This window comes from Lynx rufus, unplaced genomic scaffold (assembly GCF_022079265.1).
Source record: "Lynx rufus isolate CCGP_SWC_20201006 ecotype Redwood Valley unplaced genomic scaffold, mLynRuf1.p SCAF_14, whole genome shotgun sequence".
In the NCBI taxonomy this organism is placed as follows: domain Eukaryota; kingdom Metazoa; phylum Chordata; class Mammalia; order Carnivora; family Felidae; genus Lynx; species Lynx rufus.
In genome coordinates, this window is record NW_025814828.1 from 44,053,540 (window position 1) to 44,197,718 (window position 144,179).

The window sequence follows — 144,179 nt, forward strand, 5'->3', positions numbered from 1 at the left end:
GCTACCTAGACTGCTCCTGGACAGGAATTCAGCACAGATACTCCTATGCTGGAATAAGGGAGTCAGGAACACACAGGAAGAAGAGAGGCCTACAGTGTGCTTCCAACACTCCTCTCCTAGACATTGCTACCACTGGTTCTTCTTTCTTGCCCTAGGGATTCCCCCAGTCACCATAATCCCCAGTTAAGGTAAACCACACGCTACTCTTAAGAGAAATCACAGGGAGATAATGCATGGGACTGGTGACAGCGCTGGGAAAGTAGTATAATGTTCCCTCCCTAATGGAAAGGGGATGTGGCGAGTGGTGGCCTTTGGGAATCTTCCAAACTCCTAGCAAGCAGTGGCAGCATATTGTGAAAAGAAAGGGCCCTGGAACCAGAGGCATAGCTGTGGGGCTCCCAGTAGGGTGTTTGGCACAAGGGTGAGGGCCTCAGTGCATGGCTGTTAAGTAATACATCCTTTGGATAAGGAAGTATGCAAAAGAGTCCTGAGTCAGCCCCATGCATACCAAAGGCAGGAAAACAGACAGTAAGTTCTCTGTGTATACATATGAGAGGCTATTTAACCATCTAAATAAGATGATCTTTTTTTCAAATTTTTATTTAAATTCTAGTTAGTTAACATACAGTGCAATATTAGTTTCAGGAGTAGAATTCAGTGATTCATCACTTATATATGACATCCAGTGATTGTGAATAAGATAACTTTTTAAATGTTTATTTATTTTTGAGAGAAAGTGAGTGGGGTAGAGGCAGAGAAAGAGAGGGAGACAGAGAATCCTAAGCAGGCTCCAGCACTGTCAGCGTGGAGCCTGACATGGGGCTCGAACTCATGAACCCTGAGATCATGACCTGAGCTGAAATCAAGAGTCAGACCCTTAATGGACTGAGCCACCCAGGCGCCCCAAGGTAATTTTTAAAAGTCAACCAAAAAGTAGGCAGAGATCATGAGATCTAGAATCAACAATATGTATACCAAACAAAGGGCAAAAATGTGAGGAAGAAGAAGCAATGATTGAACTGTAACCTCAAAGGATGCTGTGGCTGAAAATGAGTCTGTGATGACAGTGATAAGATCCAATTGGAAAACTCAAATGTAAAGAGTTAGAAAAACAAGCAAAATTGAGTCCTATCTGTAAAGGACATTATGAAAAGAGCTATTAATGAAATCACCTAACATCTAAGTACTACAAAAGGTCCGCATGCTGAGGGAGTAAATGGGCACCTGGGCTCTACTTACCAAGACTGGTGCCTCTACACAGAGCGGTATGCACCTGAAGAAAGTCTCTTTGTAAATGGCATAAAAGCACCATCTGGGCTAGCAGAAGCTCAGAAGTCTGTGTCCTCGGGGGCTTTCATATTGATAAAAATCATGATTATACAGACAAGTATTAATGTGTTAACCCCAAACAGATCCAGCTACTTCATCTCTCACTTGATGTCTTTAAAAACATAAAGCTGACAAAGGAACATAGGAGAAAAAAAAGCGAGGCAAACCAAGAAATAGGCTCTTAACTATAGAGAACAAACTAATGGTTATCAGCGGGGAGGTGGGTGGGGGATGGCGATCAAGGAGGGTACTTGTGAGGATGTGCACTGGGTGTTGTATGTAAGTGTTGAATCACTGTATTTTACACCTGAAACTAACATTACCCTGTGTATTAATTACCTGGAATTTAAATAAAAACTTAAAAAAAACATAAAGCTGGATAAGAGTTTTACTTGATTGCCTGAAAAGCAAAACTTCTAACAGAGTTAAGATTCAAATAGGTAGTTAAACTTATTTTTTAATCTAAAACTAAACCACCATCATCACAATTCACAGTATTTTGTTATGCCCTATATTGTACTCAAAGAAGAAAAACAAAGGTTGGGACCAGAATGTTCAAGACTGAAAGGGTCCTTAGTGTCCCTAGTTTAAATTTTCCACTTTACAGATGGAGAAAATGAGACCTAGAAAATGGTAGTAATTTGTCCAAGGTAACATATCGTGGAAGTAATAATGTGAACCGCATACTGTAGGGTCTTTTGCTTTACATGACTTAAAAATCTGGTGAGGGTGGGGTGGGGTGGGATAAAGTTCCCTGAAGTCTGGGACCATGCATGTTCTCTATTTCCAATTCTCTACTTGACATGAATTGAATAATCATCTCAAAAAGTCACTTTGCCAAGCCAAGGACCCCTCCAAACAAACAAGCAAATGGGCAGAGAAGGAAATAACCCAGATTTCAAAAATGGAAGCCTTGCACATAGCAGGTGGCAAACCATGTTTACTGAATGCATATGTAGTTCGGGAGAAAGGAGACAGACAGGGACCTACCTGTGTAGCTATAAAAGCCATGGGGCAATTTAAATAGCCCAGCTACTCTTGTCCACCCCACAGTAAAGTCTCAAATCAAACTTACGCCTGACCCCAATCCTCCTTCCCTTATTTCCACCCCTACCTGATCCCACCAGCTATCAAAGTTCGTTTGAAATGGCCTGGGTACATTCTCTTCTCTGGCACAGGGTCATCAAACTATGCCAAGTTAAGCTGCAAAATTTCCTTCATTTTATATCTTTAGGTTCTAAGACATACCAGGAGTATAATAGAAGACTAACATTAAAGGCCAGTCTGATATTAGGCATCTTACTTTCATTTTCTCTAAACCAAAATTCTTCTTTTGCTCCACACTGGTCATGTAAATAGAGCTGAAGTTCACTATGGATTAGGGGTGGGCAGGTAATATTGGCAAGCAGCTCTATAAATATGCATATATTTCCAGTGAGTGCTCTTGGTTAGAAGGGCACAGATGGGAGTGAAGTGGGAGGTGGGGAGTTTGGATACTTTCAAGGAGGCTTTTGTCTAACCCTGGATACCTATATTTGTATGCCAGGAGACCAAGAGACCTCCCAGCTACTCCAGATACAGTCTCAGCAGGGACAAGTATAAGGTATTTTTTGTTTGTTTGTTTGTTTGTTTGTTTAGCATAGGGTTCAGCCTCTGGGAATATGCATGCCAAGCTATAAGCTCTGAACAAGGAAAGGGATCTGGAAATCACTGTACACTGCCTCCTAAAGACACCCTTCTAGTTTACTGTTTTAGTGAAAATAATTATTGGTCGTGTGGCTCCTGGTGGCTCAGTCAGTTAAGTGTCCAATTTCAGCTCAGGTCATGATCTCACAGTTCCTGTGTTCGACCCCACATCAGGCTCTGTGCTGACAGCTCAGAACCTGGAGCCTGCTTCCAATTCTGTGTCTCCCTCTCTTTCTGCCCCTCCCCTGCTCGTGCTCTTTCTCTCTCTCTCAAAAATAAATAAACATTAACAAAGTAATTATTGGTCTAGGCCTGTCAGGAACATAATAAAAAATAAAATGCTCCATTTCCTCACTATGTCACCTCACCCTGTCTCCAATTCATTCTTCTTGGGTTGTCTTTGCCTGGGATATCATGTGTAGGTCTGGTCACCCCATCTCAGGGACAATAACATAAGGCTAGAAAATGTCTAGAAAAAAAGGCATAACAATGGTAAATTTACAATAAATAAAATGAAGTTTTATCCATATGTCATACAATTTCAACTTCATACAATTAGTATACTTATAAAACACATTGCTGGGGTACATGGGTGGCTCAGTTGGTTAAGCAGCTGACTCTTGATTTTGGCTCAGGTAATGATCCCACACTGGGCATGGAGCTTGCTTTAGATTCTCTCTCTCTCTCCCTCCCCCTCAGCCCTTCCCCCCCTCAAAAGAAAACCCACATTGCTCCCCAATGTTTAGAACAGTCTGACAATAGAAATGTGGGGGTAAAAAGGTTTTGAAAAATTCATTGATGACAGATAGTAAAAAGGAAATTAATGTTTGGAGGACATCCCTTACTATGGATGTTGACTTAGTGAAAGAGGAAGAGGACCCAAAAGATGAGCATTTGGGAGCTATATATTCTGCAAAGTCCTGTACTAGTAACATTATTTACATTATCTTATTGAATCCTCACAATAACCCTATGTGCAGGTACTATATGATCCCCACATTACTGATGAGGAAACAGAGGTTTAAGAGAAGTTACATGACATCTAACCTAAACACTGCTAGTTAAAACCAGGTTTGGATATGAATTAGAAAGGAAGTGAAGTCATCTTTCTTCATAGACCATATGATCAGCTAGGTGAAAAATTCTAAGGAATCTACAAAAAGCCTACTAGAACTACTAAGTGAGATTAGTACGTTGCAGGACTGAAATATCAATAGATATAAATCAATCATATTTTTTATATACTAGCAATCAGAAAGTGACATTTTAAAATATAAACCATTTATGATAGTTTCAAAAATATGAAATACTTTGGGATAAAGTTGACCAAAGATGTCTAAGAAGCCGTAAACTGAAAGTACAAAACATGGCTGAGATAAACAAAAGAAGATCTAAATAAATAGAGATGTATACCTTGTTCCTAGATAGGAAGAGTCAGTATTGTTAAGGTGTTAACTCTCTTCAAATTGACCTACAGACATGGCATAACCTCAATCAAAATCCCAGCAGGCTTTTTAAATAGAAATTGACAAGTTGATTCTAAACTTTATATGAAAATTCAAACAACTGAGAATAGCCAAAATGCTTTTGAAAAAGAACAAATTTGGAGAGCTTATACTACTTGATCTCAAGACATTAGAAAGATACAGTAATCAAAACAATGTGGTTTTGGCATAAAGATAAACATATAGGTTAATGGTACGTAACAAAATGTTCAAAAATATACCCATGTGTATAGGGTCAATTGAATTTTGATAAAGGTGCCAAAGCAATTAAATGAAAAAAAGGATAATCTTTTCAACAAATGGTACTGGAACAATTGAATGTTCATATGCAAAACAGACAAATGAGCAAAAAAAAAAAATGACAAACAAAAAAAACTTGGCCCTAAAAAATTGACCTAAAATAGATCCTAGACCCAAGTACAAGAGCTAAAACTATATAACTTCTAGAAGAATATATAGGAAAAAATTATAGTTACCTTGGGTAAGGCAAAGAATTCTTTAAAAGGGCACAAAAAAAGATGAAACTTAAAATAAAAGAAATCATTACATTGGATTTAATCAAAATTAAAACCTTTAACTTTTCAAAGGATACTGTTAAGAAATGGAAAGGTAAGCCCAGGCTGGAAGAAAATGTTTGCAGATCACATATATCTAACAAGGGACTTATATCTAGAATATACAAAGAACTCTTATACCTCAATATTAGAAGAGAAAAACAAATAAAAATGGACAAAATATTTAAATAGACACTTCACTAAGAAGATAACATGTATGGCAAAGAAGCACATGAAAAGATGCACAACATCACTAGTCATTAGAAAAATATAAACTAAAAATACCAAAAAATATCAATACAGACCTACCAGAATGGCTGACATTTTAAAAAAATTGACCATAAGTATTGGTGAGGATGTGGAGGAATGAAACTCTCTTATACTGCTGGTGTAAGATATTTTCAACCACTTTAGAAAATAACTTGGAAGCTTTTAAAAATGATAAAGATATACCTACCATATGACTCAGTCATTTCACTTATAGATTTAACCAAGAAAAATGAAAGTATGTGTTCACACAAAGGCTTATACATGAATGTTCATAGAAGTTTTATTCATAATAGCCAAACTATTCATAATAGCCATAACCAATCCAAATGTTCAACAATAAGTGAATAAATGAGCAAACTTGGTACATCCATGCAATGGAATATTACTCAGCAGTAAAATGGAACAAACCGTTAATATATGCAAGATCTTGAACAAATGTACAAATATTCATGCTGAAAGATATAATAATACTATATTATTATGTAGATAAAATTCCAGAAAATGTAAACTAATCTGTAGCAACAGAAAAGCAGATATATCAGGAGTTTCCTGGGGATTGTTGTGGTGGATTATAAAAGGGTACAAAAAACTTTTGGGGGTGATGGAGATGTTTATTATCTTTATTGTGATGATGGTTTCACAGGCATCACCAAAGCTCATCAAATTGCATATGTACTTGTACATGTATAATTATATACACCACTTATACTACAATAAAGCTATAAAATATAAAATTAATTCAACCTTGCCTCAACATCATAGTGAATATGCCTGTAAAACAGGGACTGATTTCCCAAGCAAATAAAAATCAGTATCCTTATTCTGTAGTCAAACTTTACACAGTATGTACAGTTCATTCTGGAAAAAGAGACTAAATAATGACTCCCAGACCTTTCTAATCCAAAAAATTGTTAGTAAAAACAATAAGGGGTCATGAAGGCTGCACACTAATGTATATTGCAGTAACTGCTATCCCCCTCCTGTAGAACAGATTTCAGGTGTTAGCTGTAAGAAAAAAGAGGGGCTATTAACTTTTGGCTTTATGAGATGATGAAATTAAGGCAGGGCTACTTGGTAATAAGTTTCTCAATAGTTAAAAACTTGTCTACTAGCCTTGGTTTTTTAAAATTCATTTAAGAAGACATAACTATTATTCAAGAACACAGAAGAAAAAAAAATAAGACGTGTGGTTCCCATATGGTTCAGTAATAATCACAACCAGTCTATAACTCCCTTAGAGTCTGATGAAATATATGAAGGGAGAAAAAAGGGGGCCCTGTGAAAGGTGCATGGAATGAGGGGGTGTTTGACAAAGATATTATGAGGCCAGAGAGAGAGATCAAGAGCACATTTTTACTTTGCAAAACCAACTTAGAAACCCTTAGGTAGGTGGCTTTTACTCATATAAAATACCAGCCAATCCATCAACATATTTTTTAAAGTACCCACTAGTGATTTATAGTTAATGCTTAGTGAACTGGAACACTGCGACTGGAACTACTTAAATTTTTCTGACTTCTGAAATGTAATTAAATTGGTACACACAGGGAATTAGCAACAGTATCATGATCCTTAAAAGAACAACGTGTTACCCACTGAATTAGTCTGTCTGTCTGGGTAGTAAATCATGTCCTTGTCTAACAAGCTAGATAAGAATATCTCACACAACCAGAGAGCTTGGAAACTTCGGATGGAAATCATTTACAAAATACAAGTGGGAAACCACAATCACTTCCAAAAGAAGGGAGGAAATAGAGAAGAGGAGAGAAAGGAGAGAGGAAGGGAGGGGGAAATCCTACATCTATAGGATGTAGCATTTTAAAAGAGCTTTCTTAGCACAGAAGACAAGGAACATTTCTACTCCAAAAGAATCACTCCCTGACTACCCAACCACCACATCTGTCTGTCTTTCTCTTGTGCACTCACTTGCACTAAACCTCACGATCTCTAGGTCAAGTGGTGATGTATCTATCCATCCATCTATGTCAAAAAGAAAAATTCACATTAATTTGTAAATAGAATAGCAATAAATGTTAAGGGCAAGGGAGAAGGAAAATGAGAAGTAATAAATATTAAGCTAAAAGCTTTTCCTCTGAAATCAGAAACATGATGAGAAAGCCCACTCTCAAGAATTCTATTGAACATAACACTGGAAGTCCTAGCCAGAGCTACTGGGCAAGAAAAAGAAATAAAAGGCATCCAAATTGGAAATGAAGTAAAATTGTCTCTGTTTGCATATGACATGATCTTATATATAGAAAACCCTAAAGACTCTCCCCCCAAAAAGTTAGAACTAATAAACAAATTCAATAAAGTTGCAGGATATAAAATCAACATACAAAACTCAGTTGCATTTCTATACACTAACAACAAACTATCTGAAAAAGAAATTAAGAAAGCAATCCAATTTACAATAGCATCAAAAATAATAAAATACTTAGGAATAACATTAACCAAGGAAATGAAAGACCTGCACACTGAAACTATAAGATATTGACTAAAGAAACTGAAGACATGAATAAATGGAATGATAGCCTGTGTTCTTGGATTGCAAGAATTAATTGTGTTAAAATGTCCATACGACCCAAAGCAATCTACAGATTCAATGCGACCCATATCAAAATTCCAATGGCATTTTTCACAGAAATAGAAAAAACAATCCTAAACTTCACATGGAACCAAAAAAGACCATGAATAGACAAAACAATCTTGAGAAAGAAGAACACAGCCAGAAGCACTGCACTTCCTGTTTTAAACTGAGCCTGGGTGGCTCAGTCGGTTAAGCGTCCGACGTCGGCTCAGGTCATGATCTTGCGGTCCGTGAGTTCAAGCCCCGCATCTGGCTCTGTGCTGACAGCTCAGAGCCTGGAGCCTGCTTCAGATTCTGTGTTTCCCTCTCTCTCTGACCCTCTCCCATTCATGCTCTGTCTCTCTCTGTCTCAAAAATAAATAAACATTAATAAAACTATATAAGCTCTTGAGACAGCCTTTCTGGATGAAAACCCTAGCACTACCATTTACTAGCTATGAGACTCTGGGTAAATTATTTGGACTTCTGTAAACCTCATTTCCCACTTCTGTAAAATGAGGAAGAATAATAGAAACCTACATGGTTGCTGTGTGGATTAAATGAGGTAATACATGTAAAATGACTTGGAATAGTGTCTGACATCCAGTAAGTGCTCAATAAATGTTAGCCATTTTTTATTTGGATGAAGTGCAAAGGAAGTATCCAGGATTTAAGGCTGGAAGAGAAGGTAAGAGCCATATTTTGGAGAACTTGTGATGCCTGACTTGAGGGTTGGTACTTAAATCAAAATGAAGGAAGTACTGAATAACAGAGTGTCAGAAAGGCAGAGAAATTTGTGTCACTTTGTGATAGATTTATAACAACTCTAGCTACCTGGCAATGAATGCAAAGGGCTGGTTTGTGAGAGAGTTGTTACCATCAATGGAAGGGTTCAAACACATCCTGTTCAACCAAATTCAAGGGTGTTATAAATGGTAGTCAGGCAGTAGGTCAGTGTTGACCAAACTGAATGGCCTCTAAGATCCCTTTCAACTGTAAGTTGATTTAGGATAAAGAAACTAGGAACAATATGGAGGAAACACTTGTGCAAGGTACTACTAGGAGTGGCAATGGTGGGAGGTGGGAACACACTGTTTTGGAAGATTGACACTCTAGAGTTTCAGAGCTGGAAAGGACTGTAGAAATCAACTAGTCGATCCAGTTTCCTCACTGTAAAGACAAGGAAACTAAAATTCTCAGATTGGGGAAGTGAGTTAAAGGGTAAATTTAAAAGGGGCAAGCCTAGAGGCAGGGAAGCCAGCCAGGAATCCAGAAATCCAGAAATTAAAATAATAGGAGATTCAAAAAGGGTGGAAGTAGCAGGACTTGAAAGAAAGGGAGTAGACATGCGGGCTCTCTTGAAGGAAGAAAGACCACAGGGGTGTTAACTGATTGGATATAGGGAATGAGTAAGCAGTGACTCCAAGATTTCAATGCTAGTTTAGTGGGAGGCAGAAGGCTAAGGACAGAGACTCTTTGGCAAGGGGAAGACAACAAGTTCCATTTTAGACATATTGGGATTTGAGATTTAAAAAGAAAGGATAGGAGAGGCAGTTGAATCACAAAGAGAACAGAGAAAACAGTGAGAAAGAGTGGAGAAACAAAATAGTTCAGTGCCACAAAAGAATGCTGGCAGCAGGGCTTTGAGAACACCAGATGGGTACCTTGGAAACAAGGCCAATGACTAGTAATATTAAAGAGTGTTCAAATAATTAAATATAATATGGCTGTTAAAAAATGCAGCAGCCGTGTATATTCTGATAAAGAAAGATCTCCAGTATATGTAAGTTAAAAAAACAAAGTGCAGAAGATTGGTTTAGTATGCATAAAAGACAAGATAAAGAATCCATACCAGATTTGTTCGTGTGTGTATAGAGATACTCTGGAAAGATGCATTTAAGACTCTTTTTTTTAAATGTTTATTTATTTATTTTGAGAGAGGGGGCAGAGAGAGAATCCCAAGTAGGCTCTGTGCTGACAGCAAAGGCTCGATATCACGAACCTTGAGATCATGACCTGAACTGAAATCAAGAGTCAGACGCTTAACTGGACACTCAGATACCCATTAAAAAAAAAATCTAAGCACAGTAGGGGGTGAAGAACCTAGGACAGGATGAAGGACAATGAAGAGCAGGACACCATACTCTGTCTACCTTTTCATACTAACTGGCTTTTGAACCATGTGAATGTTACCTATTCAACACATAATTTTATTTATTTATTTATTTATTTATTTATTTATTTATTTATTTATTTAAATCTTTATTTATTTTTGAGAAGACAGAGAGAGACAGAGTGTGAGCAGGGGAGGGGCAGAGAGAGAGAGGGAAACACAGAATCTGAAGCAGGTTCCAGGCTTTGAGCTGTCAGCACAGAGCTCGGCACAGGGCTCGAACTCACGAACCACAAGATCAGGACCTGAGCCAAAGTCAGCCACTCAACCAACTGAGCCACCCAGGCACCCCTTTATTTTTTTAATGTTTATTTTTTATTTATTTTCAGAGAGACAGAGACAGAGAATCCCAAGCAGGCTCCACACTGTCAGTGCAGAGCCCAATGTGGGGCTCAGTCTCACGAACCACAAGATCATGACCTGAGCCGAAAGCCAGAGTCAGATACTTAACCGACTGAGCCAGCCAGGTGCCCCTACACATAATTTTAAATATAAAATAATTGTGTAAAGAAGACAAGTGGGATGACAACCATGAAAAGGCCGGTAAATTTGGCCCTCACGAAGACCTCAATGGAAGCCAGATTGGAGAGGACCAAGGAGTACACAGGCTATGAGGAAACAGACACACTGAGCACACAAATATACAAGCATATGCTACACACTTATATATAATGCACATGCTATCTTTGGAAGGGTAAACAAGGGATTGGTAACAGTGGCTGCTTCTGGGAAGAGAAATTAGGGATAAAGAAACACTTGCCCACCTATATAATTTTAATTCTTTTTCCATGAACATTTATCACTTATCCCCCAAATAACAATTTAAACAAATAGATTGTGTTGAGAAGAGGGGAATGAAGGAGGGAAGGAGGGAAGGAGGGAAGGAAGGAAGGAAGGAAGGAAGGAAGGAAGGAAGGAAGGAAGGACGAAAGTTGGGCCACTCCTCATTTCACAAAAATTGGTTGCAGTGAGGGCAGGTTAACACAGGTCGGTTTTGTAGAGGGCCAAGAGGATCAAGTTGGATTTTTCATTTATCATTCTCCCCCCCATCCCAGTATAAGAGTCAACAGGATACTGGGAAGAACAAACACTCTAAAATGTGATAAACTGAATTTTAGATACTAGCTCTGCCACGTACTGGCCCCATGAATTCTAGAAAGTTAATTAACCCTCTTAACCTCGATTTATGCATCTTAGAATAGGGATACTACTAAGTACCACTCATATATCAGATTATGTAATCCTGAGTCTAATCCAACGTGGGGGTTGGGGGCACCAAACCCCTGCACAATCAAAAATCCATGTATAACTTTTGACTGCCCCCAAACATAACTACTAATAGCCTACTGTTGACTGGAAGCCTTAGTGATAACATAAACAGTCAATGAACATATATTTGTATGTTATGTGTATTATATATTATATTCTTATAATAAATTAAGCTAGAAAAAAGAATATGTTATTAAGAAAATCATAAGGAAGAGAAAATACATTCACAGTACCATACACATATTTATTGAAAAAAATCCTCACATAAGTGGTCCCACATAATTCAAGCCCATGTTGTTCAAGGGTTGGCTGTGTTTAACAAGCTTCCTAGAAAAGCCTGGGAACAAGCAGTCTGTGTGATCCACTTTTCTCCAAGGCTACAACACAAAGAACATGGTCATAGGAATAGCTGATATTGGTATAAGAAGGAGGCACAAAAGGATGATTTTAAAACAAAATTCTAAAACATAGTGGGACAAACTTAGGATTTGGAGTCAGATAGAGCTGAGTTCAAATCACAGCTCCACCATTTACTGGCTCTGTTACTTTGAGAATGTTGTTTGGCCTCTCTGAGCCTCTTTTGTTTTGTCATCTGTAAAAAGGGAACACTGTCACTTAATTTACAGTAGTGATGAGAAGATTGGAGATTATGCATATAAGATTCCCAGAACATAATTGGCATTTAGTTAACGGTAGCTTTGATCATCCCCAGCCCAGAGCTGGGGCTCCCAAGCACACGAAAGCAACAATGCACATTTCCTACTGTGCACTTCCATTCCCTTGTGCCTTCGGACCAGCGCTCAAAAAATAAAAGCGCATCGGCCATCCCTGTGATTTTTCAAGCACCTATGAAGTCTCCCAAAGAATTCCCTCCTGCCCTTTGAACTTTCAATTCATTCTCAAATGATTTACTGGCTGCCTGTCCTCCAAATGACCATACTAGCAGTCATGTCCTTCCTGTCTGAAGTTCTTTCCCTTTGATAACAATGGTGTCCCTAATGGGGTTTCCCATTCCCACACTTTAGGAGCATGCTTCCAAAACAAAACTTTCAGCTTTGGGAGGACCCTGATGGAAAGGGTGGTAAGGAGCAAGCTAACAGTCTCTGCTTCTCCAACCAATGCCTGCAAAGGCTGAATCATCTCCTCTAAGGCTTTCTCAGGTTGTACTCCTTTCAAACTTACTAGGTGATCCTGATAAGGACAAATGCTTCTGGGGTCCCTTTTGAGCCCTGTTCCCAAAGTTAGCTCCAGTGATTCAAACTCTCCAGCAGTAACCTGGGCAGGAACAAACTAAGAGAAGGCCCTGCAGTGCGTCTTTTAAACTGTCATAGTCCTGCCACTATGAGTTTCAATCTGTCTCCTTTGGTGCCCTGACATGACCTAACTGACTTCCACAGAGACAGCCACCAATTACATTAGACCCCATTGGGAAGGAGAACAGAGATGGTTCTTTGGGGCCCTTTTCAGCATTCTCAGCTTTGAGTAAAATAGTGAGAAAAGGAATGTCATGGTCAAATAATGAGGACACTTAAGGCACTGGGTATAAATACCAGACGATGACTCACATTCAAGGCTAGTCAAACAGAACACGTTAGGGCTTGCTTAAGCAAAAGTGGAAACACACACACACAGTATGTTCACATAAAGCTATCTCCTTTAAGCTGAAGCATCAAAAACACTTAAGACAGGCAGAAGACTCACACTATGCCCTCCTCGAACACATAGCAACAGGAGGGGTGGCTGCTGTTTTCAGAGTCTCAAAACAACACTGCCCAACAGCAAGGACAGTGCTGTAATCATCAGCCAGCAGGCCTCTCTCACATGCAAGCCTCAGGAACATAGCTCACACACAAGAGCTGCAGCAGCAAGAAACCCGACTGTTACAAACCAAACTCCAAGCAGCTCTGAGACACGCAGGTAACCTCCCCTATCCCCCACTGCTGCCATTGTCCCTCTCATCCAAGGTTGCCTCTGGGATCCCTCTCAATTTCTACCCGAACCACTATTTCCTTCTACATGTTCCCCCTGTCCCTAGCTCACACATGTGTGTCATTTAAGGCTCACCCTACTTACTAGGCGTCACCAAAAGACTAGAAAACTTGGCCAGTATATCCACCTTTTCAAATCATATCCTCTTTCTAATTTGGGGTTGGAAGTCGGAAGGGGAAAATGACCAATTATTGAGTACAAGACTTTTGCTTGAATCCTCCAGCAAATGATTATGGAGAGTCTATTTGGTACTCAGTGCTGAAGATAATAATAAAGATACAGAAGATATAACTATTGTCCTCTAGAAGATCTTGGTCCAGAAAGCCAGACACAAGGCAGCCAAAGTGCCCAAAGATTTCTACTGGAAAAATCATAACTCCAGCATCCAAAAAAGGGAGAGATTACTTCCTCCAGGAATACACTGAGATGATGTCCTTGAGGCTTAAGCCTAGGGCTTGAAGGTTAGGCCCATTTGGAAGGGACAGAGATGAGAGAAGGCCTTCCAAGTATGCAGTGTAAAGCAAAGCCACTCAAGGAACATCAGGATGGGGTATTTGGAGGTCAGAATTTCCCCAGTGTGTCTGGGGGGGTGGGCAGAGAGGGAATTATTCTTGTTGAAAACCTGAGTTCTGGAAGGAAGGAATGCCACAAATAAGACTAGAGCCAGATGGAGAATGGTCCATACAGCAAGCTGAAGTAGTTTGGGCTCTATTTTAAAGGTAGCAGGGGGGGCGCCTGGGTGGCGCAGTCGGTTAAGCGTCCGACTTCAGCCAGGTCACGATCTCGCGGTCCGGGAGTTCGAGCCCCGCGTCGGGCTCTGGGCTGATGGCTCAGAGCCTGGAGCCTGTTTCCGATTCTGTGTCTCCCTCTCTCTCTGCCCCTCCCCCGTTCATGCTCTGTCACTCTCTGTCCCAAAAATAAATAAACGTTGAAAAAAAATTAAAAAAAAAAAAAAGGTAGCAGGGAACCACTAACTTTAAGTGGCAGGGGGAGGGGATGATCAAAATGAGGGAAACTACTAGGGAGGCCACTACAGTAGTAGAGTTGCTCCAGAAGGAGGCTTCTTCCTGCCTGTCCCAGCTCTTGCAAGATCCTCCTTCAAAGTTGCACTCCAAGCTATTTCAAAGCTCGTGACTATGCATTTCTTTTAAGCTGGGTGAGATATGAATGACACTTCTTATTCTGAATGAGACTCCTAATATTGTAGTGAAGTTGGGTCACGGACTTAAGTAGAAGTAAAAAGTAGAAGCTTCATCTATCCAAGTCTTCCAGTTTAGAAGAAAGGAACTATGATACATCATTTCCATTTCTGTAATAGCATTGGGTGGCTTGACCCCTGGGGTCACTGGTCTCTTGTGAGATCCCAACAGAAAAGTGGGAAGCAGAGAGAGATGGAGAAAAAGGGAGATAGAGGAAGAAGGGAGAGAGAGAGAGAAAGAGAGACAGAGACAGAGAGAGACAGGATAACGGCCAACATAGGGCAAAACCTGATTGTCAAATGCATTTCTGGGGCCTGTTCCAGATCACTGCCACTTATAGGCTTAGACTAGATCTCAGCCCTAAATTAGGGCTCCAACCTAGAAGCCAGGATGGGAGTTGGAAGGACCCCACCTGGGTCTTAGCAGTGGGAATTAACTCTCCCTGATCCTTAATTCTTTTGGCTTTTAGTAGTGGCTGGAAGAGGAGAGGGATGTAACCTGAACCCTAATGCAGCTGAGAAGGGCTAAGAGCCAAAACTCTCCTTAAGCAGATACAGTATATGCAGGGCTTGGGCAGGTTTCAGAATACTGCACATTTCTCCAGCCAAAGGCACAGGAAAATATGAAAATTACATATTTAACCCTTTACATCCAGAGGAGGAGAGTATCATCCTCCCACCAGAACTCACACAGCAGAGAGAAGTTAGCAAGCCAGCTCTTATAAAAGCCAGAGCATTCAGGGAGTCCTTTACACAAAAGAGCCTCAGCAGCTAGATATTCAAGTCAATTTCAAATATAAATTTTAAACTATTTCACCTTGACAGAGAGAACAATTAGGTAAAGGAACCCATGTGCCTGCCCATTAGCCCTTAGCAGGAAGGGAGCTGTGTCTACAAGGAGGTAGGGAGGGAGTGGAGAGACCAAGTTCCACAGCAGAAGCATCTTTGCAACATTCTGAATTTTACTTCTTCACCATGGAGAAAAGCAGGTGACACTATCCAAAAATAATGGATCTAGAAAGCAAATCTCAGAAGGATGGGGCAGAAGAGGAATGGATAAGCCCATCTGCACACGAAATTAACCTCTCCTGAGAATTTCATGTAAGTATATATAGCATCAGAGCTAAGGTTTGGGTCAGATAATCACCCCCAAATTTTTAAACGTCTCTTAATAATAAAGTGACATTTTTCAGCCAGATTGGCAATAAGTTAATTTTTGAAGCAATTCTCTATTTCCTCCTTATTTTAATATAAGAATCAGGATGAGAGTATGGTAAGGACACCACAGAAGGCAGTTAAATCATACTTGCAAGTTTAACAGTGCTTTTTCAAAGATCATATTTAACAACCAATACTACTGTAGAAATATTAAGAATGATATTCACAGATTAATAATATTACACTATGCAGAATATAAAACTGCTAACAACAAAAATGCAATACAGGGATGCCTGGGTGGCTCAGTGCATTAAGTGTCTGACTCTTGGTTTCGGCTCAGGTCATGATCTCACATTCGTGAGATCGAGCCCTGCATAGGACTCTGTGCTGACAGTGCAGAGCCTGCTTGGGATTCTTTCTCTGGCTCTCTTTGCCCCTCCCCACCTCTTAAAATAAAATAAAATAAAATAAAATAAAATAAAATAAAATAAAATAAAATAAAATAAATTTTTAAATGCAATACAGACTTGAAATTCCAGAGGTTTGAGGTTTGCTTTACCATGCCTCCACATTCTGTTTTTCATATAGAGAAAACAATCCTTAAACATCTTGGCAATCAACTGATGCTTTTTAACAGCCTCAAACCTTTTAACATTTCAAGCTCCATGTCTGAAGTTTGGCATTTTGACATTTTCTTCTATTTTTTTGTTTGTTTGATTTGTGGACTTTCCCATCACTTGAAAGTACTAAGTTAAACAGAAGGAACTTCAGCCAGTAACACCTCAGGTGACCAGGCATCCCACAGACTGGAGGAAACAACAAGACAAAGCTATGACCAGAAAAGCCCATTAAATAACAATGCAGGCCTGTGATGTCTGTTGGAGCATGAGATTGTCTGGTAATTAACTAATTCCCAAAACAATCAGAAGATTGGTAAATTGCCTTTGTTAACCATTAGGGTCCTAAAATAATGATTTGTTATTTTAACCTATCAGTGGCCTTAAATAAACAAATCTTTTTTTTTTCTTCTCCAAACTGTCTATGGAACTTCTTAACTAGATAGTCCCTACAGACCTGTGTCTCAGAAGACCCAAAAATGAACAAAAACTCATTGGCCTCCCAATCCCTAACACCACTTAGAACCTTCTAGTTATACTGGAAGGGGTTCATCTCTAACCCCTGCCTCCCCTTCATTTCTTTAGATCCAAATGGTGTGTATTATCACAAATCTCTGTCAACTTGCTAATGAACATTGCCAAGATGGCTAATTCCCTTAAAATGACCTTTCATGGGGCACCTGGATGGCTCAGTCTGTTGAGTGTCTGACTCTTGATTTTGTTTGGCTCAGGACATGGTTCATGGTCGGTCATGAGATCCAGCCCTGCGTCAGGCTCCGTCTGCCCTGGGTGTGGACACTGCTTAAGATTCTCTCTGTCCCTCTCCCTCTGCCTGCCTCTCTCTCTCTCTCTCATTCTCTCTCTCTCTCTTAAAAAAAAATGCCCCTTCATATTGTTCAGCTCAGGTCTTTCCTCATGGAAGCACTTAAGTGGCTAGGTGCTTTATCTTGAATACATTAACTCTAATCCTCCAAAACAACAAAATGGTTACCTACTTCAAACCTGAATCTATTCTACATCCAACTTTTCTGGGTTCTTCAGAATAGCTGGCTCAAATCCATTCACCTTTATATTCCAGTAGTCTGCAACCCTCAAGCAGATCTCCACTGACTCATTTATCTAACCATACAAGCAGTATGACATTGGGCAAGTTAACTAACCTCTCTATGCCTCAATTTTCATATCTGTAGAATGGTGTTAATAATGAGTTCCTAATTGTTCAATTGGAAAACCACTGTCTGGCTCAGACAATGTACCATGAAAGTTTTACTTGTTAGAAAACAAATAAAAGTGACAGTTATGGAGCTCGGTGCTGGTTTCATAGGCCAGAGGAAAACTAGTTCAGTTCCTAGAACAAACATTCAATAAATTGAATGAATGAATGAATGAATGAATGAACAAACAACATACAACCTGTCCTTGGGGAGCTCATGCTGTTAGTTCACTATAGGGTGAGCAAACCAACCTCAATCTCCTGTCTTTAGGATACACAGTATATATACTAGCATATACTAACTAGAATTAATGCCTTTCTTCCTCCCCAGCCTACCTGAGTCCTATATATCCCTCATGGCCTAGCTCCAATTCTTCTTCCTTTTTTCACAAGGCTCCCTAACCACCTCAGCCCACAGTGAAATTTCTCTCCACTGAATACATGTTGCTCTTAGATCCTATACCATGGTTTCAGCACTTAAAGGTTTTTGTTTCCTGGGCTTGCAGTAGTGGCTCTCCTCACAGAACTGTCACTTCCAGGGAACAGGTCTTCTATGATGGATATCTCTTGCATTCTCTAGTTTAGAGTTAGGCATTTTAAAAGTACTCAACAAATATGTGTTGACTGGTCGTTTGATTGATTGATTGATTTGAGGCTTAGTTGAGAGCTCTTAGGTAGAGGCCAAACAAGGTTTAGCATAGCCTTTCAAATTGCTGGCTGTTCAGACATTAGCCAGAAATTATGTCTGGTCTTCCAACTTCTGGCCGCAGAAGACATCCCATTAATGGTGTCTTGCCACTTCACACCTTCTGAAAGATTCCATAACTTCATACAATAAATTTTGTAAATTCAAAATTCTCTTAAGAGAATTTTTGTTTAATAAGAGACAACTGTGGAATGCTTTTGTCTCCTAAATCACATACACGTCTGGTATTTATATGAGGTAAAGGATAAAATCAATCTCCCTTCCTCTTAGGAAAAAAGTGTGAGTTTTATCATTTTCATTTTGCAAAACAGGAAATTGAGACACAGAGAGGGAAATGACTTGCCTAAGGACACACAACTGAGTAGCAAAGTACAGACTAAACTTCAGGCCTTCTGAATAGGAGCCTGCACCCCTTACCCTGATTTGAGATTTAAAACAAAATGAAACAAAATCCTTCCTTTGATCTTGGCCCCTGAGGGGCATATACAGGTAATGTTACTGGTTTTTGCACAAATTTCCATTTCTCTCATTTCTTTCTCCCTCCTTTCCTCTCCCTCTCTCCCCTGCTCCCGCTCATTTTTCTCTTTTCATTTCTATCTTATTTCTCTATCTCATTTCATCCCCCACCAGGATCATATTCTTATCCAGTTCTTTTTGTCTTTCTCTTTCTTTCATTCACCTATGGTATTGTAGAAAGAATCTGGGATTAGGGGTCAGGCAGAATTAAATTTTGATGCCAGCTCTTGCACTTACTGTGTGACTTAGAATCTATTACTGAACTTCCCTGAGCTTCAGTCCCCTCATCTCTACAGTGGAGACATCAGTATCTACCTCAAAGAGTTACCATAAAAAATGAAATGAGAATACATGTAAAACACCTAGAAGCAGCAGTATTTGCCACATAGCAGGTCTGTTACCTCTTGTATCCCACCATGTCTAGGTGTTGACTACCCTTTGGATGTGAGAGGTTGCTGAGATCCTTCTAAACTCCATTGCCTCCAGCCAGTGAGGCACATCCACACACGTGGAGTACCCAGGTCCTTGCCCAGTCCACTTTTCAGCCTGTTGTCGTGATACTCCCTGATTGCAACTTTAAATTAACACAGAGCTCCAAACTCTCAGTCAAAGCCCTCCAAAGAACATGAGAGTCAATATCTAGTTACTCACCCCTGAGGCTCCAAGATGTCATCACTCACCCTCTCCGTCAGATAATATGCCATCAAAAGCTGCCTACCTGCAGAAGTTTCCACAGGAGCTTTTACTGACATCAAACACATGCAAAACAAAATGGAAAACAGCAAGGCAGCTCAACAAAGACAAGGCTTTAGCTTGTCATCTTCTCATAAGCAAAGATGGGGCTGCAGCCATGAGATTCTAACCGCTTTCCAGAATAACTAGTTGAACCAGCTTTACTCCCAGGTCTACCTCACATCACCCCCAACCCCCATCCCCAAAAGAAAAATCAATTTCTGATGGACCGTGAAAGGCAGTATAGGAGAACCATTCAAAACTTCCCTGCCAGAGGCTCAGGAAGAGAGCTGAGCATACCACTGGGAATCTGCTGAGTGGCATTCGGGTGGGGGCCAGGAGACACCACAAAGGGTCTGTCCGTCACTGGGCTTAACCCTTGATCTTGTCAAATTAGTCCCACCTCTCGCATTCCTCACAGATGTAACATTAAAAGACTTGAGTGAAAGTTAACAGACCATGCCGCATGCCATCCCTGAGAACATACCAGGAAACAGCCACTTCTGGGAAGATGGGAAGTAGTAGCGTGGAGAAAAGCAATGCCCTGTAATAACTGCCTGATGTCAGTCAGGCTTCACACTTCCACAGCCCAGACCAAGCAAGGATCCTGGAGCCCTTAACAGCCCTTCAATAAAGCAGAAGCTCACCCCACGGAGAGTCTGAGAAGAAAGAGGAGGGTGCAGAGAAGTGAAGCAGCTTGCCAAGATTACTCTGCAAGTTGATGAAAGAGTATCAGTAATGTGACAAAGGTCCTGTCTTCTACTGAAACAGGACAGAGAGAGACACAATATAAGACAATATCCCCCAATGTCCAGCTATTAATTTGCTGAGTGTTTTCAAACTTTATCAACCTTCACTCTGTGAGTTTTGCACTGGTAGCATGGCTGAGCCAAGAGGGACAACATTGGTACAGCAGACTAGAAGGGCCCTCTGTGACCAAAGAAGAAAAAAAAGTTGGGTTTTGGACAGAGGGCTGAGTGGCCAATGAATGAACAAAGAGGCAATGGCACTTGAATAAGCCAGTCCAAAGGATAGGCCTCGAGCAACTGGTGCTGATGGGTGGGGGCTGGGAAGCAAAGATTGGACATAAAAGAAGAGAGAAGCCTGGATACCAGGAAAATGTGTTTCTATTGCTACTAGGCAGTGCTCACTCTGCGACACAGCATAGCCATAGACTTGCACTGATGGAGGAGGGAGTGGATGTGAAGTCAAAGGGGAGGGGTTAGTCACTTTGAGAAACTAAGTCGTCTTGATCGTTGCAACCTTAGTGCCCAGCCGGGATGGCTATGTGCCCAAGTAAACATGCCAGTGTGATGTGAGGAAGAACGGATCATTCCTTGCAAAACTAATGCCTAAGACAATCTTTCCACCTGGCCTATTTACAATGGATGTGGCAAAGGGGTATAAAGAGACAAATTTCTACCCCATCCCAGTCCTTGGAACACAATCTTTAGGCAGGAAAAAAATATCTCAAACTATTCATTAATGACTTAACTGAAGTCTGCTTGAAGGGGATATTTCAGGAGAGAGAGCACCAGGAGACAAAATACTGGCTTCACAGAAATTGAGTGAAAGTGATCTAGGTACCAACATAAGCAATATAAAAGGATCAGTTGTTGATTACAAGGTAACAGGTAAACCTGGAGTTCAATTTCAGAGACAAATTTGACCATACATACACTGGGGACATACATCTGTTCCCAGCATCAAGAAGATGAGCATGTTCAGGGGGGTGCCTGTGTGGTACAGTTGATTAAGCATCCAACTCTTGATTTCAGCTCAGGTCATGATCTGATGGTTCATGAGATCGAGCCCCACATTGGGCTCTGTGCTGACAACATGAAGCTTGCTTGGGATTATCTCTCGCTCTTTCTGCCTTTCCTCCACTTGTGTACATGCACTCTCTCTCAAAATAAATAAATAAATAAATAAAAAAAAGAATATGAACATGTTGGGCACCGATAGTAGTAGAAACCCCAAACCCACCCAGATCTCTGTAACAGAGATTCTAGAGCACTTGTCCCTAACTTATGAATAAACTGTTTTCTCAAGAATACTTTTTGAAAATAAACAGCTTGGAGCTTTGGATGGTTTCCTGTAGACAGAATATTATAAATGGTCCGTAGGTTCTATAATTTCTTCAGTTACACTATGGATTAAGTAGGCCTCCCCAGAACTGTTGTGAACCTAGGCACTATCAATAACACTGTGTCAGAAAGACATGTTTCCTACTCTCCAATGGTGTCTCCTCCAGGCTTCTCATCCTTCAATAATAATGAGGATTAAGCTCCATCCAATACACTCCCTGATCAGGGCTTTAGTAGCAAGAAAAAATATTTGCCCAACTCAGGTGGCAAACTGGTAGATGTGAAGGCCATGAGGAGATAAGGCCATGGGTGCAAGGCCTCCAGCAGAAGTGACCCTTATGGGTATTCAAGGTATAGACAGAAGACCTCAGAACCCAGGGATGATAGCAACAGCAGGAGCTTTTGCAGTCTGGGCCAGTGGCAATATGCAGGGAGATAAATATCTGACAGGGGTTTGGGATGGGAATTGCTGTGTCTAAAATCCTACATAGGGGCTCTGCAACTTGGAGACTGTATGTCACATATGGTCAGCATCTTCAATCTTGGAGACACCTGTTTTTCTCAGAAAGGGAACATTCCGTTCAGAGAGGCTACTCCTACAAATTCCAAGCCAAAAGTTGATAATAAAATAAAATAAAATAAAATAAAATAAAATAAAATAAAATAAAATAAAATAAAATAAAATAAAATAAAATAAAATAAAATAAAACAAATCTGACATTCTGAAACTCTGGTTTTGACCCTATTCATTAAATGCTGCTTCCTTCTTCTAATATACACCTTCCTTCTCTGTGCCTTTTTGTATAAACATATATGCTCATTGAGGTCAGGGCTTATATCTTTTCTCTCATCTCCCTTAGAACACTTTTCTTAACACTCGCCTGAGCTAGGCATGGGGCTGGGGCAATTTTAACTAAACAATAAGAGATGAAATGTGTTCCTCCCAAATCTATTATGTGGCTATCTCAGATGCCTATGTAGACACCTTGGGCAGGTATGGCTTCACAGCAGCACATGGACTTCCAATAAAAGGTCTTGCTTGACATCGGGCTTTTGTAGGCAAGGACACCAGAAAGAGCCAGAGTGGTCTTCAGTTGTATTTTTTTTTAAAGAATCATCCTTCTGGTCAGATTCTCCTCAGCTATTGTATTTGGCTGCAGGGTCCATAATTCAAGAGAAACATGGACAGGCGACATCCAAAGTAGGAGGAGGAAGCAGGAGAGAAGGCTGGATCTCAGATGCCATAAGGAATAGCTGAAGTTGCTGGGGTTCTTTAGCCTAGAAAAGTGAGACAAGGAGACGTGGTCTGTGTCTTTGGACCTCCTAAAGACTGTCCTGAGACAAAGAGAAAGCATTCTTGTTTTTTGTGGTCCCAGAAGGTAGGGCTAGGACCCATGGATGGAAGCTAGAGGGATAATGACTGCAGCTCAATATACGAAAAAGTTGTCTATGGTCAAAACTTTCCAACCAGGAAATGGATTGGCTAAGAAGGCAGTGAACTCCCAGCATAAGCACAGGAGAACAAGCTTAGAGCTACTACACAGAAGGCTAATATGGGGCGCCTGGGTGGCTCAGTCGGTTAAGCGTCCGACTTCAGCTCAGGTCATGATCTCACGGTTCATGAGTTCAAGCCCTGCATTGGGCTCTGTGCTGACAGCTCGGAGCCTGGAGCCTACTTTCAATTCTGCCTCCATCTCTCTCTGCCTCTTCCCCACTCATGCTCTGTCTCTCTCTGTCTCTCTCAAATATAAATAAAACGTTTAAAAAATTTAAAAAAATAATAAAATACACAGAAGACTAATGGACTGGTTAAGATTAAGACCAGGTGACTTCCAAAAGGCCCTCTTGGCTCTGAGAGTCTGTGATGATTCTAGGCCTCCTCCAACAACAGCATTCGGTTAGCAGCCCTGAGTCAAGTCTGTCCTTTGGTGCTTGATGGGGGTGGGGTAGTGATGAACTCTCCTCAGATGGGTCAGCATCCTTTTCCCCTCCTGGTTCTGAAGAAGCTTAACTATAAAAACTGTGGTGTTCCCTCCAGATAATCGCTCCATAAACACCAATGTCAAGGCTGAGTCTCTTTCCTCTTTAAAAAAAAAAAATCCTGGGAGAGGGTTGGGAAAAGCAAGAGGGGAAATCATTTTAATTTTTTTTTTAAAAGGGACAATGCTCAAGTGTCTTCCAGATGGAATTGAATTATTTTCTTTGTCTGAGGCTTTGGAGGGGGAAAATCCTCTAACAGGCTTGACCTGTTTCACTTTAAGAAGCACATGTGTGGATCTCAATAGGGTACCAGGTGTATTATGACAGCCTAGCAGGCCCCAAAATAGTGTGTACCCAAAGCTCAGCCAAGGATTTCCAGACACACCACCCATTCCCCACTCTTCCTGCCCTACCTCCATCCAACCTTCTTTGTATCTCTCTGGATGGATTCCCATTCCATGTGTCTAAATGCCTTCTACTTTCTGGGAGAGGGTAGCAGTTGGGGAACTGAGGCCCTAGATGTGTTTGCTGATTCTAGAGGCAGATGAGGAGGGTATTCATGTAAGTACCCAGACTGGACTAAACTCCCAAGAAGCACACCCCTTGAAGGTCCCTCTGTGAATGCCAAGCCTTGGTCTGGGGTGGGCCCAGGAAGGTTTCACTGTAACTAATGGTTCTCATAGAACACTATCTTTGCAGCCAGCAAGAACTCAAACTCACAGACAAATTTACTGCCAGTCACATGAAAGCCTCCATTTTACTTTACCCACGTCCTCTTGAAATCTCAACCAACTCTTTGTGTGCTTCTCCTAGAAATAAGGTCACAGTGGGGATGGGTGAGGGGGAGTTAAAAACAACCTAAAGAGCATGCTCCGCCATCTTTCTAGGCTAAAGACAGCAAACAGTATTAGAGTTTTCCCAATTCATTCTCACATCATCTTTGATGATAAAGATATCTGCCTACTCCCATTTAGCAAATAGACATCTGGGTATACAGAGGGTAAAATGATATAGCAATAGCAATACCCATTAAGTGGAGGAAGTGAAGTTTCCTTCTCCTCCAGGCTACTCCCCCATCCCACCCTACCTTGTACCACAGCGATAACTAGCCCCCCCCCCCGCTTGCTTCACCATGCCAGATGGAGACTGCCACCAAAAATGGGCCAGGAACATGGCAAATATGTAGGAGGAGTCTGTCTTCTCCTCCCCAAATTTCCTCCTTCTCCTGCATCCCCACTGGTCTCCACTCCTTTTCTTCACCTTTCACTCACCTCAGGGCACATTTGCAAGAACTCAGAATCAGTATAGGAACCTCAAGTTACAGCTCAGTAACTCTCTCTCTCTCTGTGTGTCTCTGTCCGTCTGTCCATCTGTCTGTCTATCTGTATGTCTGTCTCTCTCTCTCTCCTACACACACACGCACACACACCCCACAGGAGGATACAATTGAATTTCTGAGGCCTCTGAGAGGTCCTGTTTGATGTAGAATTACTGCTGCCAGAACCTTGGAAGGGTCACCCATCTCCAAAGAAGATCTTTTCCAGTGCAGGGAGCCAACTTCATGGATGGCTGTTTATACTGTAGATGGGACCCCAAATAGCAAAACAGATAAATATGATTAGAAGAGAATTTCCACTTTATCTAAACAGGCCTCCTGGGCCAAGGAGGTAGTAGAAGATGCTAACCAAAGGAATTAATAACACCAAGGTCATGGGCCTAAGGCCCTTGTGGGTTATGTTTCTTTGGAAACATCACAATGTATGGTGAAATCATAAACCATCCCTTAACACTTGGGATAATCAATAAAAGGTGTTTTGTTTTGTTTTGTTTTTAACATTTCTTTTTTTCTCACTTGATTGTCAGAAGACTACACCAGTCTCCTAAAACGTGGGCAGTTGAATTCCCACATTCAAGAAAATCACAACAGTCAGTAGGAACTGACCATTTTCCAACCTGATCATGACAAATATGAGATAGACTTTCACACTCAATGTGATCTTTTCCCACTAGTCACCCTTTCTCAAATCCCACCACTCCCTAGATGTCTCCACAAGCTATCTCTAACCATGTACACCACACCAGACCCATTTTTTTTTCCCCGTGACATAAAAGGAGGCTCTCCAGCATTTCTCACCATGGGTCTTGGACCTTGCCCCTCTCTCTGCATGACCTGAAATGATCACAGTGGTTTGGAGGCACTAAAACCATCCTCTCCTACTTCCTGAGCCCAGACTTAAGCAGGGAGTGTCTGCAATCTGGTCCTCACCTACTACGGAGCCACAAGCTGGCACGGAAAGTCACCGGGGAAGCTGTCAAGACTAGGTACGTCCCTGAATGGTACTGCCCCATGCCCCTTCACAAACTGCAATACTACCAGAAGAATCAAGAAACTCTCCAAGTAGTAGAAAATATGGTAGACTTAGAGCCTACCACTGACTCACTGTATGGCAGACCTAGGCAAGCCATTCAGTGAATCACAGCCTCAGTTTTTCCATCAGTTTCTCCACAACCTTCCCTTGACTGCCTCACAGGGTGGCGGGAAGAGGCTAATGAAACAAGGGATATTGAAACACAGTATAAACAGTAACACTGTATGCAAATGGAACAAAGCCTCTTCTTCAGTCCACAACCCTTGAGAAAAGGGCCAAAGCTAGCAGAAAGGGTTGCCTACCAGATTGTCATAGTCTTATTCAAAGCCCCCCCCCCAACTTGAACCTCGTTATACACACCTTAGCCCAGCGTGGCAGGGGGGCGGGCGGGGAAGTGATGAACTCAGGACCCCAAAGCAAATAAGCAGGAGAGTAAGGATTAGAACCCAAGTTTTCAATCTGCCAATACAATTCTCTTTCTACTACCTTCCATCTCATCCACACCAGTGTGCGGGCTTAGGCTATTTTCGAGAAGAAAGCTGTATTGTTCTGAAGCATAAGGGGAAACAAAAATAAGTTAGAAAAATGAAAAGGGGACTAATGAACTATGCCACAGAGTGTCTTGGTAAGAAAAAAAATACCACTGAACTTAAATACCATGCTTTTACTGTAAGGTGCCAGGCTATGTGGGAGGGATGGGAGAAATGATTCTACCCCCTGCATACCCAAATGTGTGTAATAATGAGCTTTCATATAATAGGGGTCAACTGTACATTCAGTGGAAAGGGAATCATTAAAAGGCACCCTGCCTCTCAACACACGAGTCACTTCCTCAACCGCTTGGCCAAGGAAACCCTCATCTACCCTCAAATAATCCCCCAGCCAGACCACAAATTGCTGGCTGCCCCATACTTAGTAACACCCCCTGCTATGCTCAGCACTGGCACACAAAACAATCCAGGGAGGGCCACAGCAATAAGCACTCTCTGGGGCACTTCTCAGGATGGGTCAGCCCTGGGCAGAGGTGAAACCATGATCTCTCCAAGATAGGCTGTTTAGGCAGACTGGAAATTCTGTGGGTGGTGTAAGGAGAAAAAGAAAGGGAGGAACTGCCAGACGCTGGAGGGCTGTATAGCCAATTCGGACCTTGGTGGAAAAGGGGAAGACAGGAGTCTGATTAGAAGAAATTCCTGAAGGTCAGGATTCCCCTCCCCAAAATGGTTGTTTGAGAGTGTTGTTTCATTTTGTTTTGTTGTTGTTTTTTTTTTTTTTCAAAGAAAGCTTATTACTCCCTCAGAAAATATTGGAGGGAGAGTACCTTAAGAGGGGGAGGGACAGTGGGTGACAAAGGCATCTCAGGCTGGTTAGAAATACATGACTAGTATGGGGAAGAGAGAGCTGGGTGACTGGGTGACGATATGGGCCCCAAGGCCTGAAGGACCTCTACGTTACAAGCTGACCAGCAGGTCCAATGCGAGGGGAAAAGCAGCACTGGTTCCTGGTGGGGGGGGGGGCGTGGCAGGACACTAGCCACCCCCTGCTGAGACGTGACCATCCCTTACAAAGCCAAAACTTAGTGACATTTGTGCCCTGCTGAGAAGCCACACCTTTCTATCTCCAGCCCAAACCCACATCCACAACCCCAACTGCAATCTGCGTGGGCTGGCAGGGGAAAAGCTTCTCAAGATGCGAACGTTTACGAGAAACAAAACAAAACAAAACAAAACAAAACAAAACAAAAAATGGGATAAAGTTCGTGAAGTCCGTTCACTTGGCAATCTGGCGCCACAAGGTGAGTGGCCCCACAAATCTTTCTTCCCAGGAACGGCCCCCGCAGCCCCCACACCCCCTCACCCCTGCTGACGATGGCTAGTCTGGGGAGTTCTGGAGCACTCAGGAGAGCTCCTCTCCCCTGCCCTTGGCTGCAACTTGGCTTCCAGCGGATCACAACCTCCTAAAACAAACAAACCCTGGCGGCGGCGGCGGCGGCGGCGGCGGCGGCGGCGGCGGCAGCTCCAGCACAGCTGCGCTCCATGGCGCAAAAGTTTCCTCCACACTTCTCAACGTGCAGGAAGTCTCGCCGGCGCTGGGGCAGGACTCCGGAGGGAGGAAAAGGCCGGGCCGAAGCCGCAGGAGCAACGCCTCGCCAGCTGAATGGATGTGCGCGCCTCCGGCCGTGGGAAGTGAGTCCGACGAAAGCCACCAGTGCCCCATCTCCGTTCCCACACCAGACCCTTGACCTGCAACCTGCCCTGGTGGGACGACCCCGCTTCCAAGAGAGCTGCCAAGCGGCGCTGCCTGTCCCTCAGGGGCGCGGGAACTTCCAAGGAGAAACCTCCAACAGCCACCACTTCCTCCAGCTCAAACTGAGGGGAGCAGCCGCCCCGACGTGGGGGAGCAAAAACTGTCCCCAGAGCCTCCCGAGTGTGCGCGCACTGGGCTCTCGCCCCAGGGCCAGGCGTGCTCCCGTCTAGTGCTCCAGCCGCCGTCAAGGGTGTCTGTGACTGGCCTTGGTGGCAAGACTCCTGCGGGCAGCTAAATGCTCCACAGGAGGGCTTTCACGCCCAGCTCCGACCAAGTTTCAGAGTTGGTCTGAGGGCCGCGTCCCCCGGCAGCCTGCGCACCCGCTTGCCCATTCAAAGTTGGGCACTGCTGGGACACAGGCGCCAGGTCTTACCTTAGACACTGTGAGCGGTTCGCAGTGTTCCAGACCCCCCTTCAGGGTGAAGCCCCAGGGCGCCCCCCCTTGCAGCTGCACGGGGACGTACTGGAAGGACCCAGGCCGGCTCTCCATCCTCCGCTCCTCTCAGGCGAGGCAGAGCTCCTTTTCCTCGGGGGCTACGTTGCCTCCGCCCCCAGCAGCTCCGCCACCATCGCCCTCCAGTGCTACGCCACCCCGCACCGCCCTGCTCCGCCTACTCTCCCGGCAGGAGAAGCTCGGGCAGCGGGCGAGCCTAGCTCGAGGAGGAAATGACACAGAGCTGGAGAAAGGGGGAGGGGGGGGAAGGAGAAGGGGAAAAAAAGAAAAGAAAAGAAGGAGAGGCGGAGGGATAGCGCGTAATGGACAAGAAAACGGAGCAATGGGGAGGGGCAGTCAGTGGGACCTCGCCTATAGGATCGCTGGGGAGCGGGAGCCAGGCGAGGCCTTACATCAATTGTTACATTGTTTCATTCAAGCTCCCCCCCCCCGCCTTTGGTCCTCCTCCTTACGGCCGGGTTCCCCGCCCCTCGGGCCAGCCAAAGCTAGGGGAGGTGAAAGTCATTAGTGTGGATAGCCCGTGTGGCCCAGTGGGCTGAAACTCTGGCTTCCCGGTTAGTGCGTTCATGTTTCTCTGACTGCCTTTTTCTTCTGAGGGTCCCCAAACCGGGTCCTGGGAGGGTTACAAGGCTGCTCATTTGTGGACCTTGCCTAGAGGGATAGAAAGTAAAGCAAGCAGGCCAGCGAACACAGTGGGACTGTGCGTGTAGACTGCTGTGTGTGTATGCACTAGGTGTGTGGGGTCATTTTGAAACATTGCCCCGGAGCATAGTTTAAATAAAGAAGCACTTTGAGGATGCCCCCTGCCCGGGCTTAGCCGCACCCTGGCTCAGCGCTGGCGTCTATGGGTAGCACTGTGCTTGTGTATGTTGCAGTCATCTGGAGTTCCTGGCACGGCCTTGCACTTGCTCCCACTGAGATGACCAAGCCAGGAATCACTAAACTGCTAGCAGACTACTACTATTGTTTCCACTCCTAAACAAACCTACAGGAAAGAGCATCCATTAATAAGCTGGCCAATTAACAATGTGCCTTTTGGAAGAATCAGCTTTTAGACAGGGTCCAGAATATTTCTGCTCATCTATCCATACTTGAGGCTGTAGTTTCTAAGCTGGGCTTTTAGAACAGACCAAACACACACACACACACACACAAGCAAACGCCCAGTAATAGTCTCAAAAAGTGAATCTGTTATTAAATATTATGCTGATTTTATAGTCTTGACCTAGACAAGTTGCCTACCCTCTCTGAGGTATTCACTCTAGAGCCACATGCAGGCAGTGAGTTTTTAAAGGACCTCACACTAGGAGGGAAAGTTTTAACAAGTCAGTTGTGACTCAAGGGGACCTTCCCACTCCCTCTTGCCTGTTCAGTCTCTTGCCCTCTTCCTGTGCAAGTTGTTCCAAATCTCCAAGAAACACACTGTGGCACCCAGCCTTCTACAGTCAGCTTTATGCAGACAAGGTTTCCACTCTCTACTTCCATTCCCTCACTTGTCACTGACTCTTCCCCATGCTGCTGTGTAGCCCAACAGGCCACTGAAATTTCTCTCACAGGCCCCCCTCCTTCCCCCCAATCCTTTCTTCTGAGCTTTCTAAACTGCCTGCATTATATGATGCTGACCAGACTTTTCTTTAATAAAACTGCAATTTCGGTATTGATAGCCTTCCTTTTCATTTTTTTTATTTTTTTAACTTTATTTTTTTATTTTTTAAAATTTACATCCAAATTAGTTAGCATATAGTGAAGCAATGATTTCAGGAGTAGATTCCTTAATGCCCCTTACCCATTTAGCCCATCCCCCCTCCCACAACCCCTCCAGCAACCCTCAATTTGTTCTCTATATTTATGAGTCTCTTCTGTTTTGTCCCCGCCCCTGTTTTTATATTATTTTTGTTTCCCTTCCCTTATGTTCATCTGTTTTGATTCTTAAAGTCCTCATATGAGTGAAGTCATATGATTTTTCCTTTCTCTGACAGACTAATTTCACTTCTCATAATACCCTCCAGTTCCATCCACGTAGTTGCAAATGGAAAGATTTCATTCTTTTTGATTGCTGAGTAATACTCAATTGTGTATATATATATATACCACATCTTCTTTATCCATTCATCCATCGAGGAACATTTGGGCTCTTTCCATACTTGGCTATTGTTGATAGTGCTGCTATAAACATGGGGGTGCATGTGTCCCTTCAAAACAGCACACGTGTATCCCTTGGATAAATGCCTAGTAGTGCAATTGCTGGGTCTAGGGTAGTTTTATTTTTAGTTTTTTGAGGACCCTCCATACTGTTTTCCAAAGTGGCTGCACCAGCTTGCATTCCCACCAACAATGCAAAAGAGATCCTCTTTCTCCGCATCCTCGCCAACATCTATTGTTTCCTGAGTTGTTAATGTTAGCCATTCTGACAGGTGTAAGGTGGTATCTCATTGTGGTTTTGATTTGTATTTCCCTGATGATGAGTGATGTTGAGCATTTTTTCATGTGTCGGTTGGCTATCTGGATGTCTTCTTTGGAGAAGTGTCTATTCATGTCTTTTGCCCATTTCTTCACTGGATTATTTGTTTTTTGGGTGTTCGATAAGTTCTTTGTAGATTTTGGATACTAACCCTTTATCTGATATGTCATTTGCAAATATCTTCTCCCATTCTGTCGGTTGCCTTTTAGTTTTGCTGATTGTTTCCTTCCCTGTGCAGAAGCTTTTTATTTTGATGAGGTCCCAGTAGTTCATTTTTGCTTTTGTTTCCCTTGCCTCCAGAGACGTGTTGAGTAAGAAGTTGCTGTGGCCAAGATCAAAGAGGTTTTTGCCTGCTTTCTCCTCGAGGATTTTGATGGCTTCCTGTCTTACATTGAGGTCTTTCATCCATTTTGAGTTTATTTTTGTGTCTGGTGTAAGAAAGTGGTGCCGGTTCATTCTTCTGCATGTCGCTGTCCAGTTTTCCCAGCACCACTTGCTGAAGAGACTGTCTTTATTCCATTGGATATTGTTTCCTGCTTTGTCAAAGATTAGTTGGCCATACGTTTGTGGGTCCATTTCTGGGTTCTGTATTCTGTTCCACTGATCTGAGTGTCTGTTCTTGTGCCATACCATACTGTCTTGATGATTACAGCTTTGTAGTATAGCTTGAAGTCTGGGATTGTGATGCCTCCTGCTTCGGTTTTCTTTTTCATGATTGCTTTGGCTATTCGGGGTCTTTTCTGGTTCCACACAAATTTTAGGATTATTTGTTCTAGATCTGTGAAGAATGCTGGTGTTACTTTGATGGGTATTGCATTGAATATGTAGATTGCTTTGGGTAGTATTGACAGTTTAACAATATTTGTTCTTCCTATCCAGGAACATGGAATCTTTTCCCATTTTTTTTTTGTGTCTTCTTCAATTTCTTTCATAAGCTTTCTATAGTTTTTGGTGTATAGATTTTTCACCTCTTGGGTTAGATTTATTCCTAGGTATTTTATGGTTTTTGGTGCAACTGTAAATGGGATCGATTCCTTGATTTCTCTTTCTGTTGCTTCATTGTTGGTGTATAGGAATGCAACCCATTTCTGTGCATTGATTTTATATCCTGCAACTTTGCTGAATTCATGAATCAGTTCTAGCAGTTTTTTGGTGGAATCTTTTGGGTTTTCCATATAGAGTATCATGTCATCTGCGAAGAGTGAAAGTTTGACCTTGTCCTGGCTGATTTGGGTGCCTTTTATTTCTTTGTGTTGTCTGATTGCAGATGCTAAGACTTCCAATACTATGTTGAATAACAGTGATAGCCTTCCTTTTTATTATTTTTTTTTATTTTTTTTAAATTTTTTTTTCAACGTTTTTATTTATTTTTGGGACAGAGAGAAACAGAGCATGAATTGGGGAGGGGCAGAGAGAGAGGGAGACACAGAATCGGAAACAGGCTCCAGGCTCCGAGCCATCTGCCCAGAGCCTGACGCGGGGCTCGAACTCACGGACCGCGAGATCGTGACCTGGCTGAAGTCGGACGCTTAACCGACTGCGCCACCCAGGCGCCCCGATAGCCTTCCTTTTTAAACCTTTAGAGATGATTCACATAGGAAACCACCTTCAATCTTTTAGACATCTAGACCCACAGGAACCATTTTGATCATGTTCATTGGTTTGCATTTCCCCTCCTAGAAAGTAGAAAGTTTGAGAAAAATGGCATCTCTATATCTTGATTCTTAATTGTGTGTCAACCTATGACATGAATTTGCTTGGTCTCACCTTTAAACTGAACTTTTCTCTTTGCAGGCTAAGACTCCTATCTTCATGGTTGTTCCTTGCTAGAACTCAGCATGTTTCAGTCTCAGCACATTGAAATCTGTAAAGTTCAGTTCATAGAATGTGTAGTCATCACTCAAAGTCTACTGGAATTATGTGTCTAGACTAGAGGAAGAAGTTTGGAAGTAGGAGACACACATGTGAGCCTTGGCCTTGTCACTAACTAGATCAGTGACCTTGGGAAAATCACTGAACTGTTATTAGTCTCATTTTCTTCATCTTTAAACTTCAGCTAGTAAAAACCCTGACCTACATAACCTCCCAGGCGTGTTGAAGACTAAAATGAAATAATACGTATGAAAACACTTTGGTAAGTAAAGAGTAAAAATCCTCATAACATGATTATGAAAAAAATGCTGAGCTAGCCTTTAACCAATCTATTTTTATACCAAGATTTATTACACACTATGTCCTCCTTCACTCTTTAGTTTATCCTTTTTATCATTACAACAGAAGAGCCTAAATTACCTTGCCCCTGATGCAAAGAACACACAAGTAGACATTTTGAACATCAGATGGCTGGATAATGTTGCCTTCTTTACTGGTAAAAATCACTGCTAGTAGCAGGGATCTTATTCTTCCTTCCAGTTAGTGGGAGCATGATTATGTAGTGGAAAGGGTACTGAGTAGAACTTGAGATGCCTGGATTCTCAGCTTGTTCTACTGTTAAATTGACATGTGATGTTAAAAAAAGATCACACCCCCTCTCTGTAAACTGAAGGGTTCGAGCTACTTGATTTCTTAAGTTTCTCTACAGTTTACAAGTTCTGTTAACTACTTCCTGGCAGGTGGCTAAAAAGAGCATATGTGGGGGCACCTGGGTGGCTCAGTGGGTTAAGTCTCCAGCTCTTGATTCTGGTTCAGGTCGTATCCCAGGGTTGTGGGATCAATCCCTGTGTAGGCTTCCTTGTTCAGCGAGGAGACTGCTTAGGATTCTCTCTCTCTCTCTCTCTCTCTCTCTCTCTCTCTCTCTCACTCTCTCTCTCTCTCTCTCTCTCTCTGTCTCTCTCTCTCTCCCCTCCCCTGCTCCCCTCCCCTGCTCATGCATGAGTGCGTGCTCTCTCTCTCTCTCTCAAAAAATAGAGCATATGTGAAAACAAAGCCTTGATGATGGAGATGAACCAAGTGAAAATAATGCAATGGAGAAAAATCCAAGGATGTATTTCTCTGTGTGGGCGTGCACACATTGTGTGGCTAAGGGACAGATAATGAATGCACTCTAAAGTATGTTACATTGCCTGTGAGAGTAAAGGTGGAAAGTCCAGTAAGCAGGTAAAAATAGGAAACTGCATATCAAAAGAAGAGTGGTGATTGATAATACACATTTGGATTACAGTTGAAGCCTTTTGGAGTGGATAATCTCATCCAGGGGTACCACAATGATAAGAAAAGGGGGTTTTAGATGGAATCTTGGATTGTGCTAATATTTAAAAGTCAAGAAGGATCACAAAGGATCTAAAAAGGAGCAGACAGAGGAGGTGGGCAAAAGGCCAATCTGCAGAAACAGGGAGAGAAATTAAAAACAGGCTGTTTACTTCCACCTCATTGAAAAAATCCTCACGAGTCTTTTCTTCATTGAAAATCTATTGACCAGTTTATCTTTTTGGAAGGAAGAAGACTAAAATACCAGTCGTTCCCTGAACTTTTTTTTTTTAACTTCCTTAGCTCCACTTTTGTAAACTCAAATTTGAATACAATTTTCCTCAGAGCCATTCCTCTAGAACCTTTATGAATTAAGGACTCTTTTGAGGTTCTAGTGAAATCTATGCACTCCTCCCTAGAGAGCTACACATCATCATGCAATGTTATATTCAATTTGGACTGAGGCTTATAGACCATAGCTTCAGAATCCTTGCTCTAATAAAATATAAGATTTTTTTTATTGTGGTAAAAAACACATAACATGAAGTCTACCCTGTTAACAAACTTTTAAGTCTACATTATGGTATTGTTAACTATTTGCACTATGTTGTACAATGTACTGTGTGAATCTCTAGAACATTTTCATTTTGCATGACTGAAACTTTATACCTATTGAACAGCAACACCTGTTGAACAGCAACACCTCTCCCCAGCCCCTGGAAATCACCATTCTACTTTCTACTTCTATGAATTTGACTACTTTAGATACCTCATATAAGTGGAATCATGCAGTATTTGTCTTTTGTGACTAGCTTATTTCACTTGGCCCAACGTTCTCAAGGTTCATCCATGTTGTAGCTTATGACAATATTTCCTTTCCTTTCTAAGGCTGAATAATATTCAATTTCCACTGTCTGTATATACCACACTTTGTTTAGCAATTTATCTGTCAGTGGGCATTTAGGTTGTTTCCACCTCTAGGCTGTTGTTAATAATGATTCAGTGACCATGGGAGTGCAAATATCTCTTCAAGATCCTGATTTAAATTCTTTTGGATAAATACCCAGATGTGGAATTGCTGGCTCATATGGTAATTCTACTATTAATTTTTTCAAGAAACTCCATACTGTTTTCCCTAGTGGCTATCCCATTTTTTACATTCCCACCAATAGTGCACAAAGATTACAGTTTCTCAGCTTCCTCACCCACACTTGTTGATATAGATTTCCTTTCTTTAATAGTGATCATCCTAACAGGTATGATGCATTTCCCTGATGATTAGTGATGTCGAACATCTTTTCATATACCTGTTGGATATTTATATGTGTTCTTTGGATGAATGCCTATTCAAGTCCTTTGCTTATCTTTTAATCAAGATTTTTTGGGGGAGAGTTGTTTTTGTTTTTGTTTTTTTTCCTATGAAGTTGTAGAAGTTCCTTATATATTTTGGATATTAAGCCCTTAGGAGATATACAGTTTGCAAGTATTTTCTCTTATTATGTAGGTTGCCTATTCTTTTGTTATTTTTGTTTGTTTTTCTGTGCAGAAGCTTTTTAGTTTGATGTAGTCCCAATTGTTTACTTTTGCTTTTCTTGCCTATGTCTTTGGTGTCATGTCCAAGAAATCATTGCCAAGACCAATGTCATGAAGATTTTCCCCTATGTTTTCTACTAGGAATTTTATGGTTTCAAGTATTACATTTAAGTCTTTCATCCATTTTGAGTTCACCTTTGTGGGTGGTGTAAGATAGGGGTCCAGTTTCATTATTTTTGCATGTAGAGGTCCAATTTTCCCAAGAGCACTTATTAAAGGGACTGTCTTTTCCCTATTGTGTATTCTTGGTGCCATTTTTAAAGATTAGCTGACCACATATGCTTGGGTTTAACTTCTTGGATTTCTATTCTATTCCATTTATGTATGTGTCTGTTTTTATGCCAGTATTATACTGTTTTGATTACTATTGCTTTGTTTGAAATTAGGAAGTGTAATGCCTCCAGCTTTCTACTTTTTTCTCAGGAATGCTTTGGCTATTCAAGGTCTTTTGTAGTTCCATATAAATTTTAGGATAGTTTTTTCTCTTTCTGTGAAAAATGCCATTGGAATTTTGATAGAGATTGCATTAAATCTATAGATCACTTTGGGTTATATGGAAGTAACATGTGTTCATTTAAAGACTTACATATTTATGGAAACAGTGTTTCAAGAGAAAAATTTTTTTTTTTCAACGTTTATTTATTTTTGGGACAGAGAGAGACAGAGCATGAACGGGGGAGGGGCAGAGAGAGAGGGAGACACAGAATCAGAAACAGGCTCCAGGCTCCGAGCCATCAGCCCAGAGCCTGACGCGGGGCTCGAACTCACGGACCGCGAGATCGTGACCTGGCTGAAGTCGGACGCTTAACCGACTGCGCCACCCAGGCGCCCCTCAAGAGAAAATTTAATAATATTCATTCAGGTGTGCTTAAGTTGCCCTAGATTGAGAGAACAATTGCTAAATGCTAGGCATTCTGTAAAGCACTTTCCATTCATTATTGGCAATGATTACAATGACCCTGCAAAGTGGGTATTTTTAACTGTTTTCCAAGTGAGAAGTGAGTGACTTTTCAACTGAGGCAAGAAATGGTAAAACCAGGATTACAAGGCAAGGAGGCGGGGAAGCATCCTGTGATAACTGTATTTCAACATTTTTTTTTTATTTATTTTTGGGACAGAGAGAGACAGAGCATGAACGGGGGAGGGGCAGAGAGAGAGGGAGACACAGAATCGGAAACAGGCTCCAGGCTCCGAGCCATCAGCCCAGAGCCTGACGCGGGGCTCGAACTCACGGACCGCGAGATCGTGACCTGGCTGAAGTCGGACGCTTAACCGACTGCGCCACCCAGGCGCCCCTGTGATAACTGTATTAATCATGTCTCTGTCGTATTTTTCCCTTTTGCAAGGAAGGGGGCAAGTGATTGGGGTCCTCCATTCTGTTCTCTTCATATTTCTACTTCGGAGTACTTCTGCTAGAATAACTCATTTGACCTCTTTCTCCACCCCTGGGGGAATTAGTAATTCTGTCTGGCTAATTGAGAAGAGTGTTATGAAGCCTGTTATTACTGTCTTTATATTCTTTGTCGAACTATCCAACTTTTAACAGTAATAAACAGATATTTTTCATCTCTGCCTGTCTGTTTCCTGTGTTTCTCAGTTGGTTCCGAACTTGAGAGTAAACGAGATAGGTGCTATTTCTACATAGTTTGTGTGTCCTTATATATTCCATATTGTCACCTGAATGTCTATATGGGCCTATTTCTTAACACAGTGCTGATTGACTAGGCATCTCCCTGTGTCTCCAAAGAAGACATCTAGATGGATGACAGACACATGAAAAGATGCTCAACATCACTCATCATCAGGGAAATGCAAATCAAATCCACAATGAGATATGACTTCACACGTGTCAGAATGACTAAAATAAAAACCTCAAGTAACAGCAAGTGTTGGCGAGGATGTGGAGAAAAATGAACCCTCAAAAACTGTTGGTGAGAATGCAAATTGGTGAAGCCACTATGGAAAACAGTATGGAGGTTCCTCAAAATTTAAAAATATAACTACCATATGATCCATTAATTCCACTACTGGGTAATTACCCCCCAAATAAAAGAAAAACATTAATTCAGAAAGATATATGCACTCCTGTGTTTACTGCAGCATTATTTACAATAACCAAATTATGGAAGCAGCCCAAATATCGATTGATAGATGATGGATAAAGATGATGAGGTACACACACACACACACACACACACAGGAATATTACTCAGCCATAAAAAATGAAATCTTGCCATTTGCAACAACATAGATGGATCTGGACAGTATAATGCTAAGTGAAATAAGGCAGTCAGAGAATGACAAATACCATATGATTTCACTTATATATGAAGTTTAAGAGAAAAAACCCTAATGAACAAGGAGAAAAATAGAAAAACCCCAAAACAGACTCTTAATTACAGATAACAAACTGGTGGTTACCAGAGGGGAGGTAGATAGAGGGATGGGTAAAATAGGTGAAGGGGATTAGGAGTTCACTTATGATAAGCACTGATTAATATATGAAAGTATTGAATCACTATATTGTGCACCTGAAACTAATATAACATTGTATGTTAACTAACTGGAATTAAGAAAAATAAAATAAAACAGGATGGGATTTTTTTTTTTTAAAAAGAAAGTATGGGAGCACCTGGGTGGCTCAGTTAGTTGAGTGTCTGAGTTCAGCTCAGGTCATGATCTCATGGTTTGTGAGTTCAAGCCCCACATCAGGCTCTGCTGTCAGTGCAGAGCCAGGTTCAGATCCTCTGTCCCCCTCTCTTTCTGCCCCTGTCCCACTCAAGCGCTCTATCTCTCTCTCCCTCTCTCTCTCAAAAATAAATAAATGTTGAAAACAAGAGAGAATATAAAAGAGAAAAAATAAAGTGTGTGTGGGTATTAGGCCCAAGCTCCATATGATCCTTAAGGGAGTTTGATCTGAATGTATGCAGGAAAGAGAGAAAGAATCAAGAACACTCCTTGAATTTGGCTTTGAGGCCATCTTCCCATAGTTACCACAAGTGATTGTTGCCCTTCTCCCATAGAAGCAGGCTTTACCTAGAAAGGCTGCTTGGTCCCATTTCTTTACCTTTTCTTCCATTCTGGAGTCAGAGACTTCCCTCTTTCTGTGTGTGTGCTAACAGTCACCATTTAAGAAACCATTTCTCTTCTAGCTCCAAGATAGTTTACAGATTGTTTCCTGACTAGGGGGGTTCTCACTTGTCATAGACAAATGATCAGATTAGATAAATCTAACCTGTGTTTTGTAATTGTTATCTAGTGCTGTATGGCACATACTCAGTGAATTTTTATCAAGTTCTCTTCTTTATTTCATCAGAACCTTGGGAAAAAATAAGGTAAGAGAATTGAAGTCACTATTTTATAGGTGAAACCAAAGGCAAAATAGATTCATTGCTTTACTAATCATCCATCCATGCTTCCCTGGAAAATCAAATGTTGGTGGGCCCATAATATTCCTGGGCCAGTTAACTCATAGGCAAATAGGGACCCAGAGCATTTTTTAATGAAATGGATTTTGTTATAAATATGTCAAAAGTTCTCTTATCAATTAGATATGCTGGACTATTCCTCTTGGACTTCTACAGCCCCTCTTCCTTTATTCCCGATTTACCCTCACCCTGCCCAACAATTAACCTGGCTCTTCTGAATATTTCTCACAGAGGAGAGATCTGGGACAATGATAATTATCAATGAAAAGGGAAACATAGTTTAATGTATCAGGTATTATTCATATACAGATTATATGAAAATAATATCAAGCTCTTCCCTCCACCCAAGCTATGCATCTAAGGGTGTGGTGGGAGGAGTGCAGAAAAGGACAATTTTAGGTAGACTGTCCTATTAAAGAGTCTGATTCCTGGAGAATTTTGCCTAGGGTTAGGGAAAGATTTTATGGTCAAGGACTGTTTCTTTTGAGGTAAAGCTACTATAATATTAGTATACTATCACCTTATTTAACTATTTTAGTTAAATAGGTTGTAGTAAGTACATAGTGCTAAAGACATATGGAATTTTAATTTCTTCTTGGGTGACTTTATAAAGAGTCCTTTTATTGTCAAGGTATCCCATTTGGATCATGCTATACTTTTATCCACTCAGGAAAAATACCAATTGTCTCATGGAATCTCAGAATCTTGACTTGGTATTATGCTTAAGACTATAGATGTAGAGGGGCGCCTGGGTGGCGCAGTCGGTTGAGCGTCCGACTTCAGCCAGGTCACGATCTCGCGTTCCGTGAGTTCGAGCCCCGCGTCGGGCTCTGGGCTGATGGCTCAGAGCCTGGAGCCTGTTTCCGATTCTGTGTCTCCCTCTCTCTCTGCCCCTCCCCCGTTCATGCTCTGTCTCTCTCTGTCCCAAAAATAAATAAACGTTGAAAAAAAAATCTAAAAAAAAAAGACTATAGATGTAGAGCCTCTTCATCCTTGAACTGACAAATTTAGACAGCTTTTGTGTGTGTGTGTGTGTGTGTGCAAAAGAGGTGACATCTGTGGTGATTGGTGCTCTCTGAGAAGGCTTGTTGGGGCAGGAGTTGGTTTGTTTGTATTCTAAGTTCACACTAATGTCAGCCCAATTGGAAAACCTCAATTTGCCATTGGCAAAATCAGTCATCTGATACAGGTTCAGCTGGTATGTAATGGATGTTTGCCATTGCTCTAGAGGAGTTTCAGCCAGGGATTGACTCCTTCATATCAAGAATGTGAAAATCAAATGAACTGCTCAGATTCAACATGTGGGCTTGGAGGTGGCCTCTTCTTGGTACCCAGTTTGGACAGGGGCCACCCCCTGCTTTCAATTGTGGGTTAACCAATCTGTTCTACTTTCTCAAATGCTGTTTTCTGTGAGCCATTCATTGCTCCTTAATAAAATAATATTTTTGGTATGTATTAAGCTCTTACCCCAACTCCTCCATCTATGGAAGGAAAAAGTCACATGCACAAACATACCAAACCCAGCTTTTTTGCTCTCAAAAAGTTTCCATCATTTTGCTCTCATATAGAGGCAGAGAAGGTACACCAATTCAGAGTGCATTTGAGCAAAACAAAGCCCCTGCTACAGTTTTGATGAAGTTCTGGAGAAGTACACAGCTGACACTCAAAATGTAGATTTAGATATGCTTATTTTTTCTTTTATAGCTTATTTTTACTTTGGATCAAGTAGACATGAACCCATTTATGAAATATTGGCAAAGGAGGAAACCATCTTGCTTTGGCTTGAATCTAAAATGACCTAGCCCAAAGAGAAAAGAATAACCAGCTTCCTTTTTCCAGGAATATCATATGGGCTTCTGAAAAGGAGTCATTTCTCCAACTACCTTCTTTGGGGGACGTAGTTCTAGGCAGGTGTACATGTGCTTAGATGTGTACACACACAACCTTTGCTCGTATAGATATATGAACATAACCACACAGAAGAACCAATGTTCACATTTGGGAATGACTGGTTCCTTTATCTGAGAGTCTGGCAGCTCAGATTGCTAAAGAAAGAATATTCTGAAGCAACTTCCAGGAAGCTGACAGTTACTTGATGTTCTAATACATAGGGAACTTTCAGTGTTTTCTCTCTCACTGGTTTAGATTAAACTTCAGAAACCTGGCTATCATACTTAACTCTGTCTTTCTCCCCACATCACTGACATGCATTCAGTGTCAAAGCCCTGTCATTTCTAGTCCTAAAATAGCTCTCAAATCCATCAGCTCTCTCCATATTTACTGCCACTCCATCATTATCTCACACCTAGACCACTAGAACAGCTTCCTAACTGGGTTCTCTGATGCCTACAGTTCTGCCCAAATGCCTCCAATCTATTCTCCATGTTGCAGCACTTAGCAGCCAGGGCACTCTTTCTAAAGCACAAACTCTATGTCACTCCTCTGTTTATTTTTTTTTCAATTGTTTCCCATTTTTTACTGAATAAAATCTAATTCCTTTGACTAAGATCCTTCTTATATGGTTCATGCATACATAGACAGCACCTTTCCCCCATGCCACAACCCTGTCCCAAATTCCTCCACACACACTTGGATCTCCAGAAATACCAAATTATGGGCAGTTATTCCAGACACAACATGTTTTCTTGTACTTCTAGTCCTTTCCACAAACTCTTCTTCTTGTCTGGAATACCCTTCACTTCATCCTTGCCCATTGGCCAATCTCTACTCTTTCTTCAAGTCAGTTCCAAGGTTACACAGGTTGTACTTGTAGAAGAAACACTCCTTGATACTTCTAAGCTGTTCTTTCTTGATGTTCCCACTGACCCCTTTATATCACTCCATTGTGGGCCTGATCATATTTGATTCTAATTATCTTGGGCTGGATGTTCTTTATTCTTCAATATTCTCCCCAGTGTCTGGCATAGGGTATGGACTTGATGTTCAATCATCACTGACATGTGACCTTAGGTGTGAAAGACCAAAGGAATTTTTGGTCATATGAGAAGGATCTTTATGGTTGGTGTCTTGATATATCTCTTTTTTTGAGTCATAATTAACATATAACATTGTGTTAGTTTCAGGTGTACAATATAATGATTCAATATTTGTATATAGTGAGAAATAATCACCACAATAAGTCTAGTTACCATCCACCACCATACGTAGTTACAATGGTTTTTAATTCTTTTAATTTTTTAATTCTTATTAATTCTTTTAATAAGAATTTTTAGGATTTTACTTTGGCAACTTTCAAATATGCAATACAGTATTATTAACTATAGTCACCATGATGTACATTACATACCCATGACATATTTATTTTATAATGAGAAGTTTGTACCTTTGATTTCTTTCACCCATTTCATTCACCCCACCCCCCTTTCCTCTGGCAACCACCTTGATATGTCTCTTCATCATGGAATAGAAGATAAAAATTGCCTCCCCTAAATATCCAGCAAATAGGACACCACAAACAGGCTCCTCTAGAGGATTCTGAGACTGACCAAATTCCAAGCCGAGAAATCTTTTTACATTGATGCTGTCTATTGGTACATGTTACTGAAGAACTAATAACAAGAAGAGGAAAAAACGTAAAAATTTTGCTGTGCTATAATAGGAAAAAAGAATATATGAAATACTAATTGCCATATTCTTAACATAGCATTCCAGATGCTCCAAAAACTGGCCCCTGTCCTGCTCCCCAGCTTTGCCTCTCCGTCCTCTCTCACTTTACCCTCTGGCAACACCAAACCGTATCCCCACCACCCTCATTTTCTGGTATATCCTACCTCTATGATTTTACTCATACTGTTTCTCTATCTAGCCTACATTTGCCTTTGCTTTAGGTAACTTCTACCAACACTTTAAGATTTACCTCAGGCCCCACTTCTTCCAGGAAGCCTTCCTCAACTAATCAACATGCACACGTGTGTGCATACACACACTTGCACATACACACACTGTGTCTAGATATATATCTGTATAAATCTGGACTCTTTTGATCACATGTAACAGAAATATAAGACAAATAAACTTAAGCCAAAAGAAAAGGGTTCTTTATACTAATTGAAAAGCACAGGAGTAATTTTAGGCATAGATAGATCCCGGTGCTCAAATGATGTCATCAGCAATCTGTTTCTATGTCTTAGTTCTGATCTTTATGTTGACTCAGTTCTCCAGGAGGCTCTCCCTACATGATGGCCAAGATAATCACAAAAAGCTACGTATTTGTATCTTGCCACTTAGCAACCCCAGTGGAAACACAGACCTGCTTTCTCATAGTCCCAGCAAAACTTCCAGAAATAAGTCCATCCCTGAACCACTAACAACATCCAGAGAAAGAGAATTAGCCAGGTGTATGAGTCAGGGTCATCAAAGAAACAAGCTAGAAGTCCCATGATCCATCTGCTGCATGGAGGCTGCAGAACCAGGAGTAATGGTGTAATTCAGTCCAAGCCAGAAGGTCTGAGAACCAGGAGTACATATGTCCAAAGACAGGAGTAAATAGTGATATCTCAGCTCAAGTAAATAGCAAATTTGCCTTTTCTCTGCTTTTTTTGTTCTATTAAGGCCCCTCAATTGGTTGGTTGATGTCTGCAGGCATTGGTGAAGGTGATCTTTATTCAGTGTACTGATAAAAATGCTAATCTCTTCCAGAGTCACCCTCACAGACACACCCAGAAATAATATTTTACCAGATATCTGGGTATCAAGTTGACATATAAAATGGGTGATATACCCATCTAGATTGGATAAGATCTGTTACCAGAAAAAGACATTTGGGGTAACAAAAGCACTATATGTTCACATGTAGTTTTCCTCTTATGTTCTCCCATGCTTCTCTCCCTTTCAATGCTTCTGATCAGATAGTATCATTTGCATTTGTATATATGTGTGTCTCCTCCACTAGACTGTGAGTTATTATGTCTATCTCTATATTGGTAAAGATCACATGGGGGCTTGTTTTCTGGGAAGTATTCTCAATCAATGAAGGATGAATGAATGGTTTCACTATGCAGTTTGAAAAGATGATTAAATTACATAGAACCATGCTGAAGGAGAATCCAGGCAAATAGTTTGATTTGGTAATTAGACAAATTAATAACATAAGTCTAATTTATTTGATTAAATGCACAATTATTACTGAGTTGCATGGTAAAGAGGCATAAATAGTGAATGGTTCATTCACCATTCCAAAATTATATAATAAATTTCTTCTTTGTGCAAGTCACTGTGCTAGAGACTAAGACTAGCCTCTCCCTATTAATTAGTCCTTTAGCATTAATGAGAGTCAGTAGTGTATAATTATTGTATGTGTGGACTCCAGATCCTTGGATTAAAATTCTAACAATTGCATTTATTAGTTAAGTGCCCTTAGCCAGTTACTTAACCACTGTGCCTAGTTTCTTCTGTCAAGTACGCATAGTACCTACCATAGAGGGTTACTGTGAGGATTAAATGTAGAAATGAACGTCAAGAGTTGGGAATAGTACCTAAACATTTTTAAATGCTTAATACGTGTTAACTTTTATGATTAGCTATTAGCAGAATCTTTTTTGCAGCAAATATTGCTTTACCCTTTATGCTTGACCTGAGGTAAGACTCTGGATTAGGGATTTAGAAATTGAGCCTAGGAGGATCCTGGGAAGATGGCGGCATAGGAGGACGCTGGGCTCACCGCGCATCCTGCTGATCACTTAGATTCCACCTACACCTGCCTAAATAACCCAGAAAACCGCCAGAAGACTAGCAGAATGGAGTCTCCGGAGCCAAGCGCAGATGAGAGGCCCACAGAAGAGGGTAGGAAGGGCAGCAAGGCGGTGCGCGCTCCACGGACTGGCAGGAGGGAGCCAGGGGGGAGGGGCGACCCGCCGGCCAAGCAAAGCCCCTAAGTCTGGCTTGCAAAAGCAGAGGGGCCAGATGGAGTGTGTTCCAACAGCAAGTGGGACTTAACATCTGGAAGATTATAAGTTAACACCTCTGCTCGGAGAGCGGGAAGGCTGGAGGACAATGGGAGGGAGAGTTGTTGAGCCCCAGATGACAGAGCTCAGCTTGGCAGGGAACAAAAGCGCTCACCATAGCCATCTCCCTCGCCCATCCCCCAGCCAAATCCCAAAGGGAACCAGTTCCTGCCAGGGAACTTGCACCGCGCAAATACCCAAGGCTGTGCTTCTGCGGACCCATCCCTCCGGCGGGTCTGACTCCCTCCCAGTGTGGCAGGGCCCCTCCCAAAGCGGATCTCCGAAGGAAAAGTGAGCTGAGCCTCCCCTCCTGCCCCTGTGCACCTTGCCGATCCACCCCAGCTAATACGCCAGATACCCAGCACCACAAGCCTGGCAGTGTGCAAGTAGCCCAGACGGGCCATGCCACCCCACAGTGAATCCCGCCCCTAGGAGAGGGGAAGAGAAGGCACACACCAGTCTGACTGTGGCCCCAGCAGTGAGCTGGGGGCAGACATCAGGTCTGACTGCGGCCCCACCCACCAACTCAAGTTATTCAAGACAGCACAGGGGAAGTGCCCCACAGACCCGCACCACTCCAGGGACTATCCAAAATGACAAAACGGAAGAATTCCCCTCAGAAAAACGTCCAAGAAATAACAACAGCTAATGAACTGATCAAAAATGATTTAAAAAATATAACCAAAAGTGAATTTAGAATGATAGTCATATAATTAATCGCTGGGCTTGAAAACAGTATAAAGGACAGCAGAGAATCTCTTGCCACAGAGATCAAGGGACTAAGGAACAGTCACGAGGAGCTGAAAAATGCTTTAAATGAAATGCAAAATAAAATGGAGACAACGACGGCTCAGATTGAAGAGGCAGAGGAGAGAATAGGTGAACTAGAAGATAAAATTATGGAAAAAGAGGAAGCTGAGAAAAAGAGAGATAAAAAAATCCAGAAGTATGTGGGGAAAATTAGAGAACTAAGTGATACACTAAAGAGAAATAATCTATGCATAATTGGTATTCCAGAGGAGGAAGAGAGAGGGAAAGGTACTGAAGGTATACTTGAAGAAATAATAGCTGAGAAATTCCCTGATCTGGGGAAGGAAAAAGGCATTCAATACAAGAGGCACAGAGAACTCCCTTCAGACGTAACTTGAATCGATCTTCTGCACGACATATCATAGTGAAACTGGCAAAATACAAGGATAAAGAGAAAATTCTGAAAGCAGCTAGAGATAAACATGCCCTAACATATAAAGGGAGACCTATAAGACTCGTGACGGATCTCTCTACTGAAACTTGGCAGGCCAGAAAGGAATGGCAGGAGATCTTCAATGTGATGAACAGAAAAAATATGCAGCTGAGAATCCTTTATCCAGCAAGTCTGTCATTTAGAATAGAAGGAGAGATAAAGGTCTTCCCAAACAAACAAAAACTGAAGGAATTCATCGCCACTAAACCAGCCCTACAAGAGATCCTAAGGGGGATCCTGTGAGACAAAGTACCAGAGACATCGCTACAAGCATGAAACCTACAGACATCACAATGACCCTAAACCCATATCTTTCTATAATAACACTGTAAACGGACTAAATGCGCCAACCAAAAGATATAGGGTATCAGAATGGATAAAAAAACAAGACCCAACTACTTGCTATCTACAAGAGACTCGTTTTAGACCTGAGGACACCTTCAGATTGAGAGTGAGGGGATGGAGAACTATTTATCATGCTACTGGAAGCCAAAAGAAAGCTGGAGTAGCCATACTTATATCAGACAAACTAGACTTTCAATTAAAGTCTGTAATAAGAGATGAAGAAGGGCATTATATAATAATCACAGGGTCTATCAGGAAGAGCTAACAATTATAAATGTCTATGCGCCGAATACCGGAGCCCCCAAATATATTAAATAATTACTCACAAACATAAGCAACCTTATTGATAAGAATGTGGTAATTGCAGGGGATTTTAACACTGCACTTAGAGAAATGGATAGATCATCTAGACACACGGTCAATAAAGAAACAAGGGCCCTGAATGCTACATTGGATCAGATGGACTTGACAGATGTATTTAGAACTCTGCATCCCAAAGCAACAGAATATACTTTCTTCTCGAGTGCACATGGAACATTCACCAAGATAGATCAAGTACTGGGCCACAAAACAGCCCTTCATAAGTATACAAGAATTGAAATCATACCATACATAGTTTCAGACCACAATGCTATGAAGCTTGAAATCAACCATAGGAAAAAGTCTGGAAAACCTCCAAAAGCATGGAGGTTAAAGAACACCCTACTAAAGAATGAATGGGTCAACCAGGCAATTAGAGAAGAAATTAAAAAATATATGGAAACAAATAAAAATGAAAATACAACAATCCAAACACTTTGGGATGCAACGAAGGCAGTCCTGAGAGGAAAATACATTGCAATCCAGGCCTATTGCAAGAAACAAGAAAAGTCCCAAATAGAAAATCTAAGAGCACACCTAAAGGAAATAGAAGCAGAACAGCAAAGACAGCCTAAATCCAGCAGAAGAAGAGAAATAATAAAGATCAGAGCAGAAATAAATAATATAGAATCTAAAAAAACTGTAGAGCAGATCAACGAAATCAAGAGTTGGTTTCTTGAAAAAATAAACAAAATTGACAAACTGCTAGCCAGGCTTCTCAAAAAGAAAAGGGAGATGACCCAAATAGATAAAATCATGAATGAAAATGGAATTGTTACAACCAATCCCTCAGAGATACAAGCAATTATCAGGGAATACTATGAAAAATTATATGCCAACAAACTGGACAACCTGGAAGAAATGGACAAATTCCTAAACATCCACATGCTTCCAAAACTCAATCAGGAGGAAATAGAAAGCTTGAACAGACCCATAACCAGCGAAGAAATTGAATCAGTCATCAAAAATCTCCCAACAAATAAGAGTCCAGGACCAGATGGCTTCCCAGGGGAGTTCTACCAGACGTTTAAAGCAGAGATAATACCTATCCTTCTCAAGCTATTCCAAGAAATAGAAAGGGAAGGAAAACTTCCAGACTCATTCTATGAAGCCAGTATTACTTTGATTCCTAAACTAGACAGAGACCCAGTAAAAAAAGAGAACGACAGGCCAATATCCCTGATGAATATGGATGCAAAAATTCTCAATAAGATACTAGCAAATCGAATTCAACAGCATATAAAAATAATTATTCACCATGATCAATTGGCATTCATTCTTGCACTGCAGGGCTGGTTCCACATTCGCAAATCAATCAATGTGATACATCACATTAATAAAAGAAAAGATAAGAACCATATGATCCTGTCAATTGATGCAGAAAAGGCCTTTGACAACATTCAGCAACATTTCTTAATAAAAACCCTCGAGAAAGTTGGGATAGAAGGAACATACTTAAAGATCATAAAAGCCATTTATGAAAAGCCCACAGCTAACATCATCCTCAATGGGGAAAAACTGAGAGCTTTTTCCCTGAGATCAGGAACACGACAGGGATGTCCACTCTCACCGCTGTTGTTTCACATAGTGTTGGAAGTTCTAGCATCAGCAATCAGACAACAAAAGGAAATCAAAGGCATCAAATTTGGTAAAGATGAAGTCAAGCTTTCACTTTTTGCAGATGACATGATATCATACATGGAAAATCCGATAGACTCCACCAGAAGTCTGCTAGAAATGATCCATGAATTTAGCAAAGTTGCAGGATACAAAATCAATGTATAGAAATCAGTTGCATTCTTATACACTAACAACGAAGCAACAGAAAGACAAATAAAGAAACTGATCCCATTCACAATTGCACCAAGAAGCATAAAATACCTAGGGATAAACCTAACCAAGGGTATAAAAGATCTGTATGCTGAAAAGTATAGAAACCTTATGAAGGAAATTGAAGAAGATATAAAGAAATGGAAAAACATTCCATACTCATGGATTGGAGGAATAAATATTGTCAAAATGTCAATACTACCCAAAGCTATGTACACATTCAATGCAATCCCAATCAAAATTGCACCAGCATTCTTCTCGAAACTAGAACAAGCAATCTTAAAGTTCATATGGAACCACAAAAGGCCCCGAATAGCCAAAGGAATTTTGAAGAAGAAGACCAAAGCAGGAGCCATCACAATCCCAGAATTTAGCCTCTACTACAAAGCTGTAATCACCAAGACAGCATGGTATTGGCACAAAAACAGACACATAGGCCAATGGAATAGAATAGAAACCCCAGAATTAGACCCACAACAGTATGGCCAACTAATCTTTGACAAAGCAGGAAAGAATATCCAATGGAAAAAAGACAGTCTCTTTAACAAATGGTGCTGGGAGGACTGGACAGCAACATGCAGAAGGTTGAAACTAGACCACTTTCTCACACCATTCGCAAAAAAAAAAAAAACTCAAAATGGATAAAGGACCTGAATGTGAGACAGGAAACCATCAAAACCCTAGAGGAGAAAGCAGGAAAAGACCTCTCTGACCTCAACCGCAGCAATCTCTTACTTGACACATCCCCAAAGGCAAGGGAATTAAAAGCAATAATGAACTACTGGGACCTTATGAAGATAAAAAGCTTCTGCACAGCAAAGGAAACAACCAACAAAACTAAAAGGCAACCAACGGAATGGGAAAAGATATTTGCAAATGACATATCGGACAAAGGGCTAGTATCCAAAATCTATAAAGAGATCACCAAACTCCACACCTGAAAAACAAATAACCCAGTGAAGAAATGGATAGAAAACATGAATAGACACTTCTCTAAAGAGGACATACAGATGGCCAACAGGCACATGAAAAGATGCTCAACGTCGCTCCTCATCAGGGAAATACAAACCAAAACCACACTCAGATATCACCTCACGCCAGTCAGGGTGGCCAAAATGAACAAATCAGGAGACTATAGATGCTGGAGAGGATGTGGAGAAATGGGAACCCTCTTGTACTGTTGGTGGGAATGCAAATTGGTGCAGCCACTCTGGAAGGCAGTGTGGAGATTCCTCAGAAAATTAAAAATAGACCTACCCTATGACCCAGCAGTGGCACTGCTAGGAATTTACCCAAGGGATACAGGAGTACTGATGCATAGGGGCACTTGTACCCCAATGTTTATAGCAGCACTCTCAACAAGAGCCAAATTATGGAAAGAGCCTAAATGTCCATCAACTGATGAATGGATAAAGAAATTGTGGTTTATATACACAATGGAGTACTACGTGGCAATGAGAAAGAATGAAATATGTCCCTTTGTAGCAGCATGGAAGGAACTGGAGAGTGTGATGCTAAGTGAAATAAGCCATACAGAGAAAGACAGATACCATATGGTTTCACTCTTATGTGGATCCTGAGAAACTTAACAGAAACCCATGGGGGAGGGGAAGAAAAAAAAAAAGAGGTTAGAGTGGAAGAGAGCCAAAGCATAAGAGACTCTTAAGAACTGAGAATTAACTGAGGGTTGATGGGGGGTGGGAGGGAGGGGAGGGCGGATGATGGGTATTGAGGAGGGCACCTTTTGGGATGAGCACTGGGTGTTGTATGGAACAATTTGGCAATAAACTTCATATATTGAAAAAAAATAATAAAATAAAATTGAGCCTAAATACAACTTCTGGGCTTCGAGAAAAGAAAATAAAACAGAATAGAGGCTTCTTTCAGCCCTGGCAGTTATATTTGGACATAGAGGACATTGGCTTTCTTAGTGTAAAATTACCACTTCCCAGTAAGCCACTAGTCCAAGCTTCATGGACATAGAGAAGGAAGAAGTGGTTTTTTTTCTGTTGGGGAAAAGGTGGTGCTCCACAAGAGCTAGGAGATGAGTCTTAAATCCCAACATTGTCAGTGTATGTGGCTCACTAGGAGAATCAGAGTATAAGCAAACAATTTAGGTGGCTCAACAGGGTTTGCTAGTAATATATACAAGTTCTAGGTGGGCTCTTTGATTTAATGGAGACGGATGTTGTTTGGAGACCAGCAAACCTGGGTCAAAATCCAGGTTCTCCTCTTTACTCACTGTGCCATCTTTGGAAATAATAATGATCACACCTCAGAATTTTTGAGTGCTTACTATGTGCCAGTAACTATTCAGAGCACCTTGCATATATTGTTTTCTTCAATCCTTGAAAAGGATTGTTTTCTTCAAACCTTGCAAGGCAGGTTGTTTTATCACTATCTTCCTCTTTTTGTCTATTTTGGAAATATTTATTTTTAATTGCAAGAGTAATAGAAAGCTTTTGTAAAAGAAATGTAAACAGTACAGAAGACCTCATATCCCCGCCAACCCCACCCTGAAGTAAATGTGAAAACATTTTGTTCCATATCCTTTCCAGACCTGTTTCTATGTATACACATACATATAGATATCCATCTTAAAAAAAAGAAATATTCCATATATACTCTTCTACTATTTTCTGATTTTGTGATATATCATAGACATCATTCCATGTCAGTATGTTTGGATCTATCTTATTATTTCTAATAGGTATAGAGTTTTCCATTGTTTGGTTGAACAATAATTTAATAAATAGCCCAATATTGATGGGCATTGAGGTTTCCAGTTATTTATATTGCAAAATATGCTGCAACACTTTTATACTTACATTCTAGGGTACTTTTATACAAATTTCCTTAAGAGAGGATAAATTGATAGAGGCATGAAAATGCTGGATTACAAAGAATAGGCATACTTAATATTTTGATCAAGGTTGTCAAATTATTCTCCAAAGGTCTATCATTCTTTTTATGTTTTTGAGTAACATTTACTTAAAAATAATGAATTGCTGAAGATCTATATAAATATGAGCTTCCTTAGGTTGTTCAGTGTAGCTACCTAGTTTTTCAATGGATCCTAAATAATTATTAATAAAGTCACATTAATATCATTTTGATTAAACTCTTCAAAGGAATGAATGGATAAGCAATATTTTTAATTTTTAAGGTTATCTTATTTTATTTCTTGTGATTCAACAATTCTATACATTACTCAGAGCTCATCACAATAAGTGTCCTCTTAATCTCCTTTATATATTTTACCCATTCCCTCTACTGATCTACCCTCTGGCAACCACCTATTTGTTCTCTGTATTTAAGAGTCTGGTGGGATTTTTTGTTTGTCTCTTTCTTTGATTTTTTGTTTTGTTTTTGAAATTGCACATATGACTGAAATCATATGGTACTTTTCTTTCTCTGTATGACTTATTTTGCTTAGCATTATACCCTATAGATCCATCCATGTTGTTGCAAATGACAAGATTTCATTCTTTTTTATGCCTAATATTCCATTGTTTATATATACCAGATCTTCTGTTTTTTTTAATTTTTTAATGTTTATTTATTTTTGAGAGAGACAGAGAGAGAGAGAGAGAGAGAGAGAGAGAGAGGCAGAAGATCAGAGAGAGAGGGAGACACAGAATCCGAAGCAGACTCCAGGCTCTGAGCTGTCAGCACAGAGGCCAATGCAGAGCTCAAACTCAAGAGCCCTGAGATCATGACCTGAGGCAAAGTTGGAGGCTTAACCAACTGAGCCACCCAGGAGTCCTTATACCACACTTTCTTTATCCATTCATCAATCATTGAGCACTTGGGCTGCTTGCATATCTTGGCTATTGTAAATAATGGTGCAGTAAACACAAGGGTACATTATCTTTTTGAATTAGTGTTTTCATTTTCTTTGGGTAAATACCCAGTAGTAGAATTACTGAATCATATGGTATTTCTATTTTTAGTTTTTTGAGGAACCTCTATACTGTTTTCCACAGTGGCTGCACCAATTTGCATTCCTACCAGCAGTGCACAAAGGTTTGTTTTTCTTCTCCCATTCAAGTACTAACCAAGTCTGACTCTGCTTAGCTTCTGAGATCAGACCATATCAGTGCGTTCAGGGTGGTATGGCCATAGACTGTTCTCTTCTTTTATGAGAAGAAACTGAAAGGCAGATAAGTTAAGTAACATGCCTAAGATCACTTACCTAGTAGACAGGGAAGCCAGGTTTCTAACCCAGGCACTCTAGCTCTAGAACTCATGCTTACAAACTCTGTGAGCCTCAGATTCCTCATCTGTAAAGTCAGCTTAATTGTACTCACTTCCTAGGGTTGTTGGACTCCTAGGGTTAGAGATGAACTGTAGCAAGCATTTTGCACAATACTGGACACATGGAAGAAACACTGAATAAGAGTTGTTATTGTGACTTCCATTTTTCCTAGGAGCAGCAGGTTCTTTGTTGCCAGTGCTATTTCTTGATTCTAATTAGTCTGACTACAAATTAGTTTCTGTATGAGGGATGTATCACTGGGTTAATTATAGAATAAAGGAAACTTTAGTGCCAATGGTTTTCTTAGTTCATCCTCAAACTGTGATTCTGCTTTCTGTGTCTTGGTTACATGTGCCATGCACCATGTCTCCCAACACTGGCTTATGTCCCTCCCCATTCTCCATGTTACCTTCCCAACTGGGACACCTGCCAGGCTGGTCATATTTCCACCAGTCATCTAATTATGGAAAAATTGATCTGAAAAGAACTGAAAAACCAGCCTGCTGGGAGACCCTCATGGACAAATACACCTGAAGGGGATTTTATTTTATTCTATGTCATTATAGATATTATTATATGTATTAAGGTACACTTGACATACAATATTATATTATTTTCAGATGTACAGCATATTTATTTGACACTCAAATAAATCATGAAATTATCATTGCAATAAATCTAGTTACCATCTGTCAACATGCAAAGTTAATACAATATTATTGACCGTATCCCCCATGGTGTACATTACATTCCCATGACATTTATTTTATAACTGGAAGTTTGCACTTCTTGATCCCCTTCACCCATATCACCTTTCAAATTCTTCCTCTCTGGCAACCACCAATCTATTCTCTGTATTTGTGAGTCTGGATTTTGTTTTGTTTTGTTTGTTTGTTTTATTGTTCCACATATAAGTGAAATCACATGGTATTTGTCTTTCTCTGTCTGACTCTTTTCACTTAGCATAATACTCTCAAGGTCCATCCATGTTGTTGCAAGTGGCAAGATTTTATTGTTTTTTTAGATGTGTAGTATTCCATTATGTATATATATATTACTTCTTTATCCATTTATCCATCAGTGGACATTAAGGTTACTTCCATATCTTGGCTATTGTAAATAATGGTGCAATGAACATATGGGTGCATATGTCTTTTCAAATTAGTGTCTTCATTTTCTTTGGATAGATAGTCAATAGTGGAGTTGCTGGATCATATAGTAGTTCTATTTTTTTTTCCATTTTTTAAATTGAAGTATAGGGGCGCCTAGGTGGCTCAGTCGGTTAAGTGTCCGACTTCGGCTCAGGTCATGATCTCACGGCTTGTGAGCTCGAGCCCCACGTCAGGCTCTGTGCTGACACCTGGGAGCCTGGAGCCTGCTTCTGATTCTGTCTTCCTATCTCTCTGCTCCTCCCTTGTTCACACTCTGTCTCTCCCTCTCTCTCAAAAATAAATAAGCATTAAATTGAAATATAATTAACATACAATGTCATATCACTTTCAGGTGTACAACATATTGATTTGACAATTGTATATATTATTTTTATTTTTTTGAATAACTTCCATACTGTTTTCCATAGTAACTGCACCAATTTATATTCCCACAAACAGTGCATGAGGGTTCCTTTTTCTCCATAGCCCCACCTAACACTTGTTATTTCTAATGTTTTTGATTTTAGGCATTCTGCAGGTGTAAAGTGATAACTCATTGTGATTTTAATTTGCATTTCCCTAATGATTAGTGATGTTGGGAATCTTTTCATGTATTTGTTGGCCATCTGTTTGTCCTTTTGGAGAAATGTCTATTCAGATCCTCTGTTCACTTTTTAATTAAATTGTTTGTTATTGTTGTTGTTGAATTATATGAGATCTTTATATATTTTGGATATTAAGCCCTGAAAGGGATTTTAAATTGCGACCAGTTATTTCATTCCTTATTGGTAACTTTTATCTTCCTGCAACCTTCACACTATTTTAAGGATATATCAAATCATAGAAACAATAAAGATTGAGACTAAAAGTATGGAAAGAAAAATAGCAACTAAAAAACCCATCTGCCAGTGATGAGCTTGCACTCTCACAACTGCAATGCAAATAGGTCTGATCCTTTAGGAAAACAATTTGGTAATTTGCATCAAGAGCCATACTTATGTTCCTGCCCTCTGACACTGCAATGCCTCTCTGGGAATCCTATTCTAAAGACAGACTTCAGGAGAAGGAAAACAAAAGTCTATAGACACAAAGACTGACAGTGCAGTATTACTTTTATTAGTGAGAAACTGGAAATAATTTTAATGTTGAACAACTTGATGTATACCACATTTCATCAGTAAATGAAACAGGAATGATAAAACGTTCAATTAATAATGCTAAATGAATAAAGCAACATAGAAAATAGTTACAAGGTAAAATTATTTTTATGTGGACACAACCTAGAAAGGACCATAGAACATGAAAATTCTTGCATTAGGACAGTGGGTCAAATTAGTTTCTTCCTTCCCACTTCAGTGTGTTTGATTATTGACTTCAGAAGTTTTAAGGTGTGTTTGGTTTGGGGGTGAGAAGTGGGCAGGAGATGAAGAAGGAATTTTAAATACCAGCCCTCTTAACTTTATTTCCTAATTACCTTACAAGTAAAGCCAACCAAGAATCAGATTAATTTTGTCTTTCAATACAAAGATACACAGCAGCCACACCTACTTATCCTATCTGATATGCAGACTTGGTCAGGCTTTCACTCCCTCGCTCTTCCTTTTCTTGTGTACTGTGGCATGCAGCAGGGCATAGAAGCAAACACACTCATATTTCCATCCCCAATCTGCCACTCTCAGCTGTGTGACCTTAAGCATATTACTTTAACTTGTCCAGAGCTTGGTTTGTTCATTGGAATAATAGGGTTAAAAATGGTACTTACATTTTTTAATGGTATGAGAATTAAATAAGTTAATGTATACAAAGTGCTCAACACAGTACCTGGTATCATGTAAATGTTCAACAAACATTAGTTTCTTGCAACAGAATTGGGATGATACTAGCACCTACCTTTTAAGGTTTATAGGGATGAAATGGAAGAATAAATCTCAAGCCCCTGGCCTAATAGGTGCTAAATGTATGGTACTTGTCATCATCAAAAATTGTTGCACTGAATAGACTCACTCAGTAACAAATTGTCAGATGATAGATAATTTAATGCTTATTGTGATCCCAAGTAGACTTTTACCTAAAGAGAAATATCTGTTAAAATTCCTTCTAAGCAAGCAGTATGAATCTTGGTGATCTGAAGGTCAAGGGGAGCTTGAGATGGTGACTCATCAGGGAAAATATGTGCAGAATGAAGATGAAGTTCTTTTCAAAACCATGAAGAAACTATAAAGTAAACAGGATGATTAATGCAGATTGTAGAAATTCATGGGGCAGCCCTCAAAAGAGTATGCTAAGAGGTCAGAGGCAAGTCAGATAGAAAACCTTAAAAGCAAACTTAAAGGAATTGAGTAGAAGTGGGGGATATGATCTGAGCTCGGAAAAGAAAGAGGTTAATAATAATAGTTAATACTTAATCTATACTTACTGTGTCAGAGATTGTGCTAAGTAATTCATGCACATTAGATCATTTTATCTTCCTTAACATCTTATGAGGTAAATTTTTTTTTCAACGTTTATTTATTTTTGGGACAGAGAGAGACAGAGCATGAACGGGGGAGGAGCAGAGAGAGGGAGACACAGAATCAGAACAGGCTCCAGGCTCTGAGCCATCAGCCCAGAGCCCGACGCGGGGCTCGAACTCACGGACCGTGAGATCGTGACCTGGCTGAAGTCGGACGCTTAACCGACTGCGCCACCCAGGCGCCCCGAGGTAAATTTTTATTATTACCCCCATATTATAGTCGAGACCCAGGTATGCCTGACTACAAAACTTTAAAGTATACCAAATCTCAAAAAAAGTATCTTCTGGAAGTAAGCCATTGAATCATGTTTAGAGTGTCCAAAATTGAATTCATGATCTTTTTTCAAGGAATTCATCCTTCATTCTGTACTTCTCATTATAGCACTACAATCGACTCAAGCCAGAAACTTGGAAGCCACTCTTAAATCTTCATTCTTTATTGAATCAGCCATTAAGGCCATCTAGTTTTTCTTCCTAAATATTTCTCAAATCTATCTCTTCCCCTCTACCTATTGCAATCCAAGCTTTCATCTCCTCTCCTACATGGACTATCCTGGTAGTGTCTTATCTGGATTCCCTGTCTAGTTTTGACTTCCTTGTAATCTGTCCTATACACTGCAGCCAACATGATCTCTTTTCTTTTACTTTATCTTTTGTACAAAGTAATCTTTCTAAAAGGCAAATATGACCATGTAATTTCGCTACCCCCAAACTTCCAGTTGTTTCATTATCCTCCAGTTGTCCTCTGAGTGATGTCCATGACCTGAGTCTCCATGTCTTCCTGACTTGTGCCTACTTCTCTGGCTTCCTCTCCTGCTACTCCACTGAGCTTCATGTAGTTCCTTCTTAATTCACCTCACTAGTCCATGGTCTCATGGCTTTGCTTCGATAATTCCTTCTGTCAAGTTTACCCCTTCCAATTCCTTTCCTCTGAGCCTTTGAGTGTCAGGTTAGGCATCAGTACCTCCAGAAAGGCTTTCCTGACCATTAACTGTACTAACTCTTCTTTACCCTCTGCCTTCCTCGCCCCATGTCTGACCACTTACTGCAATATATTGAAATGATTCATGTGGCTATGCCTTGTTCACCTTTATGCCCCTCAAACCTAGTGAGTCCCTGTTCCATAATTAGGCTTTCATATATGTTTTTGAACTGTTGCAAACACTTGAGTTCTGTATTGAAGTAATGCTTGAAGTATAGTAACCAAAGAGACCTACCAGAGATAACTACCATTTATGAAGCATCTATTGCATGGTGATCTCTAACTCTGGTACTCACTAGTCCCCATCCTGTCTCATTTTTCTCCATAGCTCTTATCACTGTCACATTATATATTTTACTTACTTTGTTGTGTGTCAAACTTCCCCCACTATAGTATCAACTCCATACAGGTAGTAATATTTGTCTTTGTTCATTGTTGTATCCTCAATGCATATGCCAGTGCCTGGCACAAAATAGGTTCTCAGCAAATATTTTTGGAATGAATGTGGAGGGTAAGCACTTTCAGTGTATAATCTAATTTAGTCCTCACAACAACCCTGCAAGTTAAGTACTAATGTTTCTATTTTACTCTTGAGGAAATTGAAATTCATCATCACCTGCATAGAGAATGACAGAGATTTTGAGAAAATCATATATTTGTTGAGCCCATAGATTAAAAGATGACTGATTCAGAGATCAGGGTTACAAAGTCTGGTGATGCAAGAAAAATATGAGCCCAATAAAACACCAGTTAATAAGTGAATCTCTGACAAACTGAGCTAAATAGAAAGACTATACTTTCTTTCCAGGGAGAGACTGTATACTGCCACATTCTACAAAATAAAGTCAGTTTTGCAACCTGAATAGCTAATTCTATATGTACTATTCTAAAAGAATCTGGGGGCCTGTGAGGACTTCCATAGGAAAATTATGAGACAAGGCCATTGGAGCAAGGGAACGATTTTCGCAGACAAGCCCCTAAGGATTTGCAGAGAAAACTTTCTTTGTGATACAGAGAATTAGGGTGCCTGCTATATGGCTTCTGTAGTTACAAACCACACCTACCTCCCTAAGGTGAGATGAAAACCACTTTGCAAAAGGCCTTGCAAGGCTGCCTCTAGTCTGGGTATGGAATTTATTGTGTCTACAAATTGGCATCTCAATTCAGATGATATACCTCCAGAAATTTAAATTCTACCTCAAGTTTTGGCCCCTGTAGTCAAAGCTTAAATTTTGGCTCCTTCCAGCCCATTGAAAATTTACTTTCAAGTTTCTGACCTATTTTCAGTTTAGATAAATTAAGAAGGGAGAAAAACACAGGTTTAGGACAGGCAGAGCTGTTCTTATGTATTCTTGAAACTCTTTTTATTGCTTCAGAGGGAAAGAGTTTCCTGAAGTTTCCTAAAAGATGATCTAAAAGTAAATTTTTTGTGTGTGTCAGCCCTCCCCAAAAGAAAAATACCTGGCATTTTGTATCATACTTTATATTTTATTGAGCATTTTTCACTTATTACTAGGACATTTTAAAAAATGCTTTTAATGTTTATTTTTGAAAGAGAGAGACAGAGCATGAGCAGGGAAGGGACAGAGAGAAAGGGAGACACAGAATCTGAATCAGGCTTCAGGCTCTGAGCTGTCAGCACAGAGCCTGCCGCGGGGCTCGAACCCACCAACCACAAGATCATGACCTGAGCCGAAGTCGGACGCTTAACTGACTGAGCCAACCAGGCGCTCCTACACTAGGGGATTTTAATTATTATAATCACTTTATAGTGGAGGAAATGGTGGCTCAGCAAAGGCATATAGCTAGTTGAAGGCCACACAGGTAGAAAATGGTAGAATTTGTTTTGTGAGTCTTCAGTGATAGCAAATCCCAGCCTTGTACATCTCACCTTTTATTAGATGTTTCCACTTGGATGTCCCACAGGCTCTTCAAGCTCACCATGGTGAAAACTCAACTTATCATCTCTATCCCCCACCACAAAAACTTTGCTCTTTCTCTCTTCCTTATCTCAGAATATGGAGCCTTTATCTATTCTGGTGTTCAAGTCACATGTCTGGGAGTTAACCTTGACTTCTACTCTCATGATGACTCTTGAATGTGTTCCCTCCTCAATAGCACTCTGCCTTACTACCCTATCCCAGATTCTGCTCTTCTCTCATCTGAACTGATGTGATGAATTCTTCATTGGTGTTCTTGCCTCTGTTCTTACCCTGCTTCGTTCTCCAAGCCAGAAGGACATTTCTAAAGGACCAACTAGATCAAGTCATTAACACTTTCCAATAACTCTCTTTGCCTTTAGGCTAAAGCATGAATTCCTTAGTTTGGCATCACATCTTCCCTCCTTTCTCCTCACATTCCCTGATATGAACCCTATATTCTATTGACTGAAACTTTTAGTTTCCTGAAAGGGACATAAACTGAGCTCATATTTATTGGGTACCTATTATGTGTCAGATCGTGGCTAGCCTAAACGTATCATCTCTTACAACTTAATCATCAGTAAGTAACATATGTGGTAGATAACGTCATCATTCCCATGTGACAGATGAGGAAACTGAGACAGGGAGAGGCTAATTAACTTACCCAAGATCGTGCAGTTAATAAATAGCAGATTTGAGATTTGAGTCCATGAATTCTGGTTCCAGAGTCTGTGTTCTTAACTCCTACCCTATCTGTTTCATTTCTTTCTATCTGCCAAGAATGTCCTTCCCCACTTCTTGTTGTCCATCAGGCTAACCCCTTTAAGATTTAAGTCAAGAATCTTCCATGGGAAATGTTCCCTGACCTCTCCACGTTCCTTTTGCTACCTCTGATCCCCACCTCTGGCTGAATAAGATACATCTCTTCTGACTTCTCCTAGAACTTGCGCATTTCTCTAATTATAGCACTTGACACACAGTTTACATGTCTATTAATGAACTTATTGAGGGTGAGAAGTTTGCTTTAGTCACTTTTTAGCCCAGCATGTATGTAACATAATGTTTGGCACATAGTAAATATTTGTTGAGTAATTATTCTTCTCTTGGAAGATCTCCCACAAATAATTGGGATGAGTTCACATTTGCCAAAATATGCAAATCCACAGGTGACATCCTTCACTATTCTGCAGCCCTGAGAACCTCCACGAAACTAAGCAGGGAAGGTTTTTAAGGATGAGATGGAACATGAACTATAGTTTAAAATTTTTTTAATTTGAATATATTTTCAAGATTATAGAAAATTGTAAGAATAAGAACTATACAAAGAATACTCTTATATTTACCTTTACTCAGATTCACCTATTGCTGTTTTCACCATTTGCTGTATCATTTGCTTATTTACTCATTCTATCTATATGCATGTCTGTATTTATCTGTCTATCTATCTATCTATCTATCATCTATCTATCTATCTATACAGTTGATCCTTAAACAATCTGGGTTTGAACTTTGTGGGTCCAGTGGCATGTGGATTTTTTTTTATAAATACAGCATAGTACTGTAAATGCTATAAATGTTTTTTTCTATTCTTTATGATTCTCTTAATAGCATTTTCTTTCACTAGCTTACCTTATTGTAATAATACAGTATGTAATGCATATAGCATATAAAATCAGGGTTAATCGACTATGTTATCAGTAAGGCTTCCAGTCAACAGTAGGCTATTAATAGTTAAGTTTTTGGGGAGTCAAAAGTTATACTCATATTTTGGACTGTGCAGATGGTGGGAGTTGGTGCTTCTAGCCCTATACTATTCAAGTGTCAACTGTACATATATCATAATTGATCTTTCCTGAACCATTTGAGAATATGCATATATCATGGCCCCTTTCCTCATAAATGCTTCAGTATTCTCTTACATAACTACAGTGCAGTTATCAACATCATTAAATTTAACATCGGTATAATACTTTAACATCATCTACTTTCCATTTTTTATATGTGGAATATTCCATATTTCAACTGTGGCAATTGTCTGTCCTTTTTATCATTTTTGTTTGTTTCTGCTAGTACAGAATCCAATCTAACTAGGATCAGATATTGAATTTAGTTGTCATGTATTTTTATTCTCTTTTGATCCAGAACATTTCCACAGCATTTTTTTTGTATTTTATGACATTGGCCTTTTTGAAGAATACAGTCATCTTCATTTCATACTTTTTAAAGAATATAATGTCTCTCACTGTATTTGCCTGATTTTCCTTCATGGTTAGATTCAGCATATATATTCCAGGCTGGAATACCACATAGATGATACTATGTCCTTCTTAAGGAATCATATAGGAAAGCAGATAATATCCATCTGCTGCTTCATTGGTCATATTAATTTTGATCACCCAGTCAAGATGTTGCCCAATACTTTCACTGTATAGTTACTACTTATCTCTTGAAATATGTGGGAAGACACACTAAGAGCATGTAAATAACTTGATCCTCATTAAAATTTCCTTAGATTTAGTATCCATTTATCCTTGCCTGAACCAGTCTTTACCATGATAATTGAAAAATGATGATTTTTCCAACTATAGAACTTTCTCCACATTTACCAGTCAGTCCTCAGTGTTTGACTATAAGCATAAGTTCTCCCTTCCCCCCCTTTATTTATCTATTTGTTATAACTATGAGCTTAAGAATTCATATTTTCCATCAGTGGTTTATAATTTATTACTCTTCTTAATTATTTTGATGCTCAAATAATTCTATATTCTATATTTTCCCCCTCAATCTGGTTTCTGTGTTCTTGTGATATGTTCTATCATTTTCTTGAACATTTCCTTACTTTCTGGAATAATAAGATGTTCCAGATTCATCTTGTACCTACACTGCTCCAACTGTAGAATCATCCATTTCCCCAAAGAGCTCTGACTCATTTTAGCAGGCAATGATATTAGAGATGAAGATCTGGGCACTACGTATGTTGAGTTGAATAACATAAAGCATTATGGAAGCTGGCCAGATGGACAACAGTTGTCCTGGCTATGAGGAAAAGAGAGGAGAACAAGGGTTAGAAGATATTCTTAAGGGGATGTTCAGTTACCATGGCCAACATTGTAGGTCGCTCACATGATAGCTCCACATGCTCACCCCTTATGCTAAAGAGAGAACTCAGAGTTGCTCTTTGCTCAGCCCTGAGAGATGAATCATTATTGGTTTAAGCCAATCATGGCAGTACCATTTCCATTTGTCTAGTGAGGAAAATCTGTTGAGATCTTTCTGAAAAATATTGAACTTTCACAGGCCTTGGAAGAAAATGGCCTCTTTGTCCCATGCCTCTTTTTTGCTGCCCAGAATGTCATTGTTTGAGGATGTGATATTTAGTGCTGTAGCAGTCATCTTGTGGCCATTCATTAATTCAATAAATATTTATTGAGTGCATTCTATGTGCCATGTAATGTTCTAGGTACTGGGAATACAAGAGTAAACAAAACAGATTAAAGTCCCTGCCTTCATGGAGTTTACATTCTAATGTGGTGGACAAGAAACAAATAAATAAAATATATGGTATGTATGACTATAAGTGATAAGGAGAAAAATGAAGCAGGTCATGAAGAGAGGGAATACCAGAGGTGAGGTTGTAAATTTTAATAGGGTTATCAGGGACAGCCCAATTAGAAATGAGTTGAGAAAAAAAAGTCATGCTTCATGAATTTAGTTACTTTTATACAGGAGCCATGGTAATCTTTTCTATTTTGTTTCATTTTTAGGGGATATGTGCTTTTAAAGAAAAGGGAGATATTGCTAGATGACTATGATGGTAGAGCACAAAGATGGAGAGTGCTTGGGTCTTTAATGACATCATTGAACTGCTTAATTAAGCAACTTTGGAATTGACTTGTTTCCATACTTCTTATTATGTGAGATAATGAAATCTCTTTATTGTCTAAGTGATGATTAGTCAGATATCTGTAGTCACAGCCCAGAGCACTGTAACTGATGCAGGGGTCATTAAGAAAGTTTGCTTGGCTGGCTCAGAAAGCAGATAAAGGGACAGCTTTGTGATTTCAGCTATGCAAAATTTGAAAGATGGGAGTGCTAGAGTTGGAAAAAATCATCATTTTGCAACCATAATGGATAATATTGTGCAGGCAAAGGTCAATGGACACAAATCTGGGGGACATTTTAATGAAGAGAAGGTTATAGACTGGTTAGAGGGTCAATGTTAAAGGCTGAATGTTACCAGGGGTCCCAGGTCCCAATTATCAATATGGAAAGTTGAAGATGACAATGAGAACATAAAATTGGGAAGAACTGAGGTGCTAAAAGAAAGAAAATTATTTGGGAGATGTGAAAGCACACGAGGCAAGAAAGGACAGCCTTTGGCATAAGAGTCTTGGGTTGCAGGTCCAGTTCTGGTAGTTGTTGACTGGGTGCACTTGGGTGAGTGACTTCATCTTTGAGCTTCATTTCCTTTGTCTATAAAATGAGGGTGATGATGTCTGCTTTGAGGTAAATGTTGGAGGATAAATGAGGTAGTTCATATTAAAGTATACTAGCGTATAGCAGGATAATAAGTATTAGGGCTTGATCAACCATATCAGCATAGGACAATGTGTAGACATATGGGCTCTGAGGTCAGTCTATCTCAGTTAAAAACTGTGCTCAGTCACTTACCAGACAAGTGGCTTGGGCAACTTAAATAATCGCTGGGTTTCAGTTTCTTCAATATCAAATAGTGATGATAGTGATGTCTACTTGAGCTAGTTTATATCAAATTAGATTCTAGACCTAAATGTGAGACCTAAAACTCCTAGAAGAAAACATAGACAGTAATTTCTCTGATATTAGCTATAGAAACATTTTTCTAGATATGTCCCCTGAAGCAAGGGAAACTAAACCAAATTAAACTGTTGGGACTACACCAAAATAAAAAGCTTTTGCCCAGCAAAGGAAACATTCAACAAAACGAAAAGGTAACCTACTGTCTGGAAGAAAATATTTATAAATGATAGATCTGATAAGGGGTTAATACCCAAAATATAAAAAGAATTTATGTAACTCAACACCAAACAACAGCAACAACAAACAACAAAAACAAAAAGTGTGTGGGGGGAAGACAAACAAAAAACCAGACTCTTAAATACAGAGAACAAATAGGTGGTTGCTAGAGGGTAGGTGAGTGGGTCATCTTGATAAGCACTGAGAAGTATATAGAATTGTTGAATATTCTGTATGTATTGTATATCTGAAACTAATATAACACTGTATTACAATTATACTTGAATAAAAAATAACAAAAATTTAAAATGAATAAATAAATACTTCCACTACTATGTTGAATAAAAGTGGTGAGACTGGACACCCTTGTCTTGTTCCTGACCTTAGGGGAAAAGCTCTCAGTTTGCAAAACATAACCAATAAAGCGCTAGTTTCCAAAATATACAAAGAACTTATAAAACTCAACACCCCCAAAAATAAATAATCCAATTAAAAATGGGCAGAAGACATGAACAGACATTTCTCCAAAGATGATATCTAAATGGATAACAGACACATGAAAATATGCTCAACATCACTCATCATCAGGAAAATGCAAATGCAAACTATGATAAGATATCACCTCACACCTGCCAGAATGGCTAAAATCAACACAAGAAACAACAGGTGTTGGTGAGGATGTGGAGAAAAAGGAACCCTCTTACACTGTGGGTGGGAATGCAAACTGGTGCAGCCACTCTGGAAAACAGTATGGAGTTTCCCCAAAAAGTTAAAAATGGAATTACCTTAGGATCCAGCAATTGCGCTGCTGGGTATTTATCCAAAGAATACAAAAACATTAATTCAAAGGGATACATGCACCCCTATGTTTATAGCAGCATTATTTACAATAGCCAAAATGTGGAAGGAAGCACCTAAGCATCTACTAATTGAAGAATGGATATAGACATATATATATGTGTGTATATATATGACTATTACATATACACACACACATATATATATGAATATTATTCAGCCATAAGAAAGAATGAGATAGTGCCATTTGCGTGGACATGGATGGAGCTAGAGGGTATAGTGCTAAGCAAGAAGTAAGAGGAAGAGAAATATCATATAATTTCACTCATATGTGGAATTTAAGGGAAAAAAAAGCAAATGAGCAAAAGAGGAAGAGAGAGAAAGAGAGTGAGAGGAACCAAGAAACAGACTCTTCACTATAGAGAACAAAGTGATGGTTACCAGAGGGGAGGTGGTTGGGAGAATGGGTTAAATAGGTGATGAGGACTAAGGAGTGCGCTTGTGATGAGCACTGGGTGATGTATGGAAGTGTTAAATCACTATATTGCACATCTAAAACTAATATAACACTGTATGTTAACTAATTGGAATTAAAATAAAAACTTAAAAATAAAGAAATTAAAACAAATGAATAAATAAGAGCACATGTAAAGTGCTTAGAATAGTGTCAGGTTAAGTGCTCAGGAAATGTTAGCTGATATTATTAAATGTGACAGACATTTCAAGGAGGATCACTGCATTATGAAAAAAAACTGGTGTAATCTGTACTAAGAACTGTCAGAGGAACAATAATAGTCATTAACAAATCCCAACTTATATATTTAAAGAAAATCTTTCCTGTCCTTTATCAGGAGCTCTTGGACTATATTATTAATCTTTTTAACACTAAATCTACTCTGTCACAAAAACTTGTCTACCTCAGGTTATGATGTTAAGAATTAGAACTTAGCCCTTCATCAACTCCTCTTCCTGACCTAAATTGCTCTGTATTTATTCTTTACATATAGTACACTAAAATTCTTCCAAATTTGGGGGTGCCTGGGTGGCTCAGTCGGTTAAGTGTCCAACTTCAGTTCAGGTCATGATCTTACTGTTTGTAGGTTCAAGCCCTGCATCCGGCTCTGTGCTGACAGCTCAGAGCCTGGAGCCTGCCTCAGATTCTGTGTCTCCCCTGCCCCTCTCTGCCCCTCTCCTGCTTTCACTCTGTTTGTCTCTCAAAAATATATATGACATTAAAAACATTTAGGGGCACATGGGTGGCTCAGTCGGTTAAACGTTGGACTTCGGTTCAGGTCATGATCTCATAATTCATGAGTTCAAGCCCCACATGGGGCTCAATGTTGAAGGTTCAGAGACTGGAGCCTGCTTCTGATTCTGTGACTCCCTCTCTCTGCCCCTTCCCCACTCACCTCTCTCTCTCTCTTTCAAAAATAAATAAACATTAAAAAAATTAATTCTTCCAAATTTGGCTTCTCATCATTGAGGTGCTTGACCACAAGTCTCATTTCCCCTCTCTCTCTCTCAAAGAAAAAAATAAAACCACACACCTTGAATACACACACACACACACACACACAGAGAGAGAGAGAGAGAGAGAGAGAGATGGGGGCAGAGAGAGAGCAAGAGAGAGAGAATCTCAAGCAGGCTCCATGTTCAGCACGGAGCCTGATGCAGGGCTCAATCCCATGACCCTGGGATCATGACCTGAGCCAAAATCAAGAGTCAGACACTCAACTTACTGAGCCACCCAGGTGGCCCTAATTAGGAGTAATATTAAAAAATATTTATCCACCTTTTGTCTCAGCAGGATTTGGTCTAGAATACTTCCTGCTTGTCAGTCATTTCCCCATAGTAGCTGGATGATAAGTAGGTGTGGCAGGAGCCTTGGGGAGGCAGAGGCTGGAGTGGCCAGGGCCAAAGCTATACTTGAGAGGCTTGGGGAAGTGGCTATTTATGAACCAGTACAGAAGTATGTTAATATTTTCACTGTGGAATTTTAATCAGTGCATACCAGCAGTATATCAGTCCTGAGTTTAGGAGAGCACTCTTAGCCATATATTTGGTGTTTACCCCTAACACTGCCATAGAGAACTCTTAAATTTCTTGAGATTCTCCTGCCAGCTATAATTAGGCCTACAGCCAATACTATAGCATTGCAAAGAGATGATTTAAATAAGTCTCTAAAATCTTCTGCCATCAACCTTGGAGATGTGTGCTCATGACACTGGCAATACTGAAGTCTTGACCAAATTGCAGACCAGGTGATACCTGTCTTCTTGGCCTTGTCCTGAGTCACGCTGTTCTTTTTTTTTTTTTTATTTTTTTAACGTTTATTTATTTTTGAGACAGAGAAAGACAGAGCATGAATGGGGGAGGGTCGGAGAGAAAGGGAGACACAGAATCTGAAACAGGCTCCAGGCTCTGAGCTGTCAGCACAGAGACCAACACGGGGCTCGAACTCACGGACCTCGAGATCATGACCTGAGCTGAAGTCAGACGCCTAACCGACTGAGCCACCCAGGCGCCCCCTGAATCATGCTGTTCTGTTGCTGCTGCATTTATACTTAAAACTAAGATGGGGTTTATTAGATGAGGGAATTACAGCTTGCTAGTGTGGTGGAGTTAAACTAGAGGGTCTTCAACTATATTTTTCAGCTGGAAGGTGTCCTGTAGTTTGAGAATGGTCAGAGCTGTTCACATTTCTCCAGTGTGGCTGCCAAGTGCAGATAGTGCAAAGTCGCTCCTGTTCTGTTTCAAGATTAAATGTTAGATTCAGAGAGCAGGGAAGGAGAAGGGACCCCAGTGTGAACGTGGGACCTTGACCGCTGCAGGAGAAACAGCCCCCATGTCTTTGGGAAGCAGAGGTTTCAGCCTCCCATCCTGAACTTCACAGGTTCCCTTTGGCCACCCAGAAAACATGTGGGGCTAAAGTTGAGCAGCCAAGAGACAGAGCCAACCCAAGGCACCACAATGTCAGGTGCAGACAGACCTAGAGTCCATCTGTCCCACTTCATCAGCCTTTCTCCATCCAGGCACTCACCAGACTTAGGCTAGAAAAGCTTTCAGATCACCTGCTCCCAACTTCTCTACCTGGTGCAAGACTCCCCTCCTCAGCCTTCCTACCAAGTGCTCCCCACCCAACTTCCTAGTGAACTGGGACAGACCTGGAAGCTCCCTGCCTCAGCAGGCACAGGATTCCACTTGACAACATGTTCTTCCTGCTGGAGAGCCAAACCTGCTCCCCTGTAACTTCCTCCTGCACACCCACGTTCTGCCCTCAGGACAACCAACCAGACAAAACTGCTCTTCTCAGGAATGTCCTTCACATATTGAACACAGCTATCTCTGCAATTCTTGCTCCCTAACCAGGCTTCTCTTTCTCAAGCTAAATACCCTCATTTCTTTCAGTCACTCTTCATCAATGCCAAAGGAGGTGATGCTTATCTTGATGCCTGAGTGAGGCAGCTAATTGCTCAACTTGGGCAACTTGCATGTGATTCACAATTGTGAAACTTTGGGTAAGTCCCTTTGCCTCTGTAAGACTCAGTTTCCCCGTGTGTATAATGGAATACATTTACATTCTATTCCAGGGCTTGGAGAACATAATGGCAGAGGTACACCTGGCTATAATGACTTTTTTCTAGAAATCTCAATGTGATGTCAATAGCTAAGGCTATGCATATACTACAAGGAATGCAATAATTGGCTCATCTTGGCTAACATTTATCTAACAAGGTGTTGTTTGTGTCATGTCATCTGTTATTGTCATTATTTGTATTCTTAATTGATGAATTGATGAAAAATAATAGGAACTCAAGGTAACATTAAAAACAGTGACTTTAACTTTGGAATAAATATAGAATGTGAAGATATATGCATTAGAACAAATAAATCTGAAAATATGATGATTTAATGTAGCAGATAAAAAAGCTTTTAATTTACAATACTTCTTTTACATGATTAATAAGATTAGTATGTGCTTTTTTATGACCAAAAAAAACACCTTTCTGCTAATGTAGCAGCATAAATTAGTAAATAGTAATTAAAACAATGGATATCTGAACACTGACATTTATTATGTGGAGATCATAGTCTGTTATGAAACTTTATCAAATGATGCCATAGGTCTCAAGTCATTTTAATAGAAAGCACAGGGACCCCTCTGGAAATTGTCTGCCAGTCAAATGTCTCCAGAAAAAAGCAGAAAATAATGCTTTCCAACACTAAATTGATGAATATTATTGCTAATAAGAGATAAGAAACACAAATTACAATAACATTAACAAAATTGTACTGCTTAGAATATATGCACTATCTCTGAGACATTTATAATGATAAAGACAAAGTTTGTGGCAACTATCATATTCATAAAAAATTTAGAATGAATGTTTTGTACTATTATTTTATTATATTTCATAATATCATTGTATCGCACAAAGAACTATTTCTGATATGTGAACATGCTCTGGGATATTTTCAGTTGGCATACTGATAAATATATTCAAGAAAACTACTATGAACTTTTGTTCCATTTATTACTGAAAATCCAGCCTTCAAGAGATGGTAATATTCATTTACTTAAAGACTCCTTTCTGTGTGTGGTAAAGACTGAAAAATAATCAGGCTAAAATCAGTTTGACAAAGCAGCAGCTATGCTTGCAACATGGAAAGATACTGCAGCCACATGAGTAAAAGAAGTTGTACCTGAATGTCAATTCATATATAGATGTATTAAAAGAAACATTAATGGTCAAAACTATGCCTCTTGATTTTGATTCATTGTTGAAGAGTCAAGATTGGAAGTATGGTAACATATCTCCCATTGAGTGTCAATCTTTTCATGATGTTAAATGAAGAAATGGGGAGTCAGTACAAGTCTATTTTTCCATACTGGTTTATGAGGCCTATCAACAGGAAATATATTTTCCCAAGTTTTTTGAGGGATGAAACATAAAGCATTTCTTCTCGACTGCAATAACACCAAAGACCATTTGTATTATTTCAATTGAATTGTTCAAATGGTATATCTCAGCAATATATTTCATATTTTGAATAGCCTGAATGTATCACTTCAGGGCTTAAAGACTACCATTTTATGGGGATTGGTGAGGGCACGCGTTGGGCTGAGCACTGGGTGTTGTATGGAAACCAATTTGACAATAAATTTCATATTAAAAAAAGACTACCATTTTATGGTATCAGGATTTCTTTCTATGACTTAAATGTATTACAAATGGTTCAATCACCAAGAGTTTGACATAGTGATTTTCTTTGCTCATTAGAGACAAACATTTGGCCTATCTTAAAACCACATCCACATGCTATAATGAAACGTGAAAAAGTATCTTTCAGAACTGAATGCAACCAAAGAAACGATTAGATCCATTTGCTATTATCTTCCAAGGTGAAATGTTCACACTTTCAGCTTGTAAGTATGAATACTTATCATCTTCATGTCTGGTGGAGTGTTTAATGTAGTCTTTAGTGAGAAATAATTCCATAATTTCTAGGTTAATGTTGTATCCAATATGAATACCCAAAACAATCTGCCAGAGCCACCAAATACTTGCTGTCATTCCCAACAAATTTAATTTGTGAATTCGATATTTTCTTTTAGTAAAACTAGAGGCATGAAAAGAAACCAAAGGGATATCAAACATGACCTATAACTACAGATTTATGTGTCTTGGTTAAATACTGAAAATAAATTATTGTTATTCTCACTGTAATAAAATGATTGCTATCATTGATTTTTGAAATTCAGTTTCATTGTGTTAATTAAAGTTTGTAATGGATATTTGTGGTGTGTGTGTGTGTGTGTATCAAAAATATGGAAAACACTAACCTATATAAATTGGAGGCTGGGAAAATGTTCCAACCCAAACATCTCTCCCGTGCCTGAATTTCTATCACCAGAGGTTTTTTTTTTCTTTTTTTCATAATCAAAATATAAAATCCCACTGATGGCTAGCACATTAAGCTTCTATCAGTTATTAGTGCCTTATTGCAGATTAATTTATTAGATCTTTTTTCCAAGTAATTGATAGATGAGAACAAATTTTGACAGATAAAAAGGCAGGGAGGGAAGACAGACCCCCAAGAATAGAATTATAACCATCATCTGGGAAGCTGTGAAAAAATACTCATGCCTAAACGCCACTCTAGACGATTGATTGGAAAAAAAAAAAAAAACACTTCCCACATGATTTCATTATTCAGTCAGGATTGAGAACAACTGGTTTATAGGTCTCCAGCCAATTATGTTTAATTGGTGGTTTTGGGGGAGGGAGCAGATCCTGGGCTCCTGATAGGACCCTGAAGGGGAAGGACACTGGTCAGCAGACAAGGGCAGGGGCAGTACTGGAAAAAGATGATTCTAATAAAAGGGAAGATAGCAAGGGCCCTGTGATAAAACTAGTTTAATTATCTGTTCAAATTTTATTAAAAATAGTCTAGTTAAGATGAGACACATCTAGTCTCCATTTTCTGGAGCACATTGTAAGGCATGCCCATTGTTGAGGGGTTTCTAGGGGGACTAAGAAATTTAGCAGTAGCCTCAGAAATGTATGTAAGCAACTCTGCTTGAGGTACTCCTGTGGAAGGTGCAATGTAGAGTGAACCCTAACAAGGAAGAAGAGGAAAATTACATACAAGAAAAAACTGCTCAGGCAAAATAGCTATAAAGCTATATGACTGGGGTAAGCCTAGTAAGAGGGGCATTTGATCTTGCTCAAGGAAAAGAAGAAAAAACTATTAGGGAACAGAGATCATCACTAGTCTTTCTTTCTCTTTCCCTCTTGCCTCCATTTAAGATGTTCTTTCATACAAATTTTAGGATTATTTGTTCCAGCTCTGTGGAGAATGCTGGTGTTATTTTGATAGGGATTGCATTGAATATGTAGATTGCTTTGGGTAGTATCAACATTTTTTATATATATATGAAATTTATTGTCAAATTGGTTTCCATACAACACCCAGTGCTCATCCCAAAAGATGCCTTCTTCAATGCCCATCACCTACCCTCCCCTCCCTCCCACCCCCATCAACCCTCAGTTTGTTCTCAGTTTTTAAGAGTCTCTTATGCTTTGGCTCTCTCCCACTCTAACCTCTTTTTTTCCTTCCCCTCCCCCATGGGTTTCTGTTAAGTTTCTCAGGATCCTCATAAGAGTGAAAACATAAGGTATCTTTCTCTGTATGGCTTATTTCACTTAGCATCACACTCTCCAGTTCCATCCACGTTGCTACAAAGGGCCATATTTCATTCTTTCTCATTGTCACGTAGTACTCCATTGTGTATATAAACCACAATTTCTTTATCCATTCATCAGTTGATGGACATTTTAACAATATTTGTTCTTCCTATCCAGGAGCATGGAATATTTTTCTATTTATTTGTGTGTCTTCTTCAATTTCTTTCATAAGCTTCCTGTAGTTTTCAGTGTATAGATTTTTCACCTCTTTGGTTAGATTTATTCCTAGGTATTTTATGGTTTTTGGTGCAACTGTAAATGGGATTGATTCCTTGATTTCCCTTTCTGTAGCTTCATTGTTGGTGTATAGGAATGCAACCAGTTTCTGTGCATTGATTTTATATCCTGCAATTTTGCTGAATTCATGAATCAGTTCTAGCAGTTTTTTGGTGGAATCTTTTGGGTTTTCCATATAGAGTATCATGTCATCTGCGAAGAGTGAAAGTTTGACCTCCTCCTGGCTGATTTGGATGCCTTTTATTTCTTTGTGTTGTTGGATTGCAGAGACTAAGACTTCCAATACTATGTTGAATAACAGTGGTGAGAGTGGATATCCCTGTCTTGTTCCTGAACGTAGGGGGAAAGCTCTCAGTTTTTCCCCATTGAAGATGATATTAGCGTTGGGTCATTCATATATGGCTTTTATGATCTCGAGGTATGATCTTTATATCCCTACATTCTTGAGTGTTTTTATCAAGAAAGGATGCTGTATTTTGTCAAATGCTTTCTCTGCATCTGTTGAGAGGATCATGTGGTTCTTGTCCTTTCTTTTGTTGATGTGATGAATCACATTGTTTTGCGGATATCGAACCAGCCCTGCATCCCAGGTATAAATCCCGCTTGGTCGTGATGAATATTTTTTTTAATGTATTGTTGGCTCCAGTTGGCTAATATCAAACTCAACACCCAAAAAACAAATAATCCAGTGAAGAAATAGACAAAGACATGAATAGACACTTCTCCAAAGAAGACATCCAGATGGCCAACTGACACATGAAAAAATGCTCAACATAACTCATCATCAGGGAAATACAAATCACAACCACAATGAGATACCACCTTACACCTGTCAGAATGGCTAACATTAACAACTCAGGAAACAACAGAAGTTGGCGAGGATGCGGAGAAAGAAGATCTCTTGCATTGTTGATGGGAATGCAAGCTGGTGCAGCCACTCTGGGAAACGGTATGGAGGTTCCTCAAAAAACTAAAAATAGAACTACCCTATGACCCAGCAATTGCATTACTAGGCATTTATCCAAGGTATACAGGTGTGCTGTTTCTAAGAGACACATGCACCCCAATGTTTATAGCAGCACTATCAACAATAGCCAAAGTATGGAAAGAGCCCAAATGTCCATTGATGGATGAATGGATAAAGAAGATGTGATACACACACACACACACACACACACACACACACACATACATACAACGGAGTATTACTTGGCAATCAAAAAGAATGAAATCTTGCCATTTGCAACTACGTGGATGGAACTGAAGGGTATTATGCTAAGTGAAATTAGTCAGAGAAAGACAAATGTCCTATGACTTCACTCATATGAGGACTTTAAGAGACAAAACAGATGAACATAAGGGAAGGGAAACAAAAATAATATAAAAACAGGGAGGGGGGCAAAACAGAAGAGACTTATAAATATGGAGAACAAACAGAGGGTTACTGGAAGGGGTGTGGGACGGGGGATGGGCTAAATGGGTAAGGGGAACTAAGGAGTCTACTCCTGAAATCATTGTTGTACTATATGCTAACTAATTTGGATGTAAATTTAAAAAATAAAATTAATTAAAAAATAAATTAAAAAAAGATGTTATTTCAGGCTGAGAGAGGGATAAACAATATAAGAATACAAGTTGATCTGGTAACTGAGATGAAGGTTGAAAAGATTTTTATGTTGAATAATAGGTATAGGCTAAATTGCCAGGAAATGCTTTCCCTTACAAAGCATCACATGGAAAAGGAATTAAGAACAAGAGAAAGGGAACAAAGATGTCCAATTTATCTAATAATTTCGTTTAAAAGTAGCCCTCAATCATCAGCTTTCAAAAGGAAATATTTGTTTGAAGTTCTTTTAAGTTCGGTCATATGTTTGATTTAAGGAGGTGGGACAATTAATTGTACTTCGGAATCTTATGGACCTGACTTCAAAATTCCCATGTAACTCACAAGAAAGACATATCTTTCTACTTACCTTTGACACTGTGCACAGACCATCCTCTCTCCCAAATTAGCCTCTCCAAGGGGAGAGAGAGCTGTTGAGGCAGCATGGTGTAGCAGAAAGCCTGTGACACATGAACATCACACACAGCTGGCTTCAAACCCCAAGTGTGCTCTCATTATCTTGAGCAAGATACTTTGCCTTATTGATTCACAATTTGCTCATTTATAAAATGGGAAAATAATAGTGCCCACTTCCAAGGGTTTTTTTCTTTTTTTGAGGATTAAATGAAATGATCTATGTAGTATGTTAAGCATGTAGTGGGTGATCAGATAAATTACAATACCAGGTTGAGCTGTATTTCCTCTTTGTTCTTCTCAGTACTGAAAATGTCCTGTTAAGACCAAGAATATAATGTTAAAGTGGGGCATCACAAATATTCCCAATTCAATGCAAAGAGACAACATTTGAGTTGTCTTTGAGTTTGCAAAGGTGAAACTTTCTTGACACACTATAATCAGTACCATTCTTTTCTTGAATGCATAAAATTTGAGCCAGTGTCTGGGCACACCAGATGTATTTTTCTTATTTGAGCAAAAGGAGAGTCTTTAAAAAGAAGGCCAAACTATTGATTGCACAAATTTCAGACAGCATAGTTCTCAACATAGCTCTATAAGCACCAATTCAGTCCAGGGATATTCAGTGGATGATCTCAATGGAGCAAGTTGTTTTTCTCACAGGCTCAATATCAATTATAAAGACAATTTTTGTGGCTGAATAATATTCCACTATATATATATATATATGGATATATATATATATGGATATGATATGGATATATATATATCATATCTTTATTATTCAGCCATTAAAAAATAATGAAATCTTGCAATTTGCAACAACATGGATGGAGATACAGAGTATAATGCTGAGTGAAATAACTCAGAGAAAGACAAATACCATACAATTTCACTCATATGTGGCATTTAAGAAACAAAACAAGCAAAGGAAAAAAGTGAGAGAGAGAGAGAGAGAGAATGAGAGAGAGAGAAAGCAGGAAACAGGCTTTTAATTATACAGAACAATCTGATGGTTACCAGAGGAGAGGTGGGTTAGGGGGTGGGTTAAATAGGTGACAGGGATTAAGTAGTGCACTTGCGATGAGCACTGGGTGTTGTATGTAAGTGTTCAATTACTACATTGTACACCTAAAACCAATATAATACTGTATGGTAATTAACTGGAATTTAAGTAAAAACTTAAAAATATAAAGACAATTTTCAGCAACAAGTAGATTATTCAATTAATTGGAGGTATTCTGCTTTGGAGCTATCCAGTATTTAAAGCTACCAAGTGTAGTTTCTTCTCTGGATACCAGGAAACCACAGTGTTTATCTATTTGCTGTCTTAGTGTCCAGCACTCGTCCTTTTAGAGCTAGCAGACCAGATCCTCTTGATCACACTACAATGACAATGGCCAACAATTCTTATCTCACCTTGGTATATCTCTGTCTATTCAGGTTTCTCTGAGTCCTCAAGTAGCCCAGGGTTACCTACAGTGGTGCACTACTGGGTGGTATGTGCTTATGAGAGCCCAGGAAGTTTGCAACGAACTTGCTAAACACAGCCATCATTAAAAATTAAATTATATACACTTACACTTAAGTAAAGGTCATAGATACTCATCATTTATTATTTTACTTTATTTTTCTATTATCTATTATTTTGAAGTTATTTATAGCTGTTGTATCTATATAGTGAAAATACTATATAATGGTGTGCTACAGAGCATTTCTTCTCAACTCTGCATTCAGTGATGCCACACTGATAGCATGAAATTGGCCATCATAGGAGTATTTACAGGAAGAAAATTGGCAAATGTTACAAATTAAGGGCTGTTCCCACCCAGAGAGCAAGTTGTTAAATATTCACCAGCATTCCATTCGACTTACCTCAAGTCTCTAGAGAATCTAATGGCCATCATCTCAAGTGGAACACTAAGACCTCTGTCAATATTTTTGAGCCCCAAAGAGTATTTCCTTGTACAGCCTTGTAATTGGCTGTTGGTGCTCACTGTCCTCTTCTCATTCACATTCATGCATTTATGCATTCATTCCTCCCCCACCCGGCCTCTCTCTCCTTATTGGGAGCAAATATTGGATGAATTTCTCCCCTTTAATCCCTTAAAGGCATGAGCTACAAACCCTTTTACTTTTTAATTTTTTAACGTTTATTTTTTGAGAGAGAGAGAGAGAGAGAGAGTGAGAGAGTGAGCAGGGGAGGGTCAGAGAGAGGGAGACGTGGAATCTGAGGCAGGCTCCAGGCTTTTAGCTGTCAGCACAGAGCCTGACACAGGGCTCAAATTCACAAACAGCGGGATCATGACCTGAGCCGAAGTTGGATGCTTAACTGATGAGCCACCCAGATGCTCCTCTACAAACCCTTTTAAATGAAAAAAGGAAAAGACTCTGGTTTCCACTATAATAAAGTAGATATATTCTGGCACCATTATCCATTCACTTATTCATATACTCAGGAAGCTTTTATTAAGCGTGTACAATGTGCCAAGTAGGTAAGTGCTGAGAATCCTGAGATAAAATAAGACATGACTCTGCCCTCAAAATCCTCACAATCTAGAAGGGATACAGACAAGTAAACATAAAATAATCAGATAGTATGGTAAGTGCTGAAACAGAGGTATGTATAAAATGTTAACGGGGAGGGGCACCTGGGTGGCTTAGTTGGTTGAGCTTCTGACTTCGCTCAGGTCACGATCTCACGGTCTCACGGGAGTTCCCGACCCACATCTGGCTCGCTGCTGTCGGCCTGTCAGCCTGTCAGCGCAGAGCCCATTTCAGATCCTCTGTCCGGCTCTCTCTGCCCGTCCCCTGCTTGTGCTTTCTCAAAAATAGATAAACATTTAAAAAAAAGGCTAAGGGAAACTGGAGGAGTAAGCAACTAAAGTTTTCTAGAGAGAGTGGGGACTGGAGAAATTTTCACAGAAGTAAAATTTGTATTGGGTATTGAAGGATAAGTAGACATTCTTAAGGCCAAGGAAACATGAAAAAGCATTCTGAGGTTTGGAAACAAGGATTTGATATATGGGAGGAATGGCAAGAATCGCTTGTTGTATGGAAGTGTTAAATCACTATATTGTAAACTTGAAACTAAAATTACACAGTATGTTAACTAACTGGAATTTAAATTTAAAAATTTAAAAAAATTTCCAGGCTTAAGCATATGAGAACAAATGAAGGAATTTAATGGAAAAAGTGATAAAGGTTTTGGGGGAAAATAAAATACAAATTAGTGTCTCTGGGGATCTAGATGGATAGTAATAGATGCATGTTCTTTTCAAGGTACCACCTATGGCTGAAACAGGTCCAACTGTTTTCTGGTCTTGTGCTCAAGATGAAAATTTCTCAGAGAGGATGTATTTGGTATATCATGTATCATATGTCTACCCATATCCTGACGAGGTTGGGCAGAGCACCTTGCATGACAGTATCACCAAGACTAACCCAAATGGGAGAAAAGCAGTTCCCTAGAAAGAAAAATTATGGTGTAAATATCAGAAGATATGGAAATGGATGCTGGTTGAACAATAACAAAATCAACCCAGCGAAGTGTTCTCTAATTCAAGTGGCATCTCTGGCTGTAGCTGGTTCTTCTCCTAAGTTCTGGTTTCTGCTGAGGAGCCTTGCTTCAGTTGTTACAGCTTCTAGCTGGGAACTTCTACAATAAATGAGGCACCTGGGCTGTAGTAACACTACTTTCCTGTCTTCTTGCAGTCCTAAGGATTGTAGGCAGGTTTCTACTATTTATAACTTTTGGGTTGCCTCACTTTCTTCTGTTTGGTTTCTGAGCTCTCCCAATTTGTTGACCTATCAAATTTCACCTATTAGACACTTGATAAGAACTCTGCTTTCCCAACTAGATTCTAACTGATGTATTTCCTACCCCTTTTGCCAGGTTAAAAACTGACAAAAAGCACAGGGGGCTGCTGGGCTCAGAGGGGCCCACATATCAAAGCTGCAAATAGAGCTATTTTATGCACATACCTGGACTTTAATCTTTGAATCACTAGTGCTGAGCCAGATTGGCAAAGGAAGCTAAAAAATCACAGCAGTGTATCAAGGGCAAAAGAAGTAGTTATAAACTGTAACCAAACATTCACTAAGCTGTTGTTTTGTCCTAAACCTCCATGGGGGGTATTTTATAAAATGAGTTTTCCATTGACTTAGTTAATTATTATAGGCTTTTTCTTGTGACCTTGTCCCTTTTTTGGGGGGAAATAAATGCTTTGCTGTTGTTGTTTTAGAGTAGAATCATGCTGTGTCTCGGCTCACAGCATATGTGTGGGGTGTGGTATGTTGACTCTTAGGGGAGCACGTGAGTGCAGGGCACTTGGTGTGCATGCCTTCAAGTCTGATGACAAGTTTAGGCTTTTTATCTCTAATCTTATATAGGAGGACCCTGACTCTGGACAATCAAACTGGAGGTTTCTGCTGTCTCATTGGACTCATCCTTTCTCCACCCTCTCAAGTCCATTTCTACAGATGATTAGTCATTACTTGTCAAGAGAACGTAGGGCCAACCAGGGGGGACACACATGGCTTGGAAACAGGACAAAGGTAGAGCCTTAGACTCCCCATAACCTCCACTAGTTACTCCTAAAATCCCCAGAAAATATATAGTTTAATTCAAAATAGTATGCAAATGTAGTTTCAGAACAGATTCCCTAGTTTGCTCTCACCCTGATCATTTGCAAACTGAACATTATACAAGCTTCTCTTTCACTGAAATTCAGAAGCATCCACTGTTCCACAACATTATTTGAGATTCACTTGAATTTCCTTCAGTCTCTGGATTTGGGATATATGGCTTTTTGCATGGCTGTTAAGACCAGTAGTAACCCTAACTCTGTAGAGTGGGATTAAAGCAAGATCAAGTCCTAGATTTCATGTGTCCAGTCATAGATGGTCTGGTTGTACTCAGATTTTGATTCACTTAGGTAAAACTCACTAGTATAAGGGCTGTGGAGCTAATGTTGAGTGGCCATGACTGTCTGCCCTGTTTGGGAGCAGTAGGAAAGGGAGACATGAATGGAGGACAATGCACCACTGGAATCCCATTATGGATTTCTCAAAGAATGCTGACATAGAGATGCCAGAGAGTGCCACAAAGCCCCCAGTTATGCCCCCATGAAATTAAGCTACTACTTATAGGCCACACACTAAGTTGTCAAATGTGAGCTTGCATCAGAATCACCTATAAGGCTTGTAGTGACACTGCTCCCACAGAAGCATCAAAAAGCAAGAAAACAAATGTCAAAAATAACTTTGCAAAGACTCTGGTAAATACTCCAGGGTATCTAGCAACCAGTTAAATGTTTCATCAAGAAAAATGCAATTTCAAAATGGCAGGAAATCCTTGTGGCACCTTAACTTGCTTTTCTCCCATTTCCTTCCCAGAGCAGAAAAAAGCAGTCTTAGCCCATATTCCCAGTGTGAAATGCTGGTCCCTGGCTCCAGAGGAAGAAAAGACCTTACCTGCACATTATGTGGTATGTCTGTTCTAACCTGTCTGGGGCTACCTGAAGAGCTAACACAAAATGCTCATTTCTGTTTTACCTAACTTGGAACTCAGGCTGGAAAAGCATCAGGCATTCCTTAAAAAAACATTGCAAGCTGAACTAACAACCCACAGATGCCTGGGGCAAAACATTACTTTCAAAATATACAATAGTCTGGTCTAAACCTGGGAACATAAGCTAGGAAGAGTTTCTTTGGGAAATTAGGACATTCAAGAGCACCGTGCATACAGGAGAATTTAGAAGGCCACATGTACGCCTAGGGTAAGACATGCTAAGAAAATACTTGAGAGAACCCTAAATTTTCCCCTCAGGCTGATCTCTAGGCTCTGTACAAGCTTGGCTAAGAGACAATCTGCAAAGACTGAAAGAGGTGTTTGTTTGCTTTAACCTTGGGCATTCAAGGAAAACTGCCAAAATACTAGCTGAACACAAACTAAGGAACAGATACATTAGTGAACACACACAATATACCAAAACTTTTGGGATGCAGCAAAGGTGGTGTGCAGGGAGAAATTTATAGCTATAAATGCTTATATTTAAAAAGAAGAAATATCTCAAATCAATACCCCAAACTTACACCTTGAAGAACTAAAATAAGAGGAGCAAACTAAACACAAAACCAGAAGAATGAAGAAAATAATAAAGACTACAGTGGAGAAAAATAAAATAGAGAATAGAAAAACAATAGAATCTACAAAACCAAAGTTGGTTCTTTGAAAATATCAACAAAAGTAACAAATCTTTAGCTATTCTGACAAAAAGAAAAAAAGAAATAATTAAGATAGAAACTGAAAGTGGGGACATTACTATCATCATTACAGAAATGTTAAAGGATGACAAAAGAATATTATATATAATTGTATGCCAGAATATTTGATAACCTAGATGAAATGGAGAAATTCCTCAAAATACACAAACTACCTAAATTGACTCAAGTGAAAAATCTCAACAGGCCTATAAAAAGTAAAGAGATTGAATCAGTAATCAAAAACCTCCCAAGAAAGAAAAGTCCAGGACCAGATGGCTTCAATAGTAAATTCTAGCAAATATTTAAGTAAGAATAAACATCAATCTTCTTGAAACTTTTCATAAATAGAAGAGGAGGAAACACTTTCTAACTCATTCTATGAGGCCAGCATTACTCTGATACCAAAGTCAGACAAGGCATCACAAGAAAATAACAGATAAATATCCCTTATGAATTTGGAAGCAAAATTCTCAGCCAATTCTAGCAAACTAAATCCAACGGTATAGTGAAAGGATTATGTACTATGACTAGGTAGGAATACAAGAGTAGTTCAACATAAGAATATCAATCAATGTAGTATGCCACATAAATAGATGGAAGGAAAAATCCACATGACCATCTTCACTGATGCAGAAAAGGCATTTTACAAAATCCAACACCATTTAATGATAAAAGCACTCAGAAAACCAGGAATAGAAGAAAACTTCCTCAACATGGTTTAGGGTATTTATGAAAAACCCACAGCAAATACCATACTCAATGGTGAAAAATTGAAAGCTTTCCCCTTCAGATCAGGGACAAGATAAGGATGCCCACTCTTACCACTGCTATTTAACATTGTACTGAAAGTTGTAGTCATACCAATTCAATAAGAAAAAAGTAAAAGGCATCCAAATTTAAAAGAGAGCAGTAAAATGACCTCTACTTACAGATGACATTGTAAGTACATGTCAAACATACATACCTACAAAATGCCAAAGAATCCACAGGAAAGCTACCAGAACTAAGAAAAGAATTCAGTAAAGTTGCTGGGTACACGACCAACATAAAAAAATTAGTTGTGTTTCTATATACCTGCAATACGCAGTCTGAAAAAGAAATCAAGAATGTAATTCCATTTACAATAGCATCTAAAAAATAAAATACTTAAGAATTCATTTAACAAGGAAATTAAAGACTTGTATACTGAAAACTACAAAACATAGCTGAAAGAAATTAAAGAAGGCCTAGAATAATAGAAAGCCATCCTATATTCATGGGCTAGAAGACATTGTTAAGATGTCAATATTACCCAAAATGATCTACAGATTTAACACAATGCCTATCAAAATTCTAAAAGTTTTTTTTTCAAATATGGAAAAGCAGATCATTAAATTCATAGGGAATTGCAAGGGGACCCCAAAAAAACTAGGAACTAATTAATAATAATACAATAATAGTAGTGGATGTTAACACCCCACTTACATCAACGGACAGATCATCAAATATTTACAACTGCTATATCTCCTTTTTGGATTGTCCTCCTTGTTATTATATAGTGCTTTTCTTTGAATGTTGTTACAGTCTTTGTTCTAAGGTCTATTTTGTCTATGGGGCACCTGGGTGGCTCAGTCAGTTAAGTGTCTAACTCTTAATTTTGGCTTAAGTCATGATCTCATGGTCTGTGAGTTCAAGCCCCGTGTTGGGCTCCACGCTGAGTGTGGAACTTGTTTGAGATTCCCTTTCTCTCTCTCTACCCCTCACTTGAGCACTTGGTAGCTTTCTCTCTCTCCCTCTCTCTCTCTCTCCCTCTCTCTCTCTCAATAAATAAACTTAAAAAAATAAAGTCTATTACTCTGGCTTTCTTTTCACATCTATTTTCTTTTTTTTTTCTTTTTTTTTATATATATGAAATTTATTGACAAATTGGTTTCCATACAACACCCAGTGCTCATCCCAAAAGGTGCCCTCCTCAATACCCATCACCCACCCCCCATCAACCCTCAGTTTGTTCTCAGTTTTTAACAGTCTCTTATGCTTTGGCTCTCTCCCACTCTAACCTCTTTTTTTTTTTCCTTCCCCTCCCCCATGGGTTCCTGTTAAGTTTCTCAGGATCCACATAAGAGTGAAACCATATGGTATCTGTCTTTCTCTGTATGGCTTATTTCACTTAGCATTACACTCTCCAGTTCCATCCACGTTGCTACAAAAGGCCATATTTCATTTTTTCTCATTGCCACATAGTATTCCATTGTGTATATAAACCACAATTTCTTTATCCATTCATCAGTTGATGGACATTTAGGCTCTTTCCATAATTTGGCTATTGTTGAGAGTGCTGCTATGAACATTGGGGTACAAGTGCCCCTATGCATCAGTACTCCTGTATCCCTTGGATAAATTCCTAGCAGTGCTATTGCTGGGTCATAGGGTAGGTCTATTTTTAATTTTCTGAGGAACCTCCACACTGCTTTCCAGAGCGGCTGCACCAATTTGCATTCCCACCAACAGTGCAAGAGGGTTCCCGTTTCTCCACATCCTCTCCAGCATCTATAGTCTCCTGATTTGTTCATTTTGGCCACTCTGACTGGCGTGAGGTGATACCTGAGTGTGGTTTTGATTTGTATTTCCCTGATAAGGAGCGACGCTGAACATCTTTTCATGTGCCTGTTGGCCATCTGGATGTCTTCTTTAGAGAAGTGTCTATTCATGTTTTCTGCCCATTTCTTCACTGGGTTATTTGTTTTTCGGGTGTGGAGTTTGGTGAGCTCTTTATAGATTTTAGATACTAGCCCTTTGTCCGATATGTCATTTGCAAATATCTTTTCCCATTCCGTTGGTTGCCTTTTAGTTTTATTGGTTGTTTCCTTTGCTGTGCAGAAGCTTTTTATCTTCATAAGGTCCCAGTAGTTCACTTTTGCTTTTAATTCCCTTGGATGTGTCGAGTAAGAGATTGCTACGGCTGAGGTCAGAGAGGTCTTTTCCTGCTTTCTCCTCTAAGGTTTTGATGGTTTCCTGTCTCACATTTAGGTCCTTTATCCATTTTGAGTTTATTTTTGTAAATGGTGTGAGAAAGTGGTCTAGTTTCAACCTTCTGCATGTTGCTGTCCAGTTCTCCCAGCACCATTTGTTAAAGAGGCTGTCTTTTTTCCATTGGATGTTCTTTCCTGCTTTGTCAAAGATCAGTTGGCCATACGTTTGTGGGTCTAGTTCTGGGGTTTCTATTCTATTCCATTGGTCTGTGTGTCTGTTTTTGTGCCAATACCATGCTGTCTTGATGATGACAGCTTTGTAGTAGAGGCTGAAGTCTGGGATTGTGATGCCTCCTGTTTTGGTCTTCTTCTTCAAAATTCCTTTGGCTATTCGGGGCCTTTTGTGGTTCCATATGAATTTTAGGATTGCTTGTTCTAGTTTCGAGAAGAATGCTGGTGCAATTTTGATTGGGATTGCATTGAATGTGTAGATAGCTTTGGGTAGTATTGACATTTTGACAATATTTATTTTTCCAATCCATGAGCAGGGAATGTCTTTCCATTTCTTTAAATCTTCTTCAATTACCTTCATAAGTTTTCTATAGTTTTCAGCATACAGATCCTTTACATCTTTGGTTAGATTGATTCCTAGGTATTTTATGCTTCTTGGTGCAATTGTGAATGGGATCAGTTTCTTTATTTGTCTTTCTGTTGCTTCGTTGTTAGTGTATAAGAATGCAACGGATTTCTGTACATTGATTTTGTATCCTGCAACTTTGCTGAATTCATGTATCAGTTCTAGCAGACTTTTGGTGGAGTCTATCGGATTTTCCATGTATAATATCATGTCATCTGCAAAAAGCGAAAGCTTGACTTCATCTTTGCCAATTTTGATGCCTTTGATTTCCTTTTGTTGTCTGATTGCTGATGCTAGCACTTCCAGCACTATGTTAAACAACAGCGGTGAGAGTGGGCATCCCTGTCGTGTTCCTGATCTCAGGGAGAAAGCTCTCAGTTTTTCCCCGTTGAGGATGATGTTAGCTGTGGGCTTTTCATAAATGGCTTTTATGATCTTTAAGTATGTTCCTTCTATCCCGACTTTCTCAAGGGTTTTTATTAAGAAAGGGTGCTGGATTTTGTCAAAGGCCTTTTCTGCATCGATTGACAGGATCATATGGTTCTTCTCTTTTTTTTTTTTGTTAATGTGATGTATCACGTTGATTGATTTGCGAATGTTGAACCAGCCCTGCATCCCAGGAATGAATCCCACTTGATCATGGTGAATCATTCTTTTTATATGCTGTTGAATTCGATTTGCTAGTATCTTATTGAGAATTTTTGCATCCATATTCATCAGGGATATTGGCCTGTCGTTCTCTTTTTTTACTGGGTCTCTGTCTGGTTTAGGAATCAAAGTAATACTGGCTTCATAGAATGAGTCTGGAAGTTTTCCTTCCCTTTCTATTTCTTGGAATAGCTTGAGAAGGATAGGTATTATCTCTGCTTTAAACGTCTGGTAGAACTCCCCTGGGAAGCCATCTGGTCCTGGACTCTTATTTGTTGGGAGATTTTTGATAACCGATTCAATTTCTTCGCTGGTTATGGGTCTGTTCAAGCTTTCTCTTTCCTCCTGATTGAGTTTTGGAAGAGTGTGGGTGTTTAGGAATTTGTCCATTTCTTCCAGGTTGTCCACTTTGTTGGCATATAATTTTTCATAGTATTCCCTGATAATTGTTTGTATCTCTGAGGGATTGGTTGTAATCATTCCATTTTCATTCATGATTTTATCTATTTGGGTCATCTCCCTTTTCTTTTTGAGAAGCCTGGCTAGAGGTTTGTCAATTTTGTTAATTTTTTCAAGAAACCAACTCTTGATTTCGTTGATCTGCTCTACAGTTTTTTTAGATTCTATATTGTTTATTTCTGCTCTGATCTTTATTATTTCTCTTCTTCTGCTGGGTTTAGGCTGCCTTTGCTGTTCTGCTTCTATTTCCTTTAGGTGTGCTGTTAGATTTTGTATTTGGGATTTTTCTTGTTTCTTGAGATAGGCCTGGATTGCAATGTATTTTCCTCTCAGGACTGCCTTCGCTGCGTCCCAAAGCGTTTGGATTGTTGTATTTTCATTTTCGTTTGTTTCCATATATTTTTTAATTTCTTCTCTAATTGCCTGGTTGACCCACTCATTCATTAGTAGGGTGTTCTTTAACCTCCATGCTTTTGGAGGTTTTCCAGACTTTTTCCTGTGGTTGATTTCAAGCTTCATAGCATTGTGGTCTGAAAGTATGCATGGTATAATTTCAATTCTTGTAAACTTATGAAGGGCTGTTTTGTGACCCAGTATATGATCTCTCTTGGAGAATGTTCCATGTGCACTCGAGAAGAAAGTATATTCTGTTGCTTTGGGATGCAGAGTTCTAAATAGATCTGTCAACTCCATCTGATCCAGTGTCTCATTCAGGGCCCTTGTTTCTTTATTGACCGTGTGTCTAGATGATCTATCCATTTCTGTAAGTGGGGTGTTAAAGTCCCCAGCAATTACCACATTCTTATCAATAAGGTTGCTTCTGTTTATGAGTAATTGTTTTATATATTTGGGGGCTCCAGTATTCGGCGCATAGACATTTATAATTGTTAGCTCTTCCTGATGGATAGACCCTGTAACTATTATATAATGTCCTTCTTCATCTCTTGTTACAGCCTTTAGTTTAAAGTCTACTTTGTCTGATATAAGTATGGCTACTCCAGCTTTCTTTTGGCTTCCAGTAGCATGATAAATAGTTCTCCATCCCCTCACTCTGAATCTAAAGGTGTCCTCAGGTCTAAAATGAGTCTCTTGTAGACAGCAAATAGATGGGTCTTGTTTTTTTGTCCATTCTGATACCCTATGTCTTTTGGTTGGCACATTTAATCCATTTACATTCAGTGTTATTATAGAAAGATATGGGTTTAGAGTCATTGTGATGTCTGTATGTTTTATGCTTGTAGTGATGTCTCTGGTACTTTGTCTCACAGGGTCCCCCTTAGGATCTCTTGTAGGGCTGGTTTAGTGGTGACAAATTCCTTCAGTTTTTGTTTGTTTGGGAAGACCTTTATCTCTCCTTCTATTCTAAATGACAGACTTGCTGGATAAAGGATTCTTGGCTGCATATTTTTTCTGTCTAGCACACTGAAAATCTCGTGCCAATTCTTTCTGGCCTGCCAAGTTTCAAAAGAGAGATCAGTCACGAGTCTTATAAGTCTCCCTTTATATGTGAGGGCACGTTTACCCCTTGCTGCTTTCAGAATTTTCTCTTTATCCTTGTATTTTGCCAGTTTCACTATGATATGTCGTGCAGAAGATCGATTCAAGTTACGTCTGAAGGGAGTTCTCTGTGCCTCTTGGATTTCAATGCCTTTTTCCTTCCCCAGTTCAGGGAAGTTCTCAGCTATGATTTCTTCAAGTACCCCTTCAGCACCTTTCCCTCTCTCTTCCTCGTCTGGGATACCAATTATGCGTATATTATTTCTTTTTAGTGTATCACTTAGTTCTCTAATTTTCCCCTCATACTCCTGGATTTTTTTATCTCTCTTTTTCTCAGCTTCCTCTTTTTCCATAACTTTATCTTCTAGTTCACCTATTCTCTCCTCTGCCTCTTCCATCCGAGCTGTGGTGGTTTGCATTTTGTTTTGCATTTCCTTTAAAGCGTTTTTCAGCTCCTCGTGACTGTTCCTTAGTCCCTTGATCTCTGTAGCAAGAGATTCTCTGCTGTCCTGTATACTGTTTTCAAGCCCAGCGATTAATTTTATGACTATTATTCTAAATTCACTTTCTGTTATATTATTTAAATCCTTTTTGATCAGCTCATTAGCTGTTGTTATTTCCTGGAGATTCTTCTGAGGGGAATTCTTCCGCTTGGTCATTTTGGATAGTCCCTGGTGTGGTGAGGGCCTGCAGGGCACTTCCCCTGTGCTGTGGTGTATAACTGGAGTTGGTGGGCGGGGCCGCAGTCAGTCCTGATGTCTGCCCCCAGCCCACCACTGGGGCCACAGTGAGACTGGTGTGTGCCTTCTCTTCCCCTCTCCTAGGGGCGGGATTCCCTGTGGGGTGGTGTGGCCCGTCTGGGCTACTTGCACACTGCCAGGCTTGTGATGCTGGGGATCTGGCGTATTAGCTGGGGTGGGAAGGCAAGGTGCACGGGGGCAGGAGGGGCAGGCTTAGCTCGCTTCTCCTTAGGTGATCCACTTCAGGAGGGGCCCTGGAGGCAGCCGGAGGGAGTCAGATCAGCTGCCGGAGGTTTGGCTCCGCAGAAGCACAGAGTTGGGTGTTTGCGCGGAGCGAGCAATTTCCCTGGCAGGAACCGGTTCCCTTTGGGATTTTGGCTGGGGGATGGGCGGGGGAGATGGCGCTGGCGAGCGCCTTTGTTCCCCACCAAACTGAGCTCTGTCTTCAGGGGTCTCCGCAGCTCTCTCTCCCTTTGTCCTCCAGCCTTCCCGCTTTCGGAGCAGAGCTGTTAACTTATGACCTCCCAGACACTAAGTCGCGCTTGCTGTCGGAACACAGTCCGTCAGGCCCCTACGCTTTTGCAAGCCAGACTCAGGGACTCTGCTTGGCCGGCAAGCTGTCCCTCCGCCCAGGCTCCCTCCCGCCAGTCCGTGGAGCGCGCACTGCCTCGCCGCCCTTCCTACCCTCTTCCGTGGGCCTCTCGTCTGCGCTTGGGTCTGGTGACTCCGTTCTGCTAATCCTCTGGCGGTTTTGTGGGTTATTTAGGCAGGTGTAGGTGGAATCTAAGTGATTAGCAGGACGCGCGGTGAGCCCAGCGTCCTCCTACGCCACCATCTTCCCTTCTCAATCTCACATCTATTTTCATGATAGAAGTTTGTACACCCATCAATATCAATCTGTAGGTGTCTTCAGGTCTAAAATGAATCTCTTACAGGCATCATATAATGGTTCTTTTTTTTAAAATGTATTCTATCACCCTATGTCTTTTGATTGGAGTGTTTACTCTATTTACATTCAAAGTAATTACTGACAGATATGTAATTATTGTCATTTTATTATTTGTTTTGTGGTTGTTTCTGTAGAATTGCTCTGATCATTTCTTGTCTTTCTTTCATGGTTTGCTGATTTTCTTTAGTGATATATTTGGGTTTGTTTCTCTTTACCCTTTGCATATTTATTAGGGGTTTTTGATATATGATTACCATTAGGTTTGTATACAGCTCAAAATTCTTCCATACTAATTAGTTAATAGCAGCAACCCAAGAGCCTAAAATTGCCTCTTCTGTTAGCCCAATGAACCCCTGAACCCTTGACTTCACTTCAGATGTTACAGAGTTAGTGCCTAGCCCAACAGAGTGCCTATAGGACTTGCATCTTTGCTGAGGCCATTCTAATAGGCTATACCTATGCTTTAATAGGCTGCTAAATTTGTTGATTATCACCTAATACTTATAGTATCACTCCAGATCTTTCTCTGCTCCCTTCCATGAGAACAAATCAGTTGAAGGTGAAAGTAATGATTAGGAAAGTCACTTTATAAAAAGAAATATCCTCTACTAAATGTTTTATAATGTATTAGCTCATTTATATGTCATTATTATCATATGAAGTAAAAACCAATAGTACTATTTTTTATGCTGAGTAAACTGAGTCATAGAGAGGTCACATGACTTAGCCAAAGTTCCACAGAGGGTGAATTAAAACAATGTTACTAATCCTATTTAATTGAAATTTCCAGAATAGACAAGTCAATAGAGATATGAAGTAGAGAAGTGGATACCTAGGCCTCAAGTGCTGGGAGGAGTTGGTTGATAGCAGGTACAAAATTTCTTTTCAAGGTGATAAAATTTTTCTTGACCCTGGTGATGGTTGCCCAACTCTGTGAATAAACTAAAAAGTATTGAATTTTATACTTTAAATGGATGGATAATTTTAAAGTATTTGAATTATATAACAATAATACTGAGGGGTGGAGAATGGCTGGTTAGGGAGCAGGAATGGCAGGGGTAGCTATGTTCATTATGTGAGGGACATTCCTGAGAATAAGGAGCAGTTTTGTCCGGTTGGTTGTCCTGAGGGCAGAACGTGGGTGTGCAGGAGGAAGTTACAGGGGAGCAGATTTGGCTCCCCAGCAGGAAGAACATGTTGTCAAGTGGAATCCTGTGCCTGCTGAGGCAGGGAGCTTCCAGGTCTGTCCCAGTTCACTAGGAAGTTGGGTGGGCAGCACTTAGTAGAAAGGCTGAGGAGGGGAGTCTTGTACCAGGTAGAGAAGTTGGGAGCAGGTGATCTGAAAGCTTTTTTAGCCTGAGTCTGATGAGTGCCTGGATGGAGAAAGGCTGATGAAGTGGGACAGATGGACTCTAGGCCCATCTACATCTAACATTCTGGTGCCTTGGGTTGGGTGCTCTTGGTTGCTCAGCTTTAGCCCCACCTGTTTCCTGGGTGGCCAGGGAGAACCTGTGAAGTGAAGAATGGGAGATTGAAACCTCTGCTTCCCAAAGACATGTGGGCTGTTTCTCCTGCAGCAGTCAAGGTCCCATGTTCACACTGGGGTCCCATCCTCTGCCCTGCTTCCTGAATCTAAAATTAAAAATAGAATTACCTTTCAATAGATGCAGAAAAAGCACTTGACAAAATACTGCATCTTTCTTGATAAAAACCCTCAAGAAAGTAGTGATAGAAGGAACATACCTCAACATCATAAAAGCCATATATGAAAAGCCCACAACTAATATCATACTCAACGGGGAAAAACAGAGCTGTCCCCCTACGGTCAGGAACACGACAGGGATGTACACTCTCACAACTGTTGTTAAACATAGTACTGGAAGTCCTAACCCTAGCAATCAGACAAAAAAAAAAAAGAACTAAAAATCATACATGTTGGCAAAGTAGAGGTCAAACTTTCATTCTTCACAGATGACATGATATTCTATATGGAAAACCCCAAAAACTCCACCGAAAAATACTGGAACTGATACATGAGTTCATCAAAGTTTCAGGATATAAAATCAATACACAGAAATTGGTTGCATCTCTATACACCAATAATTAAGCATCAGAAAGAGAAATCAAGAAATTGATCCCATTTATAATTGCACCCAAAACCATAAAATGCCTGGGAATAAAACTAAGTAAAGAAGCAAAAGATCTGTGTGCTGAAAACTATAGAAAGCTTATGAAAGAAATTGAAGAAGACCCAAAGAAATATAAAAACATTCCATGATCATATTTTGGAAGAACAAATATTGATAAAAATGTCTATACTACCCAAAGCAACCTATACATTCAATGCAATCCCTACCAAAATAACACCAATATTCTTCACAGAGCTAGAACAAACAATCCTAAAATTTGTATGGAACCAGAAAAGACACCTAAGAGCCAAAGTAATGTTGAAAAAGAAAACCAAAGCTGGAGGTATCACAATTTGGACTTTAAGTTGTATTACAAAGCTGTAATCATCAAGACAGTGTGGTACTGGCACAAAAACAGACACATAGATCAATGGAACAGAATAGAGAACCCAGAAATAGGCCCACAAATGTATGGCCAATTAATCTTCGACAAAGCAATATCAAATAAAAAAAAAGACATTCTCTTTAGCAGATGATGCTGGGAAAACTGGACAGCAACATGCAGAAGAATGAAACTGGAACACTTTCTTACACCATACACAAAAATAAATTAAAAATGGATGAAAGACCCAAACATAAGGCAAAAAATCTTCAAAATCCTAGAGGAGAAAACAGGCAGCAACCTCTTTGACCTTGGCCACAGCAACTTTCTACTAGACATGTCTCCAGAGGCAAGGGTAATAAAAGCAAAAATGAACTATTGGGACCTCATCAAAATAAAAAGCTTCTGTACAGTGAAGGAAACAATAAACAAAACTAAAAGGAAACTGACGGAATGGGAGAAGATATTTGCAAATGATGTATCAGATAAAGAGTTAATATTCAACATCTATAAATAACTTATCAAACTCAATACCCAAAATACAAATAATCCAGTGAAGAAATGGGCAAAAGACATGAATAGACACTTCTCCAAAGAAGACATCCAGATGGCTAACAGACATATGAAAAGATGCTCCACATCACTCATCATCAGAGAAATACAAATCAAAACCACAGTGAGATACCATCTCACACCTATCAGAATGGCTAAAATTAACAACTCAGGAAACAACAGATGTTGGTGACGATGTGGAGAAAGGGGAACCCTTTTGCACTGTTGGTGGGAATGCAAACTGGTGCAGCTACTCTGGAAAATAGTATGGAGGCTCCTCAAAAAATTAAAAATAGAATTACCTTATAATCCAGCAATTGCAGTACTAAATATTTATCCAAAATATACAGAAATGCTGATTCGAAGGGGCACACACACCCCCAATGTTTGTAGCAGCAGTATCAACATTAGCCGAAGTATGGAAAGAGCCCAAATGTCCACCTACTGATGAATGGATAAAAAAGTGGTACACACACACACACACACACACGCAATGGAATACTACTCAGCCATCAAAAAGAGTGAACTTTTGCCATTTGCAACACTGTGGGTGGAACTAGAGTGCATTATGCTAAGCAAAATAAGTCAGTCTGAGAAAGACAAGTATCATATGGTTTCACTCCTATGTGGAATTTAAGAAACAAAGCAGATGGACATAGGGGAAGGGAAGGACAAATAACATAAAAGCAGAGAGGGAAGCAACCCATAAGAGACTCTTAAATACAGACAACAAATTGAGGGTTGCTAGAAGGGAGGTTGGTGGGGGGATGGGCTAAATTGGTGATGGGAATTAAGGAGGGCACTTGTTGGGATGAACATTGGGTGTTATATGGAAATGATGGATCGCTGGGTTTTACTCCAGAAACCAATACTACATTGCATATTAACTACCTTGAATTTAAATAAATAAATTAAAAAGCCATATATGAAAGACCCATGTGATCCAGTAAATCCACTACTGGGTATTTACCCAAAGAAAATGAAAACACTAATTTGAAAACATATATGTACCCCTATGTTTATTGCATCATCATTTACAATAACCAAGGTATGGAAGCAGATGAATTGATGAATAAATAAAGAAGATGTGATACACACACACACACACACACACACACACACTTTAATATTACTCAGCCATCAAAAAGAATGAAATCTTGCCTTTTGCAACAACATGGATTGTCCTAGAGGCTATAATGCTAAGAGACAAAAGTCAGTCAGAGAAAAACAAATACCACAGGATTTCACTCATATGTGGAATTTAAGAAACAAAACACATGAACAAAGAAAAAAAAGAAACCAAGAAAACAGACTCTTAAATATAGAGAATAAACTGGGGATTACCAGAGGAGAGGTGGGTAGGGAGATGGGTGTATTGGTAAAGGTTATTAAGAGTACACTTGTCATGATGAGCACTGAGTAATGTATAGAATTGTCAAATAATTATATTGTAACCTGAAACAAATATAACAACATATTAAGTATATACTGTAATTTAAACAAACAATCAAACAGATAGACAGGCAGACAAATAAATAAATAAATAAATAAGGTTTAATACTGAAAGCAAGAGAACAGAATGGGTTCAGACTCTCATGGCTTTGGCTCTTGGTGTGATTGCTTCTGATTAGATTTGGGGAAAATGGTTAACAGTTATTGTCTGGGTTCCTTGGAGTATGCAGCATTGTTGAGTGTGTGGTGAGGAAGAGGCCTATAAGAGGGTGAATCTCCTTCAGGCTAAGAGTTTGTGTGGCTGCCCACATTCTGTTGCAGTTGGAAAAGCAAAGGCCATATATAGTAAATGACCTGTCCAAGGTCATAGTGATTTATTGAATTAGCATATAGTAAGTTAACACAGCTCTGTTTCTTGACCTAGGACTATTTACTCTATGTATCTATCTATCATCTGTCTATCCATCCATGCATCCAGCTACCCATCTTTCTATCAGCTATCTGTCTCCTATTGTTTATCCATCTTTCTACGTAGCCAAACCTGTGTTTGATCAGAGTGAAGGAAGTGTCTTGAATAAGGGTCACATGTTATATCATATGAGAATCATACACCTGGCCCAGACTATGCTTATTTTAACCTCCAAGACTTTATTAAGTTGTTCCCTTGCCGGGAGTATCCTCTCCCCTTTCGTCCCTGCCTTTTCCCTTTCCCACCTTCTCAAATCTAACCATTCTTTAAGGTCCAGCAGCTCCATCCAATTTTGCCTTCCTCGGGTCTCTGAGCCCACTCATTTTGCCCTTTAGTACATTTTGTAATGGAACCCAAGGGTTTGTTTTATCTTTCCAATTAGATAGCAAAGACTAGTTCTTAGCTTATTTGTATCTACTACAATCCCCTTCTGAGGCTAGGCACCAATAAACTGTTCACAAAATCCAGATTAAGGTCGAATTGATGAGCAGTGGATGAAGTATAAGCCAGTCAAGTAGCTAGCCACGTAGCTGTAGCTGTATATTTTTGTTGAAATACATTAACATTACATAAGTTATGCATAGCTTTCACATTAAGTTTGAGGTATTCTGTATTTTCCAAACCTCACTAAGTTCTCTCCCAGCAGCCCCTCTGATATTAAACGGTCAGTGGGGTGTTTGTGTGACCATCCCTATAAGGTCACTGTCGGCATTATGAAACAATAAAAAATACTACAAGTTCTGTTCTAGCTTCCACATGGTAAAAAATGTCTTCAAATTCCACTCACCATTGTCTAGGCATTTTACTTTCTTATACTCAACTCAGCCTCCTTTAGATCAGTCCCTCAGTCCAGTCTGTCCATAAATCTCTCCCTTCCTTCTCTTTCCTTCATACCCTCCCACTCAAACCTCAGTCATCAGCTGCCAGCAGTCAGGGGCTCTGAGAACCCAAATGGGGGTTTCCCAGACACTTTACCTTTTCCTCACTGTTAAAAAAATGGATTTTGCTCACTTGAACTGATTGGATTCCTCTTGCCCTCAGTGAGGCTGGGAAGATGAGGCACTTGTCCTAGGCAGACCAAAGAAAGTCACAGCCTGAGCAAAATTTAGCCACTCCCGTCTCGGGAATCTTAGTATGTATAAACCATAATCATCTTCTCAGGCAGGCCCTTCATAACCACGAGTCCAGGATATTTTAGAGAAATGTATGGTTTTTTTAGCCCCCTACTCCCTTTCTTCTTCTATACTACCAGGGCTGCTGGACTGCTGCTCAACTTCTTATCCTCTTCCCTATTTCTCTCTGACTCATGGTGTCAAGGTAGACAATTTGTAGCCTGGACTGGGACACAATGATTTAATCCAAGTCTCCCATTTTCTCCATAACTTGGTCACTCCCCTCTCTCAGAGGAGACTGCAGTACATAGGGTGGAACCTTTTCCTAAGGCTTCACAGGTTTTTATCTCCTTGTCACATCACTTGATCTAGTTGGCTTCTTTCTGTACGCTGGGACTCTTCGTGCCAAACTCTACCACTTCCTGGGCCTATTATAGTGGTAAATAGGAAATATCCAGCAGACTTTGTAGCCCACAGTCTACATGAGGGAAGGGGTCTATTTATACAACATTGGGCTCACACGTGATCTAGGAATTGTGGGCCTCTTGACACTGGCAGGGTCAACCCTAGAGGATTTATCCAACCTTATGAGGAGTTGCTGCTCACCTGTGAGTGTGAAGGTAGGCTACATAGAATCTGTACAAGTGATTTGGGATATTTTCTAAGTTTCAGTTTAGCATCTACACTGTGCTGTTAAGATGACAAGGCATTGACAATTCCATATCTTTTGCCTCATTTTTTTTCTAAAAATTTTTAATGTTTATTTATTTTTTGAGAGAGAGACAGAGTGAGCAGGGGAGGGTCAGAGAAAGAGGGAGACACAGACTAGGAAGCAGACTCCAGGCTCTGAGCTGTCAGCACAGAGCCCGATGTGGGGCTTGAACTCATGAACTGGGAGATCATGAACTGAGCCAAAGTTGGACGCTTAACCAACTGAGCCACCCAGGCATCCTCTTTTGCCTCATTTGATCCTCATGACAACCTAATGAGACATTCTTATCTCCATTTTTGTATACAAATATTAAAGTATAATAATAACATTAATGATTAACATTTATCAAGCACTTGCTATGTCCCAGATAGTGTTCTAAACACTCTGTATTTACAGCATACCTCAGAGATATTGCAGGTTTGGTTTCAGAGCATTGCAATAACATGAATGTCACAATAAATAAGTCAAATGAGATTTTTTGATTCCCAGTGCATATAAAAATTATTTTTAGGAGGGCACCTTTTGGGATGAGCACTGGGTGTTGAATGGAAACGTATTTGACAATAAATTTCATAAAAAATTATTTTTACCTGATACTATAGTCTATTAAGTATGCAGTGGCATTATATCTCAAAATATTCATAACTTAACTCATAACTACTTTATTTCTAAAAGTTCTAACCATAATCTGAGCTTCAGCGAGTTGTAATCTTTCTGATGGTGGAGGGTCTTGCTTCAATGTTGATGACTGCTGACTGAGCAGGGGTAGTTGCTGATGGTTGGGTTGGTTGTAGCAAGTTCTTAAAAAAGACAATAAAAATTTCTACATCAATTCTTTCCCAAACCATTTCTCTGGAATATATAATTCTCTTTGATAACATTTTACCCATAGTAGAAATTCTCTCAAACCTTGCCACTGCTTTATCAACTAAGTTTATATAATCTTCTAAATCATTTGTTGTCATTTCAACAATTTTCACCAGGAGTGGACTCCATTCAATAAAGCCTTTTTTTTGCTCATCCATAAGAAGCAACTCCTCATCTGTTCAACTTTGATCATGAGATTGCAGCAATGCCATCCCATCTTCAGGCTCCACTTCTAATTCTAGTTCTCTTGTTATTTCCACCATATTGCAGTTAACTTACTTCCTTCATTGAACTCTTGAACCCCTCAAAGTCATCCATAAGGGTTGGAATCAACTTGGTACAAACTCCTATTAATGTTGATATTTTGACCTCTTCCCATGAATCATAAATGCCTTTAATGGAATCTAGAATGGAAAATCCTTTCCAAACGGTTTTCAATTTACTTTTTCCAGATCCATCAGAAGAATCACTACCTTTGCAAACTATATTTCTTAAATAAGACTTGATAGTTGAAATGACTCCTTGATCCATAGAATGGATGTTGTGTTAGCAGGCATGAAAACATTAATCTCATTGTACATCTCCATCAGAGCTTTTTGGTAACCAGGTGCACTGTCAATGAGCAGTAATATTTTGAAAGCAATAGTTCTCAACAATAGGGATAAAATATTCAGTAAAACATGTTATAGAAAGATGTTCTGTCATCCAGGTTTTGTTGTTCCATTTATAGAGCACATATTAAGCATAATTCTTTTTTTTTAATTTTTTTTAACGTTTATTTATTTTTGACACAGAGAGAGACAGAGCATGAATGGGGGAGGGTCAGAGAGAGGGAGACACAGAATCCGAAACAGGCTCCAGGCTCTGAGCTGTCAGCACAGAGCCCGACGTGGGGCTCGAACTCACAGACCGCGAGATCATGACCTGAGCCGAAGTCGGCCACTTAACCGACTGAGCCACCCAGGCGCCCCAAGCATAATTCTTAAGGGTCCTATGATTTTCAGAATTGTAAATGAGCATTGGCTTCAACGTAAAGTCACCAGTTGCATTAGCCCCTAACAAGAGAGTCAGCCTGATACCAGACATTGGCTTCTCTTCTCCAGCTATGAAAGTCCTAGATAGCAACTTCTTCCAATAGAAGGCTGTTTCATCTACAATGAATATTTGCTGTTTAGTGTAGCTACTTTCATTAATGATCTTAGCTAGATGCTCTGGATAATTTGCTGCAGTTTGTACATCAGCACGTGCTGCTTCACCTTATACTTTTATGGAGATGGCTTCTTTCCTTAAACCTCACAAATCAACCTCTGCTAGCTTCAAACTTTTCTTCTGCAGCTTCCTCACCTCTCTCAGCCTTCACAGAATTGAAGAGAGTAAGGGTTGTGCTCTGGATTAGGCTTTCACTTAAGGGATGGTTGTGGCTGGTTTGATCTATCCAGATTCTTTTTTTTTCTTTTTTTATATGAAATTTATTGACAAATTGGTTTCCATATAACACCCAGTGCTCATCCCAAAAGGTGCCCTCCTCAATACCCATCACCCACCCGCCCCTCCCTCCCACCCCCCAACCCTCAGTCTGTTCTCAGTTTTTAACAGTCTCTTATACTTTGGCTCTCTCCCACTCTAACCTCTTTTTTTTTTTCCTTCCCCTCCCCCATGGGTTCCTGTTAAGTTTCTCAGGATCCACATAAGAGTGAAACCATATGGTATCTGTCTTTCTCTGTATGGCTTATTTCACTTAGCATTACACTCTCCAGTTCCATCCACGTTGCTACAAAAGGCCATATTTCATTTTTTCTCATTGCCACGTAGTATTCCATTGTGTATATATACCACAATTTCTTTATCCATTCATCAGTTGATGGACATTTAGGCTCTTTCCATAATTTGGCTATTGTTGAGAGTGCTGCTATGAACATTGGGGTACAAGTGCCCCTATGCATCAGTACTCCTGTATCCCTTGGAGAAATTCCTAGCAGTGCTATTGCTGGGTCATAGGGTAGGTCTATTTTTAATTTTCTGAGGAACCTCCACACTGCTTTCCAGAGCGGCTGCACCAATTTGCATTCCCACCAACAGTGCAAGAGGGTTCCCGTTTCTCCACATCCTCTCCAGCATCTATAGTCTCCTGATTTGTTCATTTTGGCCACTCTGACTGGCGTGAGGTGATACCTGAGTGTGGTTTTGATTTGTATTTCCCTGATAAGGAGCGACGCTGAACATCTTTTCATGTGCCTGTTGGCCATCTGGATGTCTTCTTTAGAGAAGTGTCTATTCATGTTTTCTGCCCATTTCTTCACTGGGTTATTTGTTTTTCGGGTGTGGAGTTTGGTGAGCTCTTTATAGATTTTAGATACTAGCCCTTTGTCCGATATGTCATTTGCAAATATCTTTTCCCATTCCGTTGGTTGCCTTTTCGTTTTGTTGGTTGTTTCCTTTGCTGTGCAGAAGCTTTTTATCTTCATAAGGTCCCAGTAATTCACTTTTGCTTTTAATTCCCTTGCCTTTGGGGATGTGCCGAGTAAGAGATTGCTACGGCTGAGGTCAGAGAGGTCTTTTCCTGCTTTCTCCTCTAAGGTTCTGATGGTTTCCTGTCTCACATTTAGGTCCTTTATCCATTTTGAGTTTATTTTTGTAAATGGTGTGAGAAAGTGGTCTAGTTTCAACCTTCTGCATGTTGCTGTCCAGTTCTCCCAGCACCATTTGTTAAAGAGGCTGTCTTTTTTCCATTGGATGTTCTTTCCTGCTTTGTCAAAGATCAGTTGGCCATACGTTTGTGGGTCTAGTTCTGGGGTTTCTATTCTATTCCATTGGTCTGTGTGTCTGTTTTTGTGCCAATACCATGCTGTCTTGATGATGACAGCTTTGTAGTAGAGGCTAAAGTCTGGGATTGTGATGCCTCCTGCTTTGGTCTTCTTCTTCAAAATTCCTTTGGCTATTCGGGGCCTTTTGTGGTTCCATATGAATTTTAGGATTGCTTGTTCTAGTTTCGAGAAGAATGCTGGTGCAATTTTGATTGGGATTGCATTGAATGTGTAGATAGCTTTGGGTAGTATTGACATTTTGACAATATTTATTTTTCCAATCCATGAGCAGGGAATGTCTTTCCATTTCTTTAAATCTTCTTCAATTTCCTTCATAAGCTTTCTATAGTTTTCAGCATACAGATCCTTTACATCTTTGGTTAGATTGATTCCTAGGTATTTTATGCTTCTTGGTGCAATTGTGAATGGGATCAGTTTCTTTATTTGTCTTTCTGTTGCTTCGTTGTTAGTGTATAAGAATGCAACGGATTTCTGTACATTGATTTTGTATCCTGCAACTTTGCTGAATTCATGTATCAGTTCTAGCAGACTTTTGGTGGAGTCTATCGGATTTTCCATGTATAATATCATGTCATCTGCAAAAAGCGAAAGCTTGACTTCATCTTTGCCAATTTTGATGCCTTTGATTTCCTTTTGTTGTCTGATTGCTGATGCTAGCACTTCCAGCACTATGTTAAACAACAGCGGTGAGAGTGGGCATCCCTGTCGTGTTCCTGATCTCAGGGAGAAAGCTCTCAGTTTTTCCCCGTTGAGGATGATGTTAGCTGTGGGCTTTTCATAAATGGCTTTTATGATCTTTAAGTATGTTCCTTCTATCCCGACTTTCTCAAGGGTTTTTATTAAGAAAGGGTGCTGGATTTTGTCAAAGGCCTTTTCTGCATCGATTGACAGGATCATATGGTTCTTCTCTTTTTTTTTTTTGTTAATGTGATGTATCACGTTGATTGATTTGCGAATGTTGAACCAGCCCTGCATCCCAGGAATGAATCCCACTTGATCATGGTGAATCATTCTTTTTATATGCTGTTGAATTCGATTTGCTAGTATCTTATTGAGAATTTTTGCATCCATATTCATCAGGGATATTGGCCTGTCGTTCTCTTTTTTTACTGGGTCTCTGTCTGGTTTAGGAATCAAAGTAATACTGGCTTCATAGAATGAGTCTGGAAGTTTTCCTTCCCTTTCTATTTCTTGGAATAGCTTGAGAAGGATAGGTATTATCTCTGCTTTAAACGTCTGGTAGAACTCCCCTGGGAAGCCATCTGGTCCTGGACTCTTATTTGTTGGGAGATTTTTGATAACCGATTCAATTTCTTCGCTGGTTATGGGTCGGTTCAAGCTTTTTCTTTCCTCCTGATTGAGTTTTGGAAGAGTGTGGGTGTTCAGGAATTTGTCCATTTCTTCCAGGTTGTCCAATTTGTTGGCATATAATTTTTCATAGTATTCCCTGATAATTGTTTGTATCTCTGAGGGATTGGTTGTAATCATTCCATTTTCATTCATGATTTTATCTATTTGGGTCATCTCCCTTTTCTTTTTGAGAAGCCTGGCTAGCGGTTTGTCAATTTTGTTTATTTTTTCAAAAAACCAACTCTTGGTTTCGTTGATCTGCTCTACAGTTTTTTTAGATTCTATATTGTTTATTTCTGCTCTGATCTTTATTATTTCTGTTCTTCTGCTGGGTTTAGGCTGCCTTTGCTGTTCTGCTTCTATTTCCTTTAGGTGTGCTGTTAGATTTTGTATTTGGGATTTTTCTTGTTTCTTGAGATAGGCCTGGATTGCAATGTATTTTCCTCTCAGGACTGCCTTCGCTGCGTCCCAAAGCGTTTGGATTGTTGTATTTTCATTTTCGTTTGTTTCCATATATTTTTTGATTTCTTCTCTAATTGCCTGGTTGACCCACTCATTCGTTAGTAGGGTGTTCTTTAAACTCCATGCTTTTGGAGGCTTTCCAGACTTTTTCCTGTGGTTGATTTCAAGCTTCATAGCATTGTGGTCTGAAAGTATGCATGGTATAATTTCAATTCTTGTAAACTTATGAAGGGCTGTTTTGTGACCCAGTATATGATCTCTCTTGGAGAATGTTCCATGTGCACTCGAGAAGAAAGTATATTCTGTTGCTTTGGGATGCAGAGTTCTAAATAGATCTGTCAAGTCCTTGTTTCTTTATTGACCGTGTGTCTAGATGATCTATCCATTTCTGTAAGTGGGGTGTTAAAGTCCCGAGCAATTACCACATTCTTATCAATAAGGTTGCTTCTGTTTATGAGTAATTGTTTTATATATTTGGGGGCTCCAGTATTCGGCGCATAGACATTTATAATTGTTAGCTCTTCCTGATGGATAGACCCTGTAACTATTATATAATGTCCTTCTTCATCTCTTGTTACAGCCTTTAATTTAAAGTCTACTTTGTCTGATATAAGTATGGCTACTCCAGCTTTCTTTTGGCTTCCAGTAGCATGATAAATAGTTCTCCATCCCCTCACTCTGAATCTAAAGGTGTCCTCAGGTCTAAAATGAGTCTCTTGTAGACAGCAAATAGATGGGTCTTGTTTTTTTGTCCATTCTGATACCCTATGTCTTTTGGTTGGCGCATTTAATCCATTTACATTCAGTGTTATTATAGAAAGATATGGGTTTAGAGTCATTGTGATGTCTGTATGTTTTATGCTTGTAGTGATGTCTCTGGTACTTTGTCTCACAGGGTCCCCCTTAGGATCTCTTGTAGGGCTGGTTTAGTGGTGACAAATTCCTTCAGTTTTTGTTTGTTTGGGAAGACCTTTATCTCTCCTTCTATTCTAAATGACAGACTTGCTGGATAAAGGATTCTCGGCTGCATATTTTTGCTGTCTAGCACCCTGAAAATCTCGTGCCAATTCTTTCTGGCCTGCCAAGTTTCAAAAGAGAGATCAGTCACGAGTCTTATAAGTCTCCCTTTATATGTGAGGGCACGTTTACCCCTTGCTGCTTTCAGAATTTTCTCTTTATCCTTGTATTTTGCCAGTTTCACTATGATATGTCGTGCAGAAGATCGATTCAAGTTACGTCTGAAGGGAGTTCTCTGTGCCTCTTGGATTTCAATGCCTTTTTCCTTCCCCAGTTCAGGGAAGTTCTCAGCTATGATTTCTTCAAGTACCCCTTCAGCACCTTTCCCTCTCTCTTCCTCGTCTGGGATACCAATTATGCGTATATTATTTCTTTTTAGTGTATCACTTAGTTCTCTAATTTTCCCCTCAGACTCCTGGATTTTTTTATCTCTCTTTTTCTCAGCTTCCTCTTTTTCCATAACTTTATCTTCTAGTTCACCTATTCTCTCCTCTGCCTCTTCCATCCGAGCTGTGGTGGTTTGCATTTTGTTTTGCATTTCCTTTAAAGCGTTTTTCAGCTCCTCGTGACTGTTCCTTAGTCCCTTGATCTCTGTAGCAAGAGATTCTCTGCTGTCCTGTATACTGTTTTCAAGCCCAGCGATTAATTTTATGACTATTATTCTAAATTCACTTTCTGTTATATTATTTAAATCCTTTTTGATCAGCTCATTAGCTGTTGTTATTTCCTGGAGATTCTTCTGAGGGGAATTCTTCCGCTTGGTCATTTTGGATAGTCCCTGGCGTGGTGAGGACCTGCAGGGCACTTCCCCTGTGCTGTGGTGTATAACTGGAGTTGGTGGGCGGGGCCGCAGTCAGTCCTGATGTCTGCCCCCAGCCCACCGCTGGGGCCACAGTCAGACTGGTGTGTGCCTTCTCTTCCCCTCTCCTAGGGGCGGGATTCCCTGTGGGGTGGTGTGGCCTGTCTGGGCTACTTGCACACTGCCAGGCTTGTGGTGCTGGGGATCTGGCGTATTAGCTGGGGTGGGTAGGCAAGGTGCACGGCGGCAGGGGGGGCAGGCTTAGCTCGCTTCTCCTTAGGTGATCCACTTCAGGAGGGGCCCTGTGGCAGCCGGAGGCAGTCAGATCCGCTGCCGGAGGTTTGGCTCCGCAGAAGCACAGAGTTGGGTGTTTGCACGGAGCGAGCAATTTCCCTGGCTGGAACCGGTTCCCTTTGGGATTTTGGCTGGGGGATGGGCGGGGGAGATGGCGCTGGCGAGCGCCTTTGTTCCCCGCCAAACTGAGCTCTGTCGTCCGGGGGCTCCCCAGCTCACCCTCTCTTTGTCCTCCAGCCTTCCCGCTTTCCGAGCAGAGCTGTTAACTTATGACTTCCCAGACGCTAAGTCGCGCTTGCTGTCGGAACACAGTCTGTCAGGCCCCTCCGCTTTTGCAAGCTGGACTCGGGGGCTCTGCTTGGCTGGCGAGCCGCCCCTCCGCCCCGGCTCCCTCCCACCAGTCCGTGGAGCGCGCACCACCTTGCCGCCCTTCCTACCCTCTTCCGTGGGCCTCTCGTCTGCACTTGGTCCGGTGACTCCGTTCTGCTAATCCTCTGGTGGTTTTCTGGGTTATTTAGGCAGGTGTAGGTGGAATCTAAGTGATCAGCAGGACGCGCGGTGAGCCCAGTGTCCTCCTACGCCGCCATCTTCCTGTCTCTCCCTGATCTATCCAGATTCTTAAAACTTTCTCCATATTAGCAGTCAGGCTGTTTCCCTTTCTTATCATTTATGTATTCACTGGAGTAGCACTTTTAATTTCCCTCAAGAACTTTCCCTTATGCATTCATAACTTGGCTGTTTGGCACAAGCAGCCTAGCTTTCAGCCTATCTTGGGTTTCAACATGTCTTCTTCACTAAGCATAATAACTTCTAGGTTTCGATATAAACACATGTGACTCTTCCTTTCATTTGAACACTTAAAGGCCATGATAGGGTTATTGCCTAGCCTAAATTTAAAATTGTTGTGTCTCAGGGAATAGGGAGGCCTAAGGAGAGGGAGAGAGATAAGGCCAGGAGGGGCATGGTGGGCAGCCAGTTGGTAGAGCAGACAGAAAATGCACATTTATGGATTAAATTTGCCATCATATATGGGCGTGGTTCATGGCACTCCAAAATGATTACAATAGTAACATCAAAGGTAACTGATGACAAGTCACCATAGAGATATAATAATAATGAAAAAGTTTGAAATATTTGAGTTACCAAAATATTATACAGAAATCAAGTGAGTAAATGCACCAAAAATGGTGCCAATAGACTTGCTCAACACAGGGTTGCCACAAACCTTCGATTTGTAAAAAATGCAATGTCTGCAAAGTGCAATAAAATGAAGTATGCCTATATTAACTCATATTTCCCTCACAACAACTGTGTAAGTTTATTACAATTATCTTCATTTTAAAGATTAGGAGACTAAGGCCCAGAAAGGATAAAGGATATGCTCAAGGTCATACAGATCCACGTGCTGACTTCATAATGCTCTGGCATTCACCTGCTCTAGTGGGAAGAAGTAGGTCCTCAGACCCACCAGACATGCTCCAATGCCTGGCGTCTTTCACTGTCCCCATGTGCTTGGCCACCTGGCATGGCCAGCCTTTCCCAGGTACATCCCCCTAGTGCTCTGGGCCTCCCCAGGTGTCCAGTGTGCAGGTGCCTACTGAAACTTAACCTGAAAACAGACAGGCTGGCTGACCTGGGAAGCCAGATATGGTGACACCCTGTATCTGCTGAACTCCAAGCTCCCCAGGATGTTTGTTCTAAGGAAGGTGATCTTCCATACTGTGTCTACATGATAAAATTGAAGAAATGCTGTAATTCTTTATGGCTATATTTGAGGAAAACTTCATGATTACCCAAGGAGTTGAATAATGTGTACTTTGAGTATAGATTTTAAAGGGAAAATAATTAAATGTATTATTTATTGCCCCTTGGGGAAAATAGTGCCTTATGTAGAAAATAGGCAGCCTGGCTCCAGAGCCCACATGTATAAATACTATGTATGCTATTTAGATTTAGAAAGGTTGAAAAATTGACTCACTCAGTATAAGCCACAAAAATTGTCAGATGATAGATACTAGGATAGACACTAGGTATTCTTTTTTTATGTTTATTTGTTTTGAGAGAGGGGGGAGGACTAGAGAGAGAAGGTGAGAGGATCCCAAGCAGGTTCCATTGTGTCATCTCAGAACCAGATGTGGGGCTCCATCTCACAAACTGTGAGATCATGCATGACTTGAGCTGAAATCGAGTCTGACACTTAACTGACTGAGCCACCCAGGTACACCAATACTAGGCTTTCTGACTCCAAATTCTGTGCTCTTTTCACCATGTATTTATTTATTTATTTGCTCGCTCAATAAACATTAAGCACTACCGTGAGCCAAGCCCTGTACTAGGCCCTGGGCATAAAATTCCTCCTCATAGGAAGCAATAGACAAGCCAAAAGCAAAGCATAGCATGATGATTAAGAGCATAGTTTCCATACTCATTGTATATAGGTTCAAATCATAATATCACTACATATTAGCAGTAGGATGAACCTTGATGTCCTCATCCATAAAATGGATATGATAATATCAGTACTTTTAATAGGATTGTCATGGTGATGACTGAATGTATTAATATATGCAATAAACTTAGAAAGTTGCCCAGCATGTATTAGATGCTATCATCATCATCATCATCATCATCATCAATCATCAATCATTGTTGCTGTTTTTGGTGCTAGCTGTTTCTCTGTTCTATGATACAGTGCCAATGGCTAAAGGAAAACCCTAAACCAGTGTTTAAAGAAGAGCCCAAGAATGTCTGGAAGGATGACTGATAAGAGGTAGGCAGGGGTCAGATCATAGAGAACTTTGAATGCCATGCACTATGCCAAGCTATGTAGCAGAATGGGATTGGAGAAGGGTCTCCAAAGAGGTGGTTGACCAACACCTACATTTCTGTTATTTCAAGGAAGAATAGGCTGGGTGATCAACCTGTACATGTGGTCTAGTGCCCCTAGCATGCAGCAAACTATTTTTCCCTAAACTATGGTCACAAGATTGAAGAGTTGGGAGTTGCCAGATGAACTGTTTGTTTTGAAAAAAAATTCCATCCTTCTTCAGTTGTCAGCGACCTTTTGCTCCACCTGGTAAGAGCTGTAGGTCATCATTTAATGCCCATGACCTTAGGCAGTGAGTGACTGAGGAGTAATGAGGCTATTAGACAGTGGCTTTTGGATCTGACTTCTATCAAGTGAGGATTTGGAAGCAGAGTTGGTTGAGAGAAAGGGGATGTGACATTGCACTGGGATCCTGGGTAGTCTGAGGCCAAAGGAGTCAGACACCTTAAGAATCTAGTCAGAATATCTTCCAAACAACTCGAGATGTTTCAATCTGATTACAAGGATTGTCCTTCATAAAATCATACATTCCAACATGGGCCTGACAAGTCAGTGTCAGTTTTAAGGGCACTATAGTTTTTTGGTTGTTTCTCATCTTCTCTATTTCCAAGGTCACCTGCCTGAGCTACTAGGCCCTGGGGAGTCTGGAAAGAAAAAGAACTATCATTCCTCACATTTGTATAATACTTTATGATTTACAAAGAGCTCCCACATTCATTGGATTCTAAAGAAACCCTAAAAGGGAGACAAGGCAAGCGTTTGCATGGTTATCATTTCCTATTTTACAGATGAGCAAATTGAGGCAAAGAGAGGGGAAGGCCCATGCCCACACAGCCAGTGAGTGGTGGAGCTAGGACTGTGTATTAGTTTTCTATGCCACATAAAAAATTATCACAAACTTAGCAGCTTAAAACAGCATATATTTATCATTTACCAATTTATTTTGTCAGAAGTCTGGGCATTGCTTAAATGAGCCCTCTGTTTTCGGTCTTGCAAGGCTGCAATCAAGGTGTTGGTCAGGGCTAGGTTCTTATCTGGAGGTTCGACTAATGAACAATCTGCTTCTGTATTCATGTGATTGTTGGTAGCGTTCAGTTCCTTGCAGTTGTACAATTCATGGCAGTTTGTTTCTTCAAAGCCAGCAAGGGGAGAGGAAGGAAGTCTGCTAGCAAGATGCTGCCATATATAACACAATGTAATCATGACAGTGACATCCCATCACCTTTGCCATATTCTATTGGTTAGGACCAAATCATAGGTTATATCCCCACTTCAGGGGAAGGGATTACACAGGGACATGGACACCATAAAGTGGCAATTATGACTGTCATCTTAAAGTTTGTTTGCCATAGATTCCAACCTAGCTTTTTCTGACTCCAAATCTAGTGATCTTTCTACTGGATCACACTGTTGCTGCCAGGGATGCATGATATCCATTCCTACTACTCCCAGATGTGGGGTATTGAAAGATGCACTTGTCAAGGACAGAGTAGAAGCAATCTAAGCAGCCTACTCTGCCATTAAACTTGTGCCCTGTGTCACATAGCCTAGGGTCCTAATCAACTGATGTATGAATACACTCCCATTTTCTTAATTTAGAACAAGACAACTCATCACTTCTAAAGATGGAATGTTGTTTTGAGACAATTTTGTGCAAACCCTGAGCTTGTTAACTTCAAAAAAGGAGGGATGCTTTTTAATTTCAGGAGACTTCAGCTCTTATCCTGACAACTTCCAAATTATGTACAAAGGCAAAGGCAGTCATGCTGTATTTTCTTTCTTTTGCCTTTGTAGCTTAGCCCCATTAGTTTGATCCCATTAATGACTGTCAGAGAAGAAGTGGCCTTGGAGGAAAGGGGTTAAAGAGAACTCTTTAAATCTCCCAGCCAGGACCAGAAAGCTTTCTGTGAATGGTTTCTAAAGTTTAGGCTTGTTTGCAAAAAAGCCCTGTATCTCTCTCCAGAAGCCTGTTCTTAATTGACAGTAGGGGATACCTCAACTATTCATTTTATTTCATTAATTTAGTCAGTCATTCAAGAAATATTGAGAACTTCTTTGTGTAAGGCACCATTCTAGGTACTAGCAATACTGAGATCACCATCCCTATACTCAAAAAGCCCATAGTAAAGACTCAGATAAGAAAATAGTCAGAAGACTATAGAACTGCTTTAATAGAGGTATGTACTGAACCTGTGAGATTCTTCTGAGGGGGTGAGTAAAGAGAGGTGCTTACTTAAGACTGCAAACTCAAAGCTTCCAGGACCAAGCAAAGGAATCAAACAGGTGGATGCAGGGAGTGGTGGAGTTTGTACTAAACTGGAGGGCATTGTAATTTTAAAAAAATATATCTATATCTATATCTATATCTATATCTATATCTATATATCATGTGGTCCTAATAAAACATAGCCTACAAGCTGCCCATTTGTGACCCTAGTTTACACAAAGGAAGTAGTGTTTGTGCTATGATTTAAATGACAACAGCAAACACTTATACAGAGGTTACTGTGCACCAGCTATGCTTATAAACAATTTAAATATATAACTCATTTAATCTCCATAACATCCTATTACGTAGGTACTTTTATTAGCCCTATTTTATATATGGGGAAGTAGAAATCCAGAGAAGGTAGATAATTTGAGGTCACATAGCTAACAACCAGAGCTGGAATTTAAAATCAGGCAGCCTGGTTTCAGAGCCCATGCTCCAAACTACATATATGTATACATGCATATATCCTCAACTTTTGCTAAAGTATGATTAAGTGTTTGAAAAGTGGTAAGAAAGCATGCCATGCAGAGGAAGTAGCATGTGTGAAGATGGAGAGGAAGTAGCATGTGTGAAGGCCTGGAGAATTTGAGGGATTCCAGAGTCTATAAACAGTGTAGTATTTCTGGAACAGCAAATGTATGTTTTGGGGTGGTGGTGTGGGAAATAGGTGGAGCAGGGTAAGGAGATGAATAGGAATTAGGCTAGACAGAAAAAAATCAGCAAAATACTTGTAGCCATGCAATTATCTTATTCATCCCTTGGAGATACATTTATTAAGCACTTGTATGCCAAAACACAAGGCATTGTGCTAAGCACTAAGATAGACCTAGGCAAAAAGTGTTTGAGGACAGTCGGTTCAGAGAAGGGACATTAAATTCAGCACAAGGAAATCTGGGAGCATTTCCCAGAAAAATTGTTAGTTTGACCTAAGTCTTGAAGGAAAAGTAGGGGTTGACTAGACAAAGGATACAGGAGAGGGCATTGTAAAGAGAGGGAACAGGATATACAAAAGTATTTCTGAACTCATGGTAAAAATGACCTTTCTTCTTACCTTAAGTTTTTCTTTTCCTTTCTATCCTCTCACCTATTCACATGTCACAATGGGAAATAGAAAGTCAGAGGACAATTGAACTGGGAGTTGCTCCACAGGATTTCCACATTTTGGCATACCTATCAGAGGCAAGGGGAATAAATTTGGGGTTAGAATAACTGAATCTGGGCTCAGACAGTTTATTCACATTAATTCCAATTAACTCAAATCATTTATCAACCCTGCCAGCTTTTCCTTTTAATCCTTCACCCCTATTTTATAGATGAGGAAATGGAGGCTCAGAGAAGTGATGCCACCTGTTCAAAGTACTCTGCTAGTAACTGGTACAATTTGGGGCTTGAACCCAGGACTGTCTGGCTTCAAAGCCTGTGTTCTCATCTTCTCAACCTCTGAGAGTCTTCTATCAACCAAAAGCAATTCTGTCTCTTAGTAACAATAGCTAAAAATGATTTATTGCAAGCTTAGTCTATAATTCCAAACTGCTTCCTTCAACATGTCATTCCTCTTGGCTTTCTCAGCTGTAAAATGAGGCTGTGATGGAAATTACTACTGTTCATCACTAATCAGTTCCTTTCTACTTTCAGTAATACAAGATATTATACTTCTTTGCCATCTTAAAGGTTTTTTTTTTTTTAATTTAAATCCAAGTTAGTTAACATATAGTGTAATAATGGTTTCAGGAGTAGAATTTAGTGATTCATCATGACATATGACACCCAGTGCTCATCCCAACAAGTGCCCTCCTTAATGCTCATCAACCATTTAGCCCATCTCCCCAACCACCTTCCCTCCAGCAACCCTCAGTTTGTTCTCTGTATTTAAGTCTCTTATGGTTTGCCTCCCTCACTGTTTTTATCTTATTTTTCTTTCCCCTCCCCTATGTTCATCTGTTTTATCTCTTAAATTACACATATGAATGAAATCATATGATATTTGTCTCTGACTTATTTCACTTAGCATAATATATTCTAATTACATGCACATGGTTACAAATGGCAAGATTTCATTCTTTTTAATCACTGAGTAGTATTCCATTGTATATATACCACATCTTCTTTATCCATTCATCAGTCAATAGACACTTGGTTTGCCATCTTAAAGTTAAATGTGGCCCATTGACTTGCTCTGACCCACGTGGTATGAGAAAAAGTGATGTGTCACTTTAGGGTGGGAGCATTTAAGAGATCACGTGATTCTTTGTCCTCTCTTGTCCCTGCTACTGGACATTTCAAATGGTAGTGCTTCCATTAACTTTGGTTTCTGTGTGAAGATGACATGGACCAGAGTCCTCTACTGACCAGTAAATAAATACATAGAACGAGTAAAAATACATACTTTCATTGGTTTAAAGCCGCTGAAATTCTGGGATCATTTGTTCCATCAGCATAGCCTATTATATTCTGAGGAATGCACAGGAAAATTCTTTCTAGCTCATAGATTTATTGTAAAAATCAATGAAATAATGGGAGTGGAGGTGCTTTATAACCTCTGAAGCTGTGTGCTTATGCCATGTATTATTACTTGCCAAGTGGTATATCTGAATGCAGGTCCTATTGAGTTGTGTTCTAATAGATTTTCACAAATAGAACTTTAAGACACTTACAGTGTATTTTTTTACATTATAGGCAGATATTTAATTGTTTGCATAATGCTTTTATGTGGGAATTTTCTCTCCTGATAGGGTGGGAACCAACTCTGAGATCTGAAGATTTCTCAAAGACTATGAGTAGATGATAACCAATCCCTCTGAGCACAACAGTTACTACTAGTTCCATTTTCTTTCTATCTAGGCTCAAAGAAACAATTGGGGTGGGAAGAAACCCCACTTCTCCCAAAAAGTAACTCTGGATTATACCTGTTCTAGAGCAGAGGAAAGGCTGTTTATCCTGGGCCTGATAGTTCTAAGTCAGTAACTCCACCAGACGATGACTTGCAAACATTAGCCTAAAAGGGCTAATCATGACACTTGTCATGTAGTGTGGCTTGGATCATTTATGAACACGGGAGGAAATCAACCCTTCCCCCAGGACTTCCTTCACTCAAGCCCAAAAATGTTGCCATGGAAAAGCTGAGCACTAGAGAGTTTGTAGGCCAGAGACTTACCCAGACCTAAACAACATCTGCCACCAGTTTCTCCCTTGTCCAAGAGACTCTAACAACAATTTTTTTCTTTGAACATAGAAGTTATTCCTAAGAACATTTACGCTTCTTGTTCCCTCTGACTAGAATTCTTTTCTCACAGGTCTTCCCCTGTCTGCCTCTTCTCATCATTCAGATTATAATTCAAAGGTAACTCTTTAGAGAAACCTTTACCCCTTTTGGTGTTATCCCCACCCCAACTGCTCCCTATGTCCTTACCCTAATTTATTTTACTTTAGACCATCTGTATCAATCTGATGTTATATTTTATATTTATTATTTATTTTGTACAGTTATTTATTTCTTATACATTTATTTTATGCTTTGTTTTTTGCTTTCTTTTTCAATTAATTAATTATTTTTAAATGAAATTTATTGTCAAATTGGTTTCCATACAACACCCAGTGCTCATCCCAACAGGTGCCCTCCTCAATGCCAATCACCCACTTTCCTCTCTCCCCCACCCCCCATCAACCCTCAGTTTGTTCTCAGTATTTAAGAGTCTCTTATGGTTTGCCTCCTTCCCTCTCTCTAACTTTTTTTCCCCCTTCTCCTCCCCCCTGGTCTTAATTTTTTTTAATGTTTATTTTTGAGAGAGAGAGAGAGAGAAAGAGAGAGAGAAGGGGAGGGGCAGAGAGAGGGAGTCACAGAACCCGGAGTAGGCTCCAGGCTCCAAGCTGTCAGCACAGAGCCCAATGTGAGGCTCGAACTCACAAACCATGAGATCATGACCTGAGCTGAAGTCAGACCCTTAACCAACTGAGCCACCCAGGTGCCCCAAGTTTGATAAATTCTTTATAGATTTTGGATACTAACCCTTTGTCTAATATGTCATTTGGAAATATCTTCTCCCATTTTGTAGACTGCCTTTTAGTTTTGTTGTTTCCTTTGCTGTGCAGAAGCTTTTTAACTTGATTATGTCCCAATGGTTCATTTTTGCTTTTGTTTCCCTTGCCTCTGGAGATGTATCTAGTAAGAAGTTGGTATGGCCTGAGGTCAAAGAGATTGCTGCCTGTGTTCTTCTAGTTTCCTGTCTCACATTTAGGTCTTACATCCATTTTGAATTTATTTCTGTGTATGGTGTAAGAAATTGGTCTAGTTTCATTCTTATGCATGTTGCTATCCAGTTTTTCCATCACCATTTGTTGAAGAGAGCTTCTTTTTTCCACTGGATGTTCTTTTCTGCTATGTTGATGATTAGTTGACCATATTGTTGTGGGACCATTTCTGGATGATGAATGGATAAAGAAGATGTGGTGTATATGTATATATGTGTGTATATACACACATACATACACACACACAATGGAATACTACTCAGCCATAAAAAAGAATGAAATGTTGCCATTTGAAATGATGTGGATAGAGCTAGAGCATATTATTCTAAGTGAAATAAGTCAGTCAGAGAAATATATATATCATATTTTTTCACTCATATGTGGATCTTGAGAAACTTAACAGAAGACCATGGGGGAAGGGAAGGGGAAAAAATAGTTACAGAGAGGGAGGGAGACAAACCGCAAGAGACTCTTAAATACAGAGAATAATCTGAGGGTGGACAGGAGGGTGGGGTAGAGGGAAATGGGTGATGGGCATTGAGGAGGGCACTGGTTGGGATGAGCACTGGGTGTTGTATGTAAGCCAATCTGACAATAAATTATATTTAAAAAATAAAAAACAAAACAAAATTAAATAAAAATAAAAACTTGAAACATTAAAAAATAAAAATAAAAGTTAAAAATATACAGTTCAGTATGTGTTTAAAATCTTCTATATAGAGAAAAAGCACTAAACTAGAAATTAAGGAAGACACAGGGAAAATATGTGCATTAAATGTGATAGGAAAAGATTAATACCTACATGTGTGGGGTATCAAATATACACTAGATAAAAAGGCAAAGAACAAGAAAATAATTCACAGAAGAAGAAATATAAACAGTAAATAAACATATGGGGAAAAGTTGAAGGTTACTAATAACAAAGGAAATGTAAAGTGAATTAGTAAGTAAATAGGAAGCACCTATTAAATGAGTTTATAATAGTTTGGTCCTTTTGCAAAGCAATTTGGAAATATGGGGAAGCAGTGATCAAAATACTTATATTCTTTTTTAAAAATCAGTTTGTACCTTTTAATCCCCTTTATTTCACCCATCTCCCTGGCCTACTTCCCTTCTGACAACTCTCAGTTTGTTCTCTGTATTTAGAGTCTGGGTTTTTTGTCTCTTTTTTTCTTTGGTTGCTTATTTGTTTTACTTTTTAAATTCCACATATCATTGAAATCATTTGGTATTTGTCTTTATCTGACTTATTTCACTTAGCATTAAACCCTCTAGGCCCATCCATGTTGCTGCAAATGGCAAGATCTTTCTTTTCTATGGCTGAGTAATAGTTTATTGTATATGTATAGATACAATATATATGTGTATACACACACACATATATATGTAATTTCTCTTTTTGCTACTATATATATATATATATATATATATATATATCTCACATCTTCATGTATAAATGGATACTTTGGCTACTTCTATATCTTAGCTATTGTAAATAATGTTGCAATAAATGTAGGAGTGAACATATATTTTCAACTTAGTATTTTCATTTCTTGAGTAAATACCCAGTAGTGAAATTATTGGATCAAGTGATATTTTTATTTTTAATTTTTTGAGGAAACTCCTTATTTTTTCCATAGTGGCTACAAATTTGCATTCCCACCAATAGTAATAGGCATGATGGTTCCTTTTTCTCCACATCCTTGCCAACACTTATCTCTTTTTTATTCTAGCCATTCTAACAGGTGTAAGGTTATATCTCACTGTGCCTTTGATTTTCATGTCCCTAATGATTAGTGATGTTGAGCATCTTTCAATCTGTCTTTAGAAAAATGTCTATTCAGGTCCTCTGCCCATTTTTATTTATTTTTGTAATATTTATTTATTTTGGGGAAGAACGCAAGTGGGGGAAGGGGCAGAGAGAGGGGCACGGAGGAGCTAATGTGGGCTCTGTGCTGACAGGATGACAGCAGTGAGCCCAGTGTGGGGCTTGAACCGATGAACTGCGAGATCATGACCTGAGCCGAAATCAGTTGTTCAACCGACTGAGCCATCCATGTGTCCCTCCTCTGACCATTTTTAAATGAGATTATTTGTTTTTTTGGTGTTAGGGTATATACATTATTTATATTTTTTGGATATTAACCCTTTACTGGATATATCATTTGCAAATATCTGCTGCCATTCAGTAGGTTGCCTTTTCATTTTGTTGGTTTCCTTCACTGTGCAGAAGCCTTTTATTTTGATAGTCCCAGTAGTTTATTTTTGCTTTTGTTTTCCTTGCCTGAGAAGGCATATCTAGAAAAATGTTTCCATGGCTGATGTCAAAAAGATTACTGCCTACATTTTCTTCTAATGTTATGGTTTTAGGTATCACATTTAGTTTTTTAATCCATCTTGAGTTTATTTTTGTGTATGGTACAACATTCCTTTGCATGTTGCTATCCAGTTTTCTTAGCATCATTTGTTGAAGAGACTGTGTTTTCCCCATTTTATATTCTTGCCTCTTTTTATAGATTAATTGACCATATAAGCATTGGTTTACTCCTATTTATTCTGTTCTGTTGATTTTTTTTTCTATTTTTGTGTGGGTACCTTATTGTTTTGATCACTACAGCTTTGTAGTATGTTTTGAAATCTGGAATTGTGATACCTCCATCTTTGTTCTTCTTTTCTATATTGCTTTGGCTATTTGGGGACTTTTGTGGTTACATACAAATTTTAGTATTATTCTATTTCTGCGGAAAATGCTGTTGGTATTTTGACAGGGATTGCATTAAATCTGTAGGTCGCTTTGGGTTGTATGGACATTTTAACAATATTTGTTCTTCCAATTCATGAGCATTGAATATATTTCCACTTGTGTCATCTTCAATTTCTTTCGTAGATGTTTTATAATTTTTGGAGTATAGGTCTTTCATCTCCTTGGTTAAGTTTATTCCTAGATATTTTATTATTTTGGCGCAATTATAAATGAAATTGTCTTCCTAATTTCTCTTTTTGCTACCTCATTATTATTTTATAGAAATGCAACAGATTTCTGTATATTAATTTTGTATTCTGTGATTTTACTGAATTCATTTATCAGTACTGATAGTTTTTTGGTGGAATCTTTGGCTTTTCTATATATAATATCATGTCATTTGCAAATAGTGAGTTTTACTTCGTCCTTACTGATTTGAATGCCTAAAATAGTTACATTCCTTGACCTAGTAATCCCACTCCTGAGAGTCAATACCAAGAGAACAATTCAATAGAAAAAAAAGTTATATGTATGAATATTTTTATAAGAGTAAGAATACAGAAACGCCTAAAGCATAACAACAAGGTAAAGACTTTGAAATTTAAAGTTATTATTATTAAAACTGTTCAGAAGCATTAAACTATATGTCAGAGGTGAGGAAACTAAGGCATATGAAAGTGAAGTCAGTTATCTAAGTTCACCCAGTCAGTAAGTGGTAAAGCTGGAACTTGAACTCAAGCAATGGAGCAATCAGAGTCTGGGGGTGTCTTAGTCTTCTCAGTCTGCAATGACAAAATACCATAGACAGGGTGGCTTAAGCAACATAAATTTATTTTCTCACAGTTCTGGAGGCTGGAAATGCAAAAATCAAAGTTCTAGCAGAGTTCAGTTTCTGGTGAGAGCTCTCCTCCTGACTTCAGAGAGCTGCTTTCTTGCTGTGCTCTCATGTAGTGGAGAAAGAGAGAGATCTCTGGTGATTCTTCCTCTTTTTTAAGGACACCAGTTCTGTAAGATCAAGGCTCCACCCTTATGGCCTCATTTAGCCTTAATCACCTCCTTAAAGGTCCTATCTCCAATACAGTCGTCACATGGGGGACTAGGACTTCCACCTATGAATTTTAGAAAGACACAATTCAGTCCATAGCATTTTGCTCCTGACCCCCAAAATTAATTCCATCCTAACAGTCCTCATTTCAGCATTATTCTAAAGTCTAGGTCCAAAATCTATTATCATCTAAATCAGGTATGGATGAGTCTCAAAGAGTGATTCATCCTGAAGCAAAATCCTCCCCAGTTGAGAACCTGTAAAACCAGACCAAGTTATGTGCTTCTAAAATGCAATGGTAGGATAGGCATAAGATAGGCATTCCCAATTGAAAAGAGAGAAATAGGAAAGAAGAAAGAGTGAAGGGTCCCAAACAAGTCCAAGACCTATCAAGGTAAATTCCATTAGATGTTAAAGCTTGATGGGTTTTTTTTGTTTCTTTTTTATTTGAATATAAATACAACACATAATGTTACATTAGTTTCAAATGTACAACATAGTGATTCAACAACTCTATGCTTTAAGCTATGCTTGCCACAAATGTAGTTACCATCTGTCACCATACAACGCTATTATAATATCATTGACTGTATTTTCCATTATGCACCTTTGACTTATTCATTCCATAATTATAACCCTGTATCTTCCACTCCTCCTTACCCATTTTGCCCATTCCCCCAAACCTCCTCTCCTCTGGTAACTATCAGTTTGTCCTCTGTATTTATAGGGTATAATTCTACTTATAATTCTTTTTGGCTCAATGACCCACCTTCTGGATACACAAGGGTGATAGTCCCTCCCCCTTTGCTCCAGGCAGCCCTGTCCACACAGCTCTAGTCAAAGGCCATCTGGCTTGTTAAAACTGGGGACAGCCCCAGCCTTTGAAAACAAGGAAACAGCCCTGATGTTGCTTTCAGGGTCATTCTTTCCTTTTCTTGAAGAATAGTGTATGTTCACAGTCAAAGAGCTCTAATGTTCAGTCCTGTGGGATCTAACCTTCTTTCATTTTGTCTCATTTTTTTTCTGTCTTCTTTAATCCCAGATGTCAGTGTTTCTGTTGGTGTTAACCCATCTCTATTTCTAGCTTCTTATGAGATGGCTAATCAATCAGTTTATAAGTCACACCCATGAACTCTTTATCAAATGCTTATTCAGCCACACCTTTAGTGTTCTCTTCAGGACAAGCCTCCTCATTTTTTAAAAATAAGATAGAATATACTGAGAATATAGAATACTGGGAATAGGATAGAATGAAAATTGTCCAAATCTCCAAGTTCTGGTTCCTTTTTGCCTAATAATTTCTTCTTAAATTCATCTCTCTTCTCACATTTTACTATAAAAAGTAAGGATGACCAAAGCTGCATCTTCAATACTTTGCTTATAAATCTCATTTGCTGATATCCAATTTTATCACTCTCAAGGTCTACCTTCCACAAAACACTGGAACACAATTCACCCAAGTTCACTGCCACTATAACAAAGATCACCTTTCCTCCTCTTTCCAATAATAATCTGTTCCTCATTTCTGTCTTAGATCTCACCATACTTGTCCTCAATGTGCATATTTCTACATGCACCTTGAAACTCTTACAGTTTCTACCCATTACTTAAGTCCAAAGCCACCTCCACATTTTCAGGTATTTTTTGCATTAGCACCCTACTTCTATGTACCAAAATCTGTATTAATCAGGGGGTTATCCAGAGAAACAGAACCAACAGAAAGCATGTGTGTGTGTGTGTGTGTGCGCACACACACATATGTATATGACATAAGAATTAGCTCATGTAATTATGAAGGGTAACAAGTCCCAAGATCTGCAGTAGGCAAGCTGGAGACCTAGGAGAGCTGATGATGTAGTTCTAATCCTACTCTTAAGTCCTGAGAAACAGGATAGCTAATGGTGTAAGTTCCAGTCACAGCCAGAATGCTCAAGACCCCAAAAGAGTTGATTTTTCAGTTCAAGTCCAAAGGCAGGAAAAGACATATGTCAGGCAGGAGGAGTTCCTTCTTTTTCACAGCAGAGTCAATATTTTCTTCTATTCAGGCCTTCAATGAATTGTATAGGACCCACCCACATTAGGGAGGGCAATCTGCTTTACTCAATCTACCAATTCAAATCTTAATCTTATCTAAACTATCCTCCTAAACACACCCAGAAAAATGTTTGACCAAATGTCTGGACAACTCATGGACCAGTCAAGTTTACACAAAACTGTCAGTGTGTTTAACCATGGGGTTATTTTAATAGTGCCTATTTTAATAGTGCCTGACACTTACTAATTGGCCTTTTGTACCATTTTCTTAATTATTTTGCTATTTACCTTCCCAAGTGTGTTTCTGGATTCTAAAAGTTATTATTAGGATTTGCATTGGAATTGCCTTGTTTAATTCAATTTCTATGCTACTGCCAAGGCAAACTTCTTCAAGTACAAATCAGATAGTGTTCCTTTCTTGATTAAAATATTTTTGGGGCACCTGGGTGGCTCAGTCAAACATTTAACTCTTGAATTGGGCTCAGGTCATGATTTTATGGTTTGTGAGTTTGAGACCCGTGTTGGGTTCTGTGCTGTCAGCACAGAGCCTGCTTGAGATTCTTTCTGTCTCTCTCTCCCTCAAAATAAATAAATAAACATTAAAAAATATTTTTATAGTTTCCCAAGCTCTCTAAACTCCTCAGCAGGATACTAGACCTCTCATAATCTGACCCCTATCAATTAATGTAGCTTCCTTCCCAACCTCTCTTGTTACGCTCTAGTCATCTTTCAAAATTTGCATTTCCCAAAAGTGCGCTCTCTCTTTCTCCCCTGCTTTTGCTCATGCTTATCCCTCTGCTTGGAATATTTTACTAATTCTCTTGTACTAGATAAACTCCTATACTTATAAGTCTGTGTTTTCTGTGAAGCTTTTCCTTAACCCTACAATATTAGTTAGGGGCTATCCTTCTGTGTCCCATGGCTTTCTGTATTTACATCCACTTTGACACTTATCTCTGTAAGGCTATTTCCTTTTTAGTTGTCTGTTTTTCCTACGGGACTGCATGCTTCTTGAGATTAGATACACTGTTGCATACCCAGCACCCAGCATGCTGTTAGTTTGCTGTATATATGTTTGTTGAAAAAATGAGCTATTGTAGCAATAATGAAATGTATAAAGAGGTTGTTATAATTGTTCAGCAGAGAGGTAATGAGAAACGGACTTAGTGTGACAGCAATGGGAATAGCAAAGAGAAAACATATTTAAGATACTTAAAAGCTCACCAAACTCCACACCCAAAAAACAAATAATCCAGTGAAGAAATGGGCAGAAAACATGAATAGACACTTCTCTAAAGAAGACGTCCAGATGGCCAACAGACACATGAAAAGATGCTCAACGTCGCTTTTCATCAGGGAAATACAAATCAAAACCACACTCAGATGCCACCTCACGCCAGTCAGAGTGGCTACAATGAACAAATCAGGAGACTATAGATGCTGGTGAGGATGTGGAGAAACGAGAACCCTCTTGCACTGCTGGTGGGAATGCAAACTGGTGCAGCCGCTCTGGAAAGCAGTGTGGAGGTTCCTCAGAAAATTAAAAATAGACCTACCCTATGACCCAGCAATAGCGCTGCTAGGAATTTATCCAAGGGATACAGGAGTACTGATGCATAGGGGCACTTGTACCCCAATGTTCATAGCAGCACTCTCAACAATAGCCAAATTATGGAAAGAACCTAAATGTCCATCAACGGATGAATGGATAAAGAAATTGTGGTCTACGGGACGCCTGGGTGGCTCAGTCGGTTAAGCGTCCGACTTCGGCTCAGGTCATGATCTCATGGTCTGTGAGTTCAAGCCCCGCGTCAGGCTCTGTGCTGACAGCTCAGAGCCTGGAGCCTGCTTCAGATTCTGTGTCTCCCTCTCTCTCTGACCCTCCCCTGTTCATGCTCTGTCTCTCTCTGTCTCAAAAATAAATAAACATTAAAAAAAAAAAGAAATTGTGGTCTATATACACAATGGAATACTACGTGACAATGATAAAGGATGAAATATGGCCTTTTGTAGCAATATGGATGGAACTGGAGAGTGTTATGCTAAGTGAAATAAGTCATACAGAGAAAGACAGATACCATATGTTTTCACTCCTATATGGATCCTGAGAAACTTAACAGAAGACCATGGGGGAAGGGAAGGAAAAAAAAAAGGTTAGAGAGGGAGGTAGCCAAAACATAAGAGACTCTTAAAAACTGAGAACAAACTGAGGGTTGATGGGGGGTGGGAGGGAGCGGAAGGTGGGTCATGGATATTGAGGAGGGCACCTGTTGGGATGAGCACTAGGTGTTTTATGGAAACCAATTTGACAATAAATTTCATATTTAAAAAAAAACATGGGAAATGAAAAAAAAGATACTTTTGAGGGGTGGAAGGCTGAAGGAGAGAAAGAAGTCAAAGATTACTAGGTTTCTTGGCAGAGAAAGTGGTAGTGGCAATAATAAAAGGGAATAGATGATGAAGAACTGGCTTGGGAAAGTAGATACGTGTTGTTAGGATAAGTATAACAGGTGACAGTACAAAATCCAGGTAGAGATGTCCAGACAGCAACTAGAAATACTAACTAGAGACTGAGATTGAGATGAGGAGACCAAAATCACCCAGAAAGGATACCTGATATTGTGGGAAAATGGTGGCAAAGAAAGAGTGTGCAGAAAAGAAAAAAAGAGACTCATGAGGCAAACCTGCTCTGAGTGAGCCAGAGGAAAAATGGAGCCTTGAAAGGCAAAGAAAGACCTGTCAGAAAGGTAATAACAGAACCTGGCATGTGCTGGCTCATGGAAGCCTGGGGGGGGCGGGTAGTTTCAAAAAGGAAGAAATCAGCAATGTTAAAAAATCATAAAAGAGGAGGAAAGAGATTTAGACTATATGGAGGCTGTTGAAACATCTGAGATAATACTATAGGTTGAATGGCAGGAGCAGAAGTTAGTGTACAATTATGAATTATGAAACCAGTTTAATGGTGAAAAGATGAAAGAGATAGAACTATATGTCTAGGGAGTAGAAAGATTGAGAGAAACATATATTTAATATGGCTACTTGTAGAGTTCCTTACATAAATGATTGAGTAATTAAAAAGTCAACAAAATGATTGCATGGCAAATACTATTTTCTAGTCCTCCCCAGCTATACTCACACCACAAAACCCATATCAATCCTGTAAAAATGCCCATGTCATGCAATATAAACTCATGTTTTCTACCTCTATATTAGGTGGCTCAAAGAAAGTCTCTCCAATTGGGACACTCAACCCATTTCCACTCTTGAAAAAGAGATAGTTATAAATTATGGTCTCAAATTCCACAAGTTAAATGCAAACCATACCCCTTCCTGTGCAAAACATCTTTCCAGAACACCTCTCTAGGCCTCCTTCTTTTGCTGATAATGACACCCTGCCTACCCCCACAACCTCTGTCTCAATTTTTACCCTCCTTTCCTTTTTTCCACAGGGCATTCAGAGCTTCATAGTTTGTAAATAGTAATTACTCTGTATTACATCTTGATTTCATGGTAGGGATGGAGGCAGGAAAGAAGAGAAAGTGATTAGAACTAGGAAAACAGAATGGTTTATGCAAGACAACACAAGTGTAACGCTGAGCCAGATGGTAAAAAGTCCAGATTTTATGGTATCACAATCCCTGTTACTTACCCCCAAACTGAGATTACTCGTATAGAAAGTACTCAGATAATAATTCCCAACTACAGTTGTACTTCATCCATCCAATGACCCTACCCTTTACATACCCCATCTATAAGATCTAAGCACTTAGCTAAGCTCTTTCTGCTCAACCCAGACCTCAGGATTGCAAAATCCTTGTCTTTCAGGAAAAATGTCCCTATAAAATTCCAGGATTTTTATAGTCCTTGTGAATGGATAGAAGAGGTCTGGCTCACAGGTATCGCAAACCTGGTGAAGAGGTCAATAGAAGGAACCTCATAATAGAAGGAACACGAGCCTGGGACTCACTTTGTTGAAACTCCACCTTTGCCAACTTATCAGATACATGACTTTGGAAAAGTCCCTTACTGAGCCTCAATTTCCCCACCTGTACCACCTGTAAAGTGAATTAGTAGTGCCAACTTCACCTATGTAAGGATTAGATGTCTAGAACCTAGAAGATAGTCAATAAATGCTAATTAATTTTCCTCCTATTTGTGGGAAACACCTGAATGGTAGGTGATCTATCACTGTAAATGACCTGAAACTCTGCTGCACTCCACTGAGTTCTCTACCTTGAGCATCTGGGATGGGTAGTATAAATGATTTTGATAGACCTTTTATTTCAACAAGATGACTAAAATTGCCCAAAGTACGTTTTAGGTTCTAAATCAATTTTTCTCTGCACTTGGTTATATTTCAGATTGGCTTGTTTCTGCCTCAAGGCCATCACAACATCACTTCTGGGCAAAGTGGTACTGTTATCTGTTTCCCAAAGGCTGCCTCCCACTTCCAACTTCTCTGTCTGGCCCCCTCTTCCCTTTTTAGCACTCCTCCCTCCTTCAGAGACTTCAAGTAACACCCAGCCCTTGCTCAAGGAAATAAAACTCTCATGGGATAAAGTCCAATGATAGGCTAACAGGAGTGATGGTTTAATGAAGTGATGATCTCAATGATTTCCTAAAATCCTATCACATAAGTATCTTCCAACTGCCCCAAATAAATGCCCCACTCATTACCATGTATAGCCATGTAGCCCATCTCAAAAATGACCAAGGAAACTGAGGTAAATGCATGTATGCATTTGTTCATCCATACACTTATCCATTTATTTATTTTTTGTTGAACTCCTTAGCTAAAAGCATTCTTTCTGGCTAGGCAAGGTGAACAGCATGAGAAAAGGCAGAGAAGATTAAGGGAGAGATTGGCTGGTTCAAAGAACTCTTAGTACTTGGATTTAAATGGAGTGAAGGATGTGAATGTGCATGTGAATATAGATCAGACCTGAGAAATAGTTACAGGTCAAATCAGAAGAGGCCTTGCTTCTTCCAGTTATGGAATAACTGAGTCATAGGAATGAAAGACACAGCATAGGGAATCTAGTCAATAATATTGTAATAGCATTGTATGGTGACAGAGGGTAGCTACACTCATGGTGAATATAGCATAATGCATAAACTTGCTGAATCCCTATGTTGTACACCTGAAATTAATGTAATATCATGTGTCAATTATACTCAAATGGGGGAAAAAAAAGAAAAAGAGAAAGCCTTGCTTGTCATTCTGAGTAGTCTGGGACTTTATCTTGAAGGTCATGGAGAACAGATGAAATATGTTAAGCAGGACAATGACATGATCAGATGTGTTTTAAAAAGGTTACTTAAGTAGTCAGAGTGTGAACAATGCTGAGCAAACTAAACACAGCTTCAAGATATCATGCAAGTAGGGGCACCTGGCTGGCTCAGTCAGTTAAGCATCCAACTTTGGCTCAGGTCATGATTTCTCAGTCCAAGGGTTTGAGCCCCATGTGGGACTCTGTGCTGACAGCTCCGAGCTTGGAGCCTGTTTTGGATTCTCTCTCTCTCTCTCTCTCTCTCTCTCTCTGCCCCTCCCCCACTTCACTTGTTCTCTCTCTCCCTCTCTCTCTCAAAAATAAATAAACTTAAAAAAATATCATGCAAGTGAAAAACAGGGCCTCAGCCCATAAAAACCCCTCTTCCTTTAGGGGTCATCATAGAAACTAAAGTACAGCTTATTTAAAAGCAATGTAGTTGGGTCTGATCAGGATACCCCAAGAGAATCAGCTTTTGTTGGCAGTGAGCCCAAACTCTCTATGGCCTGACCTTGACTAATTTCTGATCCTTGGATCCTGAAAAATGGAGCTGATATATCATACTTTCTTATCAGCAGTCATAAATTTCTTCCATTTAAAAAATTTCCCAGATCCCACACATTCCTCTAGTTACTACTGAATCTATTTTCTCTTCTTTACAACCACACTTCTGAAAGGATTCTCTAGTCTCACTTTTTCCATTGTTTCACCTCCTATTCATTCTTAAGATTTTTTTCAATGTTTTTGTTTTATTTTTGAGAGAGAGACAGAGCATGAGTGGGGGAGGGGCAGAGAGAGAGGGAGACACAGAATGTGAAGCAGGCTCCAGGCTCTGAGCTGTTAGCACGGAGGCAATGTGGGGCTTGAACGCGTGAACCACGAGATCATGACCTGAGCTGAAGTTGGGTGCTTAACTGACTGAGCCAGCCAGGTGTCCTTCACCTCCTATTCATTCTTAAACTCAATACAATCAGATTAGTGCTACCATTTCTTCACCAAACACAAGTCTCACTAAGGTTATCAATGACCTTGATATTAAGTGCAAGGGCCACTTATGGTTCTCGTATTCTTTATTTCCACCATAATTCTATACAGTTTATTATTTCCTTCTTAAAACATGGTCTTTCTTTAGCTTCTGGGCTCAGAATTCTCTTAGCTCCTCTTCTCCTGCCTCTTTGGACTTCTTACCTCTACTTAAAATGTTGTACTCATCTAAGTTTTACCCTAAGCCCTCCAGATGAACTCAACCATCCCTATGTCTTCAATAATCATGTATATGCCAACAACTCTAGCTCTGTATTTCTAGATTTCTCTTCTGAACTTTAAAATAATATATCAGTCACCTACTTGACATGCATTTAAAATCATAACATTAAAAATAAAACTCATTATCTCTCCTCCTTTGCAGACTTAGTCTTCTTCCAGTACTCTGCAATTCAGTAACAAAGGCAATCAGTGGAGCATACCAGAATTCAAATATTCTTGAGATTTTCCTCTCCCAAATAAAAAATCATTGATATAGTCTAAATGTCCACGGCATGGTTTGACCCCTGCCAAATTCTTCAGCCTCATCTTATGTTCTCCATTCATGCCAAATTTGCCTTCTTCCAACTTTGAGGATATTCAGATCTTTTGTGGGTTTTTTAGTTTAGTTTTGTTTTGTTTTGTTTTGTTTTTGCCTCGGAGTATTTATATTGGTATATCTTCTTCCTGGGATGTTCTTTTCCCAAATCTTCACCTGGTGAACAACTACTCAATTTTTATATCTCAACTTAAATGAAACTTCCTTGGATGTACCTTCCTGGACCCATCTGATTAAATTGTGTCCTCCAACCTACCTTTGTCTCCTACTGGATTGTGCTCCCAGTGTGGACCATAATTTTCTTTCATAGCATTACATTATAACTTTAAGTATGTATTCATTTTTGAGGTTGTCTACATAATGACTGTCTCCCCCATTTGATTGTAAACTTCACAAAGACAGGAACACTATTATCATTGTTCTCTTTGGTGTCCTCTACATTGAGAACTGACACACAGAAGATAGTTAATGTATATTCACTCAGTGAATATATGAATGACTGAATGAATACAAGTTTTTCTCAAAGAGCATATATTTCTCTATTAAAGAGGAAGCACCTTCTGAATTTGGAGAACTACTTCATGGTCTTGATGAGTGGATAGTCTGAAAGATTGAGAATTGTCTTTGAAAATTCAGTGAAGTTTTCAACAAACTTCCCAAACAGTTTTACAATTATTTCCCAAGTTGGAGCTGACTTACACTCCCTGATTCTCTTTTTACCCCAAGGCGTCTCCCTGGGATTTCAATCAGCTTTTCTTTAACCTGAGAAAAGACAAAAAGAACAACACCATAAAAATTTTCACTAGATTTTCCTCAGAATTCAGAAAACTTGAGGTCTTATTAGCGATTTGGCTGAAATTTGGGATTGTCTTCAAGTTTATGCCAATTTATCAGGGACTAATTCAGGCTTTCACAAGTTTACTTACTTCTTCAGCTTTTAGTTTCAGCATGAGAGATGGAATTGGACTCTCCTCATGGTTCAAGTGAAGCAGTAAAACTCAGGGCTGAAGGCGGAAAGACTGAGACAAGAAATCTGTACTTCCAAACTTTATGACCCACATTGGTTGTGTCCCAGGTCCATGGGGGTTTATGCAATGGTTTCTCTTAGAAGTCTTACCATAGTAGTAGGGGAAGGGAACACTTGTTATGGACAATGAAGGAGAACATCAGCCTGTGCATTTTCCTCCCAATATCAGAAGTGAAATGTAAGACAAAGGCATTTCTAGCCTTGTCTTGCTCAGTAGAACAGTGTCAAGGATTTGTTTAGAGAGAGAAAGTGACTATTCTAAAACAACAAACTTCATACATCACACTGTTGGTCTTAAGTGCTTGGCTTAGGTCCAAGTTGTACATCTTCCTTTCTAAGACCAATCTTTACACTGGCTTTTGAGATGAGGGCAGGACTCATTGACCTGTAAAGAAGGAGAATAGCTGCTGAGTCTTTGAAGAGGCTACTTTTAATTTCTTTCTTCTCTGTACCAAGAATCCAGAATGTCTTCCTTATACTGAGTTGTTCTGGCCTAGGATCCATTGATATTTACCTATGCCCAACTACTGGGAAACTGACATCCAATGGAAACTGGAATAATACTTATGCAACCAGTTGTTGTACGACTTTCAGGGGAAGAACTGTCTCCCAATATCTAATGTGAGAAGTCAATTACATACTTATTTGCTTTAGTATCATTTTTTTTGAAGTTTTTTATTTAAATTTCAGTTAACATATAGTGTAATAATAGTTTTGGCTGTGTGATTCAACAATTCCATGCAACACCCACTGCTCATCATAAGTGTGCTCCTTAAGCCCCATAACCTATATAACTCATTCTCCCACACACCTCCCATCTGGTAACCATCTTTTTGTTCTCTATAGTTAACAGTCTATTTCTTGGTTTCTCTAGCTCTCTTTTTTCCCCTTTGCTCATTTGTTTTGTTTCTTAAATTCCACATATGAGTAAAATCATATGGTATTTGTCTTTCTCTGTTTGACCTATTTCACTTAGCATAATACCTTCTTACCTCCATCCATGTTGCTGCAAATGGCAAGGTTTTATTCTTTTTCATGGCTGAGTAATATTCCATTGTATGTATATACCACATCTTCTTTATCCATCCATCAGTCAATGGACACTTGGGCTGTTTCCATAATTTAGCTATTGTGGACAAAGAAGGAATGAATATCCAACGGGAAAAAGAGAGCCTCTTCAACAATTCTGTGGGGAAAACTGGATAGCAACATGCAACAGAATGACACTGGACCACTTCCTTATACCATACACAAAAATAAATTCAAAATGGATGAAAGACCTAAATGTGAGACATGAAACCATAAAAATCCTACAGGAGAACATAGGCAGTAATCTCTTTGACATCAGTCATAGGAACATTTTTCTAGATATGTCTCCTGAGGCATGGGAAACAAAAGCAAAAATAAACTATTGGTACTATATCAAAATAAAAATCTTCTGCACAACAAAGGAAACAATCAACAAAAATTAAAAGGCAACCTATGGAATTGGAGAAGATATTTGAAAATAACATATCAGATAAAGGTTAGTATCCAAAATCTGTAAAGAACTTATCAAACTCAACACCCAAAAACCAAATAATCCAATTAAAAAATGGGCAGAAGACATGAATAGACATTTCTGCAAAGAATTCATAGAGATAGCCAATATACACATGAAAAGATGCCAACATCATTCATCATCAGGGGAATTCAATCAAAACTACACTGAGATATCACCTCACACCTGTCAGAATGGCTAAAATCAACAACACAAAAAACAACGGGTGTTGGCAAGGATGTGGAGAAAAGGAAACACTCTTGCACTGTTGCTGGAAATGAAAACTAGTGCATCCACTCTGGAAAATAGTATGGAGGTTCCTCAAAAAGTTAAAAAGAGATAAATGGATAAAGAAGATGTGGTATGTACAATGAAATATTACTCGGTGATCAAAAAGAATGAAATCTTGTCATTTGTAACAACATGAATAGAACTAGAGTGTATTATGCTAAATGAAGAAGTTAGAGAAAGACAAAATATATGATTTCACTTCTATGTGGAATTTAAGAAACAAAACAGATGAACATAGGGGAAGGGAAGGACAAATAAGATAAATATAGAAAAGGAAGAAAACCATAAGAGACTCTTAAATACAGAGAACAAACTTATGGTTGCTGGAGGGGAGGTGGGTGGGGGATGGGCTAAATGGGTGACAGGCATTAAGGAGGACACTTGTTGGGATGAGCACTGGGTGTTTTATGAAACTTACATGTCACTGGGTTCTACTCCTGAAACCAATACTATACTGTATGTTAACTAATTTGAATTTAAATAAAATAAAAGAACTACCATGATCCAGCAATTGCACTACTAGACATTTACATAAAGAATACAAAAATGCTGATTCAAAGGGATACATGCACCCCAATGTTTATAGCAGCATTATCTGTAATTGATTTAGTATCAAATTTTGAAAGCACAAGTGATTACTAGGACCAGAGGGAGGGAAACCAGAGAATGGGAACATGGTCAATTGTTTATCGATGACTTGATCCATAAATGACTGAAAACTCCAAAGGCTACACCAGCTAATGCCAAAGGGATCTTCAGAGTATATTATGCTTAGCTCTTGCTTGCTTACTTGGCTAAAAGAAAACATAATATTCTGATTGCCTAGGACTGATATGGTCTGTAACCAATGATAACAGTTAAAATTTTGCACCCTTATGCTAAGGTTTACAAGGTTATATTTCAGATCCCTGTCCCCAGAGATTCTATCTTGAACATTCCTTCCAGACCAAGGATCCCAGGAGCACCATTAGGAGCTCTTGTAGAGACCATTTGGATAGAAGCTTCTCTACCCCTACACTAAAAGCCAAGTTCTAGAGACCTAGAATGGGAATCCAAGCCTTGAGTATGGTAGATGATAAGTACAGACTTTTTAAAGGTATGATAAAAGCCCTGGACTTGGAGTCAGGAGATCTAACTGAAAATCTGCCTTTCATTATAGCTATGTGATCCAGGATAAGTAATTTAACTGCTCTGAACTTCAGTTTCTCTTTCTGTAAATCAGAAACCTGTAATTAATGAAATAACACATGCACAAAGGATCCAGTATATACTAAGTATGTGTGACTTGTATCTGAATTTGTTCCTTAGAGCTACTTCCCAACTCTTCCTAAGTATCCTGTGGTAGGGAGGGCACCATTCTTCAGGTCCTGCTTTAAGGGACCTTTCAAGGTGCCTTCAACCCATCCTTCTTACTATTTTCAAGGCAATATTTGAAAAATTCTGAACTGATTCTGGAATGGTATATCTTCTTTTCTCTCCCTATTAAAATCCTACTCATAACTGAGGACCTAATTGAAATCATTCTCATTGTAAATATTCTTTAAATACTCTTTAGATCTAATCTAGAGACTCAGGGAAAGCTTTCTCAAGGAAGTGATGCTTGGGTTGAGATATGAAGGTTCAATTGGGGTACCCTAGAGGAGAGGGTAGAAAGCATTCTGAGCACCTGGGTTATATTGAAACTATACCCCACCTACCTAAACTGGTTAATGCTGGCAAGGAAGATCCATTTGGGCTACTCCAAGGAACATATCAAAGCACATCTGGTGGAGGGTCCAAAGTATTACCACAAGTAGGGTAACAAAATAACCAAAGTCACAACAACAGACAGCAAGTAACAACCCCCGAAAAAACATCTACTGAAGGGCCAGGCCCTGGACAGTGTATGATCCTCCTTTAATACAGCAGCAATCACAGGTACAGAGCATAAAACAAGATTTTAAAATGCATAAGGGACAGAAAACTAGCCAAAATGATGAAACGGAAGAATTCTCTTCAAAAGAAATTCCAGGAATTAGCGACAGCTAATGAATTGATCAAAACCGATTTAAGAAATATAATAGAACAAGAATTTAGAATAATAGTCATAAAATTAATCGCTGGGCTTGAAAAAAGCATAGAGGACAGCAGAGAATCTATTGCTACAGAGATCAAGGGACTAAAAAATAGTCATGATGAATTAAATATGCTATAAATGAGGTGCAGAGTAAAATGGAGGTGGCTATGGCATGGATTTAAGAGGCAGAAGAGAGAATAGGTGAATTAGAAGATAAAATTATGGACAAAGAGGAAGCTGAGAAAAAGAGAGATTAAAAACATCCAGGAGTATGAGGAGAGAATTAGAGAACTAAGTGATACAATCAAACAAAACAATATCCATACCTTAGGAATTCCAAAAGAAGAAGAAGAGAGGAAAAGGGGTTGAAGGTGCACTTGAACAAATCATAGCTGAGAACTTCCCTGATCTGGGGAAGGAAACAGGCATTGAAATCCAAGAGGCACAAAGAACTCCCTTCAGAAGTAATTTGAAGTGATCTTCTGCACAACATAGCATAGTGAAACTGGCAAAATGCGAGGATAAAGAGAGAATTCTGAAAGCATCTAGGGATAAACAGGCCTTAACATACAAAGGTAGATACATAAGGGTAGTAGCAGACCTATCACCAGAAACTTGGCAGGCCAGAAAGGAATGGCAGGAAATCTTCAATGTGATGAACAGAAAAAATATGTAGTCAAGAATCCTTTATCCAGCAAGTCTGTCATTTAGAATAGAAGAAGAGATAAAAGTTTAAATATAAACAAACAAAAACTGAAGGAATTTATCACCACTAAACCAGCCCTACAAGAGATCCTAAGGGGGACTCTGTGAGTGAAATGTTGCAAGGACCACAAAGTACCAGAGACACCACTACAAGCATGAAACCTACAGATATCACAATGACTCCAAAACCATATCTTTCACTAATAACACTGAATGTAAATGGACTAAATGTGCCAACCAAAAGACATAGGGTATCAGAGTGGATAAAAAAAGACCCATCTATTTTCTGTCTACAAGAGACTCATTTTAGACCGGAGAACACCTTCAGATTGAAAGTGAGGGGATGGACAATTATCTATCATGCTACTGGAAGTTAAAAGAAAGCTAGAGTAGCCATACTTATATCAGACAAACTAGACTTTAAATTAAAGGCTGTAAAAAGAGTTGAAGATGACATTATATAATAATTACAGGGTCTATCCATCATGAAGAGCTAACAATTATAAATGTCTATGCACTGAATATGGGAGCTCTCAAATATATAACACAATTAATCAAAATCATAAGAAACATTATTGATAAGAATGTGGTAATTGCAGGGGACTTTAATACTCCACTTACAACAATGGATAGAACATCTAGACACAGAATAAATAAAGACACAAGGACCCTGAATGATACATTGGATCACATGGACTTCACAGGTATATTTAGAACTCTGTATCCCAAAGTGACAGAATATATTTTCTACTCGAGTGCACATGGAACATTCTCCAAGTTAGACCACATACTGGGTCACAAAACAGCCCTTCATAAGTATAAAATAATTGAGATCATACCATGCACACTTTCAGACAAAAATGCTATGAAACTTGAAATCAACCATAGGAAAAAGTCTGGAAAACCTCCAAAAGCATGGAGGTTAAAGAATATCCTACTAAAGAATGAATGGGTCAACCAGGATATTAGAGAAGATATTGAAAAATATATGGAAACAAATAAGATGAAAAGACAACAATCCAAACGCTTTGGGATGCAGCAAAGGCAGTCCTGAGAGGAAAATACATTGCAATCCAGGCATATCTCAAGAAACAAGAAAAATCCCAAATACAAAATCTAACAGCACACCTAAAGGAAATAGAAGTAGAACAGCAAGGATACCCCAAACCAGGCAGAAGAAGAGAAATAATAAAGATCAAAGCAGAAATAAACAATATAGAATCTAAAAAAAACAGTAGAGTAGATCAATAAAACCAAGATTTGTTTTTTTCATAATAAACAAAATTGACAAACCTGTAGCCAGGCTTCTCAAAAAGAAAAGGGGTATGACCGAAATAGATAAAATCATGAATTAAAATGGAATTATTACAACCAATCACTAGGAAATACAAGCAATTATCAGGGAAAACTATGAAAAACTATATGCCAACAAACTGGACAAGCTGGAAGAAATGGACAAATTCCTAAGCACCCACACACTTCCAACACCACACACTGGTTATGGGGAACCGACCCATAACCAGTGAAGAAATTGAATCAGTTATCAAAAATCTCCCAACAAATGAGAGTCCAGAACCAGATGGCTTCCCAGGGGAGTTCTACCAGACATTTAAAGCAAAGATAATACCTATCCTTCTCAAGCTGTTCCAAAAAAGAAAGGGAAGGAAAATTTCCAGACTCAATCTATGAAGCCAGCATTACTTTGATTCCTAAACCAGACAGAGACTCAGCAAAAAAAGAGAACTACAGGCCAATATCCCTCATGAATATGAATGTAAAAATTCTCAACAAGATGCTAGCAAATAGAATTCAACAGCATATAAAAATAATTATTCACCATGATGAAGTGGAATTCATTCCTAGGCTGCAGGGCTGGTTCAATATTCGCAAATCAATCAGTGTGATACATCACGCCAATAAAAGGAAAGAACCATATGATCTTGTCAATCATTGCAGAAAAAGCATTTGACAAAATTCAGCATCCTTTCTTAATAACCCTCAAGAAAGTCGGGATAGAAGGAATATACTTAAACAACCTAAAAGCCATTAATGAAAAGCCCACAGCTAACATCATCCTCAATGGAGAAAAACTGAGAGCTTTTTCTCTGAGATCAGGAACACGAGAGGGATATCCACTCTCATTGCTGTTGTTTAACATAGTGTTGGAAGTGCTAACATCAGCAATCAGACAACAAAAGGAAATCAAAGGCATCAAAATCGGCAAAGATGAAGTCAAGTTTTCACTTTTTTCAGATGACATAATATTACATGGAAAACCCGACAGACTTCACCAAAAGTCTCCTAGAACTGAACCATGAATTCAGCACAGTCGCAGGATACAAAATCAAGGTACAGAAATCAGTTGAATTCTTTTTTTAATATATGAAATTTATTGTCAAATTGGTTTCCATACAACACCCAGTGCTCATCCCAAAAGGTACCCTCCACAATACCCATCACCCACCCTCCCCTCCCCCCACCCCCATCATCCCTCAGTTTGTTCTCAGTTTTTAAGAGTCTCTTATGCTTTGGCTCTCTCCCACTGTAACCTCCTTTTTTTTTCCATCCCCTCCCCCATGGGTTCCTGTTAAATTTCTCAGGTCCACAAAAGAGTGAACACATATGGTATCTGTCTTTCTCTGTATGGCTTATTTCACTTAGCATCACACTCTCCAGTTCCAACCACGTTGCTACAAAGGGCCATATTTCATTCTTTCTCATTGCCACGTAGTACTCCATTGTGTATAAAAACCACAATTCCTTTATCCATTCATCAGTTGATGGACATTAAGGCTCTTTCCATAATTTGGCTACTGTTGAGAGTGCTGCTATAAACATTGGGGTACAAGTGCCCCTATGCATCAGTACTCCTGTATCCCTTGGGTAAATTCCTAGCAGTGCCACTGCTGGGTCATAGGGTAGGTCTATTGTTATTTTTTTTGAGGAACCTCCACACTGTTTTCCAGAGCAGCTGCACCAGTTTGCATTCCCACCAACAGTGCAAGAGGGTTCCTGTTTCTCCACATCCTCTCCAGCATCTATAGTCTCCTGATTTGTTCATTTTAGCCACTCTGACTGGCGTGAGGTGATATCTGAGTGTGGTTTTGATTTGTATTTCTCTGATGAGGAGCGATGTTGAGCATCTTTTCATGTGTCTGTTGGCCATCCGGATGTCGTCTTTAGAGAAGTGTTTATTCATGTTTTCTGCCCATTTCTTCACTGGGTTATTTGTTTTTCGGGTGTGGAGTTTGGTGAGCTCTTTATAGATTTTGGAGACCAGCCCTTTGTCCGATATGTCATTTGCAAATATCTTTTCCCATTCCGTTGGTTGCCTTTTAGTTTTTGTCGATTGTTTCCTTTGCAGTGCAGAAACTTTTTATCTTCATGAGGTCCCAATAGTTCATTTTTGCTTTTAATTCCCTTGCCTTTGGAGATGTGTCAAGTAAGAAATTGCTACGGTTGAGGTCAGAGAGGTCCTTTCCTGTTTTCTCCTCTAGGGTTTTGATGGTTTCCTGTCTCACATTCAGGTCCTTTATCCATTTTGAGTTTATTTTTGTGAACAGTGCGAGAAAGTGGTCTAGTTTCAACCTTCTGCATGTTGCTGTCCAGTTCTCCCAGCACCATTTGTTAAAGAGGCTGTCTTTTTTCCATTGGATGTTCTTTTCTGCTTTGTCAGATTAGTTGGCCATATGTTTGTGGGTCTAGTTCTGGGGTTTCTATTCTATTCCATTGGTCTATGTGTCTGTTTTTGTGCCAATTCCATGCTGTCTTGAGGATTACAGCTTTGTAGTAGAGGCTAAAGTCTGGGATTGTGATGCCTCCTGCTTTGGTCTTCTTCAAAATTACTTTGGCTATTCAGGGCCTTTTGTGGTTCCATATGAATTTTAGGATTGCTTGTTCTAGCTTTGAGAAGAACGCTGGTCCACTATTGATTGGGATTGCATTGAATGTGTAGATAGCTTTGGGTAGTATTGACATTTTGACAATATTTATTCTTCCAACCCATGAGCACAGAATGTTTTTCCATTTCTTTATATCTTCTTCAATTTCCTCCATAAGCTTTCTATAGTTTTCAGCATACAGATCTTTTACATCTTTGGTTAGATTTATTCCTAGGTATTTTATGATTCTCGGTGAAATTGTGAATGGGGTCAGTTTCTTTATTTGTTTTTCTGTTGCTTCATTACTAGTGTATAAGAATGCAACTGATTTCTGTACATTGTTTTGTATCCTGCAACTTTGCTGAATTCATGTATCAGTTCTAGCAGACTGTTGGTGGAGTCTATCAGATTTTCCATGTATAATACCATGTCATCTGCAAAAAGTGAAAGCTTGACTTAATCTTTGCCAATTTTGATGCCTTTGATTTGATTTTGATGTCTGATTGCTGATGCTAGCACGTCCAACACTATGTAAAACAACAGTGGTGAGAGTGAACATCCCTGTCGTGTTCCTGATCTCAGGGAAAAAGCTCTCAGTTTTTCCCCATTGAGGATGATATTAGCTGTGGGCTTTTCATAAATGGCTTTTATGATGTTTAAGTATGTTCGTTCTATCCTGACTTTCTTGAGGGTTTTTATTAAGAAAGGATGCTGAATTTTGTCAAATGCTATTTCTGCATCGATTGACAGGATCATATGGTTCTTAAATTTTCTTTTATTAATGTGATGTATCACATTGATTGATTTGTGAATGTTGAACCAGCGCTGCAGCCCAGGAATGAATCCCAGTTGATCATGGTGAATCATTCTTTTTATATGGTGTTGAATTCGATTTGCTAGTATCTTATTGAGAATTTTTACATCCATATTCATCAGGGATATTGGCCTGTCGCTATCTTTTTTTACTGGGTCTCTGTCTGGTTTAGGAATCAAAGTAATACTGGCTTCATAGAATGAGTCTGGAGGTTTTCCTTCCCTTTCTATTTTTTGGAACAGCTTGAGAAGGATAGGTATTATCTCTGCTTTAAATGTCTGCTAGAACTCCCCTGGGAAGCCATGTGGTCCTGGACTCTTATTTGTTGGGAGATTTTTGATAACTGATTCAATTTCTTCGCTGGTTATGGGTCTGTTCAAGCTTTCTGTTTCCTCCTGATTAAGTTTTGGAAGTGTGTGGGTGCTTAGGAATTTGTCCATTTCTTCCAGGTTGTCCAGTTTGTTGGCATATAATTTTTCGCAGTTTTCCCTGATAATTTCTTGTATTTCGGAGGGATTGGTTGTAATACGTCCGTTTTTATTCATGATTTTATCTATTTCGGTCATCTCCTTTTTCTTTCTGAGAAGCCTGGCTACAGGCTTATGAATTTTGATTATTTTTTCAAAAAACCAACTTTTGACTTTATTGATCTGCTCTACAGTTTTTTTTTTTAGATTCTATATTGTTTATTTCTGCTCTGATCTTTATTATTTCTCTTCTGCTGGGTTTAGGGTGTCTTTGCTGTTCTGCTTCTATTTCCTTTAGGTGTTCTGTTAGATTTTGTATTTGGGATTTTTCTTGTTTCTTGAGATAGGCCTGGATTGCAATGTATTTTCCTCTCAGGACTGCCTTCGCTGCATCCCAAAGCGTTTGGATTGTTGTCTTTTCATTTTTGTTTGTTTCCATATATTTTTTAATTTCTTCTCTAATTGCCTGGTTGACCCACTCATTCTTTAGTAGGGTGTTCTTCAACCTCCATGCTTTTGGAGGTTTTCCAGACTTTTTCCTGTGGTTGATTTCAAGCTTCATAGCATTGTGGTCTGAAAGTATGCATGGTATGATCTCAATTCTTGTATACTTATGAAGGGCTGTATTGTGACCCAGTATGTCATCTAACTTTGAGAATGTTCCATGTGCACTCAAGAAAAAAATATATTCTGTCACTTTGGGATGCAGAGTTCTAAATATATCTGTCAAGTCCATCTGATCCAATGTATCATTCAGGGCCCTTGTATCTTTATTGACTGTGTGTCTAGATGATCTATCCATTTCTGTACGTGGGGTATTAAAGTCCCCCGCAATTACCACATTCTTATCAATAAGGTAGCTTATATTTGTGATTAATTGTTTTATATATTTGGGGGCTCCCATATTCAGTGCATAGACATTTATAATTGTTAGCTCTTCCTGATGGATAGACCCTGTAATTATTATATAGTGCCCTTCTTCATCTCTTGTTACAGACTTTAATTGAAAGTCTAGTTTGTCTGGTATAAGTATGGCTACTCCAGGTCTCTTTTGACTTCCAATAGCATGATAAATATTTCTCCATCCCCTCACTCTCAATCTGAAGGTGGCCTCAGGTCTAAAATCAGTCTCTTGTAGACAGAAAATAGATGGGTTTTGTTTTTTTATCCATTCTGATACCCTATGTCTTTTGTTTGGCATATTTAGTCCATTTACATTCAGTGTTATTATAGAAAGATACGAATTTAGAGTCATTGTGATGTCTGTAGGTTTCATGTTTGTAGCGATGTCTCTGGTACTTTGTCTCACAGGATCCCCTTAGGATCTCTTGTAGGGCTGGTTTAGTGGTGATGAATTCCTTCAGTTTTTGTTTCTTTGGGAAGACCTTTATCTCTCCTTCTATTCTAAATGACAGATTTGCTGGATAAAGGATTCTCAGCTGCATATTTTTTCTCTTAATCACATTGAAGATTTCCTGCGGTTCCTTTCTGGCCTACCAAGTTTCAGCAGATAGATCTGCCACCAGTCTTATGGGTCTCCCCTTATAAGTTAGAGTGTGTTTATCCCTAGCTGCTTTCAGAATTTTCTCTTTATCCTTGTATTTTGCCAATTTCCCTATGATATGTCATGCAGAATATCGATTCAAGTTACGTCTGAAGGGAGTTCTCTGTGCCTCTTCTATTGAATGCCTTTTTCCTTCCCCAGATCAGGGAATTTCTCAGCTATTATTTCTTCAAGTACACCTTCAGTACCTTTCCCTCTCTCTTCCTCCTCTGGAATACCAATTATGCATAGATTATTTCTCTTTAGTGCATCACTTAATTCTCTAATTTCCCCCACATACTCCTGGATGTTTTTATCTCTCTTTTTCTCAGCTTCCTCTTTTTCCATAATTTTATCTTCTAGTTCACCTATTCTCTCCTCTGCCTCTTCAATCCAAGCTGTGGTTGTCTCCATTTTATTTTGCAGCTCATTTATAGCATTTTTATTTTTTTTTTTTTTTTTTTTTTTTGAAGTTTATTGACAAATTGGTTTCCATACAACACCCAGTGCTCATCCCAAAAGGTGCCCTCCTCACTACCCATCACCCACCCGCCCCTCCCTCCCACCCCCCATCAACCCTCAGTTTGTTCTCAGTTTTTAACAGTCTCTTATGCTTTGGCTCTCTCCCACTCTAACGTCTTTTTTTTTTTTTTTTTTTTTTTTTTTTTTTCTCCCTTCCCCTCCCCCATGGGTTCCTGTTGAGTTTCTCAGGATCCACATAAGAGTGAAACCATATGGTATCTGTCTTTCTCTGTATGGCTTATTTCACTTAGCATCACACTCTCCAGTTCCATCCACGTTGCTACAAAAGGCCATATTTCATTTTTTCTCATTGCCACGTAGTATTCCATTGTGTATATAAACCACAATTTCTTTATCCATTCATCAGTTGATGGACATTTAGGCTCTTTCCATAATTTGGCTATTGTTGAGAGTGCTGCTATGAACATTGGGGTACAAGTGCCCCTATGCATCAGTACTCCTGTATCCCTTGGGTAGATTCCTAGCAGTGCTATTGCTGGGTCATAGGGTAGGTCTATTTTTAATTTTCTGAGGAACCTCCACACTGTTTTCCAGAGCGGCTGCACCAATTTGCATTCCCACCAACAGTGCAAGAGGGTTCCCGTTTCTCCACATCCTCTCCAGCATCTATAGTCTCCTGATTTGTTCATTTTGGCCACTCTGACTGGCGTGAGGTGATACCTGAGTGTGGTTTTGATTTGTATTTCCCTGATAAGGAGCGACGCTGAACATCTTTTCATGTGCCTGTTGGCCATCTGGATGTCTTCTTTAGAGAAGTGTCTATTCATGTTTTCTGCCCATTTCTTCACTGGGTTATTTGTTTTTCGGGTGTGGAGTTTGGTGAGCTCTTTATAGATTTTAGATACTAGCCCTTTGTCCGATATGTCATTTGCAAATATCTTTTCCCATTCCGTTGGTTGTCTTTTAGTTTTGTTGGTTGTTTCCTTTGCTGTGCAGAAGCTTTTTATCTTCATAAGGTCCCAGTAATTCACTTTTGCTTTTAATTCCCTTGCCTTTGGGGATGTGTCGAGTAAGAGATTGCTACGGCTGAGGTCAGAGAGGTCTTTTCCTGCTTTCTCCTCTAAGGTTCTGATGGTTTCCTGTCTCACATTTAGGTCCTTTATCCATTTTGAGTTTATTTTTGTAAATGGTGTGAGAAAGTGGTCTAGTTTCAACCTTCTGCATGTTGCTGTCCAGTTCTCCCAGCACCATTTGTTAAAGAGGCTGTCTTTTTTCCATTGGATGTTCTTTCCTGCTTTGTCAAAGATGAGTTGGCCATATGTTTGTGGGTCTAGTTCTGGGGTTTCTATTCTATTCCATTGGTCTGTGTGTCTGTTTTTGTGCCAATACCATGCTGTCTTGATGATGACAGCTTTGTAGTAGAGGCTGAAGTCTGGGATTGTGATGCCTCCTGCTTTGGTCTTCTTCTTCAAAATTCCTTTGGCTATTCGGGGCCTTTTGTGGTTCCATATGAATTTTAGGATTGCTTGTTCTAGTTTCGAGAAGAATGCTGGTGCAATTTTGATTGGGATTGCATTGAATGTGTAGATAGCTTTGGGTAGTATTGACATTTTGACAATATTTATTTTTCCAATCCATGAGCAGGGAATGTCTTTCCATTTCTTTAAATCTTCTTCAATTACCTTCATAAGCTTTCTATAGTTTTCAGCATACAGATCCTTTACATCTTTGGTTAGATTTATTCCTAGGTATTTTATGCTTTTTGGTGCAATTGTGAATGGGATCAGTTTCTTTATTTGTCTTTCTGTTGCTTCATTGTTAGTGTATAAGAATGCAACTGATTTCTGTACATTGATTTTGTATCCTGCAACTTTGCTGAATTCATGTATCAGTTCTAGCAGACTTTTGGTGGAGTCTATCGGATTTTCCATGTATAATATCATGTCATCTGCAAAAAGCGAAAGCTTGACTTCATCTTTGCCAATTTGGATGCCTTTGATTTCCTTTTGTTGTCTGATTGCTGATGCTAGAACTTCCAGCACTATGTTAAATAACAACGGTGAGAGTGGGCATCCCTGTCGTGTTCCTGATCTCAGGGAAAAAGCTCTCAGTTTTTCCCCGTTGAGGATGATGTTAGCTGTGGGCTTTTCATAAATGGCTTTTATGATCTTTAAGTATGTTCCTTCTATCCCGACTTTCTCAAGGGTTTTTATTAAGAAAGGGTGCTGGATTTTATCAAAGGCCTTTTCTGCATCGATTGACAGGATCATATGGTTCTTCTCTTTTTTTTTGTTAATGTGATGTATCACGTTGATTGATTTGCGAATGTTGAACCAGCCCTGCATCCCAGGAATGAATCCCACTTGATCATGGTGAATCATTCTTTTTATATGCTGTTGAATTCGATTTGCTAGTATCTTATTGAGAATTTTTGCATCCATATTCATCAGGGATATTGGCCTGTAGTTCTCTTTTTTTACTGGGTCTCTGTCTGGTTTAGGAATCAAAGTAATACTGGCTTCATAGAATGAGTCTGGAAGTTTTCCTTCCCTTTCTATTTCTTGGAATAGCTTGAGAAGGATAGGTATTATCTCTGCTTTAAACGTCTGGTAGAACTCCCCTGGGAAGCCATCTGGTCCTGGACTCTTATTTGTTGGGAGATTTTTGATAACCGATTCAATTTCTTCGCTGGTTATGGGTCTGTTCAAGCTTTCTATTTCCTCCTGATTGAGTTTTGGAAGAGTGTGGGTGTTCAGGAATTTGTCCATTTCTTCCAGGTTGTCCAATTTGTTGGCATATAATTTTTCATAGTATTCCCTGATAATTGTTTGTATCTCTGAGGGATTGGTTGTAATCATTCCATTTTCATTCATGATTTTATCTCTTTGGGTCATCTCCCTTTTCTTTTTGAGAAGCCTGGCTAGAGGTTTGTCAATTTTGTTTATTTTTTCAAAAAACCAACTCTTGGTTTCGTTGATCTGCTCTACAGTTTTTTTAGATTCTATATTGTTTATTTCTGCTCTGATCTTTATTATTTCTCTTCTTCTGCTGGGTTTAGGCTGCCTTTGCTGTTCTGCTTCTATTTCCTTTAGGTGTGCTGTTAGATTTTGTATTTGGGATTTTTCTTGTTTCTTGAGATAGGCCTGGATTGCGATGTATTTTCCTCTCAGGACTGCCTTCGCTGCGTCCCAAAGCGTTTGGATTGTTGTATTTTCATTTTCGTTTGTTTCCATATATTTTTTGATTTCTTCTCTAATTGCCTGGTTGACCCACTCATTCGTGAGTAGGGTGTTCTTTAACCTCCATGCTTTTGGAGGTTTTCCAGACTTTTTCCTGTGGTTGACTTCAAGCTTCATAGCATTGTGGTCTGAAAGTATGCATGGTATAATTTCAATTCTTGTAAACTTATGAAGGGCTGATTTGTGACCCAGTATATGATCTATCTTGGAGAATGTTCCATGTGCACTCGAGAAGAAAGTATATTCTGTTGCTTTGGGATGCAGAGTTCTAAATATATCTGTCAAGTCCATCTGATCCAGTGTCTCATTCAGGGCCCTTGTTTCTTTATTGACCGTGTGTCTAGATGATCTATCCATTTCTGTAAGTGGGGTGTTAAAGTCCCCAGCAATTACCACATTCTTATCAATAAGGTTGCTTCTGTTTATGAGTAATTGTTTTATATATTTGGGGGCTCCGGTATTCGGCGCATAGACATTTATAATTGTTAGCTCTTCCTGATGGATAGACCCTGTAACTATTATATAATGTCCTTCTTCATCTCTTGTTACAGCCTTTAATTTAAAGTCTAGTTTGTCTGATATAAGTATGGCTACTCCAGCTTTCTTCTGGCTTCCAGTAGCATGATAAATAGTTCTCCATCCCCTCACTCTCAATCTAAAGGTGTCCTCAGGTCTAAAATGAGTCTCTTGTAGACAGCAAATAGATGGATCTTGTTTTTTTATCCATTCTGATACCCTATGTCTTTTGGTTGGCGCATTTAATCCATTTACATTCAGTGTTATTATAGAAAGATACGGGTTTAGAGTCATTGTGATGTCTGTATGTTTTATGCTTGTAGTGATGTCTCTGGTACTTTGTCTCACAGGGTCCCCCTTAGGATCTCTTGTAGGGCTGGTTTAGTGGTGACAAATTCCTTCAGTTTTTGTTTGTTTGGGAAGACATTTATCTCTCCTTCTATTCTAAATGACAGACTTGCTGGATAAAGGATTCTTGGGTGCATATTTTTGCTGTCTAGCACCCTGAAAATCTCGTGCCAATTCTTTCTGGCCTGCCAAGTTTCAAAAGAGAGATCAGTCACGAGTCTTATAGGTCTCCCTTTATATGTGAGGGCACGTTTACCCCTTGCTGCTTTCAGAATTTTCTCTTTATCCTTGTATTTTGCCAGTTTCACTATGATATGTCGTGCAGAAGATCGATTCAAGTTACGTCTGAAGGGAGTTCTCTGTGCCTCTTGGATTTCAATGCCTTTTTCCTTCCCCAGTTCAGGGAAGTTCTCAGCTATGATTTCTTCAAGTACCCCTTCAGCACCTTTCCCTCTCTCTTCCTCCTCTGGGATACCAATTATGCGTAAATTATTTCTTTTTAGTGTATCACTTAGTTCTCTAATTTTCCCCTCATACTCCTGGATTTTTTTATCTCTCTTTTTCTCAGCTTCCTCTTTTTCCATAACTTTATCTTCTAGTTCACCTATTCTCTCCTCTGCCTCTTCCATCCGAGCTGTGGCGGTTTGCATTTTGTTTTCCATTTCCTTTAAAGCGTTTTTCAGCTCCTCGTGCCTGTTCATTAGTCCCCTGATGTCTGTAGCAAGAGATTCTCTGCTGTCCTGTATGCTGTTTTCCAGCCCAGCGATTAATTTTATGACTATTATTCTAAATTCACTTTCTGTTATATTATTTAAATCCTTTTTGATCAGTTCATTAGCTGTTGTTATTTCCTGGAGATTCTTCTGGGGGGAATTCTTCCGCTTGGTCATTTTGGATAGTCCCTGGTGTGGTGAGGGCCTGCAGGGCACTTCCCCTGTGCTGTGGTGTATAACTGGAGTTGGTGGGCGGGGCCGCAGTCCGACCTGATGTCTGCCCCCAGCCCACCGCTGGGGCCACAGTCAGACTGGTGTGTGCCTTCTCTTCCCCTCTCCTAGGGGCGGGATTCACTGTGGGGTGGCGTGGCCCGTCTGGGCTACTTGCACACTGCCAGGCTTGTGATGCTGGGGATCTGGCGTATTAGCTGGGGTGGGAAGGCAAGGTGCACGGCGGCAGGGGGGGCAGGCTTAGCTCGCTTCTCCTTAGGTGATCCACTTCAGGAGGGGCCCTGTGCAGCCGGAGGGAGTCAGATCGCTGCCGGAGGTTTGGCTCCGCAGAAGCACAGAGTTGGGTGTTCGCGCGGAGCGAGCAATATCCCTGGCCGGAGCCGGTTCCCTTTGGGATTTTGGCTCCATTTATAGCATTTTTAAGCTCCTCCTGGCTGTTCCCTAGTCCCTTGATCCCTGTAGCAAGAGATTCTCTGCTGTCTTTGATACTGTTTTCAAGCCCAGTGATTAATTTTATGACTATTA